The sequence below is a fragment of the Haematobia irritans genome, chromosome 2 (genome assembly GCF_050003625.1).
Source record: "Haematobia irritans isolate KBUSLIRL chromosome 2, ASM5000362v1, whole genome shotgun sequence".
NCBI lineage: Eukaryota > Metazoa > Arthropoda > Insecta > Diptera > Muscidae > Haematobia > Haematobia irritans.
In genome coordinates, this window is record NC_134398.1 from 82,538,585 (window position 1) to 82,679,373 (window position 140,789).

A 140,789-nucleotide genomic window follows, 5' to 3' on the forward strand; every position below is an offset into this window, starting at 1 on the left:
AAGAAGTCGTTTAATAAATTATGATGCCTTCTTTTGACTGTCTCTAAGTTATCTGTAAAATATCCAATTGCATATTATTCGCATTATAAGCGTATACAAAAATAATTTGAGCAATTGCTTTTATATTTTGTGTATGCATCAACGGACTAACGGTAAAAATTTTTTTAGATTTTTGTTTTCGTTTCTGTGTTTTCATTTTTGGCGTCAGTTTGGTTCGAGTGTTGACGGAGCAAAGTGATCGCGGAGTTTTGTTTAAAGTAAATTTAAAGTGTAAAGACATTTTTAAGTGCTATATTTACAAAATGTAAGAAAAAATTTGTAAAAGGTAATTGAAAAGATTAATAAAGAAAGAAAAAGAAGATTATTTAGAAAAGTTTGAGAATATTAAAGAACAATGTGAAAATAGCAGCGTGTATGAAACGGTTAAAGAAAATATTTCCGTAGAAAATGTGGTTGAAGGGCATGAAAACCATCAATAAACTTTTCCTTCTACGGACATGTCGCTGGGTGCCAAACTACAAGCTTGTAGTATTAGGCATAGAGTTTCGAGAAATTGTGCGAGTGACTTGATCAATATTTTGCGTGGTGAAAATTTAGTGGTAAATTCCTTTTATAAATTCAAGTCTCTAAAACGGCCATCAATTCATAGCATTGGGGGAGGGTCTTATTTAAACGCAGCTTTGGCCAATTTTGGTCAAAGCTGTCAATATTAGAAGCTCGCCGGCGTTTCCAATAGGTATATTTTTCGGTAGTACTAAACCGTCTACTTGTGAAGAATTTTTAGGTAAGGTAGTTGAGGAGATGACTTCCCTACATAGAAACAGGTATTACCATAGAAGGAGAAATATTTTCTATAGAAATAAGGGGAGTACTATGCGATGCTCCAGCAAGAGCTTTTATAAGTGGGACTCCATCTCATACCTCGCGGCACGGGTGTTCTAAGTGTATACATGTTGCCAAAAAAATTGATGGTGTTGTAACTTATGGTACTCAATCTGGAGACTTGATAACCGATGAAGATTGTAAACTTAGAAAATACCCTAACCATCATAGTGCTCATTACATCAACAAAAACTCTCCTTTAGAAGACCTCAATATAAAAATGGTTACACAAGTACCCCTAGACTGCATGCACTTAGAAGCTCGCCGGTGTTTCCAATAGGTATATTTTTAGGTAGTACTAAACCTTCTACTTGTGAAGAATTGTTAGGTAAGGTAGTTGAGGAGATGACTTCCCTACATAGAAACAGGTATTACCATAGAAGGAGAAATATTTTCTATAGAAATAAGGGGAGTACTATGCGATGCTCCAGCAAGAGCTTTTATAAGTGGGACTCCATCTCATGCCTCGCGGCACGGGTGTTCTAAGTGTACACAGGTTGCCAAACAAAATTGATGGTGTTTTTTCTTATGGTACTCAATCTGGAGTCTTGATAACCGATGAAGATTGTAAACTTAGAAAATACCCTAACCATCATAGTGCTCATTACATCAACAAAAACTCTCCTTTAGAAGACTTGAATATTAAAATGGTTACACAAGTATCCCTAGACTGCATGAACTTGATTGACCTGGGTGTAATGCGAAAGTTTTTATTGAGGTTAACAAAAAGAAAATGATTTCTGAAATAAACACAAAAAATATTTCGAATAAACTTTTGCATGTACGTAGTTCAATCACTAAGGAATTAGTACGTAAGCCTCGTTCTCTTGATGAGCTCTTAAATTGGAAAGCCACGGAACTGCGCCAATTTCTTCTATTCACTGGCATATTTTCATTAAAAGGAGAAGTGAATGATGACATTTACTATTTATTTTTACAGTTGCATTGTGCTTGTAGAATGCTAATGCCAAAACAATTCAAATCTAATTTCTTAATATTTTTGTGCAAAATTTTGCCATTATATTTGGGCCAAATACACGGATGAAAAAGACTGTTTTTCATATGTTTGGCTCTAAACATTATATGTTTGGAACACAAATTTTTAAACACAATATTTTTGAGTGCAAGCATATAATGTTCATAAACTAGCATAACATGTTTGGGACATATATGTTAATATGTTAGAACATATTAGGTTTGGGACATAAAATGTTTGTAAATATAATATGTAATATGTTTGTAAATATAATATATTAATTTAGAAATAGCCTATAAACATATATGTGTTTAGTAGCTTGGAGCGCTATTTAACAGGGAGCGATATTGAATTAAGTTGGTGGTTGTTGCTTGTTATTACAAAATTAACATTTTATTTTTCCTTGTGCAATTGATCAGCTACTTCTTTGATCCTTACAAACTGTGTGGTCCGCTGTTCGAATCCCCGTCAGGCAAAAGGCAAAATTAAAATAAAAAAAATTGAATAATTTCTTCTACAATGTTTGTATTACAGAAAAAGGTGCTAAGAACTAAAAAATGTCGTGGAAGTGAGAAAGATGTGGGGGAATATACAATTAGGCAGAAACAAAATTTTGAGCATTCAGGTCGAAAACCTATGTTGTTAGCACCTATGTTACCAGTTTATTTTCATAATTCATTATGATTGTAAATAAATAAATAAATAAATAAAATTTTGAGCACAATATTGTTTGGGAGAATTTTTTTTAAGCATATAATATTTTTGGGTGCAAAATGCTTCCAAATATATTATATGGTCACATAATAACATATTGTTTTTTGGAAGACAACATTATTGAATTTGGATGCAAAAATACAAAATGTTTGGAACTTAGACTACCCAAACATATATTGTTTAGACCAATATGCTTTCAAACATATTATATATTGGAAGAGATCAAACATATAAATGTTTGGGCAATACCCAAAAATGTATATGCTTGAAGCAAAATATGTTTGGGAGTATATGTTACAGAAGCGATTTTTTATGAGAGTGTAGCATATCGTATAACGTCCATGGCTTGCTGCATTTAAAAGATACAGTTACACATATCGGGAATCCGTCCCACAACTCCTGTTACCCTTTTGAAAATTATCTGCAACATTTAAAAAAATCATCAAGAGACCATATAAAATTTTAGAACAAATACATAGAACTGTTATAGAACAGAAGTTCGTTTTCCATACAAATATCGATGGACTAGATATTGTGAAGAAAATATATACATTTAAGGACAGCGTTTTATCATTAAAAAGTCCCAATAATATATGCTACATTAAAAATTGCACGCCTTTGTGAATAACAAATTTTTCTCATGTTGGCGTTGGTATAGTTACAGGTAAAAAAATGAAAAATATAAAAAGTTTTTATACTGACCCTTCGATTCCATTTCTTTAGGTGTAATGTTAGCAGATTTGGAGCCTTCCGATGTATACGAGAGTTTTCCATTGTCCGACATAGAATGCAAAGCAATTGGCATTCCAATGGATAATTCTTTGTTACTATTTAATACCAATTCTACATGGTTACCAATAAATATTAATTTTATTTCTTTTTTTCTGTTTTTATTTCATTTAAAAATAGAATCTCTAAAGCATACGAAACATGACCGATTCCAGCAGCCCAGTTAATAAAATAAAACGAGTTTCAATAGTAAACAACATGGAAAGTAAGTCAGCAGAATTATACTGAAATTAAAAAATGATTTTTCGACTTTTAAAGATTGTAGAAGCATACACTTTCATTTTAATATAAATATCAAAGTAAACTTTTGCGATACAATTTTATCTATGTTTTAGTTAATCGTTTTTTCAAGTTTTCAGCTCAATTGGAAAAATTAACTCATCGCTGTAGTTTTTATCTATTGTTGGTTACACTGTAAGAAAAAGCTTCGTTGAATCAATGAAATTGAGCCAACCTAACAAATTCGTTAATATAACGAAATTTTTCATTATTATAAAGAACTTTTTGTTAAACAATGAAGCGTTTCGTACTATTACTTTTAGTTTATGATAACCCACTTTTTTCAGTGTAAAATTTTGTGAAATTCATCTTTCGCTATAAATACCTTTAGATTTATGTTTAAATCGTTACGGCATTAAAAGTCCAATTTAAAGATTTAAAGATAATTCGAATTTTCTTACAATACGTTTCTTTACTAAACTTTTGTAGACCAAATACCACCTGAAATACAGACAAATATATTATTAAAGAAGATCGGCCAATTAACGGAATCGACACATAACATGCAAACACAGCTGAATGTTATTCAAGGTAATACTTTTTATATAAATTACTTTTATTTATTAATCCTATAATATGATTTCAGGTCAACTTCGTGTCATCGTAGAGACCCTTGCGGAGAACAAAGCCGTGACAAACAAACTTGTGAAGCAGCACAATAATGACGTTTCCATTCAACAACTATTTCCTATAAAAAACGTTGAATCGGTGATCAAAGTTAATGAAGAAATCAACGAAAATAACAAAGCTGCCTATGTAAGAATGTTACACTGAAAGACAAATTAATTAAATTATTAACACGGGTTTTAATTTACTTTTAGGTTGCAGCCATTTCAGCCATACTTCAACCTGCGAGGGTCCTTAAAAATCTTCGTTATATAATAGGAGATGACGTGACGATGGCCTTCAATATCGAAGGCGTACATGGAAAGAAAAGTTTGAAAAGCATGGAAAACTTTTATGGCGTTCTATTAGGTAAGATATTCAAATTATTACTTGCATTTTATAACTAATCTCTTGCAAATTTCAGAAGCCATTTCCGGACTTACCAATAACTGCCGGCCACCCGAAGATCGCCATCGAAAGGCACTGCAGCGTCAAAAAAAGACAATTCAATAATAAAAGTGTGGCTAACACCAAAAAGAACGAGTCTAATGAAAATTAGAAATTATTTCTAAAATTTACTTTTAATTTTTATGTTTTGTTTTCTATGTTCTAATGAATTGTTGCTAAAATTTACTTTTAATTGATGCTGAAAGTTACTTACAATTTTTTGGTTTTGTTTGTACTCGTAAATGTTTTAAACAATGAATATATAAAATATTAATTATTTTTTATGGACTGTTGCTAAAAGTAACTCTAATTTTTTTGTTCCTCTCCTTCATTTAAAAAATGAATATATAATATTTCTTTTTTACTTTTTATGAATTACTTTAGGTTTTTGAGCGATTTATATTTTAATTTATTTTTTAATACACTGAATATATGAAATTTATTGTAATAAATAAAACGGCTTTTACTGGAAACCAGGGATCTTTAGAAACTATTTACTAGGGTACATATTTTTTGTCTAATTATTACACTACAGACGATTTCTTAGTTATGTACATAGTTTCGACGTGTTACTTATGTAACCCTTCTTGTGTATCCAGTTATTTCAATGTTTAAAAATGTCCTTCATTTCACTCTCGGATGTAAGCTACTTATTTGACTAGTGATAGGTAATGCTGAGGATATCAAATTGGTTCCCTCCAATGACAACCTCATGTTAAATTCACCAGTTAAATACATGTCGAGTAGATTTGGGGGTAATTAGTTGTACTTATTGGTGATAGGTGAATTTGATAGTCAATAACTAGTTACTTGAACAAGCGCGACGACTGTCGGTGTTTGTTAGTATGAGTGTTGGTCTCTCGAAAACACAGTAGTAAAGCAATCATACAAATTGGTTACCCATATCTCAGCAGTTTGGTATTCTCTTATTTGGTACTCTCTCAATTCTCTTGAGCTAATGCCAACTGCTGGTAATTGTTGTTGTTGAGTGCAATCACACTTTTTTGTTTACCGAGCGTTCTTACCAAAAACAATGGAAGATGAAGATAGGAAAATGGCAGCAGAGGGTATCAAACCATTGACGGCGTTCGATGCAAACGTGTCGTTTATGATTTTTTGTTCCACAAATTAAACTAAGAATAAAAAGAAATTTATATCAGGGAATGACGTAGAACAATCGGTCAAAAGTTTCTCATTATTATTTACACAAAATTTAACATCATTTGTGAGTTTTTAACAAAAAATATTGCAAATTAAAAATGAACGAACGTGTATGTATCGAACACCGTAAATGCAACTTTTGGTATGACGTCGCCCATTTTCCCGTCTTCATCTTCCATTGTTTTTGGTTCTTACGATGTCGATTTGTTTAAGATTGCAAAACACTGCATATGAACTTTGTTATATACTAATGGTGTTTTTATTCTTGCATTTGTATCAATGTAAAAGATCGCATGGTAATTGGTGTCTTATTCACTGCCACCGAAATTTTGTGGGTAAGATTGCAATAGAAAAAAAGCCACCGGTTGCAGTTCTCTGATAGGAACATTTCCTATATTCTAACAACTAGAGGTCTGCATCGAATAACTTTTCACTACATGTATGCAATTCGCTGTCGAATATAGTACATACACTGTCTTTCTCTCAGAGCGCAAGTAGTGAAGTGAAGAGAAAACTTGCTTGTCAAATATCACCAAGTACTTATCCGAAACAATATGTGTTACGAAAAAAAGGAACAATAAAAATGTAAGTACTTGAGAAAAATTACAACATGGATTCACTTCACTTCACGTGGTACCACAAGTATTTCTCAGTTATGTGCGAAGCAAAACTTTCCATTATTATTAATCATAGATATGTATGTATATTACATATTTCATATATTTATGTATGTCACAACTTACCTTAACGTTTGCCGTTCTTTATCACAAACCGAAAACATATATTATGGAGAGTAACTGTTTTTTGTATTTCTGAAACTGCACGTGGTACATGGAGTACTCTATGAAGTTTTGTTCTCGCAACATACTCGACGTGATCACTCTGAGTACACTTCAATAAGAGAGAAAGAGGAATATGTGTTTGTTGCTAGTGAAGACATCAGAGTAGCAACGAGAAGTTACTCGTGGCTTTTGGTGTTCATCAAAATGTGTACCAATAGTTTTGCGACTCTCTCAAATAGATATACTCATGTAGCAAGTACACGTGTACTCTGCATTTACAAATGGAATTGTGCAGACCTCTACGAACAACTGTGTTTCCTTAAGTTTTGAAAGGATTGAATACTTCTTAGTACGAGTGAACTAAAATATTTTTCTACGCTAAGCTTTATTCGTATGTATGATAAGCTTTCTATAATAAAGGGTGTGTGTATCATTTTATAAGAAATTTTACTAAAGTTGAGGAAACACGGTTTTAGTTCGGGTTTTGTTCATTTTTATGAATTCATTGTAAATTTTATTATTTCACACAAAAATTTAACTTAATGGAAATTAAATGGCTAAACTAAATTTTTGAGCATTTTGTCCTTTAGTTTCGAAGGAATTTTTTTCTGGGTGAAGTAGTGCACAGAAGCAATAACATGGGCTTGTCATAGGACGGATGTCCACCATTTCAACAGCCGTTGCACTGAATTCGCATCGCTTCTTACGGTGCGATCCGAATTCAGTATTTTGGATGTGAATTAAAAAATTTGATCATATTTTACCAAATAAATAATTTTTACAATTTTTTTTCTTAATTAATTCTAGCGCTTGTCTGGAATGTTTGACCTCAAATATTTAAAAATATCGCTATTATATTTTAAAAAATTCGCTATTAATTCTTACTCTGTTCTCGTGGGGCAATGGTTAGCATGCCCGCCTTGCACAAAGGGGGTCGTGGGTTCAAATCCAGTTTCGACTAAACACCAAAAAGTTATTCATCAGTGGATTATCCCACCTCAGTAATCAGCGTTGCCAATTTAGCTTTTTTCCCGCTAGATTTGGCTTTTTTTGAAGACGTTTAGCGGGGAAAAAATGTATTTAGCTTTTAGCTTTTTTTCTGGCTTTTTTTCATGACCCTTTTAGCTATTTTTGGCTTTTTTTATTTTCGACATGTTCCTATAGAAATATGGATAAAACTTCGTTTTTTGTCTAAGTCTTGCTGCCAGAATAAGGTTTTCCACATATTTCAAAGCTCAATTGAAGCCTTAATAATTATTCCAGCCATTATGCGGGCATTTTTGCAGCAAATACACCTTCTTGTAAAGTTTTTTCCTCGTTATCGTAAACTTTAAATCTACTATTACCATACAAACTGCTTATATAAACTGTCAGTAAATTATTAGGAATAATAGCATTTGGCTCGTTTATCCTTTTTATGTTATTATAATACGGACGCGAATTTTGGTTATAATAGCATATGTGAATTTCTCTTATATAAACTGTTTTCCTTGTCCATAAGCCGATAAAATTGTTTTGTCCTTATAGTTAAGTGATTCAACTTAAAAATGGGTATCTTTTCATGAAAGAAGGCTAGGGTCAATTCTACAAAATTCTTAAAATTAATTAAATAGTCTTTAAATTTGTGGAGTTTTTGTATGTTGACCACAAACCAAAATAGCGTTCAAAAATAGAAGAGGTTTTTCATTTTATTTTGAAAACGTATACACAGAATAATTTCTACTTAAAGTCGAGTCGGAATTTGGAAATTTAAGTTGTCGTTAGCACGTTTTTAAAGCACTGTGATAGCTCATGAAGAAAAAGCTGAAAAAAACGAATAAATTCAAATTTGACTCGGAATCAATACCAAAATCATTAGTGTACAAAATATTTGGAACCGAACATAGAAATAATTAAAGAAATAAAGTTTTGAATGTGGTATTATTTTTTTAACATCAAAAAAAAAATGCAATAAAAACAAGTATATAAAGTAGTAAATTCGGCCGGGCCGAATTTTAAATACCCACCACCATGAATCAAGTATAATAGTTTACTATGAAAACTCTTCGTCGTAGTGGGTTACTTGATAATATATAGAATTGTAGGGGGTTTGATGACAAATCTTCTCCCAAACGAGCCAGCTCCCGAAGACAAACTTTAAAGATTCTACCTGTGAAGGCCAGATAAGATTCTGGATTTATGAGAACCAATTTTGTTTGAGTTTTAGAGAAAATATAAACAAATGGTGTATATGTTGAAATTACGCCTTGACTTAAAATCTTAAATCTGTAGATTTTTCCGCATTTATTTAAATACGATGAGTAAAATCTGGAACTTTTACTTTCAGTTTGAAGCAATTTTCATGATCAGTGCGCCTGCTATACCCTGAAAGAGGTGTTTTCCTTTTTGAGAAAGCAAATTTTTCTTTTGACACAAATTTTAGAGACAATCGTTGAATAAACGAAAACACTTTATAAGAAAAAGACATTTCGTTTGTCTAAAATTTTATTATAAATTACTAATTTCCAGCAAATCGGATAAAAACTAAGGATTCTAGAAGCCCAAGAAATAAAGCCGGGAGATCGGTGTATATGGGGGCTATACCAAAACATGGACCGATAGGCTCCATTTGCTACTCACATATTTCTGATCTTAAAATACCTCCAGATTTTCAATTTCAAATAAATCGGCCAGAAAATATAGTCTCTAGACGCCCAAGAAGTAAAAATCGAGAGATCAGTCTATATAGGGGTTATACCAAAAAATGGACCGATATACCTCAATTTCGGCACTCTTATTTGTGGTCTAAAAATCCCTCTAGATTTCGAATTTCAATCAAATCATGTAATAAATACAGTTTATTGTAGCTCAAGAATTTCAGGCAAAGCGGATGTTAAATATAGTTTCTAGAAGCCCAAGAAGCAAAATGGGAGATCGGTCTATATGGGGGCTAAACCAAAAAATGGACCGATGGGCACCATTTTCGGCACACCTTTTTATGGTCCCAAAAGAACTCTACATTTTCAATTTCAGAAAAATCGGATAGAAAATATAGTTTCTAGAATCCCAAGATCAGTCTCTATGGGGGCTATATCAAAACATGGACCGATGAGCACCATTTTCGGCACACCTTTTTATGGCCTTAAATACCTCTAGATTTCCAATTTCAGGCAAATCGGATGGTAAATATAGTTTCTAGAAGCCCTAAAAGCAAAATCGGGATATCGGTCTATATTTTCAATTTCAGGCAAATTGGATAAAAACTACGGGTTTTGTAGGCCCAAGACTCCAAATCGGGAGGTTGGTTTATATGGGGGCTATATCAAAACATGGACCTATGCGGACCATTTTCGACACACCTCTTTATGGTCCCAAAATACCTTTAGATTTTCAATTTCATACAAATCGGATAGAAAATACTGTTTCTAGACGCATAAGAAGCAAAATCGGGAGATCGGTCTATATGGGGGCTATACCAAAACATGGACCGATATGGACCATTTTCGACACACCTCTTTATAGTCCCACAATACCTCTAGATTTCCAATTTCAGGCAAATCGGATGGTAAATATAGTTTCTAGACGCCCAAGAAGCGAAATCGGAAGATCGGTCTATATAGTCGCTGTATCAAATCATGGACCGATGAGAACCATTTTCGGCACACCTTTTTATGGTCCTCAAATACCTCTATATTTTCAATTTCAGGCAAATTGGATAAAAACTACGGGTTTTTTAGGCCCAAGACTCCAAATCGGGAGGTTGGTTTATATGGGGGCTATATCAAAACATGGATCTATGCGGACCATTTTCGACACACCTCTTTATGGTCCTAAAATACCTCTAGATTTTCAATTTCAGACAAATCGGATAGAAAATACTGTTTCTAGACGCCTAAGAAGTAAAATCGGGAGATCGGTCTATATGGGGGCTATACTAAAACATGGACCGATACGGACCATTTTCGACACAACTCTTTATGGTCCCAAAATACCTCTAGATTTCCAATTTGAGGCAAATCTGGTAAAAACTACGATTTTTATAGGCCCAAGACCCCAAATCGGGAGGTCGGTTTATATGGGGACTATATCAAAACTTGGACCGATATAGCCCATCTTCGAACTTGACCTGCCTGCAAACAAAAAACTAATCTGTGCCAAATTTCGGGACGATAGCGCCATTATTGAAGGCTGTAGCGTGATTACAACAGACAGACAGACAGACAGACAGACGGACATGCTTATATCGTCTTAGAATTTCTCCCTGATCAAGAATATATATACTTTATATAGTCGGAAATCGATATTTCGATGTGTTACAAACGGAATGACAAACTTATTATACCCCCGTCACCATTTTATGGTGGTGGGTATAAAAAGGAAAGTGTAATTGAAAAAATGCACCTGTTTTTTGTTCTGCATTTTGATATATGGTGTAATTTATTTTTATTTGCAGTTACATGATGTCTGCATTGGTACATTTGATGGGCACGAAGTAAATTTGGAATGATTACTTAATGTTGAAATTGAACCAAAATAGAGTGTGTAAAAATATGTGATGTTTGCTTGCGCGACATAGTAAATACAAATAAACTATGAATTAGTTTATAAATAAATAAAGTTAATTTTGTGGCGTCCTTTTTTCGACGACGAAAAAGGGTTTTTCATAAAGATCAAAACATTTTAATTTGTGACCATGTTCTTTTAACTGGAAGAGAAACATTTTTGACGAATACCATAACATTTTAGATAGTGACCATTGTCTTTTAATGGAAACAAAATTCTTTTTGTCAATATAATAACATTTTAGATGAGGACAATTTTATTTTTCTTAGAACCATGTTCACTGAGCCAACATAGTTGCAGGTGAATTTGTTACATGGTGCCGCAAAAATAGCTCCTGTCATATTATAGTGACAATCATGTTTCTTCTCTGCGTGTGTGGAAGTGCTTTGGAAGATCTTCCAAATTTTTTGCTGGGATGGAATGAAAAAAGTTTGAATTTGTTCCACAAATATGGCTGCTTAATCACATCCAGCAATCCTCCATGTATATTTTTCGCTATCCTATGAATTTCTTTTGTATGTCTTTGAAAATTAGCTTTTTGGATGATTTAAGAGAAATTTTACATTTGAACAATGTAATGTTGCAAAAACAGACAGACAAAAAACAATAAAAATGTAGTTCTTTTGATAAGGTTTTGCAAATTAAGAGATTTATTACTTTATATATAAATAGTAACAGGTTGGCTGATAAGTCCCCGGTCTGACACATAGATGGCGTCGCTATTGTTAAATGCAGGACTGTGAAGTCGAGTCAATTTTGCTCGACTCCGGCTCCAGCATTTATTCTTAGCCTCGACTCCGGCTCCAGGTGGTGTACCTAAATCTCATTTTAACAGTATTCCAATTGAAAATTTTAAGGTGTAGTGTTCCAAAAATGGACTGATATAAGTTTTTTATTTTGACATGTCTTTATATGTTCAAAAGAAATCTAATTTTAATTTTTGATACGACTCGACGATAAATCTCAGCATTTTAGCGATGTAAAGAACTCTGCATTTTAATTTCAGGCCAATAAATTAAAATACGACACAAGACTATATAGAGACCACATCAAAATATGGGTAGATAACAACAATCTCCAGAATATGCATTTATAAAAACACAAAATTTCAAAAAAAAATAATTAGGCTTCCAGAAGTTTAAGAAGTAAAATCCCGGTATTAATCTATATAGGCATTTTATAAAAAATAAATCTGTATAAAAAAGAAAAATACACAAAATCAAAATGTTGGGCTTATCATATAGTAAGTTTAGATGTTAAAAAATGTAATGTATCGGATACATATATACAATAAACATAAACTGCCATAAATTATGACGAACGGAATTTTAAATAACCACTACCATACAACAGATGACAGGAATAGCTGGATAGTTACGAATATTGTTTGTATATAAGTAAAATGGTGAAACGTCGATTTATTAATGTCTATCAGTTATGGTCATTAGAGGCCATTAATTTAATGTAAGGAATTTCGAGTGGCCGGCTCAGATGGCACGTTGGCAGAGCTTTAATTTAAAATTACAGCTTCCAAGGACATCGGGTATATGGAGATTTCTCAAGTTATTATCTCCATATACAAAATCTGGGCCTACGGGAAATTTCCGCATTTATTTATGGATCTCAAATAACCTAAAATTTCTGACAAATCTAATTAACATTTTTGACTGGGAATAATTTCTTTAAAAAAATCAAAGATGGGTTTATATGTAGGTGCTATATCACAAAATTGTCCGGTATGACACATCTTCGAACTCGACATGCCTGCAAAAATTCAGAACATTAGGTTCTACCGCTATATTGCCTTAAAATTGTACATTTATCAAGAATATATATAGGGTCAAAAATCGATATTTTAATATGTTAAAAATGGGCAATACAATTGATCAATTCAGCCCATATTCTAGTAAAACCTGCTTTTGATATCACCGTGACATTTCACCCATATAAATACACTTTGAATGGCCTGAAATCCAGTACTTCGTTTTACGTTGTTCAATTAAAAACCCTAATGGAATCTAATTTCTCGAAATATTTCTTTAGTTACAATGATATGAAGTATTTTTCAAATTTTGTTTGGCCGGAGTCGAGCAAATTTTCTACGACTCCGGCTCCGACTCCACAGCCCTGGCTAAATGCATATTATTTTTATATAGTACCAACCTTCAAATGATTCGTGTCAAAATTTGACGTCTGTAAGTCAATTAGTTTTTGAGATAGAGCGTCTTTTGTGAAGCAACTTTTGTTATTGTGAAAAAAATGGAAAAAAAGGAATTTCGTGTTTTGATAAAATACTGTTTTCTGAAGGGAAAAAATACGGTGGTAGCAAAAACTTGGCTTGATAATGAGTATCCGGACTCTGCCCCAGGGAAATCAACAATAATTGATTGGTATGCACAATTCAAGCATGGTGAAATGAGCACGGAGGACGGTGAACGCAGTGGACGCCCGAAAGAGGTGGTTACCGACGAAAACATCAAAAAATCCACAAAATGATTTTGAATGACCGTAAAATGAAGTTGATCGAGATAGCAGAGGCCTTAAAGATATCAAAGGAACGTTTGGTCATATCATTCATCAATATTTGGATATGCGGAAGATGTGTGCAAAATGGGTGCAGCGCGAGCTCACATTTGACCAAAAACAACAACGTGTTGATGATTCTGAGGGGTGTTTGCAGCTGTTAACTCGTAATACACCAGAGTTTTTCCGTCGAAATGTGACAATGGATGAAACATGGCTCCATCACTACACTCCTGAGTCCAATCGACAGTCGGCTGAGTGGACAGCGACCGGTGAACCGTCTTCGAAGCGTGGAAAGACTCAAAAGTCCGCTGGCAAAGTAATGACCTCTGTTTTTTTGGGATGCGTATGGAATAATTTATCGATTATCTTGAGAAGGGAAAAACCATCAACAGTGACTATTATATGGCGTTATTGGAGCGTTTGAAGGTCGAAATCGCGGCAAAACGGTCCCATATGAAGAAGAAAAAAGTGTTCCACCAAGACAACGCACCGTGCCACAAGTCATTGAGAACGATGGCAAAAATGCATGAATTGAGCTTCGAATTGCTTCCCCATCCACCGTAAAGGGTCAAAATTTGGTCAATATAAACTTGACGTATTTCTTTCAATTTTGCATTTAAAAAACCTGAACACGCCTCATTTTGAAGGTGTGTGTGTAGAATGTTGCTCCTATTTTGATTTTGGAATTCACTCTTCAGTTGTCAAAATGCCGTCCAAGCAAGAAGAGCAGCGTATCAAAATTTTGCTCGCGCATCGCGAAAATCCGAGCTACTCGCACGCAAAGCTGGCAAAATCGCTAAAAGTTGCCAAATCAACCGTTACAAATGTAATTAAAGTGTTTGTGGAACGTTTGTCGACAGCCACGAAGTCTGGATCGGGGGGAAATCGAAAACCGGAAGCCGCTGAGACGACAAAGAGAGTTGCCGGTAGTTTTAAGCGAAACCCTAACCTCTCTCTCCGAGATGCCGCAAATAAGCTGGGTGTATCGTCTACAACCGTGCATCGAGCCAAAAAACGAGCCGGAAGAAGGTAGTGACTCCAAATCGCGATGATAAACAAAATACGACGGTCAAAGCGCGATCCCGGAGGCTGTACGCGACGATGCTGACGAAGTTTGACTGCGTGGTAATGGACGACGAAACCTACGCCAAAGCCGACTACAAGCAGCTTCCGGGACAGGAGTTTTATACGGCAAAAGGAAGGGGAAAGGTAGCAGATATTTTCAAGCACATAAAACTGTCAAAGTTCGCAAAGAAATATATGGTTTGGCAAGCCACCTGTACCTGTGGCTTGAAAAGCAGCATTTTCATAGCTTCCGGGACTGTCAACCAAGAAATGTACGTGAAAGAGTGTTTGAATAAACGTCTGCTGCCTTTTCTGAAGAAACACGGTTGTTCCGTACTGTTTTGGCCGGATTTGGCATCTTGCCATTACGGTAAAAAGGCCATGGAGTGGTACGCCGCCAACAACGTGCAGGTGGTTCCCAAGGACAAGAACCCTCCCAACACGCCAGAGCTCCGCCCAATTGAGAAATACTGGGCTATTGTCAAGCGGAACCTAAATAAGACCAAAAAACTGCTAAGGACGAGCAGCAGTTCAAGGCAAACTGGCTTTCTGCGGCGAAGAAGGTGGACAAGGTGGCTGTACAAAATCTGATGGCAGGTGTCAAGAGTGAGGCCCTGCAATTCGGATTTGGAAAAGGAAAAGCCTAACTGAATATTTTTCCTGAATTTTATACTAATTGAACTTGAAAAAGAAATTTAATTTGATTTTTTAAATAAACGATTTCACCGATTTACACGCGTTTTCCCTTTTTTCATGTTCTCAAAAAAATTTGGCTGCAATGAAGAGGTGATCGCCGAAACTGAGGCCTATTTTGAGGCAAAACTGAAGGAGTACTACCAAAATGGTATCAAAAAATTGGAAGGTCGTTATAATCGTTGTATCGCTCTTGAAGGGAACTATGTTGAATAATAAAAACGATTTTTTGACAAAAAAAATGTGTTTTTCTATGTTAGACCGGAGACTTATCAGTCAACCTGTTATGTTTGTCAAATTTATTTGGGAAGAGCCCTTTAGACTCCAATATGGATGGATGGACGGGCGTTTCGGAACTACCACATTCCTCATCCGCATCCTCTACTTGCACCAATTTATCAAATTCTTGAATTGGTGCAGGGAGAAATTCTAAGACGATATAACCATGTAAGTCCGTCCGTCTGGCTGCCAGTCTGTCTAGTATAATCACGCTAAAGCCTTCAATAATGGCGCTAGTGTCCTTAAATTCGGCAGAGATTCGTGTTCTGCACGCAGGCCCACTTCCAATCCCAAGATGGGCTATATCGGTCCAGATTTTTATCCGATTTGTCTGAAATTGGTAAATCTACAGGTATTTTAGGTGCACGCATAAGGTGCCGAAGGTTGTGTGTATCAGTCCATGTCTTGGTATATCCCACATATAGAACAAACGGGATGAATTTAAGGCCGTATATACTTGTTTTCATAAAAAGTTTTCAACAATTTGTTGGCTATTTTTTATTGTGTTTTTTTTTTTTTGGAGGACGACATCGTCCTCATTTAGGGACAAAAGCTACAAAAATACTGCAAACTGATATGGGTTGCTGAAGGACCTTTCCCATCCGTAATCATAAAGGGAATTGAGACCAAATTGTACAAAAAAAACATAAGTGCAGCATAAAGTGAGGGCAAAAAATACTTACCAGCGGAATATAGAACAGACAATAATTGTTTTAATTTTGAATGTAACTCATTTAAATTTTATTTAAAGAGAGATGCATCGTAGAACACTCTAATAATAATTTTTTCTTTGTGTTTGATGTCTTCTTGATAGTAGTTTTTTCAATTTTGGTTTTCTAATTTTAAATTATCATAAATATGTCTATAAGTATGTATATATGTATATGTATGTATTTGTGTGTTTCGTGTATAATCATATATGTATGTATGTATGTGTCCAAGTATGAACTAATATATGTATGTTTTCAAGAGCGTTTGTGTTTATATGTTATATAAGAGTAATTTCCATATAATTATTAATTAAATAAATAAACTTAATAAACATTGCCTTTATCTATTTATGTAAATGTAATTAAGAAGTATTCGTAATAATTTCGTCCTGCATCGACTGTCATCACTCATTCTTTATCTATGTCATAGTCTAGTCTAGTTTACTTTGAACATTTCGTTAAGGATGATATCCGCTCTTGTTGGGCGATATGTTCTTTTGCACCTCTGGAATGATACAACAAAAACCACAAATTATAGGAAAATTACAATTACAGTAGCACTAAATATAAGACTTACATATAACGTGTCAACTCCTCTATATCGACTAGCATTGTATCTTGACTATCGTGCAAGTCATCACGTTCCATGAGATAATTTACAAGTGATTCATTCAATTCTTCAATGTGAGTGTGCAGGCTATTTACCAGAACCTGCAATTGGGCTATATTCATTTCAGTTAACATTTGCCGTGAAACACGACGCTTATCCGCTGTCATCTGTACGCCAATTTTTTCTAGAGATCCTCGTATTATGGCCGTTATAGGTGAAACTGATTGATTCTGGCGTTCAATCTAAAATGACAAAATAAAATGCAATGATTGGACGATTATACAAGGGACAGCTCTGCTAACTATAGAGATCTACAGAAAAATAATGGTAATGGTAATTGGCAAAGTATACAAATATGTGTGTTGGGTCTCAAATTTTTAGCACTTTATTTTTAAGTGCAAGCATTATATAATAAATCTGTATAAAATGGTCGGGATATGTTTTTTAAATATGTCATCATATGTGAGTAAGGTTTTTTTGGAAACTTATACGACAGACATAAGAAAGTCGTAAAAAATTTTAACAAATCAATTTTGTAAAGAATTTTTAATCTAATATATAAAAATAAGTCGGGTTTTCCTTCCTGACGCAATAACTCCAGAACGCATGAACCTATTTCCACGGTTCCATTCGTTGGAAAGGTATCGGGCTCCGTGAGGTTTATAGCAAAGAAAATTGAAGAAAAGTTTCAACGGAAAAGCGGGAAAATCTTTTTTTACATACAAAAATTTATAATTTGAATTTATGGCAGTTGCTTTTGTTATAAAATAATTTTATTTTTTTTTTCACATTAAAAATGCTCGGAAAACGTAGAGGGAAATCATGTGGTGAAAATAGGGTACCTGGGACGTCTACACAATATACGCTATATCATTTTTCAATATCGAGACGGGACCTTCTCTAAAACTAAAAAAACAAGAATTCTCAAGTTTATCAATATGGTTTATCAATATAGCGTACTTGATTTTTGGGTATTTGGACGGGAACCTTCTCCTTGCCTAACACAATAAAACTTGAAGGATAGTTTTTAGATTTTCTTGCAAGTGATGTCCCTTTAAAAAAAATAGAGCAATATCTAACCTTCTCCGATTTACTTGAAATGGGGAGAAGAAGATTAAATGTATACAGGGTAAATGATTTTTCGATGTCTGGTTGGGGAAGGGGAATAGTGAAGTTGGGTTGTTTGTGAAATGAATATAGGGTACGTGAATTTACGATATCTGGTCGGGGAGGATCGAAAGAGGGAGTTCCCTTTTGCCCGATTTTGCACACCACACCACATTTACATGAAGTTGACGGGCAACGTAGATGGTGCTTCATTTTCCGGTATATATTTGGGAAAGGCATGTTCTCCGTGTACAACACTTTAACAAATATTAATATTGTCAATTTTTAAGTACTTTAACTTTTTCCGATTTATTGGATTGTATGTTGAGGAGAAGAATACCTCCCCTTGACAAACCACGCTTGAAATTCACAGGAAATGTAGTAGATTGTCCAACTGTTTGAATACAGAACAATAAAAAAACAAAAAATTGTTAAGCCGGTCCGTTTTACATCTGCATAACCGACCTATTTCTGTATATAAACGAAAACGCAAGCAGCTCGATTTTTTTGAAATGTATGGGACACGTGCGTGGAAACCATGGAGTGATTAATTAGTGCTTCAGTTTTTGCGCCACACTTTCCCTGACCCTACTTTTTAAAAGAGTTCAAATATTTTCGAATTTGTTTTCAGATCGAAGGATATGGTTGACTAAGTTAATGAAAATATGCTTCGGGAGGCGTAGCGAAGCGGGCCGGTTTACGCTATAATTGAATATTTTTTAAAACTCAATTAAGACTTTAATTGGAAAAGTTGAAATCTCTTTTTGAGTGTAGCGCTACACACAAAAAAAGTTTTCTGATTCAATCACGAAATTAATTGATCCAATTAATTTTTAATTGAAATGTCTTCAATCACAGAAATGAAAGTATCAATTAAAAAATTAATTGAAGGTCAATTAAAAAGTTAATTGATCCAATTAAAAAATTAATTGATACTATTATTTTTGTGATTGATTTTTGTTTCAATTAAAAAATTTGTTGAATCAATAAAATTTTTAATTGAATATTTTTTAAAACTCAATTAAAGTTTTAATTGGAAAATTTTTCGTGAAATTATTTTGTGTGTATATGCACATATGGGCGTTAGAATTTCGTAAAAATTTTTAGAAATATTATATTTGTAGCCCTTTTTAAGTTCATTTAACAAAAAAAGTTTCGCTTTAGTGTTCTAGCGGATTAACTAAAAAGTGAACCCCCACCATATATATATATATATATATATATATATATATATATATATATATATATATATATATATATATATATATATATATATATATATATCAATATATATATATATATATATATATATATATATATATATATATATATATATATATATATATATATATATATATATATATATATATATATATATATATATATATATATATATATATATATATATATATATATATATATATATATATATATATATATATATATATATATATATATATATATATATATATATATATATATATATATATATATATATATATATATATATATATATATATATATATATATATATATATATATATATATATAAATTTTTTAATTGAAATAAAACTCTATCACAAAAATTAATAGAATCAATTATTTTTTTAATTGACTTTCAATTATTTTTTTGTACTATCATTTATGTGAATGAAGACATTTCTATTGAAAATTAATTGGATCAATTATTTTCGCAATTGAAGACAAAAAATATGTTTTTTTGTTTGTTGACATTTTTTCAATTTTGAACTCCAAATTTTGCCAAAAAAATACGAAATTTTTTTACAAGTAAAAAAAATATTAAGTCTAATAAATGTTCTTCGATTTGTCCAAAAATATTTACCTATTTTTTTATATCGGCGTGTAATGGACGTTTGTTATACAGTTTAGATACACACAGAGAAGATATTGGATGAAAATCGATTGTTGTAATGAAAATTCTGCATTTAGAATGAAATCACAGTTGTGTCAATCTATTTACTTTATTTACAACCATTATTTGATTCCTTCTACCTTTTGGCGCTTATTATTATAGATTGTTGTTTGAAATACAAGTCAAATGGTTGTCTGAACTAATTGCCTCTCTCTTGAAAAATTTTGATCGAATTCGATACGCACAACCTACCTTATAAAACCTTCATAACCGTCATTTAGTATTCAGCCCTTACAATTGATAGTTACAGCCGAATTCCGTTGGAAATATTTTTAAATGTCAATATTGTTATTATCAATTATTCAATGTGGAAGGAAAACGTGTTTTATTTTTAATTTAATATAAAAACCACTGAAAACTGAATATTTTTCAGTCGTTTCTAAGTTTATTTAAATCCTCGGTGGACTGTCTGTCGTATATTTTCACGAACTACTCGCGCAATGGTCAGGATAATCAATGCTACGAGTCGGATAAACAATGCGCATATTTAATTTTTTGGGATCAAATGGAGATCGAGTTATATAAAGTGTTAGATGTGGAACAATTTTCTTGTGTTAAAGGGCAAAAGTATAAATCATGCAACGACTTTAAGGGGCCTCTAATGGAAAAATCCATCTCCACGTCTTTATTTTATTTATGAAACCCCACAAGATGTGACCATGTAGAGTAGATTCTTATTAATTTTTTAAAACTCCACACTAATTTTATAACTTATTTTGTTGTGTTTTTAGGCAAGCTTGTTGGCCCATTTTTATTCTATGTGCTCAGTTTGGACTCCATTTATAAGTACTAATGTACTAGGAGTCCCAGAGATTTAACTCCCATTGCCTGTCAATTCAACAATCCAAGCTGGCGGCGGGTACTTTTAAAGGTGACAATTTTTGTTAAATTGTTATCAATGTATTGTATTTAGGTATAGTGTGATTTTATGTATCTTTCCATCTTTTAAAAATGTAAAATACAATATTTTGAGGAAAAATGTATTTTCAATTCGGTTAAGGTGCTAATAAAGTTGGGTAATACAACCAAATAAGAAGGGAGTAACGATCAATTGCATCGTCTAGTACAACCAACTCCATATATGGTATTGGTTAGATTTCCCATAATTCGATTGAGTCGACTGAATTTATCGGGTATCACAACTGCCAGCAGATAGTTGCTGCAACTGCCAAAAGGAGGTTGGCAATAAATTCGGTCATCACAACCAATATGTATTCTCTGTGTACATTTTTCTAAAATGAACCAAAATTTTCCTTTCTAATGGGTTCATTTTTTTTAAGTGTACTTATGGTGTTTGATATCTCTACTTCCTCTTCTTTCGATTCCTGTTCTTGTATTTCAAAAAATTAACAAAAATATCGCCTGAGGTCGTTGTTTCTGATATTGCCTTTCATCATTAGTCCAAAAGGTTTTGAGATGACAGTTTTTGGAGTAGAAGGTTTAAAAATTATCGCAGAACGGGCTTATTAAATATGAATTTATTCTCAATTCAAGAAATAGAATTATGAGATTTTTGGGGATGTCCGTCTGTCTGTATGTCCATGTAGATATGAATACAGAACAAACGTCCTGCCTTCTTCAAATTTGGCTTGGACTCTTAGATTGGATGAAGTTGATTCCCTACCAAACTAATCCAATTAATTTTGTTCCAATTTAGATACCAGCTGCTATATAATTATCACTCTTTTACGTGGGAAGGTTTTGAGTGGCAGTTATTCACATATATTGGCCAATAACTATCACTCACTTCACTAATTGGTTCAAATTGCCACTGAAGGACTACTGGAGCCAGGAATTTTCTGAAATGTCTGATTTTGATGGTGGTCTATTATGTTTATTATAACGTATAACACGAATCAAACTCCCTTAAACAACCCACTTTTATTTCTATTTTAAGTGTGAAATTAATTTGCGTGTAATCTTATTTAGATGACTTGTTAGATTTTTGTTTAGGGGGCTATATATAATTATGGACCGATTTGGACCAATTTTTGCATGGTTGTGAGAGACCATATACTAACACCATGTACCAAATTTCAACGGGATCGGATGAATCTTGCACCTCCAAGAGGCTCTGAGCGTCGGTTTATATGGGGGCTATACGTAAAAGTGGTCCGATATGGCCCATTTGCAATACCATCCGACCTACATCAATACCAACTACTTGTGCCAAGTTTCAAGTCGATAGCTTGTTTCGTTCAGAAGTTAGCGTGATATCAACAGACGGACGGACGGACATGCTTAGATCGACTCAGAGTTTCACCACGACCCAGAATATATACTTTATGGGGTCTTAGAGCAATATTTCGTTGTGTTACAAACGGAATGACAAAGTTAATATACCCCCATCCTATGGTGGAGGGTATAAAAATCGAAACACTCAAATAATATTGCCGGGGGGCCAAAAATTTCATATTCTTAAAATACAAATAGGAATTAAGCTTAGCGTAGATGACGCATTTCTCTGAGTTTTTTCTTTGCCTAAAAATCGATAAACTTTTCAATGAAGTCGTTTTGTCCTTATAGTTAAGTGATTCGACTTGAAACTGGACACTTTTACATGAAACAAGTATATACAGCAGTAAGTTCGGCCGGGCCGAATCTTAAATACCCACCACCATGAACCAAATATTAGGATTTCCTTTGAAATTTCAGGAGGGCTTGAGGACTTGAGGACACTTCCCGAAGATACATTTAAAGATTTCACCTATGAGGACTATATCAGATTCTGGATTTATAAGAACCATTTTTGTTTGAGTTTTAGAGGAATCATTAACATCTCTTGTAAGTGTGCAAGAAAATTATAAAATAACGTCTTGATTTGAAATTTTAAATCTGTAGATTTTCACCCGAAAAATAAAATCTGGAAATTTTACATTGAGTTTCAAGCAATTTTCATGATCAGTGCGCCTTCTTTACTCACAAGAAGTGAAATTGGTCTATATGGAGGCATTACCAAATGGACCGATAAAAACTTAATCCGATACACGTTTTTGTGAGCCTTAAATACGAGAATATTTACAATTTCAGGCAAATCGGATAAAAACTACGGTTTCTAGAAACCTAAGGAGTTAAATCGGCAAATCGTTCTTATGGGGGCTATACTAAAATACCGACCGATACTAACCGTTTTCGGCACACCTCTTTATGGCCCAAAAATACCTCTAGATTTCCAATTTCAGGCAAATTGGGTAAAAACTTCGGTTTCTATAAGCCCAAGAAGTAAAATCGGGAGGTCGGTTTATATGGGGGCTATACCAAAACATGGACCGACACTCACCATTTTTGGCACACCTCTTCAAGGTCCCAAAATATCTCTAGATTTTCAATTTCGTGCAAATTGGATGAAAACTACGGTTTTTATAAGCGAAAGACCCCAAATCGGGAGGTCGGTTTATATGGGGGCTATACCAAACCATGGACCGACACTCACCATTTTTGGCACACCTCTTCAAGGTCCCAAAATACCTCTAGATTTTCAATTTCGCGCAAATTGGATGAAAACTACGGTTTCTATAAGCGAAAGACCCCAAATCGGGAGGTCGGTTTATATGGGGGCTATACCAAAACATGGACCGACACTCACCATTTTTGGCACACCTCTTCAAGGTCCCAAAATATCTCTAGATTTTTAATTTCGCGCAAATTGGATGAAAACTACGGTTTCTATAAGCGAAAGACCCCAAATCGGGAGGTCGGTTTATATGGGGGCTATACCAAAACATGGCCCGATATAGCCCATCTTCGAACTTGACCTGCGCGCAGACAAAAGACGATTCTGTGCCAAATTTCAGGACGATAGCTCCATTATTGAATGCTGTAGCGTGATTACAACAGACAGCCAGACAGACAGACAGACAGACGGACAGACGGACATGCTTATATCGTCTTAGAATTTCTCCCTGATCAAGATACTTTATATAGTCGGAAATCGATATTTCGATGCGTTACAAACGGAATGACAAACTTATTATACCCCGTCACCATTCTATGGTGGTGGGTATAAAAAAATTTACATGAAAAGAACTAGGGTCAGTGGTCTTTAAGTTTGTTGACATTCTTGGCTACAAAGCGAAAACCCGTTTAAATATAGACGATGTTTTTCAATGCTTTATTTCAAATACGTTTTTTACTTGAAACATAGCATAATTTCTAGTCGAAGTCGAGTGTGTATTTGGAAATTTATGTTGTCGTTAACACGGTTCAATTATCCACTTCTTTGGCTCGGAATCTATACCACAAAAATTAGTGCAAAGAAAAAAAATCTTTGGAACCGTTCATGTTTTTTTCAATAAAGAAACGTCAAAAATCTAGTTTTCAAAAATTAAATTTCAAAAAAGTTCAAAAATTAAAATTGTCGAAAAATCGATTTTTTCAACCTGCATACTCTTTATTTTGAAAATTTTGACTTTTCAATTCTGATTACACTGCAATAGGTGACTCGACTTAAAAATCTCTAACTTTACATAAAAGAAAATTCTAGCGAAGTGAGGATAACTTCGTTTTAATAGATTTTAAAAATTCTACAATATTAATAAAATCATTTTTAAATCCGATTATTGAGTACAAAGCTAAAAAGGATTTAAAAATGGGAGTAAGACTAAGACTTTATTTTAAAAACTTTTTACGTAAAAAACAATGAAGACTCGATTTATCAACTTTTGAATTCCTAAACGGTGTAGCATATAAATATAGCGTATGACCGGTATATCTATGCGATTCTGTATTACAACAATTCCGTTTGTTTTCCCTTAGAAAAATATGTCAATTTTCATGGACTTACCTCCATTTGCATATGGGCCATTTCCTTGGCTTGGGCCAATGCCATTCTTGCTTCAATTTGCAATTTAGCCTGCTTGGTAAAGAAATCACATTCTAAATCTTCACTACTATAGACCGCTGACACTTGTTCTTGGATCTGTTTGTTTACTGGATTATTGTTGAGGGCATTATTCGAATATGTAATAGACAAAGGTCGTCCGTGATATGGATGTAATTGAGAATTATCTGCACTGGGATAGGCTGGATCTGCTGCCGGCGAATCTCCAAAACTGCTGTGTATGGTGTATTGTGTTTTCGACTTGGATAATTTGGGACATGTCTCCGAATCCGAACTATGGCTTTCTGTGTCTGAGGACATTCCTGTAATACGAGAAAAATCTATGAAAAATGGAAAGTGTCAATTTCTTCAAGCCAAGAATCATGCCTCAAACCATACTCACCACTCTGCAAAGTTGATTTTGTTCCTGACTTCCAAGGAGATTTATCCTCATTGCAATTTTCTTCAGCACCCATGGCCAGACGTCGTCGAATTTCCTCACGATCGCTGCGTCTCTGCAAAGATCAAGAAAAGTAGAAGTTATGATTTGATAAAACATGTATTGTTGTGGCTTTCTACCCAATATGGAATTATTATTGAATTACTCCCTTACACTATATCGTTTGGCTTCCTCAATACTGGGATCTGTTACTCTCAAAAATTTATCTACAACATTGAATAGAAATTCCGGATCACAATAAGTAGCATCCTTTGTGAACATCGTCAATTCAATGTTGGTGAATTTGCTCTGATTGTAGACACGCGGAAACATGCCATCAATGCAATCACCTTCGCTTTGGGCACAAGATTTGTATTTGTACAAAAATGTCCTATTTAATTTAGGCAAATATTTAAATTTTACGTCGAACATAATTTTGTCAAACATTTTAATAGAATTATTGGCAAATGCCTATTTGTGTTCATGTACTAGTATGCAAAAGTGCCACTTTCATCCACCACAGTATAGCCAGCCGTCCGTAATATTCTGCGTATGTATGTCACCCCACCAAGAGCTCTGCACTGATTGAGGTTCAGACGAACACTCTGATGGTTATATCCTTCGGTGGGTAGTGAGTGTAAAGATTTTTGATTATTCGATCAGCAGCACAAAGGCCACCACACAAACACATACGCAGCCACATGTTCACTTCACAGGCATATCTACAATCTGCCTGGTGCTTTCGTTCAACCCTGATCGTGGGCAAGGAGTAAAGTACCTGATTGTGCTTATACTTCAAAAAGAGACTGAATACCATTGCCAAGCATAAATATCGTACAGATGTTCCAAATTTATTAGCCCTCTTGTAATCTAGGTATTTCCATGAAAGAAACTAAACAAAAAATGGTGGCTTCCTTCATTTAGCCGATTTCTATGGAATGCAATACAACATTCATTTATGATGAATGTTCTTAGGATGATTTGTCTGACAAGTTAAATTTCCAAATTCAGACTATACTTTCCAGTAAGAAAGTCTTTAAAATAAAGTGTTCGATGACATCTTCTATGTTTTTTTTTACCTTTTGCCGTCGAGATACAAAAAGTCAACAACATTAAGGGAGATTTCATTAATTTTGAAAGAAATTGAAAGAAAGAAAAAATGTTCAGAATAATTAACAAATTTCCTTTATACCATTTTTAAGTCGAATCACTAACTATAAGGACAAAATGACTCCATGCGTAAGTTGATCGAATTTTGAACAAGAAAAAGTCTATATCAGAGAAATGAGTCTTTTATGTTTGTTTGTGTTTTAAGGCCATTTTTTCTCTGTGTGGATATGTATGTGGCACGACATAGTCACTACTCATGTGTGAGAAATAATTTGAAATTAATCGGCTTCACGACTGAAGTTTCACTTATGCCAATCTCATCCTAACCAACTAGACGCAATTACTTATAAACTAGTAATCCATTCAGGAGGTATAATTCACTCTACTTTAATTAATAAATCCTTCACATCAATTAAACTTCCCTCAGAAAAAATTCAACGAAAATGTCTATAGCCTATTTAACTTTATTTGCACGGAAAAACATTTTATTCTGATTCAATCACAAAAATAATTTATCCAATTATTTTTTTAACTAAAATTTATTCAATCACGAAAATGATAGTATCAATCACAGAATTAATTAGAAATAAAAAATATACTTGATTAGAAAATTAATTGATTTCTTCGGCACTTTAAATTAATTTTTTAAATTGGTTAAATTAAAAATTCAAAAGATTTTGATCGCAAAATTCCAAAAAAAAAAAATAATTGTTACAAACAATTATTTATTGTATTGTTATTTATTTATTCATACTTATTTTAATAATAGTTTTGAAATTTTATAGCAATTTCTATTTTCTTTTTTTATGAACCATAAATAGTATATATATATAGAAAATAATTACACTAGTTTACACTGAAAATGTACACTTGATGAGAGTCGACTTTTCTTGTGTATTTTGATCTGCTGAAATCGAAAAAAATGTTTTTTTTTTATGGAACAGTTTTTGAGATATCCCGTTAGCTTTAGTTTTTCGCTCTTTTTTCACTAAACAAATTATATATCTCGAGTTAGAATTGACCGATTATATCGTTGTTGGTACTTAAATGAAAGGTATTAAGATGACGAATAATCGTTATAAGTTAAGTGGTTCAAAAAATAAAAAAATCCAAATTTTCAAAAAAGTCGTATTTTTAATGGACCTTTTCCGTCAAAAAAGTATAAACCATTCTTCATGGTTGTATAGATGATACCCTAACGTGAGTAATAAGACCAACTAGAAGAAAATCGACCTAAAAATGACAAAGTTACGCAGAAAAAAATTTCCGTAGTTAAACTAACGCTAAATTTAACTTATTTTTATTGGAAAACATTTATTTGCTTGTAGTTAAATTTTATTATTTTTATCGAAATTTTCCACAGCTTAATGAAAGCTTAATTTTTTTAAGTATGTCTGAAGAAATTTATGAACTAAACGTGAGTATAAAGTTCAATGACCGTACACATAAGTTCAATATGAACTAAAGCAAAAGAAGGTTTTCGTACGATTCCCAAAAATAGTAAGAATGAACTACTGTATGGTTAAAATGGTCATGATTTGGCACCAATGATTTTCTTCTTTACTTTTAGTTAATTTTTTCTTCTATGAGATGATGTAATTTCGCAGTTAAAAAGTACAACAGGACATTAAAATTTCCAGCTTTTAACAACGCTTTGTAGAAATCTCAAAATGTGGTGTAAAATTTGGTTCAATTTTCGTGCGAGGTAGTTGATTCTTCCTATAAAACAGTTCACTTTTTTCGGTGTATAAGCAATTTAATGATGTCAAATCATGCAAATTTCTCTATGGCCAAGAGGCATTTTTGTGTGGATGAGTTGCTCATATTTGCATGATTTGACATCGGATTTGTTCACTCAATTGCTTATAACTTTGTAATTTTTCGGTCGATTTTCTTCTAATTGGTCTTATTACTTACGTTAGAGTATCATCTATACGATCCCATAAAATATATACCGATCGATTCAGAATCACCTCCTGAGTCGATCTAGCGCTTGGTGTCCGTCCGTCCATGTATTAGTTGTTCGCAGGATTCAGGTCGCAATTATTAACCGATTTTGATGAAATTTGATATATGGCATTTTTTGGTACAAGGACGAACGCTATTGAATTTGGAAAACATCGGATCAAATTTAGATATAGCTCCCATATGTATGTATATCCCGATTTCGATAAATCGGGTCGTATTGAGTTCATTTACTAACCGATCGGCGTCAAGGCAATCTAATTGACCATCCTTTAAGTGTGGGAGCCACCGTGGTGCAATGGTTAGCATGCCCGCCTTGCATACATAAGGTCGTGGGTTCGATTCCTGCTTCGACCGGACACCAAAAAGTTTTTCAGCGGTGGATTATCCCACCTCAGTAATGCTGGTGACATTTCTGAGGGTTTCAAAGCTTCTCTAAGTGGTTTCACTACAATGTGGAGCGCCGTTCGGACTCGGCTATAAAAAGGAGGTCCCTTGTCGTTGAGCTTAACATGGAATCGGGCAGCACTCAGTGATAAGAGAGAAGTTCACCAATGTGGTATCACAATGGACTGAATAGTCTAAGTGAGCCTGATACATCGGGCTGCCACCTAACCTAACCTAACCTAAGTGTGCCAAATTTCATCGAAATCGCTTCTGATTTAGATATAGCTCCCATATATAAGTTTCCAAAATTTTGTCATAAGTCTCTTATTTATCAATAGTTAATTTAACTAACGTACACAAAAAATTATTAGAGTAGAGGAAACTTTCTCCAAACATAATAATTCCATGAACTAAACGAAAGTTAAATTGGCTTTAGTGAAATAGAGAGTTCACTTTTTTTGAGTGTATATGTGCAAAAAATCATCGAAATCGGTTCAGAATTAGCTATAGCTCCCATATATATGTATTGCCCGATTTTCACAAAATTGGGCCATAAAACCTTTATTTATCAACCGATCTTACTCAAATTTGGTTCACTCTAATCTTCTATAGTACTGACTATATGTAAAAAATTTCATCCATATCGGTTCAGATTTAGATATAACTCCCATATATATGTAGCACCGGATTTTCAAAAATTTGTCCCTTATAACCTTATTTTTGAACCTAGTGAACATTCTTACTTAAATTTAGTACAAGGTCATCTCCTGTAATATCAACCAAAACTGCAAAATAGAATCCCAATCAGGTTCAGATTTTGATATGGCTCCCATATATATGTGCCGTCCGTTTATCAAAAACTTACTCCTTATAACTTTATTTCTGACCATAATAGCCTTATTTAGTAACCAATCTTACTGAAATTTAGCGCAAGGTAATCTTCTGTGGTAATCACAATGGACTGAATAGTCTAAGTGAGCCTGAAATTTAACCAAACCTGGAAAATATCATCCAAATCGGTTCAGATTTGGATATACGAGCTTTTTCATCTGTAGTTCTTCATGCACAATTAAGTGGACTCGATCATTTGAGATGCCCATGATATTAGCAATTTCACGCACTTTTATTCGTCGATCATTTAATACCATATCATGCACTTTGGCTACAATTTCTGTTGTTGTTGCTGTTTTTGGACGTCCACTGGTTCATCTTCAATGCTGTACTGTTGCATATGAAGGTGCACTTTCACCTAACATATTCACCATATCATTATGAATTTCTTGTCCCGATAAACTTTTTTTATGTAAATATTTAATGACAGCACGCATATCTAATTTTTCCATTGTAAAAAAATTGCGGATGCGTCTTTTTTGAACACATGTTTCTATATGAAGGAGTTGCCAGATCGAAACATGTGTTCATAACATAGATGGAAGTTTCCAAAACACTTAACTTTTTCCTGTTTATACTGCGCTTTTTGTGCTAGGCTAAGAAGTTTTCGAACTGCCCTCGTAGCTACCATATATGTATATGCAACGCTCGATTTTCCCAAATTTGGCCATAATACTCGTACTCTTATTTATTAACCAATGTTGCTCAAATTTCAAATGTATATGTATTAGCCGATCGTATTTAGACTTACATGTAGCTCTTAAATAAATATATTGCCCTATTTTCACAAATGTTATTTATTATCCCCACTAATTGAGCGATTTCCTCTTTTTAATAATGGAATCAATATTAGTCGCATACTAATATCAGACATTTAAAATGTTTGTTTCTTGGCGTATACATGTATTTGAATTATGTTGAATTTTCCCCAAATTGTTCTACTCATAGTCGAAATTATATAACCATTGTATGGGTAATCTGGTTGGTTCAGCCTCATTTAAAAACTTATATTTTAAACCATATTACAGAATCATCCTATACCAAAATATGTGTACATTCGTGTGTTACTTAATAATGGAGTGACCCATATATACGTTTACAATGCAAAGGTGGTCTATCTTTTCCTACCTCCCACTAACACTCATTTTCTAAGAAACTAAGATAAGGGCAAACCATCTTACATATCCGAACACAAGACTTTTTACATCACCGTCAGCCAAACATATGGCTGAAGTAGCGAGAGAATATTGTGTTCAATAGCATATCGTTCTTAGGGGTGGTTTTCTTTAAGATTTTTTGTATTTCACATATTGTCTTAGGTAAAACCGAAGAATATAAAGGCATTCGTGTATGTGTGCTCTAACCTAACCTAAAGATTTTGCGGAGATTAGGAATTGCATCTGATCTATATCCTGTAAGATGCACATGTTCGCATGTATAAACCACACTACATAGCCAAGCCATAGCGGACTAGAAACACAGAACTTGTTTATCCAGAACAAGTAGTAAAATGCTGGCAGAGCAAATGCATCTGTTGGTATGTTAACTATAACGTTTAAAAAAATTTAATTAAAAAAAAACTAATTACATTAAATAGCTATCAGTACACTGAAAAAAATGTAAACCCACCAGGAAGAAAAATTTTGGTTACTTCTAGAAAATTTAGAATATTTTTAGAAAATTTTAACCAAAAAGTACTACAAAAGCTGACAAATTCAAGAAAATTTATTACATATTATTATTTTTTTTTTTCACTTGTTAAATAAAATTTTGTAGTTTGAAGGAAAAAATTGGAGTTCAAAATTGCATGAATGTCTTTAGTGCCATACGAAGTTCAAGATGGAACCATTTGTAGTAAACTTTACAAATTTAAAGAAATAATGAACTATTTTGTGAGAGAAACGAATATAGTAAATCTTTATGCTTTATTTGTGTATATATTTTTAGTTAATTTAACTGGCGTAACCAAAAAATTATTAGAGTAAAGGAAACTTTCTCCAAATATAATAATTTCATGAACTAAAATAAAGTTGGTAAAGTTAATGTATTTTCATTGCAAAACAGTGATTTCTTTTAGTTTAATTTTTATTTTTTAAATGAATCTCCTCAGCCTAGTGAAGTTTTCTTTATTCCAAGTCTCAAAAATGTTATTAACTAAAGGTGGGTAGAAATTTCAATGACCGTACTGATAAATTCAATCAAAGGCAGAAAAAAAAATTTCGCACAAAGAGTACACGGACGAAAAAGACTGTTTTTCATATGTTTGGTTGTAAACATTATATGTTTGGAACTCAATTTTTTTAACACAATATATTTAAGTGCAAGCATATAATGTTCATAAACTAGCATAATATGTTTGGGACATATATGTTAATATATTAGAACATATTATGTTTGGGACATAAAATGTTTGTAAATATAATATGCTTAGATGCAAACATATATTAATTTAGAAATAGCCTATAAACATATATGTGTTTAGAAAAAGAGACCTAGAAAGTATGCTGCAAGTAAAATAATGGAAGTAACATTTAAAAATATATCCACACAAAGAAAATTTCATTAAAATTTTTTTCTACCAGTATATGCCCTAAGGTGAAACATAATATGTTTGAACAATACAAACAATATTTTGTTTGGACCAATCCTGAAGATATATATGGTTGAAGCAAAATGTGTTTGGGATATATGTTACAGAAGTGACTTTTTTTGAGTGTGTAGGAATGAACTACAGCTGTCTACGTCTAATATTTCATAAAAAAATCGCATAATGTGGCTTATATATTATTTGTAAAGTCATTATAAAATATTTTTACTGCAAGAAAAGAAAAAAAAAAAAGAATTCTATGAAACTTCATTTTTATATTTTTATACCAAGTCGATACTTGGAATCCTATGTCCTATATCCATATCCAATAAATTTAAATCGTTAATTTGTTTTTAATCAAACAAAGTTTAGAAAAAAATTAAACCTAGCAAAAACTCTTATTACCGAGTAATATTGGTGTAAACTTAGTTCAAGACGTGGCACATAAATTAAAAAACATGGCACATGAATTAAAATACAATCGGCCTTATTCATAAAAAATCATTAACGTGCACTCTAAACCAGTGATAGCTATCACGCTCTTTTTAATCTATAAGCCTTATATAAAAATAGGTATTCATTAATCATTTATAACACTATTATAGTTGTCATGCGTTTTTAGTGATCAGGTGGCAACACATGTCGTTACATCTTGTCAGTTTCATCGTAGTGATGAAGATCGAATTATAACCGGTTGATCTTAATAAAAATAAAGTCTCAATATTTTAATGATTTTGTGGCGAAACATAATTTTCCAGGGTAAACTAATTTATACAGAATACATTACTCACAATATACAATCATTTTATAATTAGTTAATATGTTAGTATTAATCGAACCGGATTGTATTCGAACATAAAGTCTATTGTTATTAAAAACACATCACTAATCTAATGGAATTCATCTATTTAATTTCTCGAGCTAATTTTCAACGCATTTTTCATTAAAGTAAAATAAAAAGGAAGTTTAAGATGCCGTTAAATTTACATAATATTGGTAGGTATGAATTTTGTACGTCTATTTCTGCAGTTCTCTTATTTGGATTAGTATTTTTAAAAATGGCATCAAAATAGGGTTTTTATAAGAAAAGATCGCCCATTTTATACGCATTGGCATATAATGATATACAAAATAGCATAAAACCGCGATAAATTAATAGGTATTGCCCAAAAAAAGCATTTTGCGATTTTATCAAAGAGTTAAAGAAGGGTACAACCTACAATAATTTTTTACAATTTATCAAAGACTTGCTAAAGGTTTCGTAAGCTATTAATCGTTTATGAATGCAATTTTTCACGAAATAGTTTATCAATCGTTTATAAACCTCAATTAACTTTTTATGAATACGGCTTCTTTATATTTATATTATCTTATATTATATAAATACTTCCCAGCAAAAACTAGGTAACCACATCTCATTACAATTTACATTACCAGGAGTAAAGCTGTCATTACACATTGCATTACATTGCGGTGAGTTATAGTGACTGACTTGTAATGACAATAATAAATACTTCTCGGTAATTTTCGAATTGATATTCTCAAAATGTAATGCATTTGGCTGTTAATGACTTCATAAAATAGAATAAATGATGGTACGTACCATTAGGTATATTTATTCACATAATTGAGCATTTACTTAAAAAAAATTTTAATTCTGAAAATTTTTTCCGTTAAGGAATATTCTTTACGAATATTTCATAATAATTGTGTTTTAAATTAATGACATTAGCATTACTATGTTTTAAATAAATGCTTTATTAACCTCATTCACATTACACTTTCAAAATCGACTTCACTGTCATTTGCCTTATAAAAAGGGATATATAAAATCCACTTTTAGTAGATTTCGAACATAATGTGAATCTAACTCCCTTAAACAACAACATTTATTTCTATTTTAACTGTGAAATTAATTTGTCTGTAATCTTATTTATATGATTTGTTACATTTTTGTTTATTTCTACAATATTCGTTTCTATTCAAGTAAAGTCCATTTGGTTGCCTGAGAAAATAAGTGGCTATTTTGCAAAGTTTGGTATATCTACGAATAAGTGATTACATATTAGGTGATTATATGCTTTAAAAGCTGTACTAATTTCATGGCCAAAGGTATGCCTGGGGAGAAGTACTTTCCTCATAGGACATGCGTATGTAAATGTAATCCGGAGCGATGCCAATTAATAAGTGGTTATTAATTTTTAAACAGGCTTACCTACAAGATTACCCGATAATGAGAGTTTTTGCTGGGTTATATTGAAATTACACCGAAAAAAATGTGAACTGTTTTGTAGGAAGAATGAACTACCACGCACGAATGTTGAACTAAATTTTACCCCACTTTTTGAGAATTCCACAAGGCGTTGTTAAAACCAGGAATTTTTAATGCCCTGTTGTACTTTTTAACTGCAGTTCACGAAATTACATCATCTCATAGAAGAAAAAATTAACTAAAAGTAAAGAAGAAAATCATTGGCGCTAAATCATGACCCTTTTAACCATACAGTAGTTCCTTCGTTCGTATTTTTGGGAATCGTACGAACATTTTCATTTGTTTTAGTTCATATTTAACTTATGTGTACGGTAATTGAACTTTATACTCACGTTTAGTTCATACAATTTTTGAGACATACTTAAAAAAAGTAAGATTTCATTAAGCTGTAGAAAATTTCGATAAAAATAATAAAATTTAACTAAAGGGTGATTCTTTTGAGGTTAGGATTTTCATGCATTAGTATTTGACAGATCACGTGGGATTTCAGACATGGTGTCAAAGAGAAAGATGCTCAGTATGCTTTGACATTTCATCATGAATAGACTTACTAACGAGCAACGCTTGCAAATCATTGAATTTTATTACCAAAATCAGTGGCAGAAAATCCGCTTTTTTATCGACAAATTTTGTTCAGCGATGAGGCTCATTTCTGGTTGAATGGCTACGTAAATAAGCAAAATTGCCGCATTTGGAGTGAAGAGCAACCAGAAGCCGTTCAAGAACTGCCCATGCATCCCGAAAAATGCACTGTTTGGTGTGGTTTGTACGCTGGTGGAATCATTGGACCGTATTTTTTCAAAGATGCTGTTGGACGCAACGTTACGGTGAATGGCGATCGCTATCGTTCGATGCTAACAAACTTTTTGTTGCCAAAAATGGAAGAACTGAACTTGGTTGACATGTGGTTTCAACAAGATGGCGCTACATGCCACACAGCTCGCGATTCTATGGCCATTTTGAGGGAAAACTTCGGAGAACAATTCATCTCAAGAAATGGACCGGTAAGTTGGCCACCAAGATCATGCGATTTGACGCCTTTAGACTATTTTTTGTGGGGCTACGTCAAGTCTAAAGTCTACAGAAATAAGCCAGCAACTATTCCAGCTTTGGAAGACAACATTTCCGAAGAAATTCGGGCTATTCCGGCCGAAATGCTCGAAAAACTTGCCCAAAATTGGACTTTCCGAATGGACCACCTAAGACGCAGCCGCGGTCAACATTTAAATGAAATTATCTTCAAAAAGTAAATGTCATGGACCAATCTAACGTTTCAAATAAAGAACCGATGAGATTTTGCAAATTTTATGCGTTTTTAAAAAAAAAAAAAGTTATCAAGCTCTTAACAAATCACCCTTTACAAGCAAATAAAATTTTTTTCCAATAAAAATGAGTAAAATTTAGCGTTAGTTTAACTACGAAAATTTTTTCTGTGTACACAAATAAAACTTATATGATGAAATAAAGAAGTCATACATACATACATAGTTCAAAATTTGCAAACACCTGTTTACTATCGCAAGGTTGTGTTCTATGAGTATTTGCTTATATGCATCCAAAGATTTTGATCTCCCCTATAAGGGGAGATGCATCTTCTTTGAATGTAGGCTATATAAAAATAAAATTAAGATACCGATATGTTTTACGATTTATTAACAAAGCTTGACGCGTGTAATCATAACAGGTTCTTTAAAGTATATAATATTGTTAAAAACAAAACTAAACAAAAACTATCATCATCGGATTCCTCAGGTAAAAAATTGTTTTTAACCCAAATATACTAAAGATATTCTTGCAATTTTGAACTCCAATTTTTTTCTTCAAACTACAAAATTTTCTTTAACATGTGAAAAAACTTAATTATGTCTAATAAATTTTCTTGAATTTGTCGAAAAATATTTACTTACATATTTTTGTTATATCGGCGTGATGCCAGCGTTTGTAATACTGTTTAGTTAAAATTTTCAAAAATTTCTAAAATTAACCAAAAGTTTTCTTCTTGGTAGGTACACTGTTTTTTCAGTGTAATGCATTTCTAACAACTTCCAATTTTTTTTTTTACTGGGGATTAGCTAAACTTTTCTGTGTATAGTTCTTAAACGCATCTTGTTATGGTTACACTGAACAAAATATTTACGTGATATTAAAGATTACGCAACCTCAATTTTAGGATGCGCAAATTACACACTATTAAGGACAAATTTCTTTAAAATAATGGAATTTTAATTAAAAGAAAGTTTATAATCTTTGCTTCAAAAAATTCATTCATTAAATTTACGACACACATTTTAAAAATTTGCGCCTCTTCGTTAAAGCTGCATGTCTTTAAACAAAGGCAAATTTTCCTTAAAGTAATGAAACACATTTTTGATTTAAAGAAATCGTCCTTAAATTACCTGAAATATTGAATCTTTAGATTTAAGATAAAAACGCTTCAAATATAGGCTAAGACATATTTTGAGCGTTTATCATGTTTGGTTTAAAGTTTTTTGCAATTAAGAAAATATTTTTTACTTCGAAGTATCCGTCATAATTTGGATTTTTAAACTGGTATTTGTTTCTAAGTGAATAGCTTTATTAATATACTGGAAGAATAGAATAAAAATTTGATAAATGAGATTTGTATCCTAATTTTAATTTTATAGATCCTAGATTCAAAGCCAGATGGGTCACAAAACATTTCCGTATTTTAAAGAACCCGCATCTTTGTCTCGAAATCAATACAAAAATCTTTAAAAGAAGGTCAAAAACTTTGGATCCAAGTAAACTGTTTTTGAGTGTACACTAATAGAAAAAACTACGTTCCATAGTCGTGAACGGACGGTGACAAAATGAAACGGAAACGTTCACAAAAAATCAAAACGGAATGTTCACAATTTCGTCCACGGGGGTTCACGATTTCATGAACGGCATTCGTTTTTTCTTTGGCCATGAAAAGTCTTAAAATAATCCTTCGGTGGTGCAATGTGCTAAGACGGCTGTTAACGCGTATAGTGCAGAAAATAAAGGTTCGAGTCACGGTAGCGGATATCTTTTTTTAATTTTGTTTATTAATTCGTAACCACAACGTTTTCAGATCGTGAACGCTGGTTGTTATTTCGACAACGCATGGTGTCATTTTATCGTTGTCAGATTGACACCGCCTGTTCTCCGTTTGACACCACATTTGTGTTGATTCATTTTCATGAACGAATCGTTTTGAAATGAGCACGCCGTGCATGATTTTTTCTATGAGTATAGGGTTAAATAAACAGCATAAAATTTTTGCAATTTTTATCACTTGCCCTTCAGGCCAATTTGACTATCATTTATGTCTTGGCCATAAGTGAGTCCGTGTTAACAGATAACAAAAGTAATTTCTTAAAATTAAATGATGATTATAATAATGTATAGTACCTCTTCCTTCCAATTTCCCGCTGCCGTATTGTTGACAATGGATGTAAACAATTCCACGGTGTCGACGCTTTCGTTTTCATCGTAACACAAGGTGTACAAATCGAAAACAAATCGTGAATCCTTTTTATAATGACGCCTGGGTTGTACTCTAAAAGGATCGGTACCATTCTCCGAATCCTTGATGTCCCTTTGAATGGCAGTTGCACTGGTAGTCATGATCGTGTCATTTGCTTAAAATCTTTGTATAGTTTTGGTCTCCAAAAGCTGTTTATTTAATTTCCTAATTTTGTTTTGTTTCTCTTCTTTTTTCAGTTTTAATATATACGACGGTCTCAGTTGAGTTGTACGTATTTGACTCTATGGCCACACTTTTCAATTTGAATGGCGTTACTCAAGCTCTATGATATCCCAAGGTAGATGGGGGGGGGGGGGGGGGGGTAAGGCGGCAATGGAGACTAATTGTGTAATGAAGTTAATATTTCGTATTGTTTTTCGCTCATGTGTGTGTGTGTGTGTGTGTGTGTGCGATTTTTCTCGAGTGTAGCCACAGACAGTAGAACACGTTCACAACATAGCCCGCTTACAACGATCTATTCGTTATGGCGAACAGCTTTTCAGGGCTCAAAGATAAATGACTACGTTAATATCGAAATTATGGTTAGTTGTTGTGCCTTTAACACATTTTCATTAAAAATATCAAAATTTGTTGAAAAGTAAGATCAACAGAAAAATAAAAGATATTGTCTTTCAATTACGAGTGAAGTACACATTTTCATAATTTCTTTTTTTTCGACGGCTATAACGAGCTAAATACACCGGTCCCTGCGTGTTTGTTATAACCTTGTTCGACTGTATACGTATTTTTTTACATTGATGTGCCTTTGTTTTGTGTTGGGAATTAGACTTTTGTTATTATTGTTATTTTTTTTTATTATGCAGTTAAAAAAAAGTATGAATCAACTGCTTACTGGCCAAATGCTTATTTACGAACAACTGAACTCACGGTCACTACCGAAATTCATACTCTGCGCGCCATAACACTACACCGTAGAGTAACTCAATCGACCGTCGTCTATGCGATGAACTTCAATTTCCTACTGACTCCACTGGAACAATCCACATTTGGATTTCATGCAATCGCAAACAATTTTTTTTTTTAATAACCAAAAGTAATACATATGCCAACAAGCAGCAGCAATAAACCGAGAAAAGAGAGCTTTTAACAACACTCGATTACAGAGAAAAATATATGTGCATGGATTAAACCATGTATATGGAGAGGTCGTCAATATGGGAGTTAACAGTTGTCTACTGAGCTGAAAAGTTTCTTTTAAAAATTTCAAAATATTTTCTACACCCAGGGAAGGAATATGATCACCGCAAAATATATGTTTCAAGAGCAAAACGTTATTTTCTCTGTGTGTATTTAATAGTAATTGTTTATGTGAAGTGCTGTATTTATACCCTTCACCACTGCTGTGGTACAGGGTATAATAAGTTTGTTCATTTGTATGTAACGCCAAGAAGGAGTAATCATAGACCAACCTTTTAGAATACGGATCGGCTTAGAATTAAATTCTGAATCGATTTAGCGATGTCCGTCTGTCTGTCTGTCCGTCTGTCTGTCCGTCTGTCTGTCTGTCTGTTGATGTATTTTTGTGTGCAAAGTACAGCTCGCAGTTTTAGTCCGATTGTCCTAAAATTTGGTATAGGGTCCTGTTTCGGCTCAAAGACGATCCGATTTTGGAAAAAATCGGTTCAGATTTAGATATAGCTGCCATATATATTTTTCACCGATCTGGTCATAATTGGCGTGTATATCAACCGATCTTCCTCAAATTCCGTACATCCGAATATTTTATGAGTCTCGAAAAACTTGCAAAATATCAGCAAAATCGGTTCAGATTTAGATATAGCTCCCATATATAGCTTTCGCCCGATTTACACTCATTTGCCCACAGAGGCCAATTTTTTGCTCCGATTTAGTTGAAATTTTGCACAGGGAGTAGAATTAGCATTGTAGCTATGCGTGCCAAATTTGGTTGAAATCGGTTCAGATTTAGATATATCTCCCATATATAGCTTTCGCCCGATTTACACTCATATGACCGTAGAGGCCAATTTTTAACTCCGATTTAGTTGAAATTTTACACAGGGAGTAGAATTAGCATTGTAGCTATGCGTGCCAAATTTGGTTGAAATCGGTTCAGATTTAGATATAGCTCCCATATATATGTTTTTCTGATTTCGACAAAAATGGTCAAAATACCAAAATTTTCCTTGTAAAATCGCCACTGCTTAGTCGAAAAGTTGTAAAAATGACTCTAATTTTCCTAAACTTCTAATACATATATATCGAGCGATAAATTATAAATAAACTTTTTCGAAGTTCCCTTAAAATTGCTTCAGATTTAAACGTTTCCCATATGTATACCCTTCACCACTACTGTGGTACAGGGTATAATAAGTTTGTGCATTTGTATGTAACGCCAAGAAGGAAAAGTCTGAGACCCATCGTTTAGTATACCGATCGTCTTAGAATTAAATTCTGAGTCGATTTAGCGATGTCCGTCTGTCTGTCTGTCTGTCCGTCTGTCTGTCTGTCTGTTGATGTATTTTTGTGTGCAAAGTACAGCTCGCAGTTTTAGTCCGATTGTCCTAAAATTTGGTATAGGGTCCTGTTTCGGCTCAAAGACGATCCGATTTTGGAAAAAATCGGTTCAGATTTAGATATAGCTGCCATATATATTTTTCACCGATCTGGTCATAATTGGCGTGTATATCAACCGATCTTCCTCAAATTCCGTACATCCGAATATTTTATGAGTCTCGAAAAACTTGCAAAATATCATCCAAATCGGTTCAGATTTAGATATAGCTCCCATATATAGCTTTCGCCCGATTTACACTCCTTTGCCCACAGAGGCCAATTTTTTGCTCCGATTTAGTTGAAATTTTGCACAGGGAGTAGAATTAGCATTATAGTTATGAGTGTCATATTTGGTGGAAATCGGTTCAGATTTAGATATAGCTCCCATATATAGCTTTCGCCCGATTTACACTCAAATGACCACTGAGGCCAATTTTTTGCTCCGATTTAGTTGACATTTTGCACAGGGAGTAGAATTAGCATTGTAGCTATGTGTGCCAAATTTGGTTGAAATCGGTTCAGATTTAGATATAGCTCCCATATATAGCTTTCGTCCGATTTACACTCATATGACCACAGAGGCCAATCTTTTACTCCGATTTAATTGAAATTTTGCACAGAGAGTAGAATTGGCATAGTAGCTATGCGTGCCAAATTTGGTTGAAATCGGTTCAGATTTAGATATAGCTTCCATATATAGATTTCGCCCGATATGGACTTATATGGCCCCAGAAGCCAGAGTTTTGGCCCAATTTGGTTGAAATTTTGCACTAGGAGTACAATTAGTAATATAGTCATATGTGCCAAATTTGATTGAAATCGGTTCAGATTTCGATATAGCTCCCATATATATGTTTTTCTGATTTCGACAAAAATGGTCAAAATACCAACATTTTCCTTCTAAAATCGCCACTGCTTAGTCGAAAAGTTGTAAAAATGACTCTAATTTTCCTAAACTTCTAATACATATATATCGAGCGATAAACCATAAATAAACTTTTTCGAAGTTTCCTTAAAATTGCTTCAGATTTAAATGTTTCCCATATTTTTTTACAAACATTGTGTTCCACCCTAGTCCATTAGCCGACTTAAATTTTGAGTCTATAGATTTTGTAGAAGTCTATCAAATTCTTCCAGATCAAGTGATATTTAAATGTATGTATTTGGGACAAACCTTTATATATAGCCCCCAACACATTTGACGGATGTGATATGGTATCGAAAATTTTAGATCTACAAAGTGGTGCAGGGTATAATATAGTCGGCCCCGCCCGACTTTAGACTTTCCTTACTGGTTTCTAGATAACGATAGCCTTTTTGTAAACAATGTAAGACACAAGATCTCGATTTTCTCGAAAATTTATTACTTACACCAAGTCAAAGAAATTTTTTAAAAGCGATTTAACTTTATATTATTTCATTAAAATTAGATGATTCTAGCTAAATTTTACCAAATATGAAGAACATTTGCCCTATTTTAATTATTTGCTACTTACTTCAATGATGTAAAATAAAAAAAAAATAAAAAAAAGTTTTATACAAATGAAGTACACAATTTTATTAAATTTGAAAATACTTCACAATTTACTTAAATGCGCAGACGAAAAAGACTGTTTTTTTATATGTTTGGGTGTAAAAATTTTATGTTTGGAACTAAAATTTTTAACACAATATTTTAAGTGCAAGCAAATAATGTTCATAAACTAGCATAACATGTTTGGGACATATATGGTAATATGTTACAACATATTATGTTTGACACATAAAATGTTTGTAAATATTATATGCTTGGATGCAAACATATATTAATTTAGAAATAGTCTATAAACATATATGTGTTTAGAAAGAGAGACCTACACAGTCTCACATAAGTTTACATACCCTTGAGGTTTTTACCTTATAACTAAACATGTTTCTTGTTGTTGTTTATAATCCAGACTAAAAACATCTTCTTGAAAATGGACAAATACTTTGTTTTTCAAATTAATTTACAAAATCTAAAGCATATATATGCATATTTTATTATATTTTAATAATTAAAGAAAATACAATTTCTTAAACCGTATGTAAACTTGTGTAAGACTGTGTAGATAGTATGCTGCAAGTAAAATAATGGAAGTAACCAATTGGCGCCTTAAAAATACATATACACAAAGAAAATTTCATTAAATTTTTTTCTACCAGTGTAAGCCTGATGTGAAACTTAATATGTTTTAACAGTACAAACAATATTTTGTTTGGACCAATCCTGGAAATATATATGCTTGAAGCAAAATGTGTTTGGGGCATATCTTACAGAAGCGATTTTGTTTTGTGAGGGCGTGGGTGAAGTTTACTTAAATTGCGTTCATAAATTTCTCAAATGAATAAATTTCTATTAAAGTAATTAAAAATATTTTAACAATTTTTAACTCCAATTTTTTTTTAATATTAAAAATATCATTTTTAATAAATTTTCTTCAATTGGACATTATTTGTATCATACTGCAATTAGTAAAATATTTTAGTTAACATTTTCTTTCTTGGTGGGTTCACTTTTTTCTGGGTGTATGCAATTTAACACAACTTATCCTAAACTGAGCCTTTCGAAAAAAAACAAACAAACAATCATATACACCAAAAAAAGTTTACTTGGAACCAACGATTTTGACCTTCCCTTATGTTATTTGGTATAAATTCCGAGCCAACGATGCAGCTTCTTTAAAGTAAAGAATTTCTTTAGGGACCTATCTTTCTTTAAATCTAGGATGAAATATAATACACAATTTTACTAAAAAAATGAAACCGTTCATATTTTCCTAAAATGGGAGAAGTTTGCTTAAATTGAGTTCATAAGTCTCTCAAATGTGTAAATTTTATTAAAATTTTACCTGTCTTGAAAACATTTTAACAATTTAACTCCATTTTCTATTGAATTTCCTTAAACAGTAGAAAAAATATTATTTTTAATAAATTTTCTTCAATTGGACATTATACAAATAATATCGTATTGCAAAAAATTTTAGTTAACATTTTATTTCATGGTGGGTTAACTTTTTCTGGTTGTATGCAATTTAAAACAACTTATACTAATTGAGTTAGGTTCTCAAAATTGTATTTTTTTCTACATCAAATTTGAAGTTGCCGCGATATTGGATGGAGATGACACTTTGAGTCAAAAGCAAATGGCAGCAATGTTAAATGTTGCACAACAAACAATTTCTGACAGTTTAAAAGCTATGGGAAAATATTTTTGTATTTTTATTTAAAAAAATGCTAATTACATACCGGTATACCTGGTAGATCAATTTCACCCACCACGAAAGAAAATGTAGGTTTCATGTTACAAATAAGTTAATACATTTTGTCAAATTGAAGAAATTTTATTAAATATTTTGTCAAATTGAAGAAATTTTATTAAAAATGATAATTTTTTTTTCTTTTGTTTAAATAAATTTCATATGTTGGGAAAAAATTGATAAAATGTCTTACTCATTCGAGAGACTTATGAACTCAATTTAGGCAAACTTCTCACATTTTAGGAAAATATGAACTATTTTACTTTTTAGGAAAATTGTCCACTATATTTGTATACAATTTTTCCTATTTTTAGTTCACGCCATTAAAGTTAGCAAAAAATTATTCAAATAAGGGACATTTGGTCACATTGTGCAAAATTTAACTAAAATCAACTAATCTTCATGAACTAAAATATAGTTCAGTTGGGATTAGCGCCCCCTTTTTTGAGTGTTGGCAGTAAGGGACATACACGATATACGAGTCATGAAACAAAAGGTGACTCTGATTAATTCCAATGTAAACTTTTTGTTAACTAGTGTAGTTGGTGCTTATGTGGAATAAGGTGAAAACGAGAGAGGGATGCCTCAAGTCTGTTACGTTCTGCTTGGAACCATTCGGCATTTACTACAATAAAACATCACACTAAATGGGCTGCTTCGGATTTGTTGATCATATTATGTGCATTACAATATTAACTTGGTCATAAATGAAAGTATGAACTAAACACGAAATCAAAATTCATCGAACTGAAGCACAATAGCAACAACAAAAACAAGGGGGAAGTTGTTCTTGGAGAATACGAAATTTTTAAATTTTCCAAAAACGGAATCTCTATCGATTGGATTGATATTTTCCGATGATGTCGTGGAGGTGCTGCCAGTCACCTCCAGAGCCTGGAAGGTTAATTTCGTTTTACATCTTGAAAAGCGATATATTAATGGACATGGGGCAGGTATAAAGCGATGTGGAACTTTGCGATGGGTGGAAAGGCCAGGAACATAACATGGAAAAGTCTGGAGAACTACTGAAAGAGAGTGGATGAAAGAGAGCCTATTGTTCAGGGTACATATGTGCCGAATTGAGAATCAAAAAGTCGACGCTCCCATGTTTTCATTATTAAAAAGTAGAATTTTAACGATACATTTTTGATTTTTTTATGTATTTCCAGGATAAAAATGCTACATCCCATTCAATTAAAATTCGAATTTTTGGTTAAAGTTCTCTTAGTCGATTTTGGACACCTGCAATTAGGTCAATGGAGGTCATGAATTCCATGTAAGTATAATACCCGTATAGACCGATCTCCCGACTTCTAGAATCGGAATTTATTTCATAGACTTCTACACACAAAGAAAATTTCATTAAAATTAAGCCAACGAATTTTTTTCATTGATATAACGAAACATCTTCATTAATACAATGAAAATATTGATTAATTGATTAACAGAAAATTCGTTATAATAACGAAACATTTCGTTGTATTAAAGAATTTGTTTCATTGGCTCACTTTTAGTGACACATTTCGTTAATATAACGAAACTTTTTCTACCAGTGTAGAATCCGTAGTTTTTATTCACTTTGCCTGAAATTGGAAACCTAGAGTTTTTTTGAGGACCATTAAGAGATGTGTCAAAAATGGTGAGTATTCTTCCATGTTTTGGTATATCCCCTATATAGACATACCTTCCGAATTTATTTCTTGGGCTTCTAGAATCCGTAGTTTTTATCCACTTTGCCTGAAATTGGAAATCTAGACGTATTTTAGGACCACAAATAGGTCAGCCGAATATGGTGTGTATCGATCCATTTTTAATATAGCCCCCATATAGACCGATTTCCCGATTTAACTCCTTGGGCTTCTAGAAACCGTAGTTCTTATGCGATTTGCCCGAAAATGTAACTATACTGGTATTTTAGACCCTCAAAAATCTGTATCGAATTTATTTTTACCAGTCCATTTGGAAAGGCATCGATATAGACCGATTTGACTTCTTGGGGGTATAGCAGGCGCACTGATCATGAAAATTGCTTGAAACTGAAAGTAAAATTTCCAGATTTTACTCCTCGTAATCATTTAAATGATGGCGGTAAAAATCTACAGATTTAAGATTTCACATCAAGGCGTTATTTCATCATTTACACGATATGTTTATTGTTTATGATTTTTCTAAAACTCAAACAAAATTGGTTCTTAAAAATCCAGAATCTGATCTAGTCTTCATAGGTAAAATCTTTAAATTTATCTTCGGGAAGCGTACTTGTTAAACAGATCAGCTTGGGAGACTATCTGTCATCAAACCCTATTATATTATTCGGCACGGCCGAACTTACTGCTGTATATACTTGTTGTATTGTATTTTCGATTTCAACCGTGATAAAAAAAGTATCAACAAAAAAATTTCCTCTGGAACCAAATTTTAGACAAATGAAATTCCCGTTTTTATAAAGTATTTTCATATAGAGCAAATAAACCCTAATAAACCTAATATTTTTCAGTTTGAAGCACTCGAACAAAACTGTTGCTTTCAAAAAGAAAATTCAAATCTTCAATCAACGGACGCATTAACGCATGGTATGTAACTCAACCTTAAGCGATTCAACGATTGTCTCTAAACTTTATGATTTGCTTTTAAAGAAATTTTGTTAGCGTCAAAAGAAAACTTTGCTTGGGTTAAATTTCGTTTCTCAGAAAAGAAATCTTTCTTTCAGTGTAATTTGTCTTACCATTCAACATAAAACAAAAAAGAAACATAAAGAAGTGCATGAACATAATTAACCCTTTCACTACCGAAATAAACCTAATGTTAAAAACTTAAATTTTTCTTCTGTTTCTACAAAAATTGTCATTTTGAGAACCTACCTCAATTACTTCAAGAGCTATATGAGCTTGTTTTGAAAATTTTATTCTTGAATTGTGACCAAATTGCCTTACGAAAATAAGCGCTATTTGGCCTATAATATCTTTCAAAGTGTCGGAAAAAAATACAAAAAAACCCGAAGTAGCATCAGCTATAGTTTATGTATGAATGTCCATTTACTAGAAACATATAGTAGAAAAATTGTCTCAAATTTTCGTATTTTTCGTTTATTGTTGAAGAAGTTTATAAAAATGTATTTTAGTGCCCACTTATATGGAAAATATTTATAGTCTATTTAGATTAAAGCCTCTACTTTAAAATAATATCAAGAAATAAATCGAAACTAAGTGGGAAAATAGAATTTGGTGTCTTTTTCGAATGTCCTTCTAAGTGGACATCGGTAGTGAAAGGGTTAAGGGTTATCCGCTATTATCGACAAATGTTCAATACTTCTCAATAAATACAAGCACAGGCTTTTTCAAATGCATCAGCTAAATATTTTAGTTCACTCGTACTAACAAGTATCCAATACTTTCAAAACTTAATAAAACACACTTTTTAAAATATAGAAACATTTTCCTAGTTTTGACCTCCGAAACCTCTTCAAAGATCAAATTTCATTCGATTTGGTTGCAATTAGCTACGTGAACCCAGCAAAAAAATTTGGAATTTCTTCTAAAGGCACAACTTTAAAAGTACTTCCAAAAATGTTCTCCGAAAGATGTTCTTTATTTTGACTGCACAGGAAGTAAATTTGAGTCAATTTTTTCTGTATTTTTAATGGGACATTTGGGACTTTTTTGTTTCAAATAGGTTAAAATAACAGATTAAGAATTAATAAAATGGTACAAATTATTTAAATTTTGCCGAAAAAATTATGTCAAAAGTGATTTGATGTCAGGTTCCAGACAAGCGTTAGAATGCATTAAAAATCATATTTGTAAAAATTATTTATTTGTGAAACTATCACAACACTTCTTAATTCACATCCAAAACACTGAATTCGCATCACACCTTAAGATGTGATGCAAATTCATTGCAACGGTTGTTGAAACCGTGGACATTCGTTCTATGACAAGCCCATGTTAAATTCATCGTTCTACGCCAATTGTGCACCACTTCCGGATCCAAAAATAACATTTTCACTACTTTTTTGGCGACGCTTCCCAGCGAAAAAAGCGTCGCCAAAAAAGTAATGAAAATGTTCTTTTTGGATCCGGAAGTGGTGCAAAATTGACGCAGAAGCGATGAATTTAACATGGGCTTGTCATAGGACGGAAGTGCTCCATTTCAAAAGCCGTTGCACTGAATTTGCATCACTTCTTTAGGTGTAATCCGAATTCAATATTTTGGATGTAAATTAAAAAATTCTGTGATACTTTGTCAAATAAATAATTTTTGTAATTTTTAATGGATTCTAACGCTTGTCGGAAACGTTTGACCTCAAATATTTTCAAAAATTCACAATTTTTTCAGCTTGGATTTAGCATTTTTTTCCACAAAATTTAAATGATTTGTATCATTTTATGAATTCTTACTCTGTTTTTAACCTATTTGAAAAAAAAGTTAAAATTACCCATTAAAAGTATGAAAAAACAAAACATGTTATAAAAAATTGAATTAAAAGAACTTCCTGGGTAGTTAAAATAAAGAACATCATTGCAAGTGCATCTTCTGGAAGTGCTTTTAAAGTTGTGCCTTTGGAAGAACTTCCAAATTTTTTTGCTGGGTTGTTTTGCTCGGATGTTAATATGTGTCCACTAACAATTATATATAGCCCGATCAAAATAGAAATAAGCTGTTTAAAGTATTTCACCTGCCTTTTTTATCTAATATAACATAGATCCCATATGGGGATCTAGAAGACAATGATAATAAATAAAAGTATCATCGGAAATTGTTACCAAAACCCGAGTAATTGGATTGTGGTTGACAGTCTTTAGTAGGACTTTGTATGCAATCCGTGGTGGAGGGTATATAAGATTCGGCAGTAGTTTGTTTTAAATTACACACAAAAAATTGTCACAGAATTTTTTTCAATTAAACACTTAATTGAATTTGGAAACGGATTTAATTAATATGTTAATTATTTAATCAAATCTGAACAAAAAGCAATTAAAAAATGATTGATTGATTCAATCAATTTGTTAATCAATTCGCAAATAATTTTCAATTATACACGTGATTGAAAAATTTTCCGTTCCCAAATAAACATGTGATTGATTCAATCACCTTTGTGATTGAAATTGAATAGTTTTGAGCGATGGAGAGAAAGAGCGAAAAGAGAACAAGAAATTGTGTATTTATTCGACAACACGTGATAGAGAGATCAGTCTGTGGAAGTATGTTAACTCGTAGCGAACGGTTGAGTTTTTTTTTTCGAGTAAATTGAAAAACATGATTGGCGACATTCTGTTTGCTGCGTTCGAAATGTGTGCATAAATATTTTGAATACAATAACAAGTCATACAAAAGGGTTGGGATACAGTCGACTCCGCTTTAGCGCAATGCGCTTTACTGAAAAACCTCGGATAACTGAAATCGATCGCATTCCCCAGTTGTTTTTTCTGTCCATTTCATTTAAATTACTCCGCTTTAGTGAAACTCCGCTTAACTGAAAAAATCGGATTACTGAAAAGTTGTTTGTGTTCAAATGAGTTTCGTCACATTAGTATGACTTCGCTTTACTGAAAATGCCACATTCTCGCTATTGAGAGAGAGTACATTTTCTTCTCCGTATTGAGAACGCTTTATTTCAAGTGAAGATGGCACTTTCAAAACAGTTTAAATCACTCTGTAAATAAAATCAACTGAAAGGTAAAATTGTAGATGGCACACACACGGAATCAAACACCTTGTTTTTATTATTTTATGTACATAGCATTGGTCATAAGTTCGGTTAACTGAAATTGAGTGGATTTTTTTCCAGTTATACGGAGTCCGCTTTACTGAAACTTTTTCAGTTATCCGAAGTTCGCATTACTGGAAGTTTTTTTCAGTTATCCGTAGTCCGCTTTAGCAAAAACTTCGGATAACTGAAATTAAATGGCTGCATTTTTAACGTTTCAGTAAAGCGGAGTCGACTGTAAATAAAGTGTCAAACAACAACTGGTCATGGGGTAAAGGACTGAAAAAATATATGACAGAATGCATTTGGAATTACCTACGTTTGTGTTTTGCGGTATTGTAAAAATTGAACACAATCTACATTTATTGAAGGTAAGCAATTGTGAAATGTGCATACAGTTTTCCATTGGACAAAAATAATATATTTTTGTGCAATCAAAAAGTTTGGTTACCGTATTGATGTTTTACAATTGCAACATTTTCAAGCCTAATTTTCTTAAAAGCAAGAGCGGTATGGATGCATTGGAAGATTTACCTCCAAGTTACGAAGTAGCGTTGACAAACGAAGTTCTATTTTTGTTTTACCTGTTTTTTCACTTTGAACCCAAAATATCCGAAAATCGGAATAAGTGTGTATAATAAAACAAGTTAGTAAAGTCTAAAGTCGGGCGGGCCGACTATATTATACCCTTCAACACTATGTAGACCAAAATTTTTGATACCATCTCAATTCCTTCAAATTTTTTGGGAGCTATATAAAGGTTTACATTCCCATATGCAAATATGTAAATCAGAACCGATTTGGAGAAACATTTTTAAACTTCTACAAAATCTCTTGGGAAATATAAAGCTGAAGTCATTTTATTTATTGCACAAAAGTCCATTTATGATTTATCCGGTGATACACATGTATTAGAAGTATATGACAGTTTGAGGAATTTTTATTTTTGCTCCTTAGCAGTGGTGATTTCACAAGGATATTGATTACATTTCACTATTTAATATTTGGCCACATCGAGCGACATTTACACAGACGGAACCTTATCTAAATCTTCTGTGGAAAGTATCGAGGACATTTCGCTGACGTTGTGCCAGTTTTGCCTACATCAAAAGAATATATGACACTTTTTCTAAATATGAACTGATTTAGAAAAAATTCGACACAGTTTTCAGTATAAAATAAAATCAATTGCAATAAAATTCTTTTGAAATGGGTATAAAATATGATTTTTTTTTATATTTTCAAGATTGGTCCAAACAAAATATTGTTTGTATTGTACATATTACGTTTCACCTTAGGGCATACACTGATAGAAAACAATGTTAATGAAATTTTCTTTGTGTGGATATATTTTTTAGGCGCCAATTGCTTACTTCCATTATTTTACTTGCAGCATACTCTCTAGGTATCTCTTTCTATACACATATATGTTTATAGGCTATTTCTAAATTAATATATGTTTGCATCTAAGCATATTATATTTACAAACATTTTATGTCCCAAACATGTTATGCTAGTTTAGAACTTTATATGGTTGCACTTAAAAATATTGTGTTAAAAAATTTGAGTTCCAAACATATAATTTTTACAGCCAAACATATGAAAAACAGTCTTTTTCGTCCGTGTGCACAAACTTATTATAAGAACCTGTACCACAGTAGTGGTGAAGGGAATAAATATGCAATTTCCATTTATATTTTTTTATTTCCAGAATTTACAATATAATGTTGCTTTGCCACTATTTTTGTCTCTGATTGGTTCAAATTTTAATAGATGATATCAATATGTGGAAATTTAGAAATGGAATGCTACTAAAATTAAACCTGCCGAGCCCCTCAATACGTCTTTTTATGATAAAAAAAAACTACGGCAAAATAAGATTATAACTCTGCAACCTGGAACTAAGAATTCAACTTGATATTCTATGCAGGTAATGTTTAACAAAATTAACTTTTAATTGAAAAAAATGAGATGTAATTATCCTGTTTACTTTCAGAGAAACTAATTTAGCTTACAGACTGCTGATTTATTGGAAATCTAGACGCATCTACTTATTATAACGGATATGCTGACATGGTTATTATGATAAGGAGGACAACGATCTATATAGTTTATTTTTTTCATCCTTTAAGCCTAGTACACACAAAAAATTATCACCGAATTTGTTTCTATTAATCACTTAATTGAATTTGGAAACGGATTCAATCAATATGTTAATTGATTCAATTAATTATTTAATCAAATCCGAATAAAAACCAATTAAAAATGATTGATATTTGTTACGGTTCCAATTAAAATATTAATTGATTCAATCAATTTGTTAATCAATTCGGAAATAATTTTCAATTACAAACGTGATTGAAATTTTTCCGGTTTCCAATTACACATGTGATTGTTCCAATCACGTTCGTGATTGAAATTGAATAATTTTGAGCGATGGAAAGAGCGAAAAGAGAACAAGAGAATGGGTATTCATTCAAGAATGTATGATGGAGAGATGAGTCTGTGGAAGTAACTCGTAACGAACGGTTGGATTTTTGTTGTTCGCGTAAATTGAAAAACATGATTGGCGACATTCTTTCTGCTGCATTCAAAATGTGGGCATAAATATTTTGAACGCAACAACAAATCATAGCAAAGGGTTGAAATAAATAAAGTGTGCAACAAGAAATGTCCACGTGGTAAAGGTTTGAAAAAATATATGACAGAACGCATTTGAAATTACCTTTGTTTGTGTTTTGCGGTATTGTAAAAATGGAAAACAATCTAAGATTATTGAAGGTAATCTAAGTTTATGTGAATACCGTTTTCCATTGAAGCCTGCTTACATTAAACGGACTAAAATAATATATTTTTTATTCATTCGTGAAATTGACCAATCAACTCCATCATTTTGTTAAATATATAAAAATATAAGAATATGTTTACAATCAAAAGGTGGGTACCGTATTGTTCTTTTAACATTGTAAATTTTTTTCACTCCTAGTTTTCTTAAAACCAAGGGCGGTGGGGGTTTGTTGGAAGATTCACCTTGAAGTTGCGAAGTAGCGTTGGCATTCAATTGCATTTTTGTTTTACCTGCCTTTTTGAGTTTGAACCCAAGTAGAGAGCAGTATATCTGATATATAAACTAATGAGCTAAATTATGTAATGGTAAAAAAAGTTATTTCTTTTGGATTTAAAAATATGAATAATATCCGAATATAATATATTACACTTTTTCTATTTCAAGAATGGAACGGAATTGTTACTAATTATTAATTACCGAGCTCCTTAATACACCTTTTGATGCTAAAAGACTACAATATATATATATATATATATATATATATATATATATATATATATATATCTATATATATATATATATATATATATATATATATATATATATATATATATATATATATATATATATATATATATATATATATATATATATATATATATATATATATATATATATATATATATATATATATATATATATATATATATATATATATATATATATATATATATATATATATATATATATATATAAGATTATTTTGATTGAAATTGATTGCCAAAAACAATTAATAATTTAATTTCATCAATCAAATAGTTGATTGATTTTTGTCGCGAAATTAATTAAAATTTTAATTGATTCGATTAAAATACTGATTGAATTTTATGTTAAAAACCAATCACTTTTTTAATTGATTCAATCACACAATTAATTGATTCCGTGACAAAATTCAATTAAATTTTTAATTGAAAATCGTGTTGGTTTTCTATCAAAATGGGTGATTGATACTATCATTTTCGCGATTGACGACATTTCAATTAAAATGATTCAATCCGCGAAATTTTTTTGAGCATTTTCAAACAATTATTTATACAACCCTGGATTTTTCGCATAAAAAAATAGGCAGACATATTATTTCGCATAAATAAGTTAACATCCCTGGGTTTGAGACCCCATTTACAGAGATAGATGAAGATATTCGTTTTTCGCAGAAACGAACTTAGTACTAAGCATTAGTTGTTATTGATCGTGATTGTATGTGTAAGTTATGTTAGAACAAAACACACAAATAACAAGAACAACAAATTCTGTTTATAGAATAAAATATTGAATGACATTTGTCGCGAAATTAATTAAAATTTTAATTGATTCAATTAAAACATTGATTGAACTTTATGTCAAATTGATTCAATCACACAATTAATTGATTCCGTGACAAAAGTCAATTAAATAATTTTCAGTTAATTTTTAATTGGAAATCCTGGTGGTTTTCAATAAAAATGGGTGATTGATACTATAATATTCGTGATTGAAGACATTTCAATTAAAACATGTTCGGCCAGGCCGAATCTTATGTACCCTCCACCATGGATTGCATAGAAACTTCTACGAAAGACTATCATCCACAATCGAATTACTTGGGTTGTGGTAATACTTGCCGATGTCAAGGTATCTAAAAACTTCTTAACATCGTCTTCTAAATTGCAAGTTATTCATACGTGGTACACGCAAAGAAAAAAAACGTTTGGAAAACGTGTACCGAAAACGTTTTTCTTTTGTTAGAGTTTTTTGAATTGCTTCGAAAATTTTAAACTTTTATCACCAAAAAATTCGTTTGTTACAAAATTTTTATTTTTTCAATTAAAAAAGTTATTTTTGAAATAACAACACAGTCCATTTCGTTTATATCAAACACTGTTCTTTTCTGACTTTAGGTCTTTAATAAGACACATTTTACAGTTCAAAATTTAATATAGTACAATGTAATGTTGAATATTTTTTCGGAATCTCCCGAATATATCTGGAATATATGTAAAAAAAAACAAAAGCAAAAAAAAAAAAAACTTTGGCCGAAGCAGGGATCGAACCCACGACCCTTGGCATGAGAGTCGGACGTAGCTACCACTGCTCCACGGTGCCAAACTAAATGTTTGTTTCTGTTAAATAAACTTTGTTTATTCGGTTCGTGGGCGCCGCAAGCTATGCTATATAAATATAACTTATATGGATATTTATCTATTGATGACCATAACACGTACATAGCTCAGTGGTTAGTGTGTTGGCTTACAATGTGCATGGTCCGCGGTTCGATTCTCCGTCCAGGCGAAAGGTAAAAAAAAATTTTAAAAATTTATAAAATCGTATAATTTCTTCTACATTGTTGGTATTACAGGAAAAGGTGTTAAGAACTAAAAATCCTCGTGGATGTGAGAAAGATGTGAGGGACAATGCAATTAGCAAGAAAATAATGTTTTTTTGAGCTAGTCTTTATGAAATTGTTTTTACATCCTGGAAAAGAATAAACGTTTATCACAAAAAGTATATACTTTTCTTCCAAATACACTTCCTTACAGCGAAAAGCAAATGAGAAACGAACTTTGTTTGTCTAAAATTTCGTTTGGGAGGAAAGAATTATTTTTTTGCGTGTATATATTAGACAAAAATATGTATATATAGGGACAAATAATTACGAACCGATATGAACTTTTACGCGGTAATTAGGGACGCAGAAGTGAAATATGGAGGCGACTTTATATGGGGAGGTTATATACAATTATGAACCGATATGGACCAATTTTTGTGTGATTGAGGATCGGTTTATATGGGGCCGATATGAACCAATTTTTGCATGGTTGTTGGAGACTATATACTCACACATCGTACCAAATTTCAACCGGATCGAATGAAATTTGCTCCTCCAAGAGGCTCTGGAGGTCAAATCTGGGGATCGGTTTATATGGGAGCTATATATAATTATGAATCTATATGAACCAATTTCAGCGTGAAAGTTAGAGACCGTGTACTAACAATACGTACCAAATTTCAACCGGATCGGATGCAATTTATTCCTCCAAGATGATCCGCAAGCAAAATCTGGGGATCGGTATATATGGGGGCTATATATAATTATGGATCTATATAGATCAATTTAAGCGTGAAGGTTGGAGACTACATACTAACACCACACACTAAATTTCACCCGGATCGGATGTAATTTGCTTCTCTACGAAGCTCCGTAGCCAAATTTTGGGGTCGGTTTATATGGGGGCTATACGTAAAAGTGGTCCAATATGGCCCATTTGCAATCAATAACAACTACTTATGTCAAGTTTCAAGTCGATAGCTTGTTTCGTTCGGAAGTTAGCGTGATTTCAACAGATGTACGGACATTTTTAGATCGACTCAGAATTTATATATTCACTACGAATATATAAACTTTATGGGGTCTTAGAGCAATATTTCAATATACCCTCCATCCTATGGTGGATCCTATTGAATCCGCGATTTCCGTGATTGAAATAAATTTTTTTTTGTGTGTGTAGTGAGTAAATTTTTCGATTTTTGGGTAGAAGTTATTGAAAATCAATAACAAAACACTATCACCCTTATACGAAAAAGTTATAGAAGACTTCAAGCCTACTTTTATCATAGAAATTCCTTTGATAAACTTTCAATAAATTGTTTACAGATGGTCATTTGAGTCTATCGATAGGCGTTATGGTAAATAAACAAAACTCCAGCACCATTTAAAGAAAACACCAGCAGAATAACAACCCCATTCATTTGTCTTCATTTTGGAATCTTTTATTATCAGGCAACATTCAGTGATGCTAATAATTTGTGGAAAAATTGTTTTATAATATTCTTATATTTGCAGGGATTGAAATTGTAAAAGGAGGACCAAATCGTTAAGGCTGCATCTTAATATAACTGGAAGGTAGTAGATTCAACAAATATTTTATATAGCTGTGAACAAACATAATGTAATTTTTTTAATATATTTTATTAGACGTGTATTAATAAAATAATATTTTGAAGGCCTGTAAAAACTGGCACGATTCATAAATAAATGTCTTGTATTGCAAAAAATGTGGACCTATTATATATATATATAAATAAATAGAACTATTTTATAAAAATACATGTAACCATTTCTAATTTTGAAGTAAAAGGTTTCAACAAGAATGTATAAGATTTGTTAAAATTAGTCCATATATCAATTCAATTTAATTACATATTTTGCAGTATAGTAGTACATACATGTAGGAAAATGTTTACTAATGCCTTTATTGTAAGGCAAGTCACAAAGAAAGCATGATTCATAATTTCTACGAAAATCACATAGTTCAAACAAATAAAAATGTCTTTGACGCTATACGAAGTTCAATCTTCTTCGAAATTAATTCACGTTAACTTAATTAAGGGGTCACTTTATTCTGAGTAATTTGAATACGAGCATTTATCCAATGCTTATTTTGAAATGTCTTATTTCAAAAATTTCAGGAGATCGAAATTAGTATTTAATGCAGTTCAATAGATACATATGAAGTATTTGCTAAAATTCTCTATTATAATTGTTTATGCTCTATCTGCTGATAGTTTCCAAAAAACTAAACTAAATTTAAGGGAATTTATGAGATAACCTGTTTAGTCAAATGAATAAATAGCTGTAAAGCAAAATTAAGTTCGTGTAAATGTGTCTGTAGGGAACAACCGTAGTAAAGGGTTAAAGGAAAGTAAAGTTGGGTAGTTCGCGAACGAACTAGTTCAAGTGAACGGATCACTGAAATGAACGGACTGAACTAGATCACATTAATCGTTCTTTTTCGTTCACCATGTCAGTTCAGCTAGCTAAACAGTTTGTTCGCTCAGTTATTTTTGCTTTCCTTGGCATTGTCATAGTTTTCAGTCCTTAAACTCATATCGCTTTTTGTTGCACATAAATTATTCGGGATTATTTTCATATTTATTTTTGTGGGATGAATAAAACAACGCAATATACTTGTAATTTATTATGAATTTGAAATGAACCAGAAAAGAACTGGAAACCCCTCACTGGCCGACAATGAACTAGAGAACTAACTGACCGAACTAGTTCACTGACCGAAAAAGAGCTGAAGTGAGCGATCATTTCATTGAACTACAATGCCCATCACTAAAGGAAAGTCATAGGAAAACGCATCGAGTCATTTCAGTTTACTTACTAATCGCCCTCTTACAGATACTAATAGGTAATACCAGGGAGCCACCGTGGTACAATGGTTAGCATGCCCGCCTTGCATACACAAGGTCGTGGGTTCGATTCCTGCTTCGACCGAACACCAAAAAGTTTTTCAGCGGTGGATTATCCCACCTCAGTAATGCTGGTGACATTGCTGAGGGTTTCAAAGCTTCTCTAATTGGTTTCACTGCAATGTGGAACGCCGTTCGGACTCGGCTATAAAAAGGAGGTCCCTTGTCATTGAGCTTAACATGGAATCGGGCAGCACTCAGTGATAAGAGAGAAGTTCACCAATGTGGTATCACAATGGACTGAATAGTCTAAGTGAGCCTGATACATCAGGCTGCCGCCTAACCTAACCTAACCTAATACCAGATCCATTTGTAAAAAACGACTTCAAGCTACGAAGCAGTGTGGTCCATTAATATCAAGTTCAACTCTTACACTGAAAAAAATATGGTCGTGAGGCCAAAGATTTCATGTCCTTAAAATACGAATGGAAATTTTGCTTCGCATAAAAGACGCATTTCTCTAATATAAAGTTTTTTTCTTTGTCCAAAAGTCGATAAACTTTTCAATGAAGTCGTATTGTCATTATAATTAAGTGATTTGACTTAAAAACGGGTATCATAACATGAAAGAAAATTTTTTGGAGTAAGGTCAACTTGAATTTAAAAATGCAGAAAAATTCTTTAAAATTAATAAAATTGTCTTTAAATTTGTTGCCTTTTTGCATCTTGACTATAAAGCAAAAAATCGTTCAAAAATAGGACATGTTTTTCAAAACTTTATTTTAAAGACGTTTTTTTTACTCGAAACATATCATAATTTCTACTGAAGTCGAGTCTGAATTTGGAAAATAAAGTTGTCGTTAACTCGTTTTTAAAGGACTTTGATAGCATGTGAAGAAAAAAAGCTGAAAAAACGAATAATTAAAATTTGCTTCCTAGAAGCAAGAATACAAAACTTAATTTAAAACAGAATTGAAAGTCGAGTCTGAATTTGGAAAATAAAGTTATCGTTAACTCGTTTTTAAAGGACTTTGATAACATGTGAAGAAAAAAAGCTGAAAAAACGAATAATTAAAATTTGCTTCCTAGAAGCATGACCACAAAACTTAATTTAAAACAGAATTGGAAGTCGAGTCTGAATTTGGAAAATAAAGTTATCGTTAACTCGTTTTTAAAGGACTTTGATAGCATGTGAAGAAAAAAAGCTGAAAAAAACGAATAATTAAAATTTGCTTCCTAGAAGCAAGAACACAAAACTTAATTTAAAACAGAATTGTGTCTCAAAACTATCCTTACTTGTATTCTCCGCTTCTTTGGCTCGGAATCAATACCAACATTTTTAAGGTAAAGACAAAATCTTTTTTCAGTGTAGATTGGGAGTGACTAATATTAACCGATTTATTCACCTTGCAATATCTTATATGTTCATTTGAATACAAACCTGTCTCTCGATTTCTTTTGCCATCTTTAGATGCTCTTGCAGTTGTTCCATATCGACTTCCGAACCAATTTTATATGCATCAAATAATTCTATAAAGAGTAAAAGGAGAGAAATTTAAATTCTGCATAAAATGAATTGAATTTTGAAGCAGAACACTCACCCAAAGCGCTTGGGGAGATCAAATCCGTACTACCACGGGAGCTTCGTTCTTTAACTGAATTTTTCAAATGCTGGGCCCATGACGATAACTTTGCGTATTTACTGTTGCTCAAAATTTCTTCTTTGTCACTCATTAACTGTTGGTACTTGTGCAACTCAGCCTCATCTCGTTTGCGGCTGGAACTGTTGTCTGACTTGTCCTGTTTGTTATTACGTTTGGGATGCCACAGGCGACTGGCAATGCTAGGCTTGGAATGTGATATTTTTTGAATTTTGGTTGGTTTTTCATTGTGAGTGGTAGTTTTCTTAGAGGATCGAGATGCCTGTTGACAACGCTTGTACTCAATGGCCACTGGTGGTAATTGGCGGTCATCATAAGAAGACTTTTGATATTTCGGCTTGAGACGACCATCCGATTGAATGGATAGGGACATTTGATGATACAAGGGTTCGAGATTTTTAGGTGATTCACTAGGAGTATGCATGGTCATTGGTACATCGACAGCATTGTCATCGGCTAAATCCGGTAGGATTTGAGATCGCTTATTTTCCTCGGTTTGTTTATTAAAGGCCTCTAAATATTTACTGGAATCAATTTGGTCTTTTGCCAGCGACAATGCTGCATCCGAAGTCTAGTGAAGGGAGATGGGATTTTTATTAGCACTATATGCACTCCTATATGCAGGACTTACCTTATCGTTATCATCCATAGCAGTCAATGTATTGTCTTGGGTATCTACTAGACGACGATAACCACTGACAAGAAGTCCGAATTCCCTCTCGACTTCTTGTCCAAAATCGCCAATGATGTCCACCGGTGTTAGGCCAAAGGACATTTCATCTCTCATCTCGGCATTTCGAAGAGCAAATCCATGCGAAACTTGTTGCTGCTGCGTATCCACTGTAAAAGGTGCACGTTGCATTGTCTCGTTGGCGTTGTGGGGACTTACACCCCTCAACAAATCGGGGCGATTCTCTTTTTTGAATTGTGTTTCCATTTGTTGGTGAGAGTTCTTAATTAGAATATCTGGGGTTATGGACACAGGCATATTCTGATCCTTATCCTTGGTTGGGAATCTAGAGGCTTCAGCGGCCTCCAGCAAGGTCAGTTTGCTTTGCACTCCATTTTGCAACTCCATTATATTAAAGGGGTTATTCTCGGATATATGGCCATTTCGGTTGGCCTCGTCATCGTCGAACGAGGGTCTATGGCCTTTATCGCATTCCACCAAGTAGAAGTCATCCTCCTCTTCATGGATATAATCAAAGTTTTCATGCCGATTGTGCGGATATCCTGAGGGATTCATGGTTATGGATTGTGTGGTATTGTTATTGAAGTTATTCAATTCGATTTGGGATCTGTCCTCGGTCAGACTATCAAAGCTATCAGCGCTAAGGTCCATTTCATACTCTGAAATATCACTCTCAAAGGAATCCGAGGGGGAGCTGGTCACAAAGTGCTCCGACAAGGTGTGGGCCAAGTGTTGAAAGCCCGGATAGTTAGGATTGATAATTCCTCTGGGGAAAAAGGAATGTTTTTGTGTATGCAACGACACTGTGGAGGACGATTCTGATGTCAGAAATTCTTCGTCTGAATAAAATGGAAATGAGAAATACGACCCTACATAATCGCAAGAGGAGGACTCACCTTTTTCATCACTGTCGTAATTGGATTTGGTTTCACTACAGAGATCGATCATCGAATGATCATCATAGTCATTGTCATCTGACAAATGCAAATTTTCTACACCATTTTGGGGCTCTTGGACGTACTTATTGACTCCATTATGTTGTTGTTGTTCCAAGTGCTCACACTTCCTAATGCTGTATTGGTTAAAGTCGTTATCAAATGAATTCTTACTACTGTAAAGGGCACATTCGTTATTGCTATTTGGATTATCTTGAGAATTAATCACTTCAATGGGATCCACATCCGTGTCGTTCACGTGATCTCCACCGTTCTTCAATAGCTGTAAAGGAAAAAAAAGGTGAAGAAGACTGCATCACAACGCCATAGCGTCAGATATCACTTGACTTACATTGATATTCTCAAAGTCTCGTACACAGTCCTCATAGAAGCTCTTGTTTGTATTGAAAATTTCCTTAAAGCTTTTGTAGGTGTTACCGCTATCGTTGGCCTCTTTGTCGTAGGGTTCGCCAAACTCTTCCTTCGGTTGATTATGGATTAAATTCTTGGGAACTACACCACAACAATAGTGAGATAAATTATCATTCAAGGCGAGAGTTGTCGAGCATTCAGTGGGCGTTGAACTCAAAGCCTTCTGCACAAATTCATCTGCCGTTGAGGCATAATTGGACGTTGTTGGTTCTCGGTAGTAGTGTGCAGTACCCGTTGGGGAGATATTTTCGAATTTGTGGTGTTCGCTACCTAGTGTTGAGATTAGAGTGCTTGTGTTGTCTCGTTGGATACCGATGGGACTAAATACATTTGCAGCGTAACCAGCTGTTGCTGATAAATCGGGAACTCGCATAACGCTTAAGTCTGAAATAACATCACATATTGCAAAAAAGATTTTGTTAGAGAGTAAATACGAACAAATTCATATTGTTACAGGAAAAGCTAAAGTTGGGGGAATATTGAGATTAGGGCCGTCATTCGGGATCGATTTTTATAAATCCAGAATATTGAATTCCGAGATTTTTTCGAGATTCTTTAAGTATTTTGAGGAATAACAATTTACAGCATCAAAAAATGTAGTACATTAATCAAATTTGGTTTATTTCAATTTTATTAACAAAAAAAATTACAATAAGTGAAAATTAAAAAGTAATTTCAAATTGCTACTTAACAAAAAAATATAAACGCAAAAATAAAGTAAAATCTATTTCATTTTGCTTTCGTACTCAACAAAAGATTTTAATGATTTTCTTTTATACTTCATCGTTATAAGTAACATCTTTAAAATGTCAAGGCATCCAAAGTTTCATCAGATATTCGAGATTTTATCTTATTGCAGATGAAAAAATTTCTCCCGAGATTTCGGGACGTGATTAATCCCGAATGACAGCCCTATTTGGGATTGGTTCGGTATTTCAGTTTAGCTTACACAGAAAAAAGGTAAATTGTTTTATAGCAAGAATGAACTCGTCGTGCGGAAATTGAATTAAAATACTCCACAATTTGAGATTTAGATTGAATTATATGAAGTTCCAATATGTTCGTTTCATTAAAGGGTATATTTCGTGCCAACAAAATAATAGTTGGCACGAAAAAAATCCGTTAAATTTGGAAAAGTCCACCTATCAACTTCGCAAGAAGAAATATCTGGTATGGTATATATATTGCTGAATACAATTTGTCGAGTTAGCAATCATTAAAAAAAAGCACTGCAGAGAGATTTATGGCGTTTCGTATACCTAAATGCCAACCTGAAACCCCTAAACCCTAATGCGCTTTACAGACTATCAGTTATTCCGGACGGAATGTCGGTGTTTGTAAAGAATCGTACAGTGTGTCGGATCGATACGACTTGTCGGCGATGACTAAATAATCGGTAAATGTGTTATCGATCCCATAAACATGCAGCAGTATCAATTATGCCTTCAGACTTAACTTATAATGTGCCCAATATATGGGATATGTTCGACACGAGCACTGTCGTCCGGAATAACTGATAGTCTGTAAAGCGCATAAGTGAAACTGACCGATGTACTTTTTGCGAATTACGATAGGTGAGTCTGAGACGATATACCACATCCTAGGAATATTTCCCATACTAGTAAGTTTCGATTAACAAACGGGCATTGACGGGAGCTATCTAGTTTTGAATCTAGGATCTATTAAAATTAAAATTTGGATACAGATATATTTTATCGAATTTGCATTCTATTTTTGCGATATATTAACAAAGCTATTTAAATGTAAATAAAAATCAGTAAAAAATCCACATTATGGCAAATAATTCAAAGTAAAAGATATTTTCTTAATTCCAACGAAGATGCGAAATCCTCGAAAAAAGTATTCGCATATTTTGGAAGCATTTTTATATTTAACCCAAAGAGTCAATATCTCAGTTAATTTAATGATTATTTCTTAAAATTAAAAATGTTTTTGTTTCCAATAAGGAAACGTTGTCATACTTCAAACGACTTTAACGAAGGGACGCGAATTTCAAATATTGTTGTCCTAAATTTAAAACGATTCTGTATTTTAAAGAAATTTGTCCTTAATATTTTATAAATTGCTAGTCCTAAAATTTAGGTTGCATAATCTTTCATAGTAGGACAATATTTTTTTCAGGGTCGAAGGATAATCCTTCGGAACTAACGAGATAGGTAATTAGGGGGAGTTGATTGACCATGCATTTTTTGTATTAGAAACATGAAAACAGGGAATTCAAAATTTGGAAGTTATGCGTGAAAGTTATTTATCCTACACAAAAAAGTGTACTTGGATCCAAAGATTTTGACCTTCCCTTAAGGATTTTGGTATTGATTCCAAGCCAAAGATGCGGCTTCTTTGAAACAAAGACATTTTTAGCGACCTAGGATCTAGGACCAATAAAATTGAAATTAAGATAGAGATTCCATTTATCAAATGTTAGTTCTCTTTTCGCGGTATATTCATAAAGCTATTCACGTACAAACAATCCAAATTATAACGGATATATCAACGTACAAAATATTTTCTTAATTCCAAAAAACTTTAAACCAAAAATGCTAAATCCTCAAAATAAGTCTTAGCTTATATTTGAAGCGCTTTTATCTTAAATTTAAACATTCAATATTTCAGTTAATTTAAGGACGGTTTCTTTAAATACAAAATTTGTTTCATTACTTTAAGGAAAATTGGCCTTAGTTCGACGATATACGACTTTAACCGAGGGACGCAAATTTCAAAAATGTGTGTCCTAAATTTAATAAAAAAAATTTTTTGAAGCAAAGATTATAATTTAAAAATTATAATCTTTAGGTTGCAACCAAAAATTTAGGTTACGTAATCTTTAATATTAGGTAAATATTTTTTTCAGTGTAGGGGTAAATTAGCGGGGAATACTGTATATTGAAAAATATTTCGCAAGATCTCGTAAAATCTAATTTAGCAGTACTATGTGCAATTTTTATAACTAGACTTCAAAACAAACTGAAGATATTAAAACAATGGCACGGCGATTCTAATTCTCTACAATTGTTAAATGTTTTGCGCACATAGAACCGATCCTAACAATTCGGAAGTACCTTTATTTCAGGCCAAACAAAATTCGATAGCGTAAAACATGGCAACGGGTACCAAAGAAATATTTCTTTACCTTTAAGGAGACAATAAAAAATTAAAATTTCTTTGGTCTAAAAATAGTTTTCAGTTTCAAACGAGACTTTTTTCTCTTTTTTATTGAAGTACCGATTTTTTGAATATAATAAAATAACTCTGTTTTTGAGTGCATTTGTACACTTAAATAATTTTTAGTGCAACAACAAGTCTCCGCTGAAAGGGATAAAATCCTACATAAAACACGTAAGTACCGCTGAAAGTCGGGCGGGACCGACAATATTATTATACGAGCTGTACACGCAGAGAAGAAACATGATTGCCACAATCATATTCGAAGAGCAAAATAATATGATAGCAGCTATTTTTGCGGCGACCATGTAACATTTTAACCTGCAACCATGTTGGCTCAGTGAACATGGTTCTAAGAAAAATACAATTGTCCTCATCTAAAATGTTATTATATTGATAAAAAGAATTTTGTTTCCATTAAAAGACAATGGTCACGATCTAAAATGTTATGTTATTCGTCAAAAATGTTTTTCTTCTAGTTAAAAGAACATGGTCACAACCTAAAATGTTTTGATTTTTATGAAAAAACTTTTTTCGTCGTCGAAAAAAGGACGCCACTTGAGAAAAGAAAACACAAAATCAACTTTATTTATTTGTTTTTATTTATTTATAATCTAATTCATTGTTTATTTGTATTTATAATGTCGTGCAAGCAAACTTCACATATTTTTACACATTCTAGTTTGGTTCAATTTCAACAATAAGTAATCATTCCATATTTACATCGTGCCCATCAAATGTACAAACGCAGACATCATGTAACTGCAAATAAAAATAAATTATACCATACATCAAAATGCAGAACAAAAACCAGGTATATTTTTTTCAATTACACTTTCCTTTTTGGTATTCACATAAAACCACGTGCCATTTCTGAATAAATAAATTAACACAAAACACAATAATTCCGTATTCTCCGTCCATTCCAAGAAACAATCAACACACGACTGACGCGCAAAATGAAAATCGTGTGTACCTGCTCAATGTTTTTATAAAATTCTTGTCGCTGCAAAAAAATTAGAAAATTAAATGGTCACGAAAACAATGTACATGGTCTTTATGGCCATGTAATGGTTGTAGACATGTCTATACGTAAACTATAAAAATATTTTTTTCTCTGCAAAAAAGTAAAAAAATTGAATGGTCAGATACATGATTTTCCTTACCATATAATGGTCTCAAATTCTATCATTTAAATAATAGAACATGTTTGCGGCATTTGAGAACCATTTAAATGCTTATTGCCAACATATATTTTTCTCCGCTCGAAAATTATTTGTACAAAGACAAAATACATGGTTTTCGCGACAATTACATACTCTAAATAAGCATTAAATGGATGCGGCAACCATGTCCAAACATGTTTTTTCTGTGCGTGTAGCAAAATATCAACCGAGTTGGTTGATATTTCGCAGGTTTAACAGCCTTCATGGAGGACAACCTTGCTCTTAATTTTTCCTACTTATTGTATAAGAAAAGTAATGTTTGCGAAATACACATAAAAAACAAATTTTGTGTAATAATTGTTTTTTGATTTTATGTACACTGAAAAAAAAATCATAGTGAGGCCAAAGATCCTTAAAATAAGAATGCGAATTTTGCTTGCGTAAAAGACATTTCTCTGATATATAGTTTTTTCTATGGCCAAAAGTCGATAAACTTAGCAAAGAAGTCGTTTTGTGCTTACATTTTGGAGAAGACTTTTTTACTTAAAACATAGCATAATTTCTACTTGAAGTCAAGTCTGAATTTAGAAATTTAAATTGATGTTAACTCGTTTTTGATTTTTGATTGCACACAAAGTTAAATGTAATTATCAGCACAAATCCCAGAACCATGAAACATTTATACATGAATATGACAATGCGCAATTTCTAAAGCTTTGGGCATTTAATACTGACACTGAAAAAAGGAAACTTTTAGGATACAATTCTTTTTTAAATTTGAGTTTAGCGTACTTTAAATTCACATTTTGACATCAACTTAATATTTGCTCACAGTAGTAGTTCCTACACTCAAAGAAAAAACCAAACCACAGATCATTTTGTTTATATCAAGCACTATGGAGAATTCTCTTTTCTGGTTTCATGTACTAAATAAGATACACTTTAAGGTTCAGTAGTAAAATCTTATATATAAATGATTGGAGTACATGGAAAGTTACATTATTTCCATTTTCAAAAGTTGACATCATTTGTAGGAAATGAGCCGACCAAAGTGGTTTGTTTTCTTTAAGTAAAGTTTCTTTACATCAGCTTGTGTATGCCCATCAATGTGGTCTATAAAAAGAACTACGTTGCTTGTGAGTTGATGGCTACAGCGATAGTGTGTTTGCTTACAAACTCTATGGTTCGATTCTCAATCTGAAAAAATTAATATTTGCTTCTAAATTGTTTGTATTACAGAAACAAAGAACCGAAAATGGACGTGTGCAATATATGAGGGCATATGAAATAAACCAGAAAATTTAAAAAATTGCTTTCTTGAATTAGTATTTGTTAAATCGATTTCACAAAATTTTCGTTTGGAAGGAAAATATTAGTTTTTTCCGTGTACTTGATGGCATATTAGGTCATAACAGGCAATGTTCTCTTGTTCGTATATAACAAACTGATTTTTATTTTAGAGAAATATTTTATAAAATGTTTTGCATTTACAGAATTTGTTCTTTGTTCTCATAAGTAATAAAACTTGAATGCAAGCTTATTGAATTGATCGTTTATATGATTATCTTTTAATTTTCATGCATTCATTTCATTTTTTTATTCACTAATTTTCACTGCCGTAATTTTAAACCCACCTTTAGCTTGAAATTTTAAAGTATATACAGTCAATGATTGCTGTTAATAACAGACCTAGTTGTTGGGGTGTACAATTATTTCTTTGGGTGCACTCCCACGTTAGTAGGCCCTACAAATCCCAGGTTGGGCTTGGTAGGGATTACGAAATGTACTCCATTATATATATGTCAATACGGATATTTTTCACAATATGGTGTTGATGACACCAGTCAAAAAGGAAAAGGGCGTTGTGCAACAGATATGAGTACGAAAACAAGATTAATTAAACCATGAAGAAATTATGTTATGAATGAAAAATTCATAACACCATTTGTTCATGGTATTAATGTATGAATTGGAGTTATAAGTAGAGTCTTAATTAGTTTGTGAATGAGAATGACATCACTCTGTCCAAAAGAAATACTTCCACCCTCATAGAGATGGTAATTTGTCACAAATGACGAATGCTGGGACATCAAAAATTCAAAAAAAAAAAATCCTACATCCAATAATGACATTTTCACAAATAGGACCCTATTAATTGAATGATCAAATGGAGAGAAATGGTGTCAAACTAATATTGGCTTCAACATAACTAGATACCAGGGCTATTACATACATACAAATGTTTTTGACACAAACTCACATGCACGTAAGTGTTTAGATATGTAACGTATTGTTATTATTTTCTTTATTAGTGATAAACATTGGTCTCTTGCTAAGGGTTGTTGGTAATTTTGTGATCCTATTGTAACTTATACCAAACATATATGTACGTACATAGGCAAACACACACACACACACACACACCGATTAATGAGTCTATTATCCTTGAACGATGTTACGAATTTTGCAAGGATTCGTACATTGATTTTTGTTTTCGCTAAACGAATAATCAGCGAGTACTCTCCGCGCATGCGTCTCTCAATGTACTCAGCTCCCTCCTGCACACACACACACGCAAACATGATTTGGAGCCAATGCTGAATTAAAATGGACGAATTACTTGAATGACAATACAATTTTCATACAACATAAAAATCTTTGCAATTTCAATTTCTTGGTCTCACATACAGGTGTCATCAGGTAATTGCATTAGACATCGTATGACGCACAAATTCCCATGTAGTTGATTGAACTTCTTAGTGGAACATTTCTCACAGCACTCATTCGAAATTCTTCTTTCGGAGATTCTATTTTTACCCAGTATTTTTGTGTTTTTTTTTTTTTTTTGTTAATTTATAGACATTGGTATGTATGAATGATGATGAAGAGCTAGGTGAATTCGTATATATGTGAATTTTTCATATATGTATGTACGTTCAGTGCATACATACATACATATATTTGACGGTATATCTAATAAGTTCTCTTGGTAAATCGGCTCTTGATACACTTTATTTCATCAATTTATTTTGTTTCCATTGGCGTTCCTTTTAGATTTCCAGGTGGAAAAATCGATAGAGAAAACTTTAATTTGAAGAACACAAACGAATTAAAAATATTTCAGTTAAGAAACTATGCCATCCACTCCTGTTTACACAGAGGGGTTGAGAAGGCTAACGGATATGTAGATGGTTTGCCTGTGGTAACCACAGCACCACCATCACCACCAACCGTTCGACCACTTTTTTTCACTGACATAAAAGTATTTTTTCCATCTCATCACACATTCATATTAAAAAATTCTTCTACACCCAACCCGAGGGGTTTAGATTCAATCTTTTTCGTTTTATTGAATTTTCTGTAATTTCCTGAAAATACAGGAATTATCAATTTTACCTAAATTCTCACTAATTTCGTGTGGTAGGAATGAATCTCTCACTTCATAGAGCAACTTTGAACGAAAAGAATGTGAAGCACAGAGGTGTGAGAAGTTGTAGAGGTGATGTTCTTGTTTTTTCCTCCTTTTTTAAATCACTCGCGGTTGGCTACGGCTGGCATTTGCCGTTACGCGCTACGGAACTAACGGTTTGAATGCGATGACCGAACGACGACGAATCTACTGTAACTGACTGTGAATTCTTAGAATATGTTGGGGGTTTGTTTTGACGTTTGACTCTGCGCATGACTGCTGGAACGATATCGGTGAATACCACGTGAATGGGTCCAAAACATATGGCCGATGACAAATTAGCCGGTCTCTTGTTTATGTGTTGAGAGGATTCATAAGGTGGATCAATTCTAATGAGACATCCGTGCAATCTGAGAGTTCTGAAGATTAGATATAATTCTGTAAATGGAAGTAAATTTTGCAACCTCTTTTTTGTGTTAATTCGCGAAAAGCGAACATAGAAATATACAACGAAAATACACCTTTAAGGTGTCACAAAAATTCTGTAGAAAATTAGCAATTACTGACTTATGTTGTTTAGTCAAATGAAATTTTATCTCTATTTAAAGTGTTTTGTCCAGAGATGGTCTGTCGCAAATTTGTAAACGTCGTAAACGTCACATACACGTCGAAAATGTAGAAACGTCGCTAACTCTTCACCTAGGCAGCGAATGATATCCAAGATGATCATCATCATATGCGAAGAAGTTTCAATTCTCAGTAATGCTCATAAAATTATTAATATTAATTTTGACTCTAAAAAATGTTCTATGGAAGTAAATAAAAATCATTAGATAAAATCATGCCACTGTCACAAATTTAGGTTTAGGGAATTTCTTGGCGGGCGATACATAGGGCTAGTCTAAATTGGATCCGATATTTTCACATTCAATATCATTCGTCCTTGTTCCAAAAAACGCACTTAACCAAATTTCATCAAAATCGTTTAATAATAGCGACCGGAAACCTATGAATAACAAATACATGGACAGACAGACGGACGGACACCAAGGACTAGATTGACTCAGGACGTGATTCCGAGTCGATTGGTATATATTTTAATAAAATCAATATTTCTCTAGAACATTTTATTTAAATTCATAATTGTATATGTAAATTTTTGTTTTTGTTTTTTTATATACCCTCCACCATAGGATGGGGGTATATTAACTTTGTCATTCCGTTTGTAACACATCGAAATATTGCTCTAAGACCCCATAAAGTATATATATTCTGGGTAGTGGTGAAATTCTGAGTCGATCTGAGCATGTCCGTCCGTCCGTCTGTTGAAATCACGCTAACTTCCGAACGATACAAGCTATCAACTTGAAACTTGGCAGAAGTAGTTGTTATTGATGTAGGTCGGATGGTATTGCAAATGGGCCATATCGGTCCACTTTTACGTATAGTTCCATATAAACGGACCCCCAAATTTGGCTTGCGATTGCTCTAAGAGAAGCAAATTTCATCCGATCCGGCTGAAATTTGGTACATGGTGTTAGTATATGGTCTCTAACAACCATGCAAAAATTGGTCCATATCTGTCCATAATAACATATAGCCCCCATATAAACCGATCCCCCGATTTGGCTTGCGGAGCCTCTAAGAGAACCAAATTTCGTCCGATCCGGCTGAAACTTGGTACATGGTGTTAGTATATGGTCTCTAACAATCATGCAGAAATTGGTCCACATCGGTCCACAATTATATATAGCCCCCATATAAACAGATCCCCCAATTTGGCTTGCGGAGCCTCTAAGAGAAGCAAATTTCATCCGATCCGGCTGAAATTTGGTACATGGTATTTGTATATGTTCTCTAATGACCATGCAAAAATTGGTCCACATCGGTCCATAATTATATATAGCCTCCATATAAACCTATCCCCCGATTTGGCTTGCGGACCCTCTAAGAAACGAAAATTTCATCCGATCCGGCTGAAATTTGGTACATGGTGTTGGTATATGTTCTCTAATGACCATGCAAAAATTGGTCCATATCGGTCCATAATTATATATAGCCCCCATATAAATCGATTCCCAGATTTGTCCTCCGGAGCCTCTTGGAGGAGCAAAATTCCTTCGATCCGGTAGAAATTTGGAACATGGTGTTAGACTGTGGTCTCTAACAAACACGCAAGAATTGTTCCATATCGGTCCATAATTATATATAGCCCCCATATAAACCGTTCCCCAGATTTGATCTCCGGAGCTTCTTGGAGGAGCAAAATTCATCCGATCCGGCTGAAATTTGCAACGTGGTGTAGTATAAGGCCGCTAATATCCATGCCAAAATTGGTCCATATTGGTCTATAGTTATATATAGCCGATCCCCAATCACACAAAATTGGTCCATATCGGTTCATAATCATGGTTGCCACTCGATCCAAAAATAATCTACCAAAATTTTAGTTTTATAGAAAACATTGTCAAAATGTTATTTCTATAGAAAATTTTGTCAAAAATTTATTTCTATAGAAAATTTTGTCAAAATTTTATTTCTATAGAAAATTTTCACAAAATTTTATTTCTATAGAAAATTTTGTCAAAATTTTATTTCTATAGAAAATTTTGTCAACATTTTAGTTTAATATATACTACGTATGGACTACCTTGTAATTTAGAAGACGGTGTTAGGAAGTTTTAAGATACCTTGTCATCGGCAAGTGTTACCGCAACCCAAGTAATTCGATTGTGGATGACAGTCTTCAGTAGAAGTTTCTACGCAATCCATGGTGGAGGGTACATAAGCTTCGGCCTGGCCGAACTTACGGCCGTATATACCTGTTTTTATATGAAATAAATACAATTGTTTTTGTTTTATAAATAATTTACATCGCCGATTTTTTGACGATTTTTAAAATACAAGTTCATGGAAAAATGTGACGGTTTTATTAGCAGCCCTGGGTGCAGAAAATGTGACGGTCGGTACTCGCTCATAGTTAACCTTTCATAATTTTCTGCAGATACTGGAAGGAAAAAAAACTACTCAAGTCTTGCATAAGTGAATTGCTGTTTAGGGAGAATTTTATAAAATCACTATTTGACTTATTAGAGTCAATTTCCATTCTAATTAAAAATTTTCAAAATTGTAGCTAGTCATTCGTTGATGCAACTAAAGCTTGGATGGACATTATGGACAACAAAAACCAAGAATAGTTTGAAGTTGTGCGTTTATTTTGATTCGACGAAACTCCATGATCCAAGATGTTTTGTAAAAAAAAAAAATTGGTCAATTACAGACATTTTATGTGGACTTCACCTCAGGAGGCCGATCAGTTTCTCTTCCTTCGACTATATGTCTTTTTGAATCGTTTGCAGTACTCACAGAGAAGATATTGGTTGAAAATCGATTGTTGTAACGAAAATTATGTACTTACAATGAAATCACAGTTGTGTCAATTTATTAACTCTATTTACAAGTATAATATAGATCCTTCTACCATTTGGCGCTTATTATTATAGATTTTAACTCCCATTACCTGCCAATTCTGTAATTCATGCTAGCGGCTATACTTTCAAAGGTGAAAATTTTTTAAAATTGTTATCAATGTATTTTATTTAGGTATAATGTGATTTTGTGTACGTTTCTATCATTTAAAAATATAAATAAAATAAAATATTTTGAGGGAAAAAATAATTTTCAATTCGGTTAAGGTGCTAGTAAAGTTGGGTGATACAACCAAATGAAGAAAGGAACAACGACCAATTTCATTGTCTAATACAACCAACTCCATATATAGTATTAGTTGGAATTCCCATAATTCGATTGAGTCGACCGAATTTGTCGGGTATCACAACTGCCAGCAGATAGTTGTTGTAACTGCCAAAAGGAGGTTGGCAATAAATTCGATTATCACAACCAATCTGTACTCTCTGTGTAGAGACTTTTGGATTAGGATTGATCCGGAATTAAACTTTTACATTGATTTCAACCTTTTTCTTCAACATAGTACATATTTCGGCAGTTTACTCCATTTTGTCTAAATCTTTTAAAATAAATGTTCAACATGAATAGATTGATTTCAAACATCTGTTGTTATTTTTGGGCTTTTAAGGTCATGTATTTTAATGCGAATAAAAGATTAATTTATTCCATTTTTGTCATCCAACGTTTCGCTGGGCGATTCCAGCTTCCTCACACTGTTAGAAAAATATGTTTTTCATATGTTCCGATATAAACAAAATGTGTTTCGGGCACAATTTTTTAACACAATATATTTAAGTGCAAACATGTAATGTTCCTAAACTAACACTAAATGTTTGGGACACATATATTAATATGTTAGAATATATTATGTTTGGGGCATGAATGTTTCATAAAAATAATATGTGTGAATGTCAACATATATAAATTTACAAATTTCGAGTAAACATATATATGTTGTGATATATTATTCAGAGAGCGACAGAGAGAGAGAGAGAGTATAGAGAAAGAAATAGAGATGGAAATCGGGAGGGTTGACGAAAGATATCAACATAACACAGTGAGAGAATCAAAAGAGAGTAATTTCTGTGAAACTGCTTGTATGTTGTTTCGGAAAACTGTTTTAAAATAAGGCCAAAAATTTGATATGCTTAAGTCTAAATATTATTTAATTTGAATACTCATGTAAAGAGAATAGACATTCGGAAGCGGGCATTAAGTTCGAGTTTTGCAGCTAAAACAATTGAAAAAGTTTATTTTCTTGAAAATGAATTATTAAAGAAAAGTAAAAGGCAAAACATTTCATTTTAGAACGATAATGCCAACTTAATACCACCCTTAAGGGTAAAAATGAAATTAGTTACAAAAAACGATAAGTTTTAAATGCATTTCAAATGGTGTTAAATGCTAGTAAAAAACTGTTCACGCCTAACTAAATTTATGTGTATATTATAAAATTATTTATGTATGTTTATACTCGACTCTACGTTCTTCTTTTGTTAGAGTTTTAAATTCCTTCCAAAATTTCAAGCTTTTATACCAAAAACAGTTTTTGTTACAAAATTGTTATTTTTGCAATAAAAAAATAATATTTCATCCAAAAGCTCAGTCCATTTCGTTTATATCAAGCACTGTTCTTTTCTGACTGTAAATCTTTAATAACACACATTTCGAAGTTTCATTGTAAAAATTTAATTTAATAATATAAAAATATAAATACAAAAATTTAAAAATTGGTGTTCGATCGGAGTAGGGATTGAACCCAGGACCCTTTGCATGCAAGGCGGACATGCTAACCACTGCTCCACGTGGCCAACAAATATATGTTTCTGCTGAATAATGTTTTGTTTGCATCGGCTCGTGGGCGCTGCAAACTATGCTATATAAATGTAACTTATAACGATAATTGTCTATTGGCAACTATAACAGCTACGTAGCCCAGTGGTAGAGTGTTGGCTTACAACTTGCATGGTTCCCGGTTTGATTCTCAGTCCAGGCGAAAGGTAAAATTTAAAAAATTATAAAATTGAATAATTTTTTCAACATTATTTGTATTACAGAAAAAGGTGCCGAGAACTAAAAAATTTCGTGGAAGTGAAAATTATGTGAGGGAATGAGCACAATTTTTTTTGGCGAAAATTCTTCCAAGCATATAATATTTTTGGGCTCAAAATGCTTCCAAACATATAATATGTTCACATAAAACAAACATATTAATGTTTCGGCAGTATCCAATAATATATGTGCCTCCTGCAAAATATGTTTGGAACATATGTTAGAGAAGCGATTTTTTCTGAGGGTGCAGGGATGATATTTTTATTGAATCTGGAAATTTTATAATATAACAATTATTACTTTTAATTTAAATCATTGTATCAACTGGTTAGTAACAGGAAACACACTTACATTTAATCTTTCGTCAGGTTATTTTCTATTGCACTTTTAAAGTTTTTCTTATTCGCTAACATATCACATGAGACAAACACAAAACTTTAAATATTTGCTGAAAATAATCAGATTTAAAACTACACACAAAAAAATTTTTATTAATTTCGCGACAAAAATCAATCAACTATTTGATTTATTCAATTAAATAATTAATTGAAATTGGCTATAAATTTCAATCAAAAAATTTATATATCGCGCCCCCAAAATCGTATTTAGTTTTATTTTAAATAAAAGAAAATATGTGTTTCTTATAAAACATATTCAATATTTTATTATTTTTTATCATGCAATAGACAAATAAATTTGGTTCTTGTCATTTGCGTTTTGTTCTAACATACACATACAATTACTATCAATAACAACTATAAAGTGAAAAAATAAATTATATACATCATTATCTTCCTTATAATAATAACCATGTCAGCATGTTCCTTCTAATATGTAGATGCGCCTAGATTTCCAATAAATCAGCAGCCTGTAATCTAAATTAGTTTTTCGGAAAGTAAACAGAATAATTCGAATTTAATTTTGCTCAATTAAAAGTAAATTTTGTAAAACATTACCTGCATAGAATATCAAGTTCAATTCTTAGTTCCAGTTTGCACATTTATAATCTTCTTTCGCAGTTGTACTCGTTTAGCATAAAAAGGTGTATTAACGAGCTCGGTAATTTAATTTTAGTAACAATTCCTTTCCAAAATTTCCACACATTGAAATCGTCTATTAAAATTTTAACCAATTAAAGACAAAAATAATGGGAAAGCAATGTAATATTTGGTATTATATTGATGATGCTTTGCAAATTCTGGAAATAGAGAAAATATAAATGGAAAGAAAGAACTTTTTACCATTACGTAATTCTGCTCATTAGTTTATATATCAGATATACTGCTCTCTACTTGGGTTCAAACTGAAAAAGGCAGGTAAAACAAAAATGCAATTTAATGTTAACACTACTTCGCAACTTCAAGGTGAATCTTCCAAAAACCCATACCCATTAGCGTAGCTAGACAATTTTCCTAGGGGGGGCTATAGCCCCCCTAGAAAAAAATTAATAGACTGAACTTCAGTTCGATTCATGTTTTATTTTATAAAAATTAATAAAAAATCAGACATCAATATAACTCGACAATTAATTTATAAAAAAGTAACTAAAAGTAGTTCCACACTTTTTCCCACCAAAAAAATTGTTGTGTTGTGTTTCTAAAGGCACAACTGTAAAAGCACTTCCAAAAATGTCTTCACAAAGAAGTTAATTATTTTAAATACGCAGGAAGTTGTTTTGATTCAATTTTTTATAACTCATTTTTTCTTCAATGGGTATTTTTTTTTTGTTTTTAATGGGTTGTTGTTGTAACAATTTATTGCGATTTCATCCATTTTTATGTTATACGCTTTGGTATTTAGCTTATGGTCAGATCGAGGAACTCTGCGACGTGTTGTGGGTTTAATGGGTAATTTTTTTGTAATAGATTAAAAAAGAGTAAAAGTTTATAAAATGGTATAAATTTTTCAAATTTTGCCGCAAAAATGCTAATCCATTCTAGAAAATTTTAATATTTTAATAATTTTTGAAAATATTCGATAAACAAGCTTTATAATGCATTAAAAATCATAAAAACTTTTATTCGGGAAAATATCACAAAATTCACCTTATAGTAAAGAAACCAACTTACAATTTAGAAGACAATGTTAAAAAATAAAATCGGCAACTGCTACCACAATGCAAAGTAGTAAATAGGTTTTCAAATTCTGGGGGGGGGGGCTAAAATTTTTCTGGGGGGTCTAAGCCCCCTCCCCAGAGGCCTTCCTACGCTTATGCCCATACCGCTCTTGGTGTTAAGAAAACTATGAGTGAAAAAATTTATAATTTTAAAAGATCAATACGGTACCCACCTTTCGATTGCAAACATATTCTTATATATTTGATAAAATGATGTAGTTGATGGGATTGATTGGTCAATTTCACGAAATAAAATTTAAAAAGAAATGAATAAAAAATATATTCTTTTAGTCCGTTTAATGTAACCAGGCTTCAATGGAAAACAGTATTCACATTTCACAATTTCTTACCTTCAATAAACGTACACTTATAGAAAAAACTCTATTGTTAATAGCAAACGCTGTCTGCTGTTTTTCAGCAAACAAAATGCACAGAAAAAAAATTCACGAAAATTTTTCCTATTAAAATCTTAATTGAATTTTAAAAAATATTCAATTAAAAATTTAATTGGTTCAACAAACTTTTTAATTGAAATAAAAATCAATCACACAAATTAATAGTATCAATTAAATATTTAATTGGATCAATTAATTTTTTAATTGATTGTCAATTAATTTTTTAATTGATACTATCATTTCTGTGATTGAAGACATTTCAATTAAAAAATTAATTGGATCAATTAATTTCGTGATTAAATCAGAAAAAAATTTTTTGTGTGTGCTACTGTTTTAACAGTTTTTTTGCTAAAACAGCAAACAATCTGTTATTTTGGAAAAGCATACATACTGCAGGAAAGTCAGTTGTTTGCTGAAATTTTTTGCTGATCCGAATAAAATTATAAATTCACTCCCGTCAAATGGACAATAGTAAAATGGTACACATTATATAACATCAAAAATTAAAAACAATTCGTATTTTTTGATTATGCAATAACATTTGTGAACAAACTATCCTTTTTTATTTAAATTTTCTTAATTAAATGGGATTTGTATACGCTTAACTTCTATGAATATGTGGCTGACATATATATTTGTCCCGAACTACAAATCCAACATGTCAATGTCTTCGATAGTCGATATATGGCTGTTCTACAATTTTAACAAAACACACTGTTAGAAAAATATGTTTTTCATATGTTCCGATATAAACAAAATGTGTTACGGGCACAATTTTGAAACACAATATATTTAAGTGCAAACATGTAATGTTCCTAAACTAACACTAAATGTTTGGGACATCTATGCTAATATGTTAGAATATATTATGTTTGGGGCATGAATGTTTCATAAAAATCATATGTGTGAATGCAAACATATATAAATTTACAAATTTCGACTAAACATACATATGTTGTGATATTTTATTCAAAGCGACAGAGAGAGTATAGATAAAGAAATAGAGATGGCAACCGGGAGAGTTGACGAGAGATATCAACATAACACAGCAAAAGAGTCAAAAGAGAACAATTTCTGTGAAACCGCTTGTATGTTGTTTCGGAAAACTGTTTTATGATCAGGCCAAAAATTTGATATGCTCAAGTCTAATATTATTTAATTTGAATAAAGAGAATAGACATTCGGAACCAAGAGAATAGACATTTGAAAAACAAACAGCATATGTTTTCGCCTTGAGAGCAGCATTTTATGTATGTGTGGACATGTGTTTTGTTTATCATTTTGGCATTATGGGCACAATTTTTCGTTAAAAGAAATCAGGGGTCTTCATAACGAAAGGGCACTATACTCTTTCTAGAGTTGGGACAGTAAAATAAAATAAGGAGGAAATAGTGAAAAATTACACAGTAAAATGTATAAAAACAAAGTTTAGTCCCTCCTTATTAATAAGTAGTCCACGAGGAGTTGACGGACACCTTCAAATATAAAAGCGGGCATTAAGTTCGAGTTTTGCAGCTAAAACAATTTAAAAAGTTTATTTTCTTTAAAATGAATTATTAAAGAAAAATAAAAGGCATTTTAGAGCGACGGTGTTAAATGCTAGTAAAAAACTGTTCACGTCTAACTAAATTTATGTTTATATTATAAAATTATTTATGTATGTTTATACTCGACTCCACGTTCTTCTTTTGTTAGAGTTTTTGAATTCCTTCCAACAGTTTTTGTTACAAAATTGTTATTTTTGCAATAAAAAAATAATATTTTATCCAAATATCAGTCAATTTCGTTTATATCAAGCACTGTTACTGACTATAAATCTTTAATAACCCACATATCGAAGTTTCATTATAAAAATTTGATATATTTTAAATATAAATGTGTAAATGAAAAAAAAAGTGTTCGGTCGGAGTAGGGATTGAACTCACGACCCTTTGCATGCAAGGCAGACATGCTAACCACTGCTCCACGTGGCAAACAAATGTATGTTTCTGTTAAATAATGTTATGTTTGGGCTCGTGGGCGCTGCAAACTATGCTATATAAATGTAACTTATAACGATAATTATCTACTGGTGACTATAACAGCTACGTAGCCCAGTGGATAGTGTGTTGGCTTACAAACTGTATGGTCCTCGGTTCGATTCTCCGTACAGGCGAAAGGTAAAATTTAAAAAAAATTATAAAAGTGAATAATTAATTAACATTATTGTATTACAGAAAAAGGTGACAAGAACTAAAAAATTTCGTGGAAGTGAAAATTGTGCGAGGGAATGAGCACAATCTTCTTTGGGGAAAAATCTTCCAAGCATATACTATTTTTGGGCTCAAAATGCTTCCAAACATATAATATGTTCACATAAAACAAACATATTAATGTTTCGGCAGTATCCAATAATATATGTGCTTCCTGCAAAATATGTTTGGAACATATGTTAAAGAAGCGATTTTTTTTGAGGGTGCGGCCGCAGAAAAACTCAACTTGATGAAGATCTTCTAAAAGGACTCCATATTTTTGTAAAGTATTTCCAATAAGAGCTGGTATTTTCGTATTCGAAGAAAAATTTAATGTTTTGAGAGAAATGTTCGGATGTTTATTTCATAATAAAGCGAAAAGAATAACTCTGGGCAACTCTGATGGCTTGCGAGTAAATTAAAGCCAGCTCTCGGGAAAATTGTAAAAATAATTAATTTAACTGGATTATAGTAGTTGAAACCAATATTTATCGTCCCTATATTGCTTATTGAGTGATGTAGAATTGGAGTTTTGCGGCATTTACATCAAAATTCGTTATTTGGATGATTGAAGTATATAAAAATGTTGGGCATTTTTGTTGGTGTGTGCACAAATACATTATTGAGTTGTTACTGTTGTTGCTTTGTTTTGGAGTTTGTTTGTCGCCTTGTTATTGCTGACAACCACGATTGAGGTTAATGCAAAGTACTGCTGAATTGTTGCTGTTTTTGATTTGGAGTTTGTTTTGCCCGCCTTGTAAATTGTTGACAAACACCTATAATTGATATGGCTCCTAAGAAGAATGTGTATAAATGTCCAACATGTACTTTAAAGGTAACTGGATGTAGCATTGGATGCAGAAATTGTGGAGAATTCTTTCACATTGCATGTTTGAATGTTACTAAGGAGTAACATTCTTTCCTGTACAAAAATAAGAATTTCTCCTATCAATGTACTAATTGTTCAAATTGTGAAGCTGTTGCAGACCCTGTTGGGTATGATGATGCCTCATTCTCGAATCCCATGGATAAAAGCAGTAATGGGGGGTTACCTGACTTGAATTCTGGTTTCCAAAAATGCTGTGCTGAGTTCAGTAAAAGCTTAGAGCAGCAGCATTTGAGATATAAACTTGAGCTTCATGAGCAAGTGAAAACATTTCAAGACAACATGGCTGAAGTTCTGGATGAATACAGGAAAGAATTTAATAGGAGATTGGATTCTTTGGAAAAAGAAGTAAAAAATATAAATGATTTGGTTATGAAATTAGACAGTGAAAATAAAAAAGAATTTCGTGATACTCGAACGCACTCTGATATAGTACAGCGGAGAATGAATAGAACAAATATTATAATAAATGGATTGCCTAAAGGGATAAAAGAATTGAGACAACCTGTTATGAAGATTGCAGATATGTGCAGCGTTAAACTAAGTCCAAATGACATTCAGCACTGTTGCTACATATTTAAGGGCAAGTCGGTGCTAGTAAAATTCAATTCTGTCTATATTCGTGACCTTATTATGCGAAATTACTACAAACGCAGTCAAATCCTTCTAAATGATGTTACCGGTGCTGATTCAAGAAATCAAATATTCCTAAATGATCACTTACATGCGACTGCTTCACGGCTGATATTTACCTGCAAAAAGCTTAAAACCAACAGTAAAATAAAAAGTTTTAAGTTGGTTAATGGTGATAAACCGAAAGTAGATGTTGTAATGCTGGATGACCAGTACATATGTATGGATAGTGTGGATTGTGAGCGTCTTTTGGAAGGAATCAGTGATGAGGTAGTCACGTAAATTGTTTATATTATAGTAGGATAATAATTATATATGTATATGTACCTTGTTAATATTATTATTATTACAATTTTTACTCTCGATAGCTCTTATGATTATATTATGGAAAATTTTGCTGCGAATAGTGCTAGTGATAACACCTTTTTGTTTTCAAAATTGGCTGATAGTAAAAACAGTCTGAACATTGGTCATTTTAAATGTCAAAGTTTTGCTTTAAATCGAGGTTCAGCAAAGCTAAGTGAAATTAGAAATATTTTAGAAGGGAACATGTTAGACGTTGTTGGTGTAAGTGAGACATGGCTCAAGCCCTATATATCGCGAGATGTAATTGATGTTGTAGGATACAATTTTTATAGGAATGATCGGCCTAATAGTAGAGGTGGAGGGGTTGGGATCTATGTGTCCAAGGGAATTAAAAGCAAGGTTGTTTGTGTTAGTGACATGTATGGTGAGGTAGAATTTATATTTTTAGAGCTGTTCGTCAATCAAAGTAGAATTTTAGTTGGTACTGTATATTTACCGCATGGTGATGTTTGTAGACTTGAGGAGCAGGTGTCTGATTTAGTTATGAGATACGAGAAAGTTGTGATAATGGGCGATTTCAATAATAACTTGTTCGACTTACGTAAATCGGCGCTTATCAGGGGGGTTTGCAATAATTTAAATTTAGCAATTGTTCATAATGGTATCCCTACTCATTTTGATGCGCACCATAATTCCACGTCATTAATTGACTATTTTTTAGTTTCTTTGCCAGAAAAAGTGCATTTATCTAACCAATTCCAAATACCGGGTATATCTCACCATTCATTTATTTTTTTATCATTGGACATACCACTACGGTCGTTTTTTGAATATTATGACTATGTTGATTATAACATTGATTTGGAGCGTGTACGACAGGCTTTTGATGAGTGCGAATTTTCTAGGATGTACGATACGAATAATGTGGATGAGCAGTTGACTATATTGCAGAACAATATAATTGCGGTTCATGGCATTTTTCCTGTTAAGAGGCGCAGATGCTCCAATAGGAGGAAGGACGCATGGTTCAGGGATCCTGCGATAACATATCATGTTTCCTTACGTGATCTGGCTTGGGGTGCCTTTGTGCGTGATCCATCCACTGAAAACAGGAAGGCGTATTGCAGATGTAGGAATAAGGCTAAACGTGTTATACGTAGGACAAGGTCCAAGGTACATGCCAGTCTTTTCGAGGGCAAGTCTAGTAGGGATATTTGGGTAACTTTAAACGGTTATGGGGTTGGTAAGTCCAAGGATGTATTGGACGTTGATGTAAATGTCTTGAACAGCATATTTTCGTCCTCCCAAGATAATGGTGATGATTTGAGTTTTGGTCTCGTACATGGGGATGATGGTTTTTCATTTCATGCTATTGACCGTGGTGAGTTACTTGAGGCTTTCTCTCGCATTAAATCTAAGGCTGTAGGTTCCGATGGTTTGACGCTTAAGTATGTTTCGATGATAATGGCTTGTATTAGTGATAAGATCCTGCATCTTGTTAACACAATTTTAATGACATCGTCTTTTCCATCCGAGTGGAAAATTGGCAAAATTATACCCATTAGGAAATCTGATGTGGTAGATAGCTATAGACCCATCTCGATAATGCCTATATTATCTAAAGTTGTTGAACACATAATTAAGACTCAGATTATGGATCATGTGCATGCCTCTTCGATGTTACATGATGCTCAATCAGGATTCAGACAGAATAGAAGCACAGCTTCATTACTACTGGGCCTTACGGATACCATTAGACAGTCTGTGAGCAACCATTGTTACTGCATTTTGCTATCGCTGGATTTAGAAAAGGCCTTCGATAAGTTGAATCATGTTATGCTTATTGAAAAGTTGCATCGGAATTTTGGGTTTTCGCGTTCGGCATGTGCTCTGTTAAGGTCATATCTAACTGGCCGATATCAATATGTCTTTAGTGGTGGTATTAGTTCGGATCTTTTGCCTGTGACCAGTGGCGTCCCGCAGGGATCTGTGCTGGGTCCCCTACTTTTTATCATGTATATGAATGATTTCTTTGTTGAGATTTCGAGCTCAAACTGTTTGCCATTTGCATTTGCGGATGACATACAGATTTTGTTCAGATGTGATATGCAATTTTCAGATGTCTTGCAGAGTATCATTGATTACAGCTGTATGTACTTGGATGACTGGATGCATGTGAATAAGCTTGTAATTAACACTAGGAAGACAAAGGCTATGTGTTTTGGTAATGCCCCTATTGGTATTTCTGTCAGAGTAGGTAATGATGATATTGAGTTTGTGAATCACATTAAATGTCTTGGGGTGTCATTTGATTATGAATTGAATTTTGAATTACATATAAATTCTATTAATACCAAGGTAAATTTTATTTTAAGGAAATTGTATAATTTAGAGTTATGTATTCCATTGGAAATGAGAAAAAGAATAGTTCATGCGCTAATTATGCCAATTTTCTTATATTGTTTGGAGGTGTACTCTGGAGTTCCTATGGTTCTGGTACAGAAATTAAGAACAATTTTCAACAGAGTAATTCGTTTTGTCTACTCACTTAATGTACGACAACATGTAACCCCATATGTAATGGACTTTTTGGGGTGTACCTGTTTTGATTTTATAAAGATTCGCGTCCTTATGCATTTCTATACCGCATATAGAGCTAGAACTCCTACATTTTTGATTGATTTATTTAAGTTTACAAGATCTACTAGGAATCCTCAGATGTTTATCCCAAAGTTAACTTCTATATTAGAGCGATCATTCCACGTTAGGGCTGCCCGACTATACAATGTCTTGCCTCTTCCTTTAAGAAGTTTTGAATGTACTAAACGACCTTTTCGTCAGAAATTGATGGCTCACTATAATATAAGTAATGATTAACAAATTCCTACATAAAAAAACATATATAGAATAATTAAAAAAAAAAAAAAATTATAAATAATTATATTAATAAATGAACCAAAATATGAACTGGTTCTCATGCCTATTTTTACTAATAGACAATGATGAACGCTAATATGAAGTAGATATAATTCTATAATTCTTTAGTTCTTTTCTGTATTATACATTTTTGTAAGTAATTTCTCAGTATTAGTTTTCCTATTATTTATTTAATGCTCATTTACACAAATTTATAATCATTTAGTCCTATATTCTCATTTCTAGACCATAAGCTAGGTAATGTTGAATGGTTATTAATGTCATTATTATATATATTTTTTTTTATATCATTGTAATTCCATTTATATTCTATTATTTTAGTAAAATTGTTGTAATATCAATTAATCGAGACTAGAGTAGCCGGTGATTCTTTTTTATTATATTTTTTATTCTAATTAATGTTATAAATTAAGTCAATTATTCAAAGAATTGTGTAGTTTTTGGGTCATATATGGTCTAGCGACTTGACTCTTTATGAAATAAATAAATAAATAAATAAATAAAAGTATGCAGTTGATAATGAAAAGCAATTTCAACCAAATATATTCATGTGAATTCTATCGTTGAGGCTGTGATTCGACGCTGGGTTGATAGCATTCTTTCATCCGACAGGAAGGTTTTAAAGTCGCAATATCTTGGTGGCTTATTATGATTGCCCAGCTTGGAAACGTTTCCTGCAAAAGAGTTGCTTGTGTGACACGTAACTGTTAAAAGTTAGTGTTGTCCAGTTCAACACCAACCAGCTCCAACCATAAAACAAGTTCATTTGTGAAAAAATCAAGTAAATCCGCAAGGCCACTAACCAAACTAAACAGTCGTGCATTGAGAATAGAGGACCCTCATTTTTTGCATTTTGACATATAAGCCGAGGTGGAAATGAGCAAAGATTATAGATTTGAGGAAGATAGGAAATTGGCTTGCGTCATACCAAATGTTGCATTTACCAGATTAGTTTAATGTTTGTAATCTTTTAGTTGTTTTTCGTTTTTATTTTTTAAATGAAAAATGTAATTTTCTTAATGAAACAATGTTAAATTTTAGGCAACAACAAGACAAAAATACATTTTCCCCTTTGTGGAAATTTATTTCGTGCTCTTAATTTCTTTTTATTTGCATTTTAATGCTACGTCAATACTTGTCGTATACACGTTTGGTTCGAGTATTAAACTAATGTGGTAACAGGTTGGCTGATAAGTCCCCGGTCTAACAAAGAAAAACACATTTTTTTGTCAAAATTCGTTTTTATTATTCAACATAGTTCCTTTCAAGAGCGATACAACGATTATAACGACCTTCCAATTTTTTGATACCATTTTGGTAGTACTCCTTCGGTTTTGCCTCAAAATAGGCCTCAGTTTCGGCGATCACCTCTTTATTGCAGCCAAATTTTTTCCCTGCGAGCATCCTTTTGAGGTCTGAGAACAAGAAAAAGTCGCTGGGGGCCAGATCTGGAGAATACGGTGGGTGGGGAAGCAATTCGAAGCCCAATTCATGAATTTTTGCCATCGTTTTCAATGACTTGTGGCACAGTGCGCTGTTCTGGTGGAACAACACTTTTTTCTTCTTCATATGGGGCCGTTTTGCCGCGATTTCGACCTTCAAACGCTCCAACAACTCCATATAATAGTCACTGTTGATGGTTTTTCCCTTCTCAAGATAATCATTAAAAATTATTCCATGCGCATCCCAAAAAACAGAGGCCATTACTTTGCCAGCGGACTTTTGAGTCTTTCCACGCTTCGGAGACGTTTCACCGGTCGCTCTCCACTCAGCCGACTGTCGATTGGACTAAGGATTGTAGTGAAAAAAAATAAAAACGAAAAACAACTAAAAGATTACAAACATTAAACTAATCTGGTAAATGCAACATTTGGTATGACGCAAGCCAATCTCCCATCTTCCTCAAATCTATAATCTTTGGTTTTCATGTTCGTTCATTCTCGTCCCTAAGCTACGCTTTGTTGTTCCAATATATCGTCTTCCACAAGGTATATTGGAAGATATATTGGAACAACAAAGCGTAGCTTAGGGACGAGAAAGAACGAACATGAAGTTTTTTAGTGCTTTATTCTGAGCCGATTGTAATTCTCTTAAAGATATTGAGGTACGACAACCATAAATTATTGGCAAATATGTCAAATGAGAATCTTCTACTACGCACGGACGAAAAAGGCTGTTTTTCTTATGTTTGGGTGTAAACATGTATGTGTTTAGAAATCGAGACCTAGAGAGTATGCTGCTAGTAAAATATTGAAAGTAACCAATTGGCGCCTTAAAAATATATCCACACAAAGAAAATTTCATTAAAATTGTCTAATACAAGTGTATGCCCTAAGGTGAAACATAATATGTTTGAACAATACAAACAATATTTTGTTTGGACCAATCTTGAAAATATATATGCTTGGAGCAAAATGTGTTTGGAGTATATGTTACAGAAGCGATTTTTTGGGGGTGCAGCTACGGAATCTTCTACTACATATGCGTCATTTTTGTATTTCAGAGTTTTCAGTAGAATTGTCAATAACGGAATTGTTATTTTCTTCAGGAGTTTAGTTTTTATATGTACATTCCTCAATAGAACCCAATATTGAAGATTATTTTTGAAATTTTCAAGCGGACTTATGTACCACCTGAAAGTATGGAACTATTTTCTATAGTAAGCAAATCGACAATTTATGTAGTTTCGAAGAAATAAAATAATTTTTATTAATCAGATCTAACTAAATATAACTTTCACAATTCTGCATAAGATCTTAAGGGTGAATTTATTGAGTTGAGATTGCGTGCCAGTTGAAGTGATAATTTGTGTGCAATTAAACAGAGCCGTCGAATTGGTTTTCGGTAAAAGTTGCTTTAAAGTTATCACATGTATTTCGTCCAACATAGTATAGAATGAAAACCGTAGATAAAATATGTTAAACCCAGTTATTTCACATTTGTCATGAATTAATGAAATGAATTATACTTATATTTTACTGAATTAATACTTTAAAAACTTTTATTTATAAGTACTATAAGCATATTTCTCTCGCTCCACCTTTCTTTGTAACTCCTATTTCTGAAACTCACTCTAATGGTTAATTATAACGTAAAGTTATAATTTATACTTACACTTTGAAATTCTGTCCTCAAGCCGGTAAGCAACTACAATACTCCTATAAATCGTAGACTACATTGAAATCTGAAACCTGTCCTTTTTTAACACTTTTATTCCATTATTTATTTATTTTTTTATTTATTTCCATTTATTTAGGCAATTCAAAGCCTTTAAAAGGCCAATTTAACGAATTACAATGTACTACTCTAAATGTACTACTCTATGTATATATAAAATTCAAAGTACAGTAAGGGACAAAATTGTTCGCAAAGTTATAGAGTCTTTGCAACTCTAATACTTTGTCTATGGTCAAGGGACTAGTTAGTGATAATATGGCATCTTTCGTTTCGAAATTTACTCTTCTTCCCAATAAACAGAAACGTTTGAAAAATACTAAAATTCAATAATTTTTCATTCATTTTTTTTCAAAGGATAAGGGTAATATTCAAATTGAGTAATTGTTGAGAAAATCGCGTTGAAGTCAACGCTAAATTTCTAGGTATTTTGCATAATTTATGAATTTTTTTCGTTAAAAAATATAATAATATTAAAAATAACATTAATAATATATAAAAATAATGATATAATACCAATCAAAACATAATTATCTTATTAAACGTATTAATAAATAAAACTACTACAACTTTCAATATCCTAAAAATTTGTACATGTATAATTCCATTTCGATTTGGTGTCACATAACTATTTATTAATTAATATGCTGGCAATTTTAAATAATTACTATCGAGGAACTTGCTGGCCTGCATGTTAGAATATATTCATCATCCCGAAGTTCTTGATATAGGAATTATTGTACTTTGTTTTAATTGGTTGCACTTTGAAAGTTTTCTCGAAACTTTTCTATGTAGTTTCTTTCATCATTTTTTCATCGGCCAACATCTTCCAAGATTATAGCATCCAATGATTTTAGTTTTCTGCACACAATCGAGTTTAGTGATTTCCATTACGTTTTCATTTCTGTTTTTATTTTGAATTACTAATTATATTTTTGTATTTCTTCCAACTGACCCACAAAATCCACAAAAATTCGATTTCCTCAAGAAAGTTGGAGTCACAAAATTGTTATGAAACTCATTAAAATTCGGCAATTTGCAAGGAACGTGCTGGTCAGAAAATTAGAATAAATTTCCAGCAATATGAATTCACACAATAACAAATTAAACCGATGATGGGACGTAAATTAAACTATCGATGTGATGCGAATTATCATCTAGTAGTTGTTGATATGGGTAAGCATAAATAAAGTTTAATTGGTTGCACTTTGATTTATGCAAACTTTCTCTTATCGATAAGCCACTATCATTTTTCATCGGTCAGCCTCTTAATGTTTCCAAGAATGCAGCATCCAAAGATTTTGTTGTCTGCAAAGAGATTTGAGTTTAGTGACTTCCTTAAAGTTTTCAATTCGCGTTTTATTTTTACTTACCAATTATTATAAAATATTTTGAATAATTTCAGTTGATTATCAAAAAATTTCTACATTTTTTTATTTCATTCACGAACTTCGTTGCACAAAGTAGTATTGAAAACAATGTGGTTTTTTCGTTGCATTTCAGGGTAGCGTTTTGTTAAAGTTTTCTCCAATTATCTTCAACACATTTTCAAAGTTTTCGTCAACATTGGAAGTAATTTGCAAACAATTTGAAAATGTATTGAAGATGACCCGTTTCAAGTCAAGTTGAATTTATGTTGTAAATGATATTTATCCTCAAACTGAAAAGGTGTTGCATTTGAAAAACGCTCATCCCGTGTTTATTGTTTTAGTTTTATATTTATGTAACGGTAAATCCACATACATATGTGAACAATATTGACCCTGTGTTAATGTTGTGTAACAATTTCAATGAACTTAAATTGTTGTTATAATTATTAGACGATATCTTCTTACAGATTTTTCATCAATATTTTGGATTTCTTATCTATTAGCTTATTTTTGCGGTGGGAAAAGCCAAAGGAACAGAATGTCGTAAAAGATTTAGAAGAAGGAGCCCCATATCGAGAGATCGCTAAAAAATAAAACATATCAGTTGAATTTATAAATACAATAAAAAAAATCAATAATTTAGAAATTATTCACACCAAAAAAAAATTTTCTGATTCAATCACCAAATTAATTGATCCAATTAATTTTTTAATTGAAATGTCTTCAATCACGAAAATTATAGTATCAATCATAGTTTTAATTGGGCATAGAAAAAATGCTTGATTAAAAAATTAATTGATTTTCAAATTAATTTCAATTAATTTTTTAATTGATTCAATTAAAAATTTCATTGATGTTGATTGCAAAACTCAATTAACTTATTAATTAAAAAAGGTAACTATTTTTAATTACTTTCTGAATTGGCTTAGAGTTTTTATTTGGATTAACAAATGGTTGTTTGAAATACATTTTTAATTAAAAATTAAAAAAAAAAATTAGCACTTTTTTTAACTGAGTCTTCCGAATTTGATTAAAAAGTTAATTGTATCAATTAATTTTTTAATTAAAAATTTAAAAATTTTCAATCATTGACTTAATTAACTTAATGCTTCTATCATGATTAAAAAGTTAATTGTATCAATTAATTTATTAATTGAAAAAATTTTCAACGTCAATTAACTTTTTAATTGGAAATATTTTGGTGATATTTTTTTCTGTGTTGGTCGCGGTTGATCGTTACCTGTGCAGTAAATACAGCTGTTGAGGTCAAGCAAATATTAAATGAGGAACATAACTTAAACGTAAGTATCAAAACTGTTCGTAGAAGCTTGAAAGCCAGTGCATTAGTAGCCAGAGCAAAGCCTAAAAAGACGCGTTTGACCGACAAAACGCCTAGACTAGCAAAAAATACGAAAACTACACAATAGACGATTGGAAGCGGGTAACTTTGTCAGATGAGACAAAAATCAATCGAATTGGCTCTGATGGACGGCAGTGGACATGGGCGGATAAAAGCGTTGGAGTTAAAGAGCGAAATATTTGCCAAACATTAAAATTTGGAGGTGGCTCATTAATGGACGAAGTACTTCGCCGAATAGGAGGTAAAATGTGTGCAGCGGACTATATCACCATTCTTGAAGACTGGACAAAACGACACCTTTATGCAGGATAACAATGCTAAGCATACTGCGAAAAAGGCTAAGAAGTGGTTCGAAGAAAATTGTATCAAGCTTTTAGATTGGCCTCCCCAATCGGCCGATTTAAACCCAATCGAACATATTTGGTCCATTTTAAAAAGAAAGATTTTTGCTAAAAAGCATCCGCCTAAGACCCTTGATGAACTTTGGGACTGTTTTATTGAAGCCTGGGTAAATATTTATCCAGAATTGCTAAATAAACTCGTAAAGAGTATGCCAAAAAGTATAAAAGCAGTTAAGAAAGCACGTGGAGGTCACACAAAATACTGATAGAAATGAAATATGACTTTTCCGCTAGGGATCACAATTAAGCCCCTGTATTAATATGTGCTAAAACATTATTTTCAAATAATAATTTTAAGTTTCTGTATTTTTGTATTCATTAATAGGAATGTATTTAAAACAATAAAAAAAGTTGACATTAAAGTGAATAAAATAAAAAGTTTTGTTACATTTTCTTAAAAACTTTTATTTCATGAACTACCCTTACAGTATGTTTGTATGTTCCGGGTAAGCTCGGAAACAGCTGGTCCAATTTACTTGAAACTTTCAGAGATCGTAAGGGGCGCTCATGTGGTGAAAATAGGGTACCTCATTTTTTGACACCTGGTCGCGGAGGGGGAGCTCCCCTTTGTCCGACTTTATGAAAATTGGACCAAAGTTGACCGATTTGCTTGAAATTTTCACTGAAGGTTGGGGTTGGCATCTAGACAAAGATCCTCTACTTTATTTTTCGATATTTGGTCGCGGAGTGAGGCTTCCCTTTTGTCCGACGTTTTTTAAAGTACAGTGAAAAAACTAAATATCTGATATTTACAGAGAACTTGCAGTGAGGTTATGAAATTAATATGTGGTATCTGATGTGTTCATATGTGGACGGGGAGAGGGACTTCCCCTTGCCCGACATTTGGAAACTTGGAACAAATTTATCCGATTTGCTTCAAATTTTCAGGGAAGGTTGAAGGAGGCGTCTAGACAAAGAACGGCGACTTTATTTTTAGATATTTGGTCGGGAAGGGGAACCTCCCCTCTGCCCGACCTTTTAAGGTACTATGAAAACAAAAATAAAGTCCACCGACTGAAATTTTACGGAAAAACAGGGTGAGGTTATGAAATTTATATTAGGTTCCTAATTGTTTAATATTTCGTCGAGGAAAAATAAAAGGGCATAGGGCGACATCCGCTTCCCTGCCAGCATGTCAAAGTTCCATTTCATCCTCATCGCTACCACAGACTCGTAAGTGACACTGCAACAATCGCCAACTGTGATGGGAGAAGCGTATGAAAAAGTATAAAATGTACATGAAAGTATTTTGCCCTCACTATAGTTACAAGAGCCATTTTATATTTTGTGAAACACCAACCGCAACTAGCTTATTATAAATTATTTAAATTATGTATCCGAAGAGAAGGAGCGTAGACGGTACTACACGGAGCCTTTTAGTGGTATGGGTACCTCACAGATGTGGAGAGTTCTCCGTGAAGGAGGTTGTATATATAGTGATGATGATTTGCACGGCGCATCTTTTGATGTGTATGATCTCAATAATTTCTTCGTTTTGTCGAACTCGAATGTATCAGACAGACCGGATTTGAGAAGTGAATTGTTTTCTGATTCGTGCTTTTTTTGATTGTGTTTTCGAGGAGGATATTGTCAGGGCTATGGACCGTGTTAAATCTGGCTCTCTTGGCGTAGATGCTATTCCCATGAAATTTATTAAGACATTTTTCCCTTATATTCCTCGGTGTCTATTTCACCTATTTAACACTATGTTTATGACATCTGTTTTCCCCACCGCCTGGAAGAGAGCTCGGATTATCCCTATTCCGAAGAGTAGGAATGTGACTTGTATTAATGATATGAGACCAATTAGTATTCTCCCAGCTCTATCCAAGATTGCCGAACATTTAATTAAGAGACAGATAAAGGAATATGTTGATGACCGTCAGATGCTTAGCAGTTTTCAGTAAGGTTTTCGGACAGGATTACCTTAAGCTGATTGGTAAATTGAGGACCAAATTTTTATTTAGTTCTGATGCCTGTAAATTGATTTTTTCGTACTTATCAGGCCGCTCCCAATTTGTCCAATTTGATGGCATTACGTACGATACACTTGCAATTCTATATCTCAATGACCTTTGTAGCTGCATTCCAAAGTACTGTATTCCTTTTCTGTATGCTGATGACATCCATCTCTTTTTCCATAATAGTTGTATTTCTCAGCTTCAAACAGGTGTTGACTGTGCCTTGAATATGGTTGGTTCTTGGTTGGAGTCAAATAACTTAGATTTCAATGTCTCGAAATTCAAATACTTGCTTTTTGGACCAGTACGTGAACAGCCGTGGAGAATTGTTGTTACTTATAAAGGTACGCCAGTTACAGGTGTTGATGAGATGAAAGTTTGTGTGTTTTTCTAGACGGAAAACTTAATTTTGGGGCCCATATTGATTACTTGTTTTCACAGGTATTAATTTCCCTACGTAGTCTCTACAGCACTAACATGTATTTACCCTTGTTTGTCAGGAGAAACCTTGCATTTGGTTTACTTATGTCGAATATTTGCTACTGTATTGAAGAGATTTCCGGTACGACTGGGGAGAATATGCATAGTCTGGAAAGGTTATTCAATATGGTAGTATGTTTTGTGTTCAGTTTGGGTCGATTTGACCACGTTTCGGAATAAGCTATTGAATTCCTTGGGATGCCTTTTCCACTGTACGTTCAATTGCGGAACCTGATCTTCTTTTATAGGGCCATCCAATGTGAATCTAGGTTGCTTTTTCTTGATAAGGTTTTTTCTTCAGATCGACTCGCAATCCACAGATTATGTTGCATCGTATATCGCATTCTATATGTGAACGTTCCTTCATTGTCCGCGTTGCTCTTATATGGAATAGACTACCTTTAAACCTTCGCAGTTTCAATTTTCCTATTAATGTTTTTAGAGCTAGGTTCTTGGAGTTTTCTTTACCACGAATATAATCATTGTTATCGCATTATCATCGGGTGTTCCATAACTCTAAATACACATTTGCAAGTCCTTTGGCTGGGGAGCCATTTTTCAACGCTTAGTAGGAGATATCTACTATATCTTAATATATATTTAACATTTAGTATACTTACAATGTTACGGTTACCCTAATGCAACAAAGGAGCAACTCACACACCAGCCAGCACAATCGCTTCCCAGAGGAGGTCCATCCCGTTGCCCTTGTCCAGGTCCGTATCAATAAATATACATGTATAAAAACAACAAATTTACTCACTCTAATACACACATTCTTCCAAACAGGGGACAAGATGTTATATCCCAGCCGCCCGCCCTACCATGACCACTCGAACTCCACAAAATCTTACCGAATGGTCCCACAAGTCCGCTCACATCACAACTTACATCCCGCGCTCACCTACCCCTTTCAGAATAATTTACCACATCATAATCTTCGTTACAATTTCAAATCACATTATAAAAATTTTATTTAGAACAATATATGTAACCCTAATCTCTAATTTAATAAATTTGAACACATATAAGTTACAGTATTTAAAATAAATTATTTTTACCGAAAATAAATTAATAAAAAAAAAAGTAGAAAAAAAATCAAGATTATTGAAATGGAGTATTATATATATGTAAAAAAAAACACTAGGTGAGAATCATTAATATGTGAAATGCACAATATCAAACATTTAAACTCAAAAACGCCTAGAACCTACAAAAGTTTTCAATGCCCAATTTCTGGCTGACCATAGTCTAAAAATACTAATCTAAATAAGGGAGCTCTCTTATATTAGATTTTTGGATCTTTTCCACTTTAAATCCACATTTACAAACCACTACAAACAAAAAGAAAACTATTGTAGTCCCTACGACGAATAAAAAAAAAACGTAAAAAGGATACAAAAACTAGCCTATTGGCCAAACACAAAAAAAATATTTAAATCAATTTCACTAAAAGAGTATATAAAAATAACTACAATACGTTGATAAAAAATACATATACAATAACTTAAGAACTAGTTTTTGATTGTATGTTGGTTTTTCATTTAGATCTTTTACTTTGGGCATGAATAATTAGCCCATATGATAAAACCGATTTAACCGGGTTATTGTCTGCACAAAGACTTGGTTTCCCACACACTCTCACTCAGAGTGGTGAATATATATATGTATATTTATGTTTCTTGAAGTGTTCCCAGAACGGTGGTCAACAATTTTTAACGGTCACTAGGGGAGCACTTACTTGACGGCCACCCCTGTATCTATCGCCACGTAACGCAGACTTTCAATCTATCGTTCTATTATTCGTGCTGATTCTATGAGGACTGACCCGCACTACTTTATCGATAGTTTATCGCTGAGTTAAAAATAATGGTTTGTCCTACCTTAATCTTCGTACAAACTTGTCTGGCTCTTGCTGTGCCCTAAGGACATTCAATGGGATTCCCTTTTTGCCACTTTCCTTATAACGACTGGTTGAAATGTTTGCCTGCCAGAAAAAAAAGCGAGCCTCCTGATACCCAGGAGGCAGTTTGTACCTATATGGATAGAAGTCATGTTCAAAATCCAATTTCCAACATATCCAAGTTATTCGATTAAACTTACGTTGATTTTATTAGATTGGGAATTATAAGTAAGTATCCTGTCTGCTAGACACCTCCTAACATTCACTTGGTTCGCCCTCTGACAAAAAAAAATTATTCAAAAAAAACAATTTTTCAATATTCACTTTTTAAAATTTACATCAATTAGCAGCACAAAAACGAACCTTTATGCATAAAAAACACTTTTCCCAACTTCACTTTATATGTATACTGCACTACTTTTGAATACAGATATATGCCTATGCTCAGCACAACAAAAAATGGCAAACTATCAGCTCGCCAAAACGCTTTCCACCCTTTTATAGCGACGCCGCGATACCTCAATACTTCCAGCGATCGCCATCATTATAGCCATTTAATTTATCGCTTCAATTCCTTCTTAATATATTTCACTAGTGGCACTTCTCTTTCAAAACTCTTAAATTTCTCGTTTTCCTCTTAACGATAATTTCATGAATGAAACCTGCATTACCCGGCATGCACTAATCACTACTACACTTTACTACGGGGTTGCCTTGCGAGGTTGGCAACACTACGTTATGAACACATCCACCCCCTGTCAATGGGAAAACGTCAAAAAGCTTCTCCTCGTTGTAGCGTCGACATGCTACTTTTTATTTCTTCCTACATTTCTAATGGCCAGTTTCTCATCCCCCGATTAATTTTAACCGGTGGATAGACCTCCGGTTAGTAAAATTTTTGTATGGGATCAGCTGTTTTATCGACACGATAAATAATAACAAGACATTGAGAAACTGGCCCTAAAATTTATTAACCTATTTTTTCTTTTTTTTATTTTCAGGTTCCTTGGACTGCTCTGGTGGAATGGCTATGACTGATGCGCTTTACAGACTATCAGTTATTCCGGACGGAATGTCGGTGTTTGTAAGGAATCTTACAGTGTGTCGGATCGATACGACTTGTCGGCGATGACTAAATAATCGGTAAATGTGTTAACGATCCCATAAACATGCAGCAGTATCGATTATGCCTTCGGACTTAACTTATAATGTGAAAAATATATGGGATATGTTCGACACGAGCACTGTCGTCCGGAATAACTGATAGTCTGTAAAGCGCATGATGGAGAACCCCGTGATAGAGGCATTCGACGGACATAGAGTGTTTATCTGCCACAGGAGTCTCCAGCAGCCACAGTCATTTTCCCAGACTACTCAACATGGGTTCGGGGCAAGTCGCGGTAAAACCCAACCGCAAAGGAGGCTTCCCTGCCAAGGATGAATGCCACCAAACGAAAAGGCCATCCCAACGATACAACATAAAGAAATCAAAAAAAACTAATATCTAACCAAACTAATCCCCCCAAAACCAAAACACAAAACTATCATACTAACCTCCCCTTACAAAAAAAAAAAAACACAAAAAAAAACAAAAGTATAATTGGACACGTTGGCTCATTGTGGGCACTTGACCAACCCTCCGCGGTGTCCGAAGCTCTCTCCAGTCCCCCCATCACCAGCATAAATTGGGGACTGGCGAAATATTGTGGCATCGAGGCCGCCACGTAGGCGACAAGGCCTTACCTAAAGTACCCCCCACGCAAAATTTTTTTTCGTCCTGGACTTAGCCTCACACGCAACAACAATTTATAAATATTTTTTATTATTATTTCTATTTACTACACCATTGTCTTAAAGGTTTTATCTAGTTTGTTTATATACCATTGTAGAAGTTTATATTTTATTACAATTTTGAGTGACGCAGGATTTTAGGTCTATTTATTGACTTTTGAAATGAAAATCGATAATGAAGTGCAGAAATTTTGCAGACACGCTGCCTCCATCGAGAATAAAAGCACTGGCTGATAGACGCTGCAACATGTAACTTGCCACTTGTAAATCCACATCATTCTATTATTAATGAAAAAATATGTTAAATGTGTTGTGATACACTAATAGCAAAAAATACGCTCCATAGTCGTGAACGGATGGTGATAAAATGAAACGGAAACGTTCACAAAAAAATCAAAACGAAATGTTCTCAATTTCGTCCACGGGCGTTCACGATTTCATGAACGGCATTCGTTTTTATTTGGCCACGAAACGTTTTAAAATAATCGTTAGACATTATTATGGCAACTCCCTCGGTGGTGCAATGTGCTAAGGCGACTATTAACGCGTATGGTGCAGAAAACACAAGTTCGAGTCACGGTAGCGAAAATCTTTTTTTAATTTTGTTTATAAATTCGTAACCATAACGTTTTCAGATCGTGAACGCTGGTTGTTATTTCGACAACGCATGGTGTAATTTTACCGTTGTCAGATTGACACCGCCTGTTCTCCGTTTGACACCACATGTGTTTTGATTCACTTTCATGAACGAATCGTTTTGAAATGAGCAAGCCGTGCATGATTTTTTCTATGAGTGTAGTGGTATAAATGTAATATTTATAAGAATTTAAACATTTTAACAAATATTAAAGCTCTTTCCGATTTCTTGGACGGGAAACAGTGATTCATTGTATGTTTTTGAATATAATGCTTAATTTTCCAGTATGTTGAGGAGAAGGATACCTTTACTTGACAAACCACACTTAAAATTCACAGAAATGAAATAGAAATGTATTGTTACGAATTTGATAATTATAGATATAAGTTTATTTAAATTTTCGCTATCACTTGTTGGAATCATCCCCAATAAACACAGGATGAGCGTTTTTCAAATGCAACAACTTTTCAATTTGAGGGTAAATATAATTTTCAACATAAATTCAACATGACTTGAAATAGCTCATCTTCAATACATCTTCAAATTGTTTGCGAATTACTTTCAATTTGCCAAAATGTTGACGAAATCTTTGAAAAGGTATTGAAGATAATATGAGAAAACTTTGACAAAACACTACCCTAAAATGCAACGAAAAAACCATGTGGTTTTCAATACTTATTTGTGCAACGAAGTTCGTGGTCAATTGCAAGAAATAAAAAAATGGAAAATTTTACACAAATAAATAGTTTATAAAAATAGGTAAGTGAAAATAAAAAATGAAATAAAACTTTAAGGAAATCACTAAATGTACATCTCTTTGCAGACAATTAAAATTATGGATTCTACGTTCTTGAAAACATTAAAAAGCTGACCAATGAAAAAATGGTGGACAATTACCCTGCCAACATTTTTTGAATTTGGGGACTCTTTTGAGAATCCCCACTACGTCGAAAACAATCATATACGACATCAAAAACTCGTCGGAAAAGCGCCGTCACTATTGAGAAGTTGTACCACGCCAAGTTACTACAAAAATGTTTCGCATGAGTGCAATTATTAGGTGCCTTTATAGATCAATTTAGAACGACGCCAATAAGGGACCCTCCAAACAATCAGAAAAAGTGCATTTTAAGATAGTTGTAAAAGAATCATTGTGGTCGAGTAAAACACGTTTGTTTAGATATTTATTAATTTGATTAAACATTTAAAAATTCTTAAAAATATAACATTTATACCACTATCACATTACATTTAACATAATTTTTGGCATTAATGATGATGTTGAGTTACAAGTAGCGAGTTACATGTTGCTGCGTCTATCAACCAGTGTTTTTATTCCATGGAGGCAGCGTGTCTGTAAAATATCTGAAAAACAATCACTTTATTCCATTTGGAAAATCACCAAATTGTTCACCAATATACCTTTCACAATTTTAAGCGTATAATCTATGTTTTCAGAACTTTATTTTCGTTTTTATTTAATTAAAATATAACAAGCTGGTTGCGCTTGGCGTTTCACGAAAAAATGGCTTTTTTAACAGTAGGGATGGCAAATTACTTGCATGTACTTTTTGATGTACCTTTTCATGATGGTTGAAGTGACATTTACGGGTCTGTGGTAACGATGAGGTTGAAATGGAACTTTGAAATGCTGGCAGGGTAACTGGAGCTGTTTCAAATAGTTTATGATAATTGGTACGTCAATATGAAAAATTAAATCAACACTTTAGAGAAGTCACTAAATTTAAATCTCTTTGCAGAAAACTAAAATCTTTGGATGCTACATTCTTGCAAACAATAAGAAGCTGATCAATAAAAATGAGTGGCTTATCGACAAGAAAAAGTTTCCAGAAACATTACAAGTGCAACCAATTAAAATTGTTAGAAACAACAAATTGTTGAAATCAACAACTTCTGGATGGAAATGTGCATCACATCGTCAGTTTAATTCATATGCTATTATCAGTTTAAAATGGATATTTTGTGAATTTCTCCTACTGGAAATCAATTCTAACACCAGTACGTTCCTAATTTCAAATTGCCCGCATGTTAATAAATTTTAATGCTGTTTTATGACACCAAAAGGAAGGAAATCGAATTATCAATGCAAAAGTGTTTACTAATAATGTTTAAGATATTTAAAGTTTTGTTGTTTGTTTGTTTTTTGTTTTGTTCTTATTTGTTGATATGTTTAATAAGATTATTATTTATCAATTGGTATTGTAGTATATTATGTAGTGTAGTGTATTATTATATATTTTATTTTGATAAAAATGAATAAATTATACAAAATTCATAGAATTTTGGCTTTGACTTTCAATTTGAAGTGGGGATATCATTCATACAAATTTAGGTTGAAAAGTATTTGCAACGATGTTAATTTTGAATTTGACTCGCATCGAAAATTGTTTGACAAATTATTGAGTAGCGATGCATTTCAATTTGAGGATAACACTTGAGATATTATTGCTAATGTGTTGAATTTCACTGTTGAGGGTAATGTCTGTTTTTTGTTGAGAACGCGATTTTCTCAACAATTTCTCAACTTGAATATTACACTAATCCTTTGAAAAAATGTTTGAAAAATTGTTGAAATTTAGCATTTTTCAAACGTTTGTGTTTTATGGGTCTATTCATTTTCTAGTATTTTCCTGAATTTCTTTTATGTTCTTTTGTTTGCTTACCGAAATGTTAGTTCTTACTCTCTCTCATAGAATAGCAACCCCTTTGCTTTGTTATTCTGCATTCTCATTTCATCTCATTGTCTATTGTCATTATTGTTGTTGTTGTAGTAATGCGAGCATATATCTATGTGAGTGTGTATGTGTTTGGCAGCCACCAGATGAACAACTTAATAGTCGTAGATCCTTCTAGCATTGTCTAATGCGCTTTACAGACTATCAGTTATTCCGGACGGAATGTCGGTGTTTGTAAAGAATCTTACAGTGTGTCGGATCGATACGACTTGTCGGCGATGACTAAATAATCGGTAAATGTGTTATCGATCCCATAAACATGCAGCAGTATCGATTATGCCGTCGGACTTAACTTATACTTTGCACAATATATGGGATATGTTCGACACGAGCACTGTCGTCCGGAATAACTGATAGTCTGTAAAGCGCATAAGAATGTTCTGCCGTTGCCAGAATATTGTAGTGCTACCAGAATATTCTCGTATTGCCACACCGTCATATAAAAAGCGCTCGCATGCTGCTAACGAGTCAGTCTTAATTAAAGCGTCAAACGAATAACTTCAGTGTGAACGAATTGTAAAGTGTGAAGTCATAGTAAATAAATTGTAGATTGTCGTTATTTAAAAGAACTGTGTTTTAATTGTCGGGTAATTAAAAAACGCCTAAATATAAAAACGTAACAGTATGTAATACACTCATAGAAACAAGTCTGCTAAAAACAGCAGTCGATGTCTGCTGTTATATTTTTGTACTTCAGGGCGCAATGAACAACAATTTATAAAATTTTTAGGTTATAAAATTTTCCCCAAACCCTTTTTAAGAAACAAAAGTAGTTTTTGGTATATTTTTGCACTGTAATATACTTACAAGCTCCTAAATACGATCAGCAAACTTTTGTTTGCTGTTATGTCTCAATTCGATAAATATTCAGATTTTTGGTCAAATACTATAGATATTCATAAAATATTGTGTTAATTATGTTAGGATAGCTCCTAAGTTGACATTTTTATTTGTTTTAGCCAAAATAAAACATGTTTTAGTGTAATCGAGCTTCAAAAATAGCAGGAAATGTTTGCTATTTGAGCAAACAGTGACTGCTGTCCCTTCTTCAGCAGACTCTCTGCTGTTTTAGCAGACTTTTCTGCAAACAAAATGCTGCTGATTTTTCAGCAAACAAAATGCTGCTGATTTAGCAGTTTTTTTTTTTGCAAAAATAGCAAACAATCTGTTATTTTGGAACAGCAGATATACTGCAGAAAACTCCGTAGTTTGCTGAAATTTTCTGCTGATCCGAATAAAATTATAAATTCACTCCGGTCAAATGGACAATACTAAAATGGTACAAATTACATAACTTCAAACATTAAAACCATTTCAATTTTTTGATAATGCAATAACATTTTTTAATTAAATGGACCCTGGGATTTGTATACGCTTAACTTCTATGAATATGTGGCTAACATAAATATTTGTCCCGAACCACAAATCTAACATGTCAATTATCTTATAGTCGATATATGGCTGTTCTACAAAAGCCTAATTTTATTTCCCGTGCAAAAACAGCCGCAGGAAAACTCAACTTGATGAAGATCTTCTAAACCTATCTATATTTTCGTAAAGTATTTTCCTATAAGAGCTTGTATTTTCGTATTCGAAGGAAATTTTAATTTTGAATATGCAAACAGTTACTCGATTGCATTCGAAATTTTAAGCAAAGATAGTAAAATGCACTTTTACTCTCTTGATAGTTTTTACTGGATAATTGTTGCTAGAAAAGTACGCGAACAGACCTATTGTTGGTATAGTCGACGCATCAGTTGTGACAAATGTCAACGTCGATATGTATGTCTAATGACAACGCCGTCAAAGCAACACTTTTAAATGAATTTAACACGAGAAAAGCCGGGAAAATGGAAAAATTGGTAATTTTGTGTTATTTTGGAATATATTTTCCAAAATTTCTTTTATTACGGAGATTATATTTGGTAAGTATTGTATTTGCCATTCCTTCTATAGTCCATTTGTTTATAATAATTTGTTTTAATAATTGTTAGATTGGAAAATAATATTGATATATGGGAGCAACCGCTTTAGATACCGCCTTACTAAACTGTAGCCGAATGTACCACAATTGGCAAAGTGCACCTTAAATGTGAGTACTAAAACCAGGATAACATTACAATCTTGCTATTTTAGCGAAATTATGCATAGACATTATAATACATATAGATGAGCCATGGGTGTCAAACTATGTTTGACAGTTCCGAAGATTAAGAATAAACGAGAAAAATAAGAACACGCTTAAATTTTCTTTCGTTTTCCTTTTTGTAGTTTGCCAATTTTACACAAAATTATAAAGTTTATGATGTACCAGAGGATTTATAAATAAATTAATATACTAAAAGTTCACATTTCAACAAAAAATTGTGACCAAAACCGCGAAAATACGAAATTTAATTTTGAGCAGCATTGCTCTTTACGAACTAGAGTTGGGTAGTTCCGGAGCGAACTAGCTCTTTGGAACTATTCCGTGGCTGGAACTAAATGAACTGGATCCGACACCTTTACTCTTTCAGTCATCAGTTCCTTCCCTGCCAACATTTTTTGAATTTGGGGACTCTTTTGAGAATCCCCACTACGTCGAAAACAATCATATACGACATCAAAAACTCGTCGGAAAAGCGCCGTCACTATTGAGAAGTTGTAACACGCCAAGTTACTACAAAAATGTTTCGCATGAGTGCAATTATTAGGTGCCTTTATAGATCAATTTAGAACGACGCCAATAAGGGACCCTCCAAACAATCAGAAAAAGTGCATTTTAAGATAGTTGTAAAAGAATCATTGTGGTCGAGTAAAACACGTTTGTTTAGATATTTATTAATTTGATTAAACATTTACAAATTCTTAAAAATATAACATTTATACCACTATCACATTACATTTAACATAATTTTTGGCATTAATGATGATGTTGAGTTACAAGTAGCGAGTTACATGTTGCTGCGTCTATCAACCAGTGTTTTTATTCCATGGAGGCAGCGTGTCTGTAAAATATCTGAAAAACAATCACTTTATTCCATTTGGAAAATCACCAAATTGTTCACCAATATACCTTTCACAATTTTAAGCGTATAATCTATGTTTTCAGAACTTTATTTTCGTTTTTATTTAATTAAAATATAACAAGCTGGTTGCGCTTGGCGTTTCACAAAAAAATGGCTTTTTTAACAGTAGGGATGGCAAATTACTTGCATGTACTTTTTGATGTACCTTTTCATGATGGTTGAAGTGACATTTACGAGTCTGTGGTAACGATGAGGTTGAAATGGAACTTTGAAATGCTGGCAGGGTTATATTCATTTCGTTGTGTACTCATTCCATTTCTTTCGCTCTTTATGACAACAGCTCTCACTTAAATTGAAGTTGCCAGATCCTTAATGAAGATATCGAAACTGTTCCAACCTAAATATCAATACCAACATGCTTTACAAAAATTGTGTAAATAAGCAAAAACTATACAATGCGGAAGAATATTTTACGCAATAGAAACATATCATAAACGAAAGGCGAACTCTTTTGTTCTAAAGTCGGCAAAATAATTTTTTACATTGTAACTTTTGATTTTCTCTATGAAAACAATTTAAACACGATATTTCTAAAATAAATGTAGATCTTTGTATTAGTATTGATCTCTGAAAATTTTTCTACAGAGTTATACCATTATCTAATTTTAATTATACAAAATTTTTATTATACAAATTAATGTTCAAGAAATTTGATTAAATTCTTGTGAACTTTTATGTTTTACTTAAATTTAGTGTTCATGCTTTTTATTTCATTGCTTAGCTAAAAGAAAATGTCTATATATGTGATTCTTTAAGCTCTTTCCTTATCCGGATCCAAAAGGAACTGTGGAACTAAATGATGGAACTAGTTCCTTTTTAGGAGCGAATCTGAAAAGACCGATCACTTTAGTGAGCCGGGATCGCCCAACTCTATTACGAGCAACACAAAAGCAAATACACGAAATTAATGTTTGGGACTGACCCTTTACGAAAAATCAAATCGAAATGTCAGAAAATTAATTTTTGGAACTGACACATTTTTTTTAAAGAGAATAGTGGATCATCTATGTATTATAATGTCTATGGTATTATAATAGGGCTGTTTTCTTTTAGCACTGGATGCAACATTTGTATGCGCTATCCAGAACATCGTTGCACTGGTGTTCTATCCAGAACATCTCATCAGTGCAAGTCGCACCGATGTTGCCAGATTGTAGTTTAATAAAGTGACGCTTCTTCGATTCACAAGAGCAATTTATTGTGACTAATTTATCGACAAAAATGAATTTCAAACTGATACAATGTCATAAATAATCGCAGCAGTAAATATTTATTACTAATTTGTGCATTTCATACATTAAAAATGCAAGATTTCACTTCTTTTCTGTGATTGTTTTTAAACAGCTGATGACAGTGTTGTATATTTTTGGAGCTGTCCTGGATAAACGAGTACTCTGTTTTCTTTTAGTCCTTCACGGCTAAGGGTATCCAGTGCTAAAAGAAAACAGCCCTAATGTCAATGAAATAATGCCAACTCATAGACATTATAATACATAGATGATCCACTATTCTCTTTAGAAAAAATGTGTCAGTTCCAAAAATTAATTTTCTGACATTTCGTTTTGATTTTTCGTAAAGAGTCAATCCCAAACATTAATTTTCGTGTATTTGCTTTTGTGTTGTTCGTAAAGAGCAATGCTGCTTAAAATTAAATTTCGTATTTTCGCGGTTTTGGTCACAATTTTTTGTTCAATTTATAAATCCTCTGGTGCACCATAAAAGTTATAATTTTGTGTAAAATTGGCAAACTACAAAAAGGAAAACGAAAGAAAATATAAGCGTGCTCTTATTTTTCTCGTTTATTCTTAATCTTCGGAACTGTCAAACATAGTTTGACACCCATGGCTCATCTATATGTATTATAATGTCTATGTGCCAACTCAATACGGCCTTAAGAGAATAATGTATGTTTTTAGTATGAATCAATTTGGTTCTTCGCTAAAACCACCTATTTAATTGGTCAAATTTGATAACATCGTTCAATACAACTATAAATTTAAATAGTTTACAAAAAAAACACAATTTTTTCATATACATCTGATGAGATCTGATTTTTATGTTTTTTCATCTCCTGATTTCGAAAATAGAGGTAAAATTTTTATATGGAACACTATTTTAGATATACACTAGACGCGAAAATCATATCTCGAGCTAGAAATGTCCGGTTATATCGCTGGATCTGTTGATCTCTGAAAAGTACCAACCGTTGAAATAACGTCCGGTTTCTCTTCATGCTCGTAAAGATGATACTCTAAAGTAATGAGAAGATCATACTCTAATGAATAAAGTACGAAAAACTAAAAATATGAGGATATCACAGAAACTGCTTCATGAAAACACTTTTAACCTCTATTTTCGAATTCCGGAAATGAAAATACATAAAAATCAACCACTTATCAAATGTAAATTTTAGTGTAAACTAGTGTAATTACTAGTGTAATTACTTTTTTACTTGTTTTCATTACAGATTGTCTTAGCATTGTTATGTTTTATCCGCGTGTATATGGCCAAAGAAGAAAATCAAACGAAAATAAATACTGGACAACACTCCAACTGAACTTCTAATAACTCTATGGAATTAAATTTATTTTACACATTTAATAAATGTAGAAGTTATTGTATTAAATGATTTGCGGGTTTCATTTCAACATATCGTAAAAAAACTGCAAACTTTGTTGATGGGACAAAATTGCAGTAAAAATGTTAGCTATTTCAACTAACGCAGTTTGCTAATTCAGCAGCATTTGTTTGCTATTTTAGCTGTAAACAATGTTTGCTGCTCCAACTAACGAATGTTTGCTGAAACAACTACATTCTACTGCTATCCCTTTTTCAGCAAACAAAAACTGCTGTTTTAGCAAACATTTTTGCTATTATGAGTAACAAAATTTTCTGGGTATAGAAGATTGTCCAACTACTTGAATTCAGAAAATAATTTAAAAAATGGTTGGAAAGGGAACAGCTTCTCCCCGACATTTGTTAAGGCAGATCGTTTTACATAGGCATATGCGCCGTATTTCTATCTATAAACGAAAAAGCAAGTTGTCCGATTTGTTTGTAAGAATTCAAATCTTTTCGGATTTGTTTTCCGCATGAAGGATATGGTTGACTAAGTTAACGCAAAATGTTCCTACAAATACGCTACGGAAGGCGCGGCGAAGCGGGCCGGATTACACTAGTATGAATCTGCTATTCACTGATGGTTCAAAAGATAACATAACTATATAACTTGCAGTGGTCTCCCAACATGGTAAAGTAGAAGATGTTGGTCTTCTTCCTGAAAAATGCAATTCATTCGAATTAGAGGCAATAGCTATACAGCATTGGAATGTGCCAAATCCAGTAACAATAAAACTATTATTTGCACAGACAGTCTATCTGTCTTTGAAGCGTGCAGAATAAAAGCGATTTGATCACATGTGTTCAACAAAGTATCCTTTCTTACAAAAATAAAATAAAAATCATGTGGATCCCTGGGCATGTTGGCATAACTGGAAACGAAAATGCCGACCTAATAGCTAAGAGTGTACCTAGTCAAATCCCTACATACGTTTTTCCGCCTTTTTGTAAACGATTCATTGGAAAAATCGCAATAAATTATTTTTATGTAAAAACAAATAGATCATGAGATCTTTATGATCATCCATACAAGCTTATCAACCCAGAAAAAAAGCGGTAGTTCTCCCATCCACGACTTCCCTCCTCCAGAATAAATGCTTCCTACGACTCCGTCTTGGCCACACTAAACTTACTCAGGAATATCTCCAAACACAACTTTATCAGTCAGACATATGTTGTCTTCATGCAAAATATTCGCTTAAAAATTTTCGGCTCCACTGATGCATTTGGCTCTTTAAAATCCCCTTCTGTAGATAATATTCTTGCAATGTTTTCCCTTCTAAAGACTACTAATTTACATAATGGGATCTAATATCTTCAAAATATAAAGTCATTGTATCATATTTAATTTTAATTCCAATATCCTTTTAATTAGAAGTAGGCCGATAGCCTCTAATTGCTAGTGCCCGTATAAAAAAGTTTATTGTAATTTGTGATTATAATATATTAAATAATAAATAAAATAACTAATAAAGCATCAAATAATAAAAAAAAAACAACAATCTTATATGAAAACTTGAACCAGCAATCTTATATCAATAGCGTAATATATACATATACTATTTATGTTTTTTTTTAGTTTTTTTGGCATTATTATATTTCGCATGTTTGAAATTTGATAATATTCTTGGATCCCATTGAAATAAAAACATATTTTTTTTATTCTAGAAATTTGAAGATCCAAAATATATGGTAGTCAAAGCTTCAACTAATGGAATACGCGATTCACCGTTAACGATGTTATTGTAATGATTTTATTTAGAATGGTTCAAAAGATGTTTTTGCATTGGTATTTAATTACAAATGCGTAAATAGATTTAATTTGAAGGAATAAACGCTTCCATTAAGGTTCATAAACAGGTGATGGCTTCCTCAACTTGGTGCCTCTCAATATTTTCTAATACAAAGATTCGTGTATATAAATGTAGGATTACATATTATTACTATACTTATTCGAGCCTATTGGACAAGAAGATTAAGGAAATTAGTACTATTAAGTTACTGAAAAGAACTTGTTCAATAAGCTCGAATAAGTATTGCAATAATATGTATACATAGTCATTAAAAAAAAGTCATTTAAACTATAGCTTAAATGACTTGGACATAAAACCGTCCTGCATTGGTGTCAGGCTAACATAAAAATAGTAAATGTAGGATTTTTATTCCGGAATATCTTCAAAAACTACTTTACAACTGATACATTCACAACAGTTTTTAATGTTTTAGAAAAATATCGTCTAGTGAAGAAAATAAAACCATTCCAACAAAATTTAGAAAATAGCCTTTTTGACCAAATTGGCTCACTGTTAGAGGCGGTCGAAAATTACGATTTTAAATACCAATGCTTGTGGAAAGTTCGTAAATTGTAGAAATCTAACCTGAAGATACACGCGACCATTAAAGTCCACAAGAAAAATGTTGGTAGTGTTAAAAATGAGCAATGATGTTGCAATGTTCGAAATCCGAATAAAAATGTCAATATACATATTATTGAACATTTGGTCCGTTTATTGAAGGATATAATCCCTGACCATTAATTTTAAAGAAATTGAATTCAATATAAAATATTTGTTATTTTCTTGCCAAATTTGTTTGAATTTAGTACCGTAGGGAAAAATGTAGGGAAAAAAATGTTGGGCGTAGGGGAAAAAAGATAATTTTTAGGAGCCACGTAGGGAATTTTCAAAAAACTTCCTGGCATCACTGATCATCTTTATCATTAATCATCTAGCTGATCCAAAATATTGAAGAAGGTTCTTTCGGTAGGTGGTGTAGGATAGATCAAAATGCTTCAACGTATTCGGAAGACTATTATGCAGTCTACCAATTCTGACATGAAGGGATTTATTAATGTATCGACTAGCAGTTGGAATATTCGTGTAAAATAACAACAGCGATCTGAAATCAACAAATTCCGAGAAGGAACATCCTAAAAAGCGTCGAACGTAGTCTGAGACATGATCAAAACGTCCAAACAAAAACCATCTATTTTATTGAATAAATCATCTATAAACAGTATAAACAAAAGTGGTCCAAGGACAGATCCACAGTGCTAAACCCATATATAGAATGTAATTTGTGAATCAACATACAATGATCTATTTAACAAATGCCCTTTGTAAATCCAAAGACAGCAGTGAACATACCTGTCCATTCGAAATATTTCGCCTAAATAATGGCTTCATTCAACCCTAGTAGCCCCATGATGTGCCACACTGATAATCGCTGAGTAAATTCTGCTGTTCTAAATGTGCATTGAGTTGCACTTTCAAGACATATTCTGTAATCTTCGACAAAATTGGTAAAAGCGATATGGGTCTGTAACTGTCTGAGCGTATATTACTCTGTCATATATTACTTTTCCTGAACCGCACTAAAATATATACAGAAGGTCCAGTCCGGAAATTGCAAAAAAAAAAAAAAAAAAAAAAAAAACAACATAAAAATAGTAAACTATGAAATTTTTGTCCATCACAATATTTGTTAACGCAAAGCCATGTGGAGAAAAAAGTAGTCGATCGCTGAAATATCCTTGATTTTATGTTAAATAAAAATATTTCGACCGTTATCAATAGCAAAATTATAAAAATACAGATATGTCTTTGGATTAAAATAAAATTTAGTAATTTTTGTTTTTATTTATATATATAATAATAATACATTGTTTACATGTAAACTATGTATTGAAATATTCCTCCTCAAATTTACGGAAGTCTTCTTCTGTGAATATAGATTCTTGCTCAACTTTAGGAATAACTTTATTGACATAACGGCCTTTATGTGCTCTTTGAACAATCTGGGAATAAGGCATGAAACTCATTATTATTATATGCAATATATAAAAATGTGCTTACCTTCTCGGCGTCTTTTACATTTATAGTATTCATAGACAACGCCAAAAGTCTCTTAATATTTTCCTCCGATTTTTTGTCTTTGCTAATCAGCTCACTTTTAACTTGCTGAAGATTTTGCCGTTGCTGTTTTTTCATTTGGGTATCTCGATTCATCGAAGATTTCTTTCGTTTACTTAGGGATGGTTTTTTGTTGTCTTAAAAGAAAAAATAATATACATACATATATTTATTTATTAATAGAAACGGTAAATTTCGCAATTTAAAATATTGCCATGCATCCGAATAAATTATCCCGAAATGTTGTTCACAAGATTGAGGTCGCTTTCTTAACAGATTCTAATGAAATTTGGCACACATAGGAAAGTCTTTAGTCCGATGCATCTCCCAATATGCCCAAATATTTTCATATTAGCCTCATTATTCCCGATATTTATTCTGATTCCAAGTAGCAAATTTAAGCTTGTGAGCAAAAGCGTAATCAAGGATGTTTTTACAGATGTGAATAAATTTTACATAGGCTACTAAAGACTTGAACATCTAGATTTTAAATTTTTATCCAATTTCCTTCAAACTTGGAATCTGGAGCTTTTCTAAACTTTTTTCTCGGTGTAATTCCCTATGATTTGTTGGACACTAACACACATATTTCTCAATGAGTGTTAAAATATTTTAAATAAATTGATGAGCTGCCTAGAATTCCTGATTTCGCTGAACTTTGGATTATTCTTTTGAAGCACCACAGATCTCTTTTGATTTTCTAGAAATTATATGACAAACATTTTACCATCAAAACAAAGATAGAGTTCGACCATGGAGCCTTAATGATCACAAGTATGGTTCGGCACTTGAATTAATCTTGTCTGTATAAGCCATTTAATTTCTTTCATTTATTTTGATCATTCTAATTCAAAAAGAAAGATACACTATCAGCCTGTTCGTGGAAATTTCGTTCGCCTCGAGACGAACGATTCGTCAAAAATCCCATATTGATATCTCGAGAGCCAGAGTGGAATCCCAATTGTTTCGCTGTTCGATAGTAAATCATAAGTTGATGACAAATTTCAGGATTTTCTAGCAAATATATCTAAAGTTATTTTAGTTTCAATTTAGACGAGCAATTCGTCCCGAGACGATTTTTTTTTCATGAACAGGCAGTATCTTATTAGCAAACAAGGGACTACTAGCTAGAGGTGTGCGCGTGACACGAAATTCCCGTGACACGCGTGAGTCGTGAACAAAATCCAAAGCAATTCTCGTGAATGTGCGTGAATGGGATTAAAATATATATGTCTTGCGTGAGCGTGTGTGAGAAATAAAATCGGTTCGTGAATATGCGTGAATAAAATTTCTGCAAAATCACGCTCACAAAAAATTAAATTAAGGTTTAATTCATACTCGTATGTTATGCGCTTTACAGACTATCAGTTATTCCGGACGGAATGTCGGTGTTTGTAAAGAATCGTATAGTGTGTCGGATCGATACGACTTGTCGGCGATGATTAAATAATCGGTAAATGTGTTATCGATCCCATAAACATGCAGCAGTATCGATTATGCCTTCGGACTTAACTTATAATGTGCACAATATATGGGATATGTTCGACACGAGCACTGTCGTCCGGAATAACTGATAGTCTGTAAAGCGCTTTAATGTGAATGTGCGCGAGTGTGAGTGAAATTTCAGTCACGCGCACATCTCTACTACAATCATTTCTTACCGCAAGACTCATTGGTTTCCACTATATTAACACTTTGTTTTAGCAACTTCAAAGACATTTTCGTGGAGAATTGGTTATTTAGAATTAACACTGTATACTATGGTTGCTGCTTAGGCAAAATTTGTTAATTGTTAAGCTTTTAATTTTCAATGTTGTTCGTAATGTTCAATCGTCAATTCCGCTATTACGATCCCACCAGTGATGCCAATTTGGTGCTTTTAGCACCAAATTTAGTGTTTTTTGATTTCCAAAAAAGCACCAACTTGGTGCTCTCTGGCATTTTCATTTAGTGCTTTTTTCAATTTGTAACAGTATTAAGTTTAATTGACGATATCTTTTCATACAAAAAATCGGTTTAGACTTTCAAAAGCTTAAACTCAACAACATTGGGGCTGTTTTCTTTTAGCACTGGATACCCTAAGCCGCGAAGGACTAAAAGAAAACAGAGTACTCGTTTATCCAGGACATCTCCATAAATATGCAACACTGTCATCAGCTGTTTAAAAATAATTACAGAAAAGAAGTGAAATCTAACATTTTTGACGTAAGAAATGTTGAAATAGTATTAAATATTTACTGCGCGATTATTTACGACACTGTACCACTTTGGATTTCATGTTTTTCGATAAATTAGTCACAATAAATTGCTATTGTAAATCGAAGAAGCACCACTTTATCAAAATACAACCTGACAACACCGGCGCGACTTGCACTAATGAGATGTTCTGGATAGAACACCAGTGCAACTATGTTCTGGATAGCACATACAAATGTTGCATTCAGTGCTAAAAGAAAACAGCCCTATTGCCAAATGTAGAATTTGATTGTAATTAAGGTGGTATATATTCTTTTTTTAATCAATACCCTGCCAACATTTTTTGAATTTAGGGGCGCTTCAGAGAATCCCCACTATGTCGAAAACAGTCGTATACGATATCTAAAACTCCTCGGAAAAGCGCCGTCACTATTGAGAAGTTGTACCACGCCAAGTTACTACAAAAAAGTATCGCATGAGTGCAATTATTAGGAGCCCTTCTGGATACATTTAGAAGGACGCCAATAAGAGCCCCTTCAAACAATCAGACAAAGTGCATTTTATGATAGTTGTAAAAGAATCACTGTGGTCAAGTAAAACACGATTGTTTAGATGTTTATTAATTTTATGAAACATTTATAAATTCTCATAAATATAACATTTATACGGCTATCACATCACATTTAACACATTTTTATGCATTAATAAGAGATTGATGTTGAGTTACAAGTTGTAAGTTAAATGTTGTAGCGTCTATCAGCCAGTACTTTTATTCCCAATGGAGGCAGCGTGTCTGGAAAATATTTGAAAAACTATCACTTTATTCCATTTGGAAAGTCAAAAATTGTTCACCAATTTACTTTTCACACTTTTAAGCGTAATAACTATGTTTTCAGCACTTTATTTTCGTTTTCATTGAAATAAATTATAATAAGCCAGTTGCGCTTGGTGTTTCACAAAATATAAAATGGCTCTTGTAACAATAGTGATGGCAAAATACTTTCATGCGAATGGTGATGGCAAAATACTATCACAGTTGGCGATTGTTGCACTGTCACTTACGAGTCTGTGGTAGCGATGAGGATGAAATGGAACATTGAAATGCTGGCAGGGATATTGGTATTTAGGGTACTGTTTAGAACAAATTTGACGCAGGCATACTTAATGCGCTTTACAGACTATTAGTTATTCCGGACGGATTGTCGGTGTTTGTAAAGAATCTTATGCACTTTACAGACTATCAGTTATTCCGGACGGAATGTCGGTGTTTGTAAAGAATCTTATAGTGTGTCGGATCGATACGACTTGTCGGCGATGACTAAATAATCGGTAAATGTGTTATCGATCCCATAAACATGCAGCAGTATCGATTATGCCTTCGGACTTAACTTATAATGTGCACAATATATGGGATATGTTCGACGCGAGCACTGTCGTCCGGAATAACTGATAATCTGTAAAGCGCATTACAGTGTGTCGAATCAATACGACTTGTTGGCGATGACTAAATAATCGGCAAATGTGTTATCGATCCCATAAACATGCAGCAGTATCGATTATGCCTTCGGACTTAACTTATCCCCAATATGTGGGATATGTTCGACACGAGCACTGTCGTCCGGAATAACTGATAATCTGTAAAGAGCATAAGGTAGAATTACATACCATGCATTCAATGCGTGCAATGCGTCCGATGATTGAAGAGTTGAAATTTCTCTTTAAAATCAAAAACTCGAATAGTCTGCCGTAAACAGAAAAAATCAACCCTTCCATCAATGCACGGATTGACACATGTTGTGTAAGTCAACCTTAAAGGTAATTCAACCGAAGGCATATTCGATACTGCTGCATGTTTATGGGATCGATAACACATTTTCCGATTATTTAGTCGTCGCCGACAATTCGTATCGATTGGACACTATAAGATTCTTTACAAATACAGACCCACGCCAAGTTACTACAAAAATGTTTCGCATGAGTGCAATTATTAGGTGCCTTTATAGATCAATTTAGAACGACGCCAATAAGGGACCCTCCAAACAATCAGAAAAAGTGCATTTTAAGATAGTTGTAAAAGAATCATTGTGGTCGAGTAAAACACGTTTGTTTAGATATTTATTAATTTGATTAAACATTTACAAATTCTTAAAAATATAACATTTATACCACTATCACATTACATTTAACATAATTTTTGGCATTAATGATGATGTTGAGTTACAAGTAGCGAGTTACATGTTGCTGCGTCTATCAACCAGTGTTTTTATTCCATGGAGGCAGCGTGTCTGTAAAATATCTGAAAAACAATCACTTTATTCCATTTGGAAAATCACCAAATTGTTCACCAATATATCTTTCACAATTTTAAGCGTATAATCTATGTTTTCAGAACTTTATTTTCGTTTTTATTTAATTAAAATATAACAAGCTGGTTGCGCTTGGCGTTTCACAAAAAAATGGCTTTTTTAACAGTAGGGATGGCAAATTACTTGCATGTACTTTTTGATGTACCTTTTCATGATGGTTGAAGTGACATTTACGAGTCTGTGGTAACGATGAGGTTGAAATGGAACTTTGAAATGCTGGGAGGGGACATTCCGTCCGGAAAAACTTATAGTCGGACTTAACTTATCCCCAAATATTGGGGATAAATTAAGTCCGAAGGCATACTCCATACTGCTGCATGTTTATGGGATCGATAACACATTTACCGATTATTTAGTCGTCGCCGACTATTCGTATCGATTGGACATATTATAAGATTCTTTACAAAAACAGACATTCCGTCCGGAAAAACTTATAGTCGACGCATTTTGCGCCAGCAGTATCGATTATGCCTTCGGACTTAACTTATAATGTGGCCAATATATGGGATATGTTCGACAGGACCACTGTTGTCCGGATAAATTTATAGTCTGCACGGCACATAATGGACATTCAAGTTTTTGTTTCTGGCAATACCACGTCCGATAAAAATCGCTATACATCTTATTTAGGTTGTCACCATGTCAATTGCAGGGTTGTATTTTTTCGCGGACTTGCAGTATACCCACAAAACAACTCAAACGAGAACAAAGAAGAAACGTAAAAACTCCGCCGCCATTTTCCATTTTTATCTTCCTTTCTCCCCCTTCTACGCTTTCTGCTTCTTTGTCATAGTTTACAATTTCACGGAACAGGAGATTTTTCATTGCAACAATTTTATTAAATTTCATCGAAAAATCAACATTTTTTTTGCTAAAACATTGAAAAATTACAAGAAAACTATTTGAATAATGTGTGGAAATAGAATGCATTACGTAATTATGCAATTAAAAGTGTTTTAGAAGCAAATAAAAATATTTCGTGAAAAGTCGTTCCTATAAACAGTGAATAAAGTGTGTGTGTAGTGTGAGCGATTTGGATTCGTTGGTTTTGTTGCTTATTTGTGAGTATAGTGTGAGTGAGTAGTGTAAAACAAGAAGCAGCGGAGCAGTAGTGCTGGGCCACTGGCTGGCCAAACCACCTCAAGAAAAAGTGAAAAACTAGCAGCAACACCAAAGGAGCTGACGAAGAGTTAAGAAGATAACAAGTTGTGGCCAGCCAAGAAAATACAGGCTTAGCAGCTTGTTAGCCAAAAGTGTACCACTTATTTACAGAGAGGGAGGCCCTGTGTCTCTCTAACGCACGGATCGAACAAACGCTCAAGCGTATACAATAAGGGAAAAATTAAAATATATACAAAATAAAAAAAAGACAAGTAACCAACATAACTTAATCGTGCGTGATCGTCATCGTGCAATCGAGAAAATCGAAAAATCTAATGACAGTGTGGTAATAAGGAAAAGCAACGAAGCGAGTGAAGACGACTACAACGACACGACTTACTCTGGTTTCAGTTTCACACAAAAAGCGAAGAAAATTGTGCAAAGCAAAACAAAAATTAGAACTATTTCCTTCATGAGCTAGGAGTGAAGCCTAAAAAAGTTTCGGTTCATTGAAGGAACTTCTTCCTATCACCCCCTTAAGACTGCTGAATTTAACCCGAAAACAATAAGTGTTTTCCGTTTTTTGGTGAGGGAGGTGGAGTGGTGTGGTGCTGCACTTTATACGTATCATCGTGCGAGAGGAGGTTGAATAAACGAAACGAGGGCGCTGCACCTCTTCTCTTTCCTTCTCTTGAATGTAAGTTTCATGCCTTTCTTACTTTACTTCTTTCTTGGTGTTTCGCTGTGCTGCTGCAATGGGTTAGCCAGCAAGCAATGAGTGTGTGTGTTAGTGTCACGTATGTTTGTGTATATACTGCTGCTGCTGCACTGTATATGTGTGATTTGTATTCGTACTTTTGTGTTGTAAATCGTGTAAATCTCAAATCTGCATCATCAATAGCCGATTTAAATTTGAATTCTTTTTTCATTTTTGTTTGTGATTTTATTACTGATACTGAAATGATAATAATTATAATTCCAACTTACTTAATTATTTCCTCTCCATCGGTTTTATTTCCCATTCCCATTAAAAAGCGTTTTACCTTTTCTTATTTTTTTCTCCCCCCGCCCTGCTTTTCCCTCTGTGCGAATGGTGACCGTTTTGTTAGCAACAAGTTTTGTTTCATTTATTACCTGCCTTCCAATTCTGGTTCTGCTGGTTTTTCTTTTGTTAGCAACATTTTCAACTTGTTTGTTGTGTTGCATGACCTCTCCGGGTCGCTCCCCTGCCGTCCCTTACGTCCTTAGATTCACTTCCATAACAATGAACAAAACAGTTAACGTCAATAATAGATTAAAGGATAAATGGGTTAGGAATTTATGAAATACGAAAGAATCAATAGTTTGCAATAACGAGCAATTTGGTTTGTTCTTCGGTTTTTTGGGGAATATTGAAATCTTGTTGTATATGACCGATATTTCAATCCCTTTTTAGGTATTGAAAAATGCTAATGTCTTCAAGAACCATGAAAGTGATTAATATGTCGATTTTTGTTTGTAATTTTCACATTTAGCATAAGTCACAATTTCAATTGTCTACATTAGCAATTTTCGATTCTTTTTTTATTTGGTTTATTTAAAAATGAAAAGTGGAAAACGACTTATAAAATTGCAATTGATTAATTATTACTATTATCATTATTTGTAATTTAAAGCCTTTGAAAGTCTATTACAAAGAGTCTACTATGAAATAACGTCTCGAGGCAGAATTGTTTTACTTCTAATTTATAATGCTTAAAGGTAGAAACATTAATGTGAATATAGATATATTCTTCTTATATTAAAAAGAAAAATGTCGTATATTCTTCACTAATGATCACATAACTACAATGGTGAACCAGTCCTATGGAATTCTAAGTTTCATAAAGCGCTGAGCAAAGGAGTTCTCAGATTCTTATGTTACCAAACGGCTTTTTACCTCCCTTGTCAGACAAATTCTTGAGTTTCGGCTCTATGATAATGGATCCGCAGTATGAGTTTTATATATTGATAGCGATAAATCGATCCAGAGACAATCCTAGCTGTTTGTCCTAGAGCATCTTCATTGGGATAGTGGTTTTGTTTTGCTTCCTTATATATCAAGTTTGATGTTGATTATATTGCCGATTCTGATGTTGGACTCTATGATGGTCTAAAAGATTTTGGGTGGGTAAGTTTCCTACACTCTATGATGATCTATACACACAAAGAATTATTTTTTTGATTTCAATTACGAAAATTGCGGATTCAATCATTTTTTAAATTGAAATATCAGAACAGAACAATATGGAGTTAAATTTCTCTAAAATTTTGACCATTTCACATAAAAAGTATCCCATTTTAAATGATTACAAGTATTTCCACAATGTGTTTGGGAGAGAAGTGACCATAAAGGATCTTGGAGTATATGTTACGTAGACTCAAGACTTTCATTTATTCCCCAACATAAGCAAAGCTAATTCTCAATGAGGATTTTTAAAAAGAAACGCCAAAGATTTTAACGATCCATTCACACTTAAAGTTTTATATTTTACTTTTTTTAGATCACAATTGGAATATTGTGATATTGTTTGGGTCCCATGTTATAAAATTCATAGGGTTCGTATTGAACGAATCCAAAAGAGATTTTCCAATTTTGCTCTAAGGAGTTTATATGAGTATGATAACATGTCTACTTATGATGTTCGTCGTATGATGCTCGGCATAAACAGCCTCGAACAACGTAGACGTTGTCATAATATCATGCTCATTAAAGATATCATTGATAGTAAAATAGATTCACCCGAACTGTTGCAAAAAATTCTATTTTACGTTCCGTCCAGACAACTGAGAAGTCATTGTATGTTTAATGAACAAATCCACAGATATAATTACGGCTTGAATGAAGTTCTAACTCGATGTTTATCACTAAGTAACAGAGTTTGCAATCAATTGGAGTTTTCTATGAGCCGATTGCTCTTTAAGAAAAAACTATTTGAAAATGCTATTTTAGATGTAAGTATATATACGCCATAGATCTGTAGGGTCATGGCCCAATAAATTGAAATAAATAAATAAAATATCTTCAATCACGAAAATGATTGAAGACTCATTTTGATTGAAAACCAACACGATTTTCAATTAAAATTTTAATTGACTCACGGAATCAATTAATTGTGTGATTGAATCAATTAAAAAAGTGGTTGGCTTTTGACTTAAAATTCAATCACAGCTTTAACTGAAACAATTAAAGACTTAATTAATTTCGCGCCAAAAATCAATCATCTATTTGATTGATTCAATTAAATTATTAATTGATATTGGCAATAAATTTCAATCGAAATATTTATATATTGCACCCCAAAATCGTATTTACTTTTATTTGAAATAAAAAAATATGCGTTTCTTATAAAAATACTAATTTTTTTTCTGACAAAGAAAATTCTTCTATCTATAGCATAGACAAAAGAATTTGGTTTTTGTTATTTGTATGTTTTGTTCTAACATAACATAGACATACAATTACGATCAATAAGAACTAAAGAGTTAAAAAATCTACTATATAAATTATTATCTTCCTTATCATATTAACCATGTCAGCATGTTCCTTCTAATATGTAGATGCGCCTAGATTTCAAATAACTCAGCAACCTGTAAGCTAAATTAGTTTTTCTGAAAGTAAGCGGAATAAATAGAACTTATTTTTGTTCAATTAAAATTTTGTTAAACATTAAGGGCACCTTATACGGTCGGATAAACCTTGCGACTCAACACGTTGCGGCTACAAGTCCGTTAGTATAAGGTCATGTTCGCGTGTTGCGGAGACATGTTGGCATAAAATCAAAACAACTTTGATTTTTTCTGGTTGGGAGGCACAAATCTTTACGTGTAAGGTGATGTTCGCCAGACATTATCAAAAACAAATTTATTTTCATAAAAAAACAAGCATTTCTGCAATGACATTAATTACGGATAGCAAATTCTGCATGGGAATTTAAGAAATATATAAATCTAAACCAGAATTGGCAAAAACGTAGAAAAATTCCACTTCCATTCATGGAAGACTACGCAAGAAGTATTTTGAAATGCATAAACTAATTTGTAATTTATTAAATGTGGATTGCTTGAGGAATCATTGTATTGCCACAAATACCAGGATTTTTATTGTTTTCTTCCATTTTTTAGTAAAAAATGGCTTCAACTATAACATTTCTTACATCTTCATTGTTTATGTTTCTCCTTATTTTTTCATGTTGTCATCATATTTGTTCGTGCTGTGTAAGGATAAATCTTGAACGAACACACAACAAATAGGCGAACCTCTGTCGTAGTGTTTATCCGACCGTGTAAGGTCCGCTTTACCTGCTTAGAATGCCAAGTTCAATTCTTAGTTCCAAGCTGCAGATTTATAATCTTCGTTTGTCGTTTAGTCTTTTAGCGTAGGTGTATTAAGGAGCTAAGTATTTTAATTTTAGTAACAATTCTTTCCACACATAGAAATCTATTAAAATTTGGACCAATCAGAGAAAAAATTATGGCAAAGCAATGTAATATTTGGTATTATATTGATAATACTTTGCAAATTCTGGAAATAAGAAAATATGAATGGAAAATACATATTTTTATTATTTTAGGATATTATTCATATATTTTTGAATCACAAATCCCAAATTTTTTACCATTACATAATGCAGTTCATTAGGTTATATGTCAGATATACTGCTCTCTACTTGGGTTCAAACTGAAAAATGCATGTAAACCAAAAACGCAATTTAATGCCAACATCAAAAATACATACCGTTCTTGGTTTTAAGAAAACTAGGTGTGGAAAAATTTACAATTTTAAAAGATCAATACGGTACCCACCTTTTGATTACAAAAATATTCTTATATATTTGATAAAAATAATCGCTCAAAACTATTCAATTTCAATCACAAAGGTGATTGAATCAATCACATGTTTAATTGGGAACGGAAAAATTTTTAATCACATTTATGATTGAAAATTATTTCCGAATTGATTAACAAATTGATTGAATAAATTAATATTTTAATTGGAAATGTAATAATATATTGACATAATAGATTGATGTAATCATTTTTTTAATTGAATTTTATTCGGATTTGATTAAATAATTAATTGAATCAATTAACATATTAATTAAATCCGTTTACAAATTCAATTAAGTGTTTAATTTAAAAAATTTCGATGATAATTTTTTGTGTGTAGGATTTTGGATGGTTCCCTGTGCCGAGTTAGATTACAGGATTAGTATTAATATCCTCTATATGTTATTTAGGAATTATTACTTCCTCCTCATTTAGTTTCAACGTTCCAAAATGTGTGAACCTATTTTAATTTCAATTTAGTACATAAATGAGCCCTTTTCTATGTATGTAGCTGGTTACAACATGGTGTGTACGCTATCCGTAACACGTAATGAAACAAATGCTGGTGCATTCAATACTTATACCACATATTTTATATGGTGTTGAGGTTTATATGGGGTCAAGTAGGTCAAGTTTGTCTAAACTTACCTCATGTTTCCATTCTCTGCTTCGTTTTGTATTTGGTAGAAATTGTAGACGCAACTATTCACGCTTTGCTACTGAAATTTTGGGATGCTCCTTTGAGCGTTATCTAGAAATTAGATGCCTTTGTTTTCTTTATGGTGTTTTGAAATCAGGTAAACCATCATATCTTACTTACTATTTCCGGTTCTTGAGTTTCAATCATAATATTCTGGAGCGCTCGTTTGCGATTCGAGTTACCAGACTGTGGAACTCCTTACCTCAAGATATAAAACAATTTTCGAATAGTGTTCACGTTTTTAAAAATAAGTTAATATCCCATTTTGCTCAGTAAGCTTAACAGGGGACTTGATCGAAATCTAAATTTTTCGGATCACGGGAGTCGATATCGAGTTTTTTTTTTGATCGACAATTTTTTTCGATTGGTAAATTGCAGTCGTAAAACATTTTTCACTTGTTTTTTTACATTGGTTTCGCCATATTGAAATAGTAAATATGTTAGTTTTAGTTCGAATTGTAGCTAAGTTGTAGTAAATTTACATATAATGAACATATTTTGAATATTTAGGACTAATGCAACTCCAATGAAAGTTGGTCATAGTCGAGTTCGGGAGCGAGTATCCTAGCTTGGCAAGGAACCATATATAAAGTGCACATCCTAAATCGATATCCAAGAGATTGAGATCAACCAATTACCGTACCATTCCGTGACAACATAACGCTTCTGGACCACCTTGTACGAATAGTGAATGATGAAGGCTTCCACTGGGTAAAAGTTTTAAGATGGCAGGCAATTGTAAAGTGATAGAATTGACGTTGACATGTCACCAAAAATTATTTTCCATTTGAACGCCTCCTTCGTCAGCCGCAATCGTCCATTGAGCCTGCGAAAAGGTGACTTTCTAACAGTGCACACCATTTCAAACTCAAGTACTTACACCAATGACAACAATGTGCACTTTTATTCCTTATTTGTCGCCGAATTATTTTGATATTCATCTCATCCTCCAATTAGGAAGGAATTCGGAGGAATATAAAAAGAGATATGTGTCCATAAGATATAATGCAATACAATTTACTTTTTACTTTGAAATCTTCAAAAACTTGTTTTTTCTACATTATATTTTGTGCCGCTAACTTAATTTTTTCATTTCATTTTGTTCTGCTTCGTATTATGCTGTTGGCAATGCTAGAGAAATTGCCACCGTGGTGCAATGGTTAGCATGCCCGCCTTGCATACACAAGGTCGTGGGTTCGATTCCTGCTTCGACCTACACCAAAAAGTTTTTCAGCGGTGGATTATCCCACCTCAGTAAGGGTTTCAAAGCTTCTCTAAGTGGTTTCAATGCAAAGTGGAACGCCGTTCGGACTCGGCTATAAAAAGGAGGTCCCTTGTCATTGAGCTTAACATGGAATCGGGCAGCACTCAGTGATAAGAGAGAAGTTCACCAATGTGGTATCACAATGGACTGAATAGTCTAAGTGAGCCCGATACATCGGGCTGACACCTAACCTAACCTAACCTAGAGAAATTGCATCAAATTTCGATCGAATGCCGTGATCCAAACTTTTAATCGTATCGACAATTTTTTCGATACGATTATGAATTCTATATCGAATGCCGTGATGAGCCCCCAGTTTAGTCATTGGCAATTTCTGTCTCACACTTATTTGTATTTTTTTTAGAAATGTGCATTGAGGATTTTGCTAGATTTTAAGTTTTTTTATAGTTTTAAAATTTTTAGGATTTATCGTGTTAGTGCCTTAGCAATTTTTGATATATGTAATTTATATTTTAAATAACGTTATTGTTCTAAATTATATATGTATCTATCAACATATGGTCCATGGGGGCTCAGTTTAATTTAATAAATAAATAAAGGGGAATTTGCCCCCACGGTGGGAATGACGGGAATATTTGTATTGCGTTCGTTCGGTAAACAACAAAAATAAGACCTATTCATCGTACAACTCGACCATCCTGTAGTCTCTCTCAATGATCATGGGTGCATATTTTAATACAGAAGAATCCACACAATGTGGAGTACCTGACACAACACAAACAAATATCTTAACCCATTATATACTTACACTTAATTTCAGTTAAAGAATATAAAAACAAAAAACATAAAAAACAACAAGAAATGTTGCTTAATAAACAGAGTTCTGCGATATTAAATGTTGTCAATTTTCTGCCATTATAGGAAATGGGTTAAGTTGAACCGGGTAAACAAATTGTCCAACCACCAAATTAAATGACACATTAACTTTATTTATACTTTTATAATCGAAGAAGTGAAGAAGTTTTACCCAAAAAATATTTGTGTAAAATGGTGTCAAATTTACCCCTAGTCACAAAGTATGGAAACGAAATTCACCTCATCAGTAGAGGTAAATGACTGTTTAGATTTTGATCACCATATTGATTGCGTCTCTACTAAGGTCACACTGGGTCTAAGCAAATTGTACACTTTTGGACTAAACTTTTAAACGAATTTAGATTTACGGAGATCATTACCTGCAGATTTTCTCTCGAAGCTTATATTTTTACCAAGATTTCTGAATGAATGATTTGCAAAATGTCTGTGATTGCCAATGGTAGTTTTTCGTCTTAGGTTATTTGAACCATTAAGCATATTTTGCTTATTATATTTATTTTTATATTCTCTATACTTTTTATAAAATTTTTATATTCCCGGTTCATATTGTTGTTTTATTGTAAGGTAAATTTACTTTGGATATTATGGCCAACGCTGGCTTCTAATGTTTCTCGTCCTCCTACTAATACTAAAAGGAAGGAGACTATCGGTTAGTAAAAATTTTGTGTGGGATCAGCTGTTTTATCGCCACGATAAATAAAGACATTGAGAAACTGGCCTGTTATGACCATTCGCTAATTCGCTAATCGTCCTCTTAAAGCCTTTGAATTCCTTAAATAAATGGAAATAAATAAATAAGTTTTAGTCGCAATACGCAACTATTGGCCTTACTGGCATATTTTTATTTATTTATTTATTTATTCAGTCATCAATACAAAGGAAGCCAATAAAGGCCTATTATACATGTACATGCATATTGTCTTAAAAAATAACTAAAAATATATAACTTTTTCGTCGTAATAAAAGAGGATAAAAACTCTTAGATATAATATTCCAACAAATATTTTTTTCCTGTATTTATTTAACTTATATAGTTATTATTTACACTTTCTTTTTTTATACAAAAACTAGATTAAATTACATTAAAATCCCTGTTTTAAATTAATCTACTTTTAAAAAGGAAATAATTATCAATGGTTTTTTAAATCATCTGGCATTTCATTGAACAATTTAAGGCCGTTATATAAAGCAAATTTTGATAGAAACTCGTTGTACTAAAATGAAATCTAAAGTTTTGGACGGGAAGAGTTTTATTAAAATTTACAAATGCCGTGGGGGAAGGACATGAAACCAATATGGTGTACCTACGAGGGCGGTTCGGAAACTTCTTAGCCTATCAATGAAAGAGAATAGTTAGTTTTTCAAAAATATTTTTATTTTTCAATATAATCTCCTGAAACTTCAATACACGTAGTCCAACGCTTTTCTAGCAATTATATCCCTTGATTAAAATAGTTTTCCTCAAGGTCTTCAAAATAGTGGTTTACAACTGTAATTGCATCTTGCCAGCAAGATTTCTTTTTAGATTTGGGAGCAAGTACAAATCACTGGGAGCTAAATCAGGAGAATAAGGTGGGTGGTCAAGCAACTCGTACTTTAATTCGTTGATTTTAGCCATTGTTAAAACACTCTTGTGCGCTGGTGCGTTGTCTTGATGAAAAATTATCCTTTTTTTTTGTGTTGTAACCCAGGACGTTTTTCTCGAATTTGTACATTTAATTGATCCAAAAGGTTGCAATAGGACTCTGAATTTATTGTTTTACCCTTTTGCAGATAGTCAATCAATAAAATACCTTTGAAGTGCCAAAAAGCCGATGCCATAACCTTACCAGCCGATTGAATTGTTTTTGCCTTCTTTGGGGCACTTCCTCCAGCTTCAGTCCATTGTTTGGATTGTTCTTTTGTCTCTGGAGTATAGTGGTGGATCCATGTCTCATCAACAGTTATGAAACGACGCTTAAAACGATCCAAAAAAGCTTGAGAAATGTTTATTCTTATGCGTTTTTGAACGACTGTTAACAAATGCGGCACCCATCTTGCAGAAAGCTTTTTCATCTGCAGTTCTTCATGCAAAATTATGAATCCTATGAGTGCTGATCGTTAGATATGAAAAAGGCAGTGAATGAAAGCGCTCATGAAACTAGTGAAAATGGGTGAGGAAAACATGTATCCTTCGAAGCGCATTTTCCTTCCTAAATCGAAGTGATGAAATACTTTCTTATTTCAATATGTTTTATTTATTTTATTTTTATAACTCATTTAAGAGTTAACATTAATCGTCTGGTTTTGTAAATAAAAAAAACTTAAACAATATTCAGTCTTTACAAGGAACTAATTCAAGTATTTATAGAAAATAAAAATAAACTTAATATGCTATTTAGATTGTAGAATGGAAAAATAGACAAGTATGTTTACCACCAATCACTACCTAAAATGTTGCTGGTTGCACCCTTTTTCTTTAGGGACTCGTTTTTATAATGCAGATTTTGTACAAATCGTATACATTTGCTGAAGTTGTTTGTTATTCCCATACACGGTACCTAGAGCTTCTGAAAATAAAAATAATAAATTTGTCAAAAGCAAGTGAGAAAATGACTTATTCGAATACATGGTATATTGTCTTCATAAACTTTGGATAGTCCAGAAGTTAATAAAAATTGTATATCCATAAAATATTTGAACAATTTTTGAAATTGTTCTCTTCCCAAAATATTTTTAATTGTTGCAAACTATGGAGTAAAATTATATAACACCATTCGCTTTGTTTTTGTTTTCCCCATTTACCAATTACGCAATGCCCACAAAGTTTATATATTGCTTACCAAATAAATAAATCTCTATGTATTAGAGCAACAAACACGCGCGGTAACGACCTATCCACTCGACATTCACAATGTAACTAAACTCACAACGCTCAATTTTTACTCGTCTTCCAAAAACATGAAATTAATACTCGCTTACTTTAGTGCAACTGCGTAAATGAAATTGGATGCACTAAACGACTTCGTGTATGAAATGATGAAATGGTGTCGGCTTCGGCAAAAGCATACTTTAGTGCAACTTGGTAAGCGAGTGTGGTGGCACTAAAAGTCTCTCACTTACTTAATTTGTCAAAATCGCCACTTGTTTAATATTCCTTCTATATTTTTTCCAAGTTTTTATGCTTAATGGCGATAAAATATATACATGAAAATGTGTTGAATTTGGCGCAGAATAAACAGCGCCGAAAATTACTGCTTACAGCATACAGTGATCTTTTGTACTACTTCCAAGTTTATGAATATTTTTTCCTGGGATGCTTACTTTTCCGGTATGATGGGGAGAAGGATGCCGTTCCTTGTAAAAACACACTTAAAATTCACAGGAAATGTAGAAGATTGTCCAACGATTTGAATCCAGAATATAATTTAAACAAATTGGTAGAAAGAAAACACCCTCTCCCCGTTGGAAGGCGCAGCGAAGCGGGTCGGGTTACGCTATCTTAGTATTCTGGATAAAATGGAAGTCCACTTTCGGAGTAGTAGTCCATGTGCGTAATCATTCACGTATAATTTTCGCCCAATTGATTTTATGTTTCTGGGACGTAGGATCTGGGCCGTAGGCCGTAGAATCGTCGTCAGTTAATAATCTATTTTGCTTCTAAATTATTTCACAAATTATGTCATAGGGCTTAACAGAATTGGGCAGTATTCATTGATACGAGAGAATTTCAGCTGTTAGTCTTTGTGTTTCTTAATTATATATTAATATTTTATTAAAATTAACAAGTAAGGAAAGTCTAAAGTCGGGCGGGGCCGACTATATTATACCCTGCACCACATTGTAGATCTAAATTTTCGATACCATATCACATCCGTCAAATGTGTTGGGTGCTATATATAAAGGTTTGTCCCAAATACATACATTTAAATATCACTCGATTTGGACAGAATTTGATAGACTTTTACAAAATCTATAGCCTCAAAATTTAAGTTGGCTACAACTTTTCGACTAAGCAGTGGCGATTTAACATGGAAAATGTTGGTATTTTGACCATTTTTGTCGAAATCAGAAAAACATATATATGGGAGCTATACCTGAATCTGAACCGATTTCTGAACCGAATTTGGCACGCATAGCTACAATGCTAAATCTACTCCCTGTGCAAAATTTCAACCAATTTCGGCCAAAAATCTGGCTTCTGGGGCCATATAAGTCCATATCGGGCGAAAGATATATATGGGGGCTATATCTAAATCTGAACCGATTTCAATCAAATTTTGCACAATTGACTATACGACTAAGTGTTATGTTTGTACAAAATTTCAAGCAAACCGGTATAAAACTCTGGCTGCTGGGTCCATATTAGAGCATATCGGGCGAAAGATATATATAGGAGCTATATCTAAATCTGAACCGATTTCTTCCAAAATCAATAGGGTTCTATTCTGACCCAAACTCTGAACTTTTATCTAGGTTCTCCAATATAATTATAGTGGGGGATTTTAATTGTAATTTATTTGATATAAATAAATCTGCGCATATGCGCTCCATTTGTAGTCGTTTGGGTATGAATATTCTCCATAAATCTTGTCCCACTCATTTTGATGTGGCTCATGACACTTGTTCCCTGATAGACTATGTTATGGTTAGTGATATCGCATGTATTAAGATGTATGACCAGGCACAATGTCCTGCTATCTCCCACCATGCATTCATTTTTGGATGTCTATCTTTTCCAGTAAGCAATTCGGAGGAATTTATTGAGTATCGTGACTATCGTAGTATTGATTGGGATGGTTTTTTCAATATCTATAATAACTTTAATTCTGATGCCTTTTTCTTTACATCTAATGTTGATATGCAACTTGATATATTGTCTGATCTTATAAGAGATCTATTTTCATTTGTTCCTCTTGTAAGGAAAAGAAAGATGACGAGGACGGATACTTGGTTGGATTCTAGCCGAATAAGGTATTTTAGATCTCTTAGAGATATAGCTTATAGGGAATATCTAAGGTGCCGCAGTGATGAGAATTGGCGTGCTTATTGTGTGTACAGGAATAAGACTAAATCGGCCATGCGTTCGGAGAGGAGAAGGTATTACTGTGGTATGTTTAGTAGAATGGATGATACCCAAATCTGGACAACGTTAAGATCTTCTGGTTGTTTGGATGATGATGATTGTGTCCCTGACATTGATGTTAATGATTTTTTCGTCTCGAACACATTATCTGGAGTAAACAGTCAAACTTTTTCTGGTTGGAGTGGAGAAATGGTAGGCGAATCATTAGATACTTTTTCTTTCAATTGTGTTTTTGGGTCTGATATTGAGAAAGCTATGAATAGTCTCAAACCCTCATCGGTAGGAGTGGATGGCATCCCTGTTAAGTTTCTGAAGATTATATTTCCGTATATTTCTTGTCTCTTGCTTCACCTTTTTATACCCTGCTCCACACTGTGGAACAGGGTATTATAAGTTAGTGCATATGTTTGCAACACCCAGAAGGAGACGAGATAGACACATGGTGTCTTTGGCAAAAATGCTCAGGGTGGGTTCCTGAGTCGATATAGCGATGTCCGTCTGTCCGTCTGTCCGTGAACACATTTTTGTAATCAAAGTCTAGGTCGCAGTTTTAGTCCAATCGACTTCAAATTTGGCACAAGTATGTGTTTTGGCTCAGAATAGATCCCTATTGATTTTGGAAGAAATCGGTTCAGATTTAGATATAGCTCCCATATATATATTTCGCCCGATATGGACTTATATGGCCACAGAAGCCAGAGTTTTACCCTAATTTGCTTAAAATTTTGCACAAGAAGAACAATTAGTACTATAGTCAAGTGTGCCAAATTTTATTGAAATCGGTTCAGATTAAGATATAGCTCCCATATATATCTTTCGCCCGATATGATATCATAAATAAACTAATATGGACCCACCAGCCAGAGTTTTATACGGATTTGCTTGAAATTTTGTATTGACATAACACTTGGTCGTATAGTCAAGTGTGCAAAATTTGATTGAAATCGGTTCAGATTTAGATATAGCTCCCATATATATCTTTCGCCCGATATGGACTTATATGGCCCCAGAAGCCAGTTTTTTGGCCGAATTTGGTTGAAATTTTGCACTAGGAGTACAATTAGTAGTATAGTCAAGTGTGCAAAATTTGATTGAAATCGGTTCAGATTTAGATATAGGTCCCATATATATCTTTCGCCCGATATGGACTAATATGGTCCTAAAAGCTAGAGTTTTGACCCAATTTGGTTGAAATTTTGCACAGGGAGTAGATTAGCATTCTAGCTATGCGTGCCAAATTTGATTGAAATCGGTTCAGATTTATATATAGCTCCCATATATAGCTTTCGCCCGATTTACACTCATATGACCACAGAGGCCAATTTTTGCTCCGATTTAGTTGAAATTTTGCACAAGGAGTAGATTTAGCATTGTAGCTATGTATGCCAAATTTGGTTGAAATCGATTCAGATTTAGATATAGCTCCCATATATATGTTTTTCTGATTTCGACAAAAATGGTCAAAATACCAACAATTTCCTTGTAAAATCGCCACTGCTTAGTCGAAAAGTTGTAAAACTGACTCTAATTTTCCTAAACTTGTAATACATATATATCGAGCGATAAATCATAAATAAACTTTTGCGAAGTTTCCTTAAAATTGCTTCAGATTTAAATGTTTCCCATATTTTTTTACTAAAATTGTGTTCCACTCTAGTGCATTAGCCAACTTAAATTTTGAGTCTATAGATTTTGTAAAAGTCTATCAAATTCTGTCCAAATCAAGTGATATTTAAATGTATGTATTTGGGACAAACCTTTATATATAGCACCCAACACATTTGACAGATGTGATATGGTATCGAAAATTTAGATCTATAAAGTGGTGCAGGGTATAATATAGTCGGCCCCGCCCGACTTTAGACTTTCCTTACTTGTTTTATTATATATTTATTTATTACCTTAATTGTTATTAAATTCTTTTAGATTTTTTTTTTTTAATATTTTTTCTTAATAAACCAGTTATTGTAGTTAGTTTATTACCACATAAATCTGTAATATATTGTTAATTAGGCCAGGATTGGCTTTGTGTATATTACTTTGGAGAATAATAAATTAGGAACATGTGCCAAATTTGAAGGCGATTGGACTTGAATTGCGACCTAGACTTTGATCACAAAAATGTGTTCACAGACAGACGGACGGACGGACGGACCGACGGATAGACGGACATGGTTATATCGACTCAGGGACCCACCCTGAGCATTATTGCCAAAGACACCATGTGTCTATCTCGTCTCCTTCTGGGTGTTACAAACATATGCACTAACTTATAATACCCTGTTCCACAGTGTGGCGCAGGGTATAAAAATATGGGAAACATTTAAATCTGAAGCAATTTTAAGGAAACTTCGCAAAAGTTTATTTATGATTTATCGCTCGATATATATGTATTAGAAGTTTTGGAAAATTAGAGTCATTTTTACAACTTTTCGACTAAGCAGTGGCGATTTAACAAGGAAAATGTTGGTATTTTGACCATTTTTTGTCGAAACCAGAAAAACATATATATGGGAGCTATATCTAAATCTGAACCGATTTCAATCAAATTTGGCACACATGACTATATTACTAATTGTACTCTCAGTGCAAAATTTCAACCAAATTGGGCCAAAACTCTGGCTTCTGGGGCCATATAAGTCCATATCGGGCGAAAAATATATATGCCATGTGTCTATCTCGTCTCCTTCTGGGTGTTACAAACATGTGCACTAACTTATAATACCCTGTTCCACAGTGTGGCGCAGAGTATAAATATGGGAAACATTTAAATCTGAAGCAATTTTAAGGAAACTTCACAAAAGTTTATTTATGATTAATCGCTCGATATATATGTATTATAAGTTTAGGAAAATTAGAGTCATTTTTACAACTTTTCGACTAAGCAGTGGCGATTTTACAAAGAAAATGTTGGTATTGTGACCATTTTTTTCGAAATCAGAAAAACATATATATGGGAGCTATATCTAAATCTGTACCGATTTCAACCAAATTTGGCACGCATAGCTACAATGCTAATTCTACTCCCTGTGCAAAATTTCAACTAAATCGGAGTTAAAAATTGGCCTCTGTGGTCATATGAGTGTAAATCGGGCGAAAGCTATATATGGGAGCTATATCTAAATCTAAACCGATTTCAATAAAATTTGGCACACTTGACTACACTATGAATTGTACTCCTAGTGCAAAATTTCACCCAAATTGGGGTAAAACTCTGGCTTCTGGGACCGTATTAGTCCATATCGGGCGAAAGATATATATGGGAGCTCTATCTAAATCTGAACCGATTTCAAAACCAAATTTGGCACGCATAGCTACAATGCTAATTCTACTCCCTGTGCAAAATTTCAACTAAATCGGAGTAAAAAATTGACCTCTGTGGTCATATGAGTTTAAATAGGGCGAAAGCTATATATAAATCTGAACCGATTTCAAACAAATTTGGCACGCATAGCTGCAATGCTGATCCTACTCCCTGTGGAAAATTTCAACCAAATTGGGCCAAAACTCTGGCTATTAGAACCATATTAGTCCATATTGGGCGAAAGATATATATATGGGAGCGTTATCTAAATCTGAACCGATTTCAATAAAATTTTGCACACTTAACTGCACTACTAATTGTACTCCTAATGCAAAATTTCAACCAAATTCGGCCAAAAATCTGGGTTCGGGGCCATATAAGTCCATATCGGGCGAAAGATATATATGGGAGCTATATCTAAATCTGAACCGATTTCTTCCAAAATCAATAGGGTTCTATTCTGACCCAAATTAGGAACATGTGCCAAATTTGAAGGCGATTGGACTTAAATTGCGACCTAGAATTTGATCACAAAAATATGTTCACAGACAGACGGACGGACAGACGGACATGGTTATATCGACTCAGGGACTCACTCTGAGCATTTTTGCCAAAGACACCATGTGTCTATCTCGTCTCCTTCTGGGTGTTGCAAACATATGCACTAACTTATAATACCCTGTTCCACAGTGTGGCGCAGGGTATAAAAACAGGTCGAAAACCTATGTTGGTAGGCACCTATTTTATTCTGTTTATTTTCATAATTTATTTCATATTATGTAAATATATAAATAAATAAATCAAATTAAAAAACCAAAGTCAGTTTATATTTCAATGAAACAAAATATATTTCGAATTCTAAAAGTATTTTGAAAATTTTTGTTGGGAAATAATTAGTTTCTATATATGACACATAACACTTTCAATAGCTAATTAAACTTTGTCTCAAATCTCAAAAAAAAAAAAATCCAAATATAATTATAATTGAAAAACACGTCAGGTACAGGACAGTCGCATTCACCGTCTTTGGTGTGTATAGGCACTGTCCCCATTATTTTTTACATAACTGTATACTCTTAACAAATAAGAAAATTATTACATATAAAGGAAAAATAATTATTTGGAAAATGAAGTGTAGTTTAATAAATAATTGGTAGCCTCCATTAAAAAAATAATTACGTTTTTCTATCGAAATCTATTAACTGTTTAGTTTTACTGAACTTTTCTGGCCAAATTGCCTTAATTTCAAGCATGTTAAGTAATTTGCTGTGCTGATTCTAAAAAAGTAAAAATTTTGGGCCGGAAATATCAGAGTCTTGATTAATAAATTCGTGTTTACTAACTCTTACTTTATAACGCTTGTCTAAAATTTCGTTCGGGTGGAAAGTATTTTTTCTCCAGCTGTAATGATGTAAAACATTTTATTAATTTCGGTGTGGGGGGTGGTCGCATAGTCTAACGACCCACTGCTGCTCGTTGGCACAGCATCCTGCCACGTAGTCAGTATCAGGCTCACTATTCAGTCCATTGTGATACCAAATTGGTGAACTTCTCTCTTATCACTGAGTGCTGCCCGATTCCATGTTAAGCTCAATGACAAGGGACCTCCTTTTTATAGCCGAGTCCGAACGGCGTTCCACATTCCAGTGAAACCACTTAGAGAAGCTTTGCAATCCTCAGAAATGTCACCAGCATTACTGAGGTGGGATAATCCACCGCTGAAAAACTTATTGGTGTTAGTTCGACTATACTACCGCAGCGATGTTAGGCCGGAGCAGTTCCGGAAGTGCACCCGGTTACACACCGGTACTTGGAATGGTTTGTTTGGTTCGAACAAAAAATATCAAAATCGGCAACATTTGATTTTTTCTTCATGGCATGGGTGTAATGCTACTCACCAATAATTGCGTTATGCCCATTTGTTTCTTCCTCTTTAAAAAAAACGGCATAAATTTGTTATTATTTTTGGATTATTCGATCATTCGGATTTGGACGCTATCAAAGTAGATAAGTCGATTCTGTCGAATAAAAATAGTCTTAGAGAATTGAGACGATTTTCAAGAAGATCAAAGGTTGATTTGTCGGGTATAAAGATGGCAAAAAGACGATTAGTCGAAATGTCGATTATCGACTTTTATATCTTCCTAGGGACAACATTTTCGATGTCATTCTATGTACAAAGTTTTGGGCCGACTTGAGAGGTCTTTGGTTGTGGCAAAACTTCTAACAAAAGAACAAATTTTGCGAATTACGTATATACGATTTTGTGTCTTATACTATCAATATCTCTATAAACTAGCTCGATGGATTATTAATTGTTATCTTTACATTTTGCTTCATTACAGCTACTTGGAAGGTACACGAAAAAAACACAGGTGTGAAAAGGAGAACGTTAAGTAGGTCTAAATCGGCGTTGGCCGGTGCTACTCATACGTGTACTTCGAATAGAATTCATATCCAATATGGCCACCAGCGATGATGAACCCATGCACTTGTATGAAGTCTTTCAAAACTGTTTCAATAAAATAGCAAATAAACAGCCAACTGGCGGTGGTGCTGGTGTCGGAGGTCCCGCCGATCGAAATGGCGGCTATCCATCCACATATGGTGGCCTCGGTGGTATGGAAAATGGCATGTATGGAGGGGAAGACTTCAATCCAATGCATGAAGCAGCTGCGAGCAGTGGAGTGCGATTTTCAGGAAGTGCGCCTGTAGACCAATATTTTGATGGGGGTATTGGAAATGGAGCGAGTGCCGGTGGTGGTGGAGGTTGGTACAGCTCCCCAGTAAGTGCAGGTGGTGGATATGGTGGGCAGTCGGCCTATCAGAACAATGGACCTATGAGTGGTCATCATTTAGGTGGACCATCACAACATCATGATCCAGATGGACATCATATGGGTCCAAATGCTCCCATGGGTTTACAAATGGATGGTGGTCATGTGGGAATGCATAGTCCAGCACCAACTTCGTTGCCTCCGATGAGCTCTTTTCGTCCGAACAGCACAAACAGTATCCAACCTATTGGTGGAAATCCAGCTACACACTCCCCTGCTCTATACAATTCGCCACAACCACATAGCACTCCACACAGTTCAATGTCCACACCGGGTCCTCATCCAAGTCATCACGCATTGGGAGGCCACCATGCACCTCAACACAGCCCCGCTATTCAAAATGATGCCTTTACAGTAGGCGGTGTGCCCGGGGTGAGTGTTAACATAGGTCCAAAGACGGGATCGGGATCTAGTGTTACAGGTGTTCCTGTATCGAGTGGACCGAATAGTGGCTTGCGACAACATATGTACATGTCTTCAACTCCAGCCGACCAGTCAATCAGCAGTTTTAGCTCAAACCCATCGACACCTGTAAATTCACCTCCCCCACTAACGCAAACTGGTCTTGTTGGGCAATCCATGCTCGTAGATAAAAATAACGTTGGACCTTCTGGACCGTCTGGTTCTGGTTGGGGTCATCCCGTATTAAATGGTGCAGGTCCAGGCGGTAGTAGTAATGTAAGTGGGGGTGCAGTTGGAAACTATGCCCCGGAAATGGTGCCACCCGGTCTTCATTCTATGGCTGCAGTTTTTCAAGGTGCCCGCATGGAGGAGCGTCTCGACGACGCCCTGAATGTACTACGCAATCACTGTGAACCAGAGCTGCTGAGCGGCGTAGGTGCTGCACTCTCCGCCATGGACAATATCGACGGATTGTCGTCATTTGTGCCAACATCCCCGTCCGGACACGGTATGGTTTCCACAGGTGCCGGTCCCTCAGTGCTAAACACAACACACGACGTAATGTCGGCGGGTCCGTCGTCCGTGCAAAATGTGGGAGGCGTAGGAGGACTTGCTCCACAAATAAAAATGGAACGAACATCAACTAATGTATCTGGAACCACACCATCAAGTGGAACAAAGGGCAAAAAACGGAAAGAGTCAGCGACCAATGCCGCAACAGCGGTCAGCGGTGGACCTTCTACATCTGCGGTGAATAATATGATCGATGCCACAGATACAAAGCCAAGCAGCTCTATGGAAGGCTCCCAACATGGTCAAGGCCCGCTCTCTGGAAAGGGTGCCAAACGTCCCCGCCGATATTGTTCATCGGCGGACGATGATGACGATGCCGAGCCAGCAGTTAAAGCGATGCGCGAGAAAGAAAGACGCCAGGCGAACAACGCACGCGAACGTATTCGTATCCGAGACATCAACGAAGCCCTTAAAGAGCTCGGTCGCATGTGCATGACTCACCTGAAATCGGATAAACCCCAAACTAAATTGGGAATTCTTAACATGGCAGTAGAAGTAATTATGACATTGGAACAACAGGTGAGGGAACGTAATCTGAATCCCAAAGCTGCTTGTCTCAAACGAAGAGAGGAAGAAAAGGCAGAGGATGGTCCCAAACTTGCCGCTCAACATCATATGCTACCGCAACCACCACCCGGAGTATACGGTCAACCTCCGCCACCCCAACTACCACCGACAGCTCAAAGCGGACTACCGCCAGTAGGCCAGCCATCTTTACAATCACAGCAGTCCGGCGTGCAACTACCGCCGCATTTACAAAGCCATAATGCCGCGCCCCATTCACAATAGCAGGGGCACAGTAGTCACAACGATCCGCCCTCTTCCCATCTGCCAACAGATATCGCCGCCGCACACCAAGCCAGTCATCAGCAACTGACATCGCATCATCGCCATCAGTCGTCCTCCGGATCTGATCTGGAACATCATCTGATGAGCAATCTGAGCTTGTTTCGACGACGTCATCCCCAACCGCAGTCTGGAGCTATGCCGACTACATTACAACAACTCACCCAACCGCCACCAACACAGCCATCGCATCTACATATGCATCATCAGCACCAGTTGTAGGCTTGTGTAATAAAGTTTACTTTTTTTCCATGTAGTTGGATATTGCTGCTTTGGATGTTTCCTAAATTGGTGTAGCACGAATTGTACATAGCTATAACGAAATTATTTTGCTAAGATAATGATTTTACTTTAGGACTTTATTGCTGTTTATATTCCCTCATTTCAATATATTTTCCTCTATTTGATAAGTTTATTCTGTATGTCATTACCTTTAAAATGTTTAGTTTCGTTTTTGTTTGTTCTTTTGTAGACCCTATGATTTGTAAACATAAGACAATTTGCTAGCAGCTCTCTATGCGTATAAAATTAAAAATTACGCAAAATGAAAATCCTCCATTGATTAACAGGCTAACTTGAAGAATGAAAGAAAGCCCAAAAGCTATGTCATCGTATTATCGCAGATTAATGAAGAAATATCCCAATTACCCTCTGTTCTATTTCAGTTTTCCGTACCAAACAAATTCCATATTAATTTTTTCGAAAATTGGCATCTTTATCGTGCTATCACAGATCACAAAAATAACGAAGTGAGCACTTCTCCAATAAGTGAATTCTCATGTGCAAAGAGACAAGTACAATGGCAAAATTTGGGGATATCTCAATGTGTAATTCGTAATATAGATTTTTCTCATTCCTTCGTGGTTTGGACCTAAAACAATTTATCTACGTCCTCTTCTATTGTTTTTGGCGAACACAGATATGTGATTGTAGCTAAAATGTCAAACATTTAAAAATAACAACAAAAACCAAACAAATATAATAAAAAGTAATTTTAATACCACCTAAAGGTGAGTACTAAGATCGAGTTTAGCCGCTAAAATCAAAAATAAATCAGTAAGAAAAGTATAAAATTATACGTCATTAACGCAAATTTTAATATAACTTGATGGGGAATAAATAGCTCAAAGCAAGTTTTTATGAAGTTTATATTCTTTAAAATGGATTATTAAAGAAAAGTAATCGTGAAAAAATGGCGATTTTAGCGGCTACTCGAACTTAATACCCGCATTAACGAAGAGGACATTTTCCATTCCCCGAACTGAGGACACTTTTCGACTAATTGATTTTTTTTTACACTTCTTGATATTTTTGAAAATCTCTCCAGTCGACTTTTGATGTTGCCCAATTTCATTTATTTCAATTTTTTATTTTATCGAGTTTAACCGCAACTCAAAAGTTGTAAAAAGTCGATTTTTCAAAATTTTAAAACAGTTGAAACATCCAAAAGATGTCCTTTCTGTATTTTAAAAAAGTCGTAAAGTCGATGAATTGGCTTTTCCAAATTTTCCAATTCAATGTTTCCAAATTTTGAAAAAGTCGAAATGTCAACTTTTTGATTCTGATTAGAAATCCGATCACCAACCGCTATGTCTGTCCGCTAACATATTTCATAATTTATTTTCATTGTTTTCTCGATAGCACTATATATTGGTTAAACATACACACAAAAAAGTTTCACGAAAATTTTTCCAATTAAAATTTTAATTGAGTTTTAAAAAATATTCAATTAAAAATTTAATTGATTCAACAATTTTTTTAATTGAAACAAAAATCAATCACAAAAATAATAGTATCAATTAATTTTTTAATTGGATCAATTAACTTTTTAATTGACCTTCAATTAATTTTTTTAATTGATACTATCATTTCAGTGATTGAAGACATTTCAATTAAAAATTAATTGGATCAATTAATTTCGTGATTGAATCAGAAAAAAAAAATTTTGTGTGTACCTTCACGCCTAGACTTGCACAAATAATACCATGGTCTCAATCCCTTAATAAAGTTAAAACAAATGAAAATCTTGGGAAGGAGATTTCTTGTCATTGTATAAAAACAAAATCGCATTGCAACCATGTTCTACATATATATGTTGTTTTTTTTCATATTCATCAATTTACTTAAAGTTATTGCTGCGATCCAATGTTGGCTTGCAAATAGTGTTAGATATTGTTTGTAATGGGACCTTGGTAATGTTATTTGAGACAATCCTCTTATTAATTGGTGATTACGCATGATTTTTCTTTAAAGTTTTGCTTAATGTAGGAATTGTTGCGGTCCTTGCTAATTGAAATATGTTAGCACTAATTTTTCCCATGATTTCCGCGTATTGAAACAATACAGAAATCAAACAAATAAATCATCGTATTAAGAAGATGCCAACTGTAATAATAGACAAATTTAAGGATTTTTTGTTGTATTAATGTATCCACAGCCAGTTAGTAACCACTTATATAGATATATATCTACTGAGATTGATTAACATATATATATTTCTTCTCATAAATAATAACTGAAAGGGCTACACTTAAAGGAATTGTTTGTTATTTATAATAATAAATGTAAGAAAGTCCTTGCAGAAATTTAAAGAAACCATAAAACACAAATAAAATGAACACAAATGATATGTTAAATTATATACAAATATATATATACAGATATAAAAATAAATAGATATTTATAGTTTATATATACATATTATATAAATAGTACATTACATATGTATATTCGATTAAAATAAAACATATTGAAAAAGAGATAGATCTATAAGATGATATTAGCTTGTAAGAATCAACCTCCATCCTTTCCCTCCCAAAATTTCTCGTAAACGCCATGGCAATTATTCCACAACAAGGGATATTAATTGCAAAGAGAATTCCAAGTAAGCCAATCACAACCAGACAGACAACAAGAATACAAATCACTATAGGTAGTAAGTGCTCATGGGGCATAATCAAAACATATTCGAGCGAACTCAATTTCAAAGTGCTCTATTGGTATTTTTTGTTTTTCAAAAATGGCAATTAATCACTTTGCATATACTATAATTACAAATCGCAAACACTAAGCTTACAAAATTTTCAATAACGTCTTTTTGAATGGACCAATGAAAATGTGAGTACAATATATAGCCAGGTTATGGGAAATTTCACCTCTAATTGTAGGCTATTTATTGTCAATAATACATTGCTTCGTTAAAAAGGATGTTATTCCAATTTTTGTTTGCACGTATCCCGGGTGCCCTCTTCCGACTTATTGGATAGATAAAAGACACATTTCCTTCACCCACACACATACATATATAGAGAGAGAAGCAGGGAATCCTCTAAAAATATATAAAATACACATTATATACAAAACAAACAAACACACACACACAAACATGCATACAAATACACGCACAGCTTTACCTGGAATTTTCATTTAATTGTATGTAGATTAGACCAAAAATTTTTAAACAAAAATATCAAAATTGAAGCCACAATCATGTCATGCCATAATTTCTTGTATTATAGTAACTCTTTAAAGTGGCATCCCATTTTCAAATTTGTTTTTTCTTTTTCAAGGCATCTATCACAAAAAGAAAGAAAAAAAAAACAAAATAAATTAAAATGCCATCTATTTTCATAGATAACTTTTATAGCATAAATTTTTATTTGTTTTATTTTTATTTAACCTAAGTATTGTTTAACAAACATTTATGCACAATTTTTTTACGATTGTATTAAACTTTATTTACATGTAATTATTGTTTAAATTTATTGTCGTCTTTTTTATTTTAAACATTTGTCATATTGCTCATATACAATATTTTTTATACTTGATTTTACTTCGATTTTTATTTCTTATCGGTAGTTTTTTTACAAGAAAACATTTTTTTTAACTAAATGGATAACTGATATGATTTCATCCATGGTTGATAAATTGAACGATGCCCGGTCAGTCGCTTACTCGTTCAAATACTTATACTTTATTGCTCAATTGTATGAAAACGAAAAGAAAACGAAAAGCAAGAATTATGTTATAGAAATAAAACGAAATAAATAAAATTTATTAAATATAAAATTAAACAAAATATGTATTATTAAAATGCTATTGAAACGGAAATATATTATATACATATGTATATTGTATGTACTTAAAGATTTGCAATGTTGTACGTTTTATTTAAATTTATGTAGAGGTAGCGAAAAGGGTAGATATAAAAATCATCGTTTTGTCAAAAAAGTTGTTCGTAGCAACTTTTTGTAATACGTCGTTGGTAGTAATCAAAATCGATTGTTAATGTGTTGGAGATGTTTTTATGCTAATACCCAGTATTTCTGGAGAATATTTATTATTCGAAAAAAATCCTTTGGCTCAGAAAATGGATACACTCGACAGAGATATTTTTTGATGTTCATTTTATTAGGCACAATTTAGGAAATCAAATATACCAGCCAAAGTTTGTTCGATTTCGGGACACTTATTGGTCTCGCAGTCAAATTGACTACGTCTAAAAGATATCTAAATTTTGTTTAAATAGCGAGAAGTTGTCCACATACGAAATTTGATTTTAATTGAATTTATTTATTTTTAAACGTAGTAAAATTGCCTATATGATTTCCTGAGAAGTGTAAATTTTTTATGTAACTTTACCAAACACTTAACAGATTGTTGAAATCAACATTGAATACAGTGAAAACTCTCAAATTTGGACACTGTGAAAACCGGACACCTCTTAAAAGTGAACAGTTGTCGTGAGACGTTTGCTATATTAACACATTAAAATTAACCTCTCATAAGTGGACACCTCCCAAATGTGGACAAAATTTAGGCGACCGTGAGTGTCCACCTTTGAGAGGTTCACTGTATTTTATCGGAAACACAATGTTGTGCTACAACTGCTGC

At 33.2% G+C, this 140,789-nt stretch overlaps 4 protein-coding genes and 6 long non-coding RNA genes across 12 annotated transcripts; 5 read left to right on the forward strand and 5 right to left on the reverse strand.

Annotated features, from left to right (window-relative positions):
- The first annotated feature begins 239 nt into the window (after positions 1 to 239).
- On the forward strand, positions 240 to 4,787 carry LOC142223095 (uncharacterized). The gene is made up of 6 exons (XM_075292960.1): positions 240 to 325; positions 3,482 to 3,566; positions 4,070 to 4,171; positions 4,227 to 4,396; positions 4,462 to 4,615; positions 4,671 to 4,787. Exons 2-6 carry the CDS (start codon positions 3,503 to 3,505, stop codon positions 4,757 to 4,759), a joined length of 579 nt encoding a protein of 192 aa, XP_075149075.1. The 5' UTR covers positions 240 to 325; positions 3,482 to 3,502; the 3' UTR covers positions 4,760 to 4,787.
- Positions 4,788 to 16,449: 11,662 nt separating this feature from the next.
- On the reverse strand, positions 16,450 to 69,299 carry Schip1 (Schwannomin interacting protein 1). Of its 2 annotated transcripts, none has more exons than XM_075295437.1 (10): positions 69,090 to 69,299; positions 61,265 to 61,728; positions 60,874 to 61,195; positions 59,918 to 60,816; positions 59,227 to 59,857; positions 59,067 to 59,155; positions 25,324 to 25,435; positions 24,885 to 25,243; positions 17,029 to 17,303; positions 16,450 to 16,956 (listed from the first exon to the last, which is right to left on the reverse strand). In XM_075295437.1, exons 2-10 carry the CDS (start codon positions 61,715 to 61,717, stop codon positions 16,893 to 16,895), a joined length of 3,204 nt encoding a protein of 1,067 aa, XP_075151552.1. In that variant the 5' UTR covers positions 61,718 to 61,728; positions 69,090 to 69,299; the 3' UTR covers positions 16,450 to 16,892. The 2 variants fall into 2 exon arrangements, with proteins under 2 accessions (XP_075151552.1, XP_075151551.1); XM_075295436.1 differs by having other exon boundaries at positions 24,885 to 25,261.
- Positions 51,314 to 51,868, forward strand: LOC142223370 (uncharacterized). Its single transcript, XR_012718698.1, has 2 exons — positions 51,314 to 51,532; positions 51,599 to 51,868. It is a non-coding gene; the product is annotated as an uncharacterized LOC142223370 (long non-coding RNA).
- Positions 69,300 to 75,387: 6,088 nt separating the features above from the next.
- On the reverse strand, positions 75,388 to 75,925 carry LOC142225440 (uncharacterized). Its single transcript, XR_012719284.1, has 3 exons — positions 75,864 to 75,925; positions 75,579 to 75,735; positions 75,388 to 75,497 (listed from the first exon to the last, which is right to left on the reverse strand). It is a non-coding gene; the product is annotated as an uncharacterized LOC142225440 (long non-coding RNA).
- A 19,646-nt stretch (positions 75,926 to 95,571) lies between these two features.
- LOC142225636 (uncharacterized) lies at positions 95,572 to 99,504 on the forward strand. The gene is made up of 3 exons (XR_012719349.1): positions 95,572 to 95,660; positions 95,777 to 98,898; positions 98,964 to 99,504. It is a non-coding gene; the product is annotated as an uncharacterized LOC142225636 (long non-coding RNA).
- A 2,235-nt stretch (positions 99,505 to 101,739) lies between these two features.
- Positions 101,740 to 105,653, forward strand: LOC142223097 (uncharacterized). Its single transcript, XR_012718560.1, has 3 exons — positions 101,740 to 101,884; positions 101,954 to 102,051; positions 105,495 to 105,653. It is a non-coding gene; the product is annotated as an uncharacterized LOC142223097 (long non-coding RNA).
- Positions 102,744 to 103,254, reverse strand: LOC142223096 (uncharacterized). The gene is made up of 2 exons (XR_012718559.1): positions 103,015 to 103,254; positions 102,744 to 102,957 (listed from the first exon to the last, which is right to left on the reverse strand). It is a non-coding gene; the product is annotated as an uncharacterized LOC142223096 (long non-coding RNA).
- Positions 105,654 to 109,247: 3,594 nt separating the features above from the next.
- LOC142225637 (uncharacterized) lies at positions 109,248 to 111,438 on the reverse strand. 2 transcript variants are annotated; one of them, XM_075295439.1, is made up of 3 exons: positions 111,219 to 111,438; positions 109,501 to 109,694; positions 109,248 to 109,442 (listed from the first exon to the last, which is right to left on the reverse strand). In XM_075295439.1, the coding sequence occupies exons 1-3, from the start codon at positions 111,274 to 111,276 to the stop codon at positions 109,323 to 109,325; spliced, it is 372 nt and encodes a 123-aa protein (XP_075151554.1). In that variant the 5' UTR covers positions 111,277 to 111,438; the 3' UTR covers positions 109,248 to 109,322. The 2 variants fall into 2 exon arrangements, with proteins under 2 accessions (XP_075151554.1, XP_075151555.1); XM_075295440.1 differs by lacking the exon at positions 111,219 to 111,438 and adding an exon at positions 110,285 to 110,684.
- Positions 111,439 to 112,342: 904 nt separating this feature from the next.
- On the reverse strand, positions 112,343 to 112,749 carry LOC142223098 (uncharacterized). Its single transcript, XR_012718561.1, has 2 exons — positions 112,614 to 112,749; positions 112,343 to 112,546 (listed from the first exon to the last, which is right to left on the reverse strand). It is a non-coding gene; the product is annotated as an uncharacterized LOC142223098 (long non-coding RNA).
- Positions 112,750 to 114,837: 2,088 nt separating this feature from the next.
- da (transcription factor daughterless) lies at positions 114,838 to 140,042 on the forward strand. Its single transcript, XM_075295441.1, has 2 exons — positions 114,838 to 115,917; positions 133,584 to 140,042. The coding sequence occupies exon 2, from the start codon at positions 133,701 to 133,703 to the stop codon at positions 135,837 to 135,839; it is 2,139 nt and encodes a 712-aa protein (XP_075151556.1). The 5' UTR covers positions 114,838 to 115,917; positions 133,584 to 133,700; the 3' UTR covers positions 135,840 to 140,042.
- The last annotated feature ends 747 nt before the right edge of the window (positions 140,043 to 140,789 follow it).

Coding starts and splice junctions, on each gene's coding strand:
- LOC142223095 (XM_075292960.1), top strand. CDS start 3,503: ATGACCGATTCCAGCAGCCCAGTTAATAAAATAAAACGAGTTTCAATA. Junction 3,567..4,069: donor AATAGTAAACAACATGGAAA/GTAAGTCAGCAG, acceptor AAACTTTTGTAG/ACCAAATACCACCTGAAATA. Junction 4,172..4,226: donor ACAGCTGAATGTTATTCAAG/GTAATACTTTTT, acceptor ATATGATTTCAG/GTCAACTTCGTGTCATCGTA.
- da (XM_075295441.1), top strand. CDS start 133,701: ATGGCCACCAGCGATGATGAACCCATGCACTTGTATGAAGTCTTTCAA.
- Schip1 (XM_075295436.1), bottom strand. CDS start 61,717: ATGCGAGTTCCCGATTTATCAGCAACAGCTGGTTACGCTGCAAATGTA. Junction 61,196..61,264: donor GAGACTTTGAGAATATCAAT/GTAAGTCAAGTG, acceptor TTTCCTTTACAG/CTATTGAAGAACGGTGGAGA. Junction 25,262..25,323: donor AAAATCAACTTTGCAGAGTG/GTGAGTATGGTT, acceptor CATTTTTCATAG/ATTTTTCTCGTATTACAGGA.
- LOC142225637 (XM_075295439.1), bottom strand. CDS start 111,276: ATGTCTTTGAAGTTGCTAAAACAAAGTGTTAATATAGTGGAAACCAAT. Junction 109,695..111,218: donor GGAAACCAATGAGTCTTGCG/GTAAGAAATGAT, acceptor TTTTCTTTTAAG/ACAACAAAAAACCATCCCTA. Junction 109,443..109,500: donor ATGTAAAAGACGCCGAGAAG/GTAAGCACATTT, acceptor CCTTATTCCCAG/ATTGTTCAAAGAGCACATAA.